General features: G+C 43.8%; 2 protein-coding genes across 2 annotated transcripts; one reads left to right on the top strand and one right to left on the bottom strand.

Moving 5' to 3' along the window:
* The first annotated feature begins 37,302 nt into the window (after nt 1-37,302).
* On the top strand, nt 37,303-127,620 carry LOC121545033 (microtubule-associated tumor suppressor 1 homolog A-like). Its single transcript, XM_041855382.2, has 10 exons — nt 37,303-37,423; nt 53,996-54,225; nt 80,694-80,760; nt 90,924-91,138; nt 98,770-98,875; nt 101,289-101,359; nt 123,387-123,482; nt 126,284-126,394; nt 126,517-126,614; nt 126,744-127,620. Exons 1-10 carry the CDS (start codon nt 37,303-37,305, stop codon nt 127,006-127,008), a joined length of 1,380 nt encoding a protein of 459 aa, XP_041711316.1. The 3' UTR covers nt 127,009-127,620.
* Nucleotides 127,621-132,576: 4,956 nt separating this feature from the next.
* LOC121545028 (platelet-derived growth factor receptor-like protein) lies at nt 132,577-141,770 on the bottom strand. The gene is made up of 6 exons (XM_041855368.2): nt 141,514-141,770; nt 135,408-135,693; nt 135,031-135,182; nt 134,576-134,869; nt 133,544-133,680; nt 132,577-133,287 (listed from the first exon to the last, which is right to left on the bottom strand). Exons 1-6 carry the CDS (start codon nt 141,569-141,571, stop codon nt 133,099-133,101), a joined length of 1,116 nt encoding a protein of 371 aa, XP_041711302.1. The 5' UTR covers nt 141,572-141,770; the 3' UTR covers nt 132,577-133,098.
* Nucleotides 141,771-144,179: the final 2,409 nt, after the last annotated feature.

The following is a 144,179-nucleotide window of genomic DNA, read 5'->3' as shown; positions in this document are numbered from 1 at the left end:
AGCTGTTTCACTCCCTCAAATCCGATTGTCCTAATTAGTTGATTGGACATAGGGAGATGTGTAGCATCTTCAGGCCGAACACAGGTAAAAGCAGCTCCGCTATCCGCCATCACTTCCAATGGTCGTTTGTTTACTTTCACCTCAATTGTTGGATCTTTTTCCGGTCCTGATGCTACCAGCTGACACCCCCCTTTCGGCTCTTCTGGGTACCTCTAGAATCCTTGCTCCGGGCCCCTATAAGGGTTCACCGGTCCTCCAGATGATCTTGACTGGCCCCTGTATCTACCTCTGAAATTCCCTCTGGTGTTTCCTCCTGGCCCATTACACTCACGGGCAAAGTGACCAACCTGTCCACAATTATAACACACTTCTGAAGATTGCTGGAAGTATGGCTTAAATCTTCCTCCTCTTCCTCTTCCTAAGCCTTCTCGTCCTCTTCCTCTCCAATTCTGTGTCTGTCCAGAAACTGGCTGTGGATATGAAACAACGTGTCCCGCTATTGGTGGCTGGTACTATTGCGGTTGGAACTGGTTCGGTTGAAGCTGTGGTAGTGATTGTTGATTTGGTGCACACTGATTCTGCATAACCAAAGCTTGTTTCTTCTCCTTCTTATTCTCCACCAGTTGTATTTGATTGAGTTTTCTGAGAGTTTCTTGGTCCTGTTCTTTCTGGTTGTGTTCCTTTTTCCAGTACAGATCCACTTGATGGGCTATATGATCTGTATAGACACCTTTTGTCATGCTTCCAAGTCCAACCACCTCTGCCAGTTTGCTCCTTACTGGCTCGCAAAATTGACTGCTCTATTTGACTCACATCTGGATCATTTACGGTAATATTTCTCCACACTTGATGAACTCTTGACACATAGGCTCTCAGATTTTCTTGTTGTCCTAGTGGGTCAATCAGAATGTTGTCAGGATGCACATTTGTTGGAAACGTATCTTTCAGTGCTCTCCACAGCCGATTTCTGCTTGCAGCTAACAATTCAGGATCATTCACCGCAGTCCCCACATATCGATGAAGTCCAGCTCTCTGAAAAATGTCTTCCATACCTGGAATCCCAAGGAGATTAGCCAAAAGTCTCTTAATGTCTCCTATGGCAGACTGTGTTCCCACTGTAATTTCTTCCAACTTAGAAATCCAAGGATATGCTCCATCTTGAAGAGTAGGCAGCTTCTCAAGTATATCTGACATATCGGTATTCTGCAAAGGCTTATACTCCAGGTTCTGTCCTCAAATTATCACTGGCATCATCTTCTTACTTGTGCTCCCTTGTCTTGGCCTCAATGTATACCTCTTCTCCAATTCTTGGGATCCTTTTTTCAGCAGTTTTTTCTTCTGTATCTTCAGCTTCTTGAGTTGTTCTTCCAGTTCTCTTACTTCTTCAAAATTATTGGCCTTATCCAAGCATGATATGCATTGGTCTATATCTCTTTCTATTTCTTCTGTGCTAGTCATTGTAGGATAAAATCCTCTTGAATATGAAGCACCTTTAATCTCCAAATCTTTATCGCTGTCTTCATCTTGACTTTCATCAGAGCTCGGATCTCTTGTATCCTTCTCCTTCCAACTTCCATCACGCCTTCTTTCCGCTCTGGCCAACCTCTGTCTGATCACAGGGTCATATCCACCCATGATCTCTTCTGAATCACTCTGATCAACATCATCATCATCTTCAAGTTCCATCCTCCTGAACCTCACTCCACCCTTAATTTCCAGACATCTCGTTTTCTTCTTACTTTTGGAGTTTTGGATTCATCTTTATGGTCGTTTCTGCTTGTCCTCTCTCTATTATTCGTTCATCATCATCTCTGATACAATAATCACCCTCCTGAATGATCATTGGAAGCTGAGGATAGACGTCCTTAAACTCTACTTCTTCCTCGTAAGGTGGGGGTCTTTTTGCTGAATCCGTATGTGAGAAAGGTGTATTGACTTCTGCCATTAGTTTTTCTGTTACCTTCACCTCTTTTACCATTTTCTCTATACCTCTGTCTCTTTTATCTTTTGTATCTTTTATCAGTTTTTGTCCTTCATTTTCAAACAGCTTAAGAACACCCAGCTCTCTTTGTCTCTTTTCTTTACGTTGTTCCCCTTTTTTCCCCTTCTTTTGATCTGCCTTATAAGTCGGCACAAGCACTTTCATTATGTTGATGACGTCTGGGTTAAGAGTCCCTTCCACTGGCCATGGTTTTTCAATTTCAGGCCAACGTTTATTCCATTTTCCAGATAACCTTGCAATACCATTAACTAGAGGATTACTATTTTGTACTACATCAACAGGAGTAATTACTTTCGTAGTTTTGATGTCCTTTTTCCCCATTGTAACAACTCTTTTATATTCCTTTATTGTGAATTATTTTATTATTATTATTATTTTAAACCAATTATTTTGTAAACCAAAAAATACTTTAGACTATGTAGCTTATGTTTCCCTCCTTTAAAAAAAATTGTTTTTATTTATTTAAATAATTAATTAAATAATCAATCAATCAATCAATTCATCCATCAATTTATCTACTTATTTATTTTTATTTTATTTTATTTTACCAAATTATTGATTAGTGGCAATCTTACCACATCCGATCAGGAAAAGTAAAGGAAACTAGTCAACTTCAGAGCAATCCAAAAAAGAAAGACCTGTAATCCAGCAACACTACCCACAAACCAATTGCTTAATAAGCACCCAATTACCTTAATTTTGCAGAATAATTCTAATCAAACCAACCCATGCACAAAAACCCGTGCAATTCTTAATTACATCAATTGATCAGTCTGTTGCCAAGTCCCTGTCAAATTGTCAAAACATGAAATATGCTAGGCAGACACAATATCCTGTATGGGAAAGTAAGTTTGTGAACAGAACAGTACTGGCCTTGATTGGACTGGATCCGGGGCAGCACACACTGTCGCGTGACGCACTGGTCAGCACCTCCTCTCTCTCTCTGTCTCCTCTTTCTCGTCTCTCACATGACAGGAGAACAAAGGAAACAGACAACAATTTAGTATTTTATGCATACCTATGTTCACATTCGCGCTAAGAAATAAGCAAACAGCTTAACTCAGGAATATTATAAATAGCGCAATAACATTTTATTTTATTTATTTATTTAATTATTTTTACTTTTAATCCGTCAACATATCTCTCATTTATAAATTCAATAGATCTCAATCAAATAGGTTTATCCGTGTGTATTCACAGTTTCCCCCTTTTCACTTCCCTGCAGCACTAAGTCTGCGTGTCACAGCAGCTCAGTGCAGGCAGGGGAGTGGCATATTTGCTCTGCGTAACTCTAAACTCATAAAATCCCACGCATGCGCAGCTCATTCATCAGTGCGATTTCAAAGCGAGAGGAGCTCTCCCAAGCAGCTCTCTCCAAGCTAAACAACAGAAAGCAGACAGACCAGCTGTCCCTCCGTTATTTCCAACACAGACAAACAGTAACACTGAGCAAAACGCACAAACCAACACAAAACAGACAACACAAATCATACTTCGAAGTTTTTTAACTTTACCACAATCTATTTTCTCTCTCCTCTATCTTCACATCTTTTACTCTAATCTGTAGACTTATTTTCTTATCCATTACATCTAACGTCCTCCCAGTGGCTCATAGGTTTTAACCGTAATTAACATATTCCCTTACAAAAAACTAAAACCCCTGTTGTCATAGCCTTAGTCGACACACAGCAGAGACCTCCCCTTTTACACACACACGCATAGGCTGTCTTCCTCTCACACACACACAATTCAAGAGGAATGCATCCGTTCATACAATACACTAAGCATGCTACCGTCGCTCCTTATTTCTCATTGTTCCTTCCTAAATTTCTGCTACCTCGAGTTGCAGATATTCAATGAGAGGTTACTTCGAACATATACCTCTTCAACTATATGTCGAGAGGTAACGTGCAATTGAATGTATCTTCCACAAACTCACAGTTCCCAGAACTGACCCGAAAGTCAACCTAGTGACTCTCCTAGGATTTATGGCCCATCTTAATGATCGCCTCGTTTGAGGGCTTCCTTAAATCAGCGACGTCCTAAAAGTATAATTTTTCCTTATTTCCTGGCCGTATTCCTTTATGCTATTCCTGGACACTCCTTTTAATTTTATTCAAGCCAAATATCCGTGTGCCCAGTGTTAACAATTCCTATAGACACTCCCCCCTGTTTGCGTTGTTCCCAACGCAAAAAATTTAGAAATTTAGAACGGATTCTCATCACACAGCAAATAAGAGCAAAGCGCACTTACAAGTCCTTTGACGGTACATCTCCTCAACGCACACACACAGCACACGAACCGACCAGCGCCCAAAGTTGTGAGAAATCTCACCGTATCTGCATGCCTCTTGAGCGGGAGTCACTTCGTAGCCCATGAATGGAACGCTGAGAAAAGACGCAACACGTCCCAAATCCTTGTCGCCATTCTGTGGTGTCGAGACAACGATGCTGACATGCTGTGATGACAAGAAATTCGCTGACACTGTCCTTGATTATAATGGTTTATTACATCAAAGATTTCAGTATCAATTTACAGACTCCTGCAGAAATCCGGAGAACAACTGTCCCAATCTCTAATATGTTCTTCTCCCGTCCTTTGTTCAAAACATGGTATTTATATCCTATGTAACATAAGATGGGTGGTTTTTGATAGACCAATCCCTGGCCTCCACATATCTCCAAATGTCCTCTATTCCAAGAAGCCTATGTAGTAATGCTTTCCAGATGTTTCAGCAAAGCAGAGTAAAGTTCATCTATCACACCATTTGCAAACGTCAGCCAAAATTATAAACTGTTTAGATACTACATCATCTTCTTGATATGCCACTCCTGTCAGGTGAATGAATTATCTTGGCAAAGGAAATATGCTCACTAACAGGAATGTAAACAAATAGTATATATACAGTACGTACAGTATTTGAATAGAAAGGTGTGTACAGCAGTTGTTATATAGGATGAGCCATGACCAGAATATAGTATATACATACAGAGTGGGCAAAAACGTTTGTATATGTTATTAAAGTGACCAGTGTTCAATTACTCTGTAGGGCAGCAGTCTTGAAGGTGCAGGGTAGAGTACCGGGTGGTAGCCGTGTCTAAGTGTCTAAGGTTCAGGAGCTGGGTACTGGGCGGAGGTCGGCTAGTGATGGCTGTTTTACAGTCTGATTGCCTGGAGATAAAATAGAAGCTGTTTTTCAGTATCTCTGTCCCAGCACCTGTACTGTCTGTTTGCAGACTGCTTGACTATGTGATGTGTGACTACTGTACAGAGCGCTGGTGGAGCCTGCTCACCTCCATCCCAGCTACGGTGTTCCTACCTTATTGCCCACGTCAAGGACTGTATCACCTACTCCATGGAGTTGGTCGGACAAGGTACACTACTGCAGAGTATATATCAGTATAGTAGAGGACATTCTTCAACTGCACCCAGCTTTCCCAAATTACATTTTCTGCTTTTCTGAGCTACTGATTTAGTCAGATTAGTATGTTGTCTGTTTTCAAAGTTCCGTTTGTTTAGAGCCTGGCCATCGCCTTATAAAGAGCAGCAGCAGCCCATAGTCACTTATTTTTTTCATGTTCCATCAGTTCCCATTCTTCTATTCCTCTCCAGCGTACTCTACAGGAGGAGCAGAAATCCAGGATAGAGAAGAATGTCATCAAGGTCCTGATGGTGAGTTGAGGAAATGTCACCTGTGAGCCCATGTTCAGGTGACTGTTTAGCCCCTGTTCTGCGTATGTTAAAGCTGAGCCTTTGTCCGTGTCCATAGAATGAGGTTCCCGAGGCAGAGCCAGATTGTGACCAGGCCTCAGCCAAGGCTGCCCAGGCCTTGTGGTGCGACTGCATGTCTCTGGCTGGCAGCAACGAGTTCACCACCGGGGCTCAGGACTACGTGCCCTTTGGTTAGTACATTGATACAGTATACCTACAGAGATCTGTTTAATGCATCAAGATCCTAAAAGATACAAGAGAGCCGTTGAATGTAGAGATTCTGTGAACAGTCCATCTAATATCAATTTACCCCATACGTTTGTCTTTCCAGGACAGTGCAAGGCCAAGTTCCTGTCCTAGTTTCCACGTGGATGACCCGGTACAGCTGCATGTTTACCTGAGGGCTGACAGCCCTCACCCTGGCTACATGAGGTGTGCGTCTATGATTCGAAAAATAAACAAAAATAAGGCATTGTTTCTTGCCTTAAGCTGGGCATCATTCACATATAATATATAATTCACAAGTGATAGGCTAATATTGACACCCATCAGACTATTCTTGATTTAATCTTGTCTTTACATATACTAAATAATATATTTGTGAAATTCGTTTTGATTTAGAATGGACCATTATCTTGCACCTGTCTCGAAACAGGGGCAGGGGAAAAAAATAAATCTAATCTCTGCACTTAAATAGCGAATTGAGGACGCTGTTCCTGTGGTTCATTTTCATGCCAGCTAGGTAGGCTATACTCCTGTTGTAAAGATAAGCAATGTGCCTAATATTTGCTTAATATTACGAAAGTTGAGAAATAAATATAGTAGGCATAGCCTATAGAAAGCTGATGGGATCCTCCTCTTTTTAATAGAGGCCAGCACTCTTTTCTCGCGCAATTGCATAGCCTATAGAAATGTTGCGCAACATGAGCTTATGGGCTCTCATGAAGATTTTCGATTACATTTGCATTGATATCAGAGTGATTAGAGGAACAATAGATTGCTGAGTACCAGGCATTTAGCAAGTTTGGTAGGCTAGCAGCATCAGAGCTTGGAGAATCCTAATTACCATGACTAAACGGTCACGTGGAATTTGACTGCCTTCATGACTCATGACAGCCGGTGTGGCGGTAATAGGGTCACTGAAACAGCCCTATGTGCACATTCACATGCACACCGTATGTAGTCCTCGCACATACACTACATGACCAAAAGTATGTGGACACCTGCTCGTCGAACATGTCATTCCAAAATCATGGGCATTAATATGGAGTTGGTCCTCCCTTTGCTGCTATAACAGCCTCCACTCTTCTGGGAAGGCTTTCCTCTAGATGTTGGAACTTTGCTGCGGGGACTTGCTTCCATTCAGCCACAAGAGCATTAGTGAGGTCAGGCACTGATGTTGGTCGATTAGGCCTGGCTCGCATTCGGCGTTCCAATTCAACCCAAAGGTGTTTGATGGGGTTGAGGTCAGGGCAGTCAAGTTCTTCCACACCGATCTCGACATACCATTTCTGTATGGACCTCGCTTTGTGCCCAGGGGCATTGTCATGCTGAAACAGGAAAGGCCTTCCCCAAACTGTTGCCACAAAGTTGAAAGCGCTGAATCGTCTAGAATGTCATTGTATGATGTAGCGTTAAGATTTCCCTTCACTGGAACGAAGGGGCCTATTCCGAACCATGACAATAAGCCCCAGACCATTATTCCTCCTCCATCAAACTTTGCAGTTGGCACTATGCATTCGGGCAGGTAGCATTCTCCTGGCATCCACCAAACCCAGATTCGTCCTTGGACTGACAGATGGTGAAGCGTGATTCATCACTCTAGAGAATGCGTTTCCGCTGCTCCGGAGTCCAATTTACACCACTCCAGCCGATGCTTGGCATTGCGCATGGTGATCTTAGGCTGGTGTGCGGCTGCTTGGCCATGTAAACCCATTTCATGAAGCTCCCAACGAACAGTTATTGTGCTGACGTTGCTTCCAGAGGAAATGTGGAACTCGTTAGTGAGTGACGCAACCGAGGACAGATGCGCTTTTGCACTCAGCTGTCCTGTTCTGTGAGCTTGTGTGGCCTACCACTTTGCGGCTGAGACGTTGCTGCTCCTAGACGTTTCCACTTCACAATAACCACACTTAGTGTTCACCGGGGCAGCTCTAGAAGGGCAGAAATTGGAAGAACTGACTTGTTGGGATGATGGCATCCTATGATGGTGCCATGTTAAAAGTCACTGAGATCTTCAGTAAGGCCATTCTACTGCCCATGTTTGTCTATGGAGATTGCATGTCTGTCTGCTCGATTTTATGGTGTGGCTGAAATAGCCGAATCCACTAATTTGAAGGGGTGTCCACATACTTTTTTATATATAGTTTATATTCTGGACTCTGATATTAATATTGAGGTTTATCATGTGTTCAGAGCTGACGGACAGGGTAGAGGTGGTGGAGAGGCCATTTTTATAAAAAATACTGAAATCCATTTCCCTTGCCAAAAAATTTTAGCTACTATCTTTAAACCTTTGTCTGGGGGAAATGTATCTCCATAACTGTTATAGGGGTCTACCGTCCTCCCTCGACTAACCTGTGTGAACTCAAGGAGTTAACTAGTTTATTACCTTCTTTTACTAAATGACAAGTTATTATCCTGGGTGACCTACATTATGATTGGGAAATGCAGGGTTCAGACAATTAAAAGAAACATGTGTAATGATCTAAACATAACCCAACTGGTGACTAAGCCTACATGGCCCAACCGTAGAGATCCTTCTAAGTCAACTCTGATTGATCTTATTTTAACGAATACACCAGAGAAATATGTTTCTACTGGTGTCTTCACCCAAGACAATAGTGACCATTGCCCAGTTGTTTGTGTTAGAGATGTGAGAATACAATAATCGAAGCCTCGTGTCATCACAGAGGAACTTTAAAAACCTCAGTGAACAGGCTTTTTTTAGAGGATCTTTATTTTAGTGACCTTGGTTGTATATCAGCTATCCCTGAACCTGATTTAGCTTTGAGCCTCTTTGCAGATGTTTTCAATGCTATTGTGGTAATCATACTCCCTTGTAAGGCTTAAAGGTAGATCGAATGCCAGGTACACTCCGGAATTCAAATCAAGACCTTAACCAACAATGCAGTTTTAAGAAAGAAAACCAAAAAAAATCATACAAAAATACAACATAAAAAAATACGAAATCAAAGTAACAAAAAATTAAAGAGCAGCAGTAAAAAATAACAATATCAAGGCTATATACAGGGGGTACCGGTATCGAGTCAATGTGCGGGGGCACCGGTTAGTCGAGGTAATTGGGGTAATATGTACACTACCGTTCAAAAGTTTGGGGTCTCTTAGAAATGTCCTTGTTTTCGAAAGAAAAGCAATTTTTTGTCCTTTGAAATAACATCAAATTGATCAGAAATAAAGTGTAGACATTGGTAATGTTGTAAATGGCTATTGTAGATAGAAACGGATGATTTTAATCGAATACAGTGGGGGAAAAAAGTATTTAGTCAGCCACCAATTGTGCAAGTTCTCCCACTTAAAAAGATGAGAGAGGCCTGTAATTTTCATCATAGGTACACGTCAACTATGACAGACAAATTGAGGAAAAACAATCACATTGTAGGATTTTTAATGAATTTATATGCAAATTATGGTGGAAAATAAGTATTTGGTCACCTACAAACAAGCAAGATTTCTGGCTCTCACAGACCTGTAACTTCTTCTTTAAGAGGCTCCTCTGTCCTCCACTCGTTACCTGTATTAATGGCACCTGTTTGAACTTGTTATCAATATAAAAGACACCTGTCCACAACCTCAAACAGTCACACTCCAAACTCCACTATGGCCAAGACCAAAGAGCTGTCAAAGGACACCAGAAACTAAATTGTAGACCTGCACCAGGCTGGGAAGACTGAATCTGCAATAGGTAAGCAGCTTGGTTTGAAGAAATCAACTGTGGGAGCAATTATTAGGAAATGGAAGACATACAAGACCACTGATAATCTCCCTCGATCTGGGGCTCCACGCAAGATCTCACCCCGTGGGGTAAAAATGATCACAAGAACGGTGAGCAAAAATCCCAGAACCACACGGGGGGACCTAGTGAATGACCTGCAGAGAGCTGGGACCATAGTAACAAAGCCTACCATCAGTAACACACTACGCCGCCAGGGACTCAAATCCTGCAGTGCAAGACGTGTCCCCTGCTTAAGCCAGTACATGTCCAGGCCCGTCTGAAGTTTGCTAGAGTGCATTTGGATGATCCAGAAGAGGATTGGAAGAATGTCATATGGTCAGATGAAACCAAAATATAACTTTTTGGTAAAAACTCAACTCGTCGTGTTTGGAGGACAAAGAATGCTGAGTTGCATCCAAAGAACACCATACCTACTGTGAAGCATGGGGGTGGAAACATCATGCTTTGGGGCTGTTTTTCTGCAAAGGGACCAGGACGACTGATCCGTGTAAAGGAAAGAATGAATGGGGCCATGTATCGTGAGATTTTTAGTGAAAACCTCCTTCCATCAGCTAGGGCATTGAAGATGAAACGTGGCTGGGTCTTTCAGCATGACAATGATCCCAAACACACCGCCCGGGCAACGATGGAGTGGCTTCGTAAGAAACATTTCAAGGTCCTGGAGTGGCCTAGCCAGTCTCCAGATCTCAACCCCATAGAAAATCTTTGGAGGGAGTTGAAAGTCCGTGTTGCCCAGAGACAGCCCCAAAACATCACTGCTCTAGAGGAGATCTGCATGGAGGAATGGGCCAAAATACCAGCAACAGTGTGTGAAAACCTTGTGAAGACTTACAGAAAACGTTTGACCTGTGTCATTGCCAACAAAGGGTATATAACAAACTATTGAGAAACTTTTGTTATTGACCAAATACTTATTTTCCACCAGAATTTGCAAATAAATTCATTAAAAATCCTACAATGTCATTTTCTGGAGAAAGACATTCTCATTTTGTCTGTCATAGTTGACCTATGATGAAAATTACAGGCCTCTTTCATCTTTTTAAGTGGGAGAACTTGCACAATTGGTGGCTGACTAAATACTTTTTTCCCCCACTGAATCTACATAGGCGTACAGAGGCCCATTATCAGCAACCATTAGTCCTGTGTTCCAATGGCACGTTGTGTTTGCTACTCCAAGTTTATATTTTTAAAAGGCTAATTGATCATTAGAAAACCCTTTTGCATTTATGTTAGCACAGCTGAAAACTGTTGTGCTGATTAAAGGAGTGGGAGGCCACGGTGCACAGCTGAGCAAGAGGACAAATACATTAGAGTGTCTAGTTTGAGAAACAGATGCCTCACAGGTCCTCAACTGGCAGCTTAATTAAATAGTACCCGCAAAACACCAGTCTCAACGTCAACAGTGAAGAGGCGACTCCGGGATGATGACCTTCTAGGTAGAGTTGCAAAGAAAAAGCCATATCTCAGACTGGCCAATAAAAAGAAAAGATTAAGATGGGCAGTCTGAGATAAGGCAATTTCTCGCATGGAATAGCCTTCATTTCTCAGAACAAGAATAGACTGACGAGTTTCAGAAGAAAGTTATTTATTTGATGTTATTTTAATGGACAAAATAATTGCTTTACTTTCGAAAACAAGGACATTTCTAAGTGACCCCAAACTTTTGAACGGTAGTGTACATGTAGGTAGAGTTATCAAAGTGACTATGCATAGATAATAAACAGAGAGAAACAGCAGCGTAAAAGAGGGGTGGGGGGGGTGGCAATGCAAATAGTCTGGGTAGCCATTTGAATAGATGTTGAATAGAGTCTTATGGCTTGGGGGTAGAAGCTGTTTAGAAGCCTCTTGGACCTAGACTTGGCACTCCGGGCCCATTGCCTTGCGGTAGCAGAGAGAACAGTCTATGACTAGGGTGGCTGGAGTCTTTGACAATTTTTATGGCTTCCCTCTGACACCGCCTGGGATAAAGGTCCTGAATGGCAGGAAGCTTGGCCCCAGTGATGTACTGGGCCGTACGCACTACCCTCTGTAGAGCCTTGCGGTCGGAGGCCGAGCAGTTGCCATACCAGGCAGTGATGCAACCAGTCAGGATGCTCTCGATGATGCAGCTGTAGAACCTTTTGAGGATCTGAGGACCCATGCCAAATCTTTTCAGTCTCCTTAGGGGGAATAGGTTTTGTCGTGCCCTCTTCACGACTGTCTTGGTGTGCTTGGACCATGTTAGTTTGTTGGTGATGTGGACACCAAGGAACTTGAAGCTCTCAACCTGCTCCACTACAGCCCCGTCGATGAGAATGGGGGCATGCTTGGTCCTATTCTTTTTCCTGTAGTCCACAATCATCTCTTTTGTCTTGATCACCTTGAGGGAGAGGTTGTTGTCTTGGCACCACACGGCCAGGTCTTTGACCTCCTCCCTATAGGCTGTCTCGTCATTTATCATAAGTCATTTATAAAAGAGATTATGCTTGATTTAAGGCCAGGAACACAGGCTTAGGCCCTGACTGGCAAGCTTTTAAGGAACTGAGAAATCATTGTTTAAAACAAATCAGAAATGCTAAATATTATGTAACCGCTCTTTCAGATTGTAATGGGAACCCATGTATATTCTGGAACATTCTCAAATCCATGAAGGGTTCTACTTAATCCTCTCTGCCACAACAAATTAATTCAGACACTGGCCTCATTATGGAAAAAATATTCCATCACTGATGCATTTGATCACAATTTTATTTCAGAGGGCTATCTCTTTCAAATAACTTCTAATCCTATTCACAATGACATTGGGCTGGATGCCGATAGGGGAAACTTGCTGAATGATCAGAAATGATAGTCAAAGCTTTTATCTTAGGCTATTTACAGAAAGAGAAGTCCTGGATGCTTTGCTAGCAATAGACAACAAGAAATCCACAGGGGCCGACCAATTGGATCCTGTTCTGCTTAAGTGTGCAACGCCCATCATTGTTGGCTCAATAACCACCATTGTTTATTCAACATTGTTATCCGGAAATATTCCAGAAGGAAATCAGCGCTTGTGCTGTGACTCCATAAGGGCGGGGATAATAGTGATCTTAATAATTATCGTCCCATTTCAAGGCATCTTTGTCTAGCTAAGAATCTCAAATCCTTGGTAAATGTACAACTTTACTCTTTTTCATATGATAAAAGTTTTTTTGAATGTAAGCAGTCAAGGTTTATGCTTGGGCATAGCACTATTACCAGTGGTGTAAAGAACTTAAGTAAAAATACTTTTAAGTACTACTTGTCGTTTTTTGGGGTATTTGTACTTTACCTTACTATTTTAAATGTTTTATTACTTTCATTTTACTTCACCCAAAGAAAATAATGTACTTTTTACCCCATACATTTTCCCTGATACCCAAAAGTACTCGTTACATTTTGAATAATTAGCAGGACAGAAAAATTCACATACTTATTAAGAGAAAATCCCTGGTTATCTCTACTCCCTCTGATCTGGCGGTTATCCGTAAATTAAAAAACACAAAACTTGTGCCGTCTGGTTTGTTTATTATAAGGAAGTTGAAATGATTTATACTTTTATTTTTGATACTTAAGTATATTTTAAACCAAACACTTTTATACTTTTATTCAAGTACTGTTTTACCGGGTGACTTTCACTTTTACTTGAGTCATTTTCAATTAAGGCATTTTTACTTTTACTCAAGTTTGACAATTGGATACTTTTTCCACCACTGACCATCACAGCTACCACTTTAGTTGTTAATCATCTTGCTAACGCTTTAGACAATAGCATGAAATGTGCTTCTTTGTTTGTGTACTTGTCAAAAGCTTTTTATCATGCTATTTTATTGAATACGTTGTCCTCGATAGGCCTGAGCTCTGACGCCTGTTTTTGGTTTCATCATTATCTTAGTGACAGAACTCAGGCCATCGTGATGGATGGGGTTAAGTCCGAATTTCTTGAAGGACCCAAAGGTGTACCACGGGTTGATTTTCACTATTTCTATAAACACCATTGGTCAATCTGTAAAAAAATTGTGAACTTCATCTATATACGGATGATAATATATTATGTATGCATTTTCCCCAACTGTTGATGTGGCTTTGTCAAAACAACAGTCAGATTGTATAGCTATGCAGGAATCCCTTGCTGATTTAAAACTTCTACTTAATACGGGCAAAGCAAAATACATGTTGTTTTTAAACTCTCGTAAGAATGTTTCAGATGTACTAAATGTTCACTCATTAGCCTTTCTCTAAGCAGTAGGAAGCAGGTTATTCAATCAACCTTTTTATCTGTCCTTGATTCTGGTGACATTAGTTATCAAACTGCAGCTGCTACTACTCTTAAACCTTCGGATTCCATCTACCATAGTGCCCTTTGTTACAGGCAACAGTGTGTTACATGTGACAGATCTCTACATAACTCCCTTTTTGGTTACAAGGCCCTACTTCATAAACTTCTGTCTTATTTAACTTTGCTGTTGAAGTAGAGACACCTGAGTTGCCTAACCTGTTCACAGGATTGGTTAACTGTTGAGGTTCCTAGGGCGTCCACAGAGCTAGGTAAATCTGCTTTTAGTTTTAATGCACCGTATTGCTGGAACAAAATTCATAATACATTTCATGTTGATGTTCTGGTGCCTTTCGGGTAATTTAAAAGTATTAATTGGGAATTTATTTGTGGAGAAATGGAACAGTTTTTCTGGATGTTTTTTGTTTGTGCTTACCACGAATTTGTTTTTGCATTTTAATGTGTATGTACAGTGTATTCGGAAAGTATTTAGACCCCTTGACCCCTTGAATAAAAAATGGAAATATCACATTTACATAATTATTTAGACCCTTTACTCAGTACTTTGTTGAAGCACCTTTGGGAGCGATTACAGCCTCGAGTCTTCTTGGGTATGACAATAAAAGCTTGGCACACCTGTATTTGGGGAGTTTATCCCATTCTCCTCGTTGTCCTGTTGGAAGGTGAACCTTCGCTCCAGTCTGAGGTCCTGAGCGCACTGGAGGTTTTCATCAAGGATCTCTCTGTACTTTGCTCTGTTAATCTTTCCCTCGATCCTGACTAATCTCCCAGTCCCTGCCGCTGAAAAACATCCCCACAGCATGATGCTGCCACCACCATGCTTCACCGTAGGGATGGTGCCAGGTTTCCTCCAGACGTGACGATTGGCATTCAGGCCAAAGAGTTCAATCTTGGTTTCATCAGACCAGAGAATCTTATTCATCATGGTCTGAGAGTACTTTAGGTGCCTTTTGGCAATCTCCAAGCAGGCTGTCATGTGCCTTTTACTGAGGAGTGGCTTCTGTCTGGCCACTCTATCATAAAGGCCTAATTGGTGGAGTGCTGCAGAGATGGTTGTCCTTCTGGAAGGTTCTCCCATCTCCACAGAGGAACTCTGGAGCTCTGTCAGAGTGACCATCGGGTTCTTGATCACCTCCCTGATCAAGGCCTTTCTCCCATGATTGCTCAGATTGGCCGGGCGGCCAGCTCTAGGAAGAGTCTTGGGGTTCCAAACTTCTTACATTTATGAATGATGGAGGCCACCGTGTCCTTGGGGACCTTCAATGCTGCTGAAATGTTTTGGTACCCTTCCCCAGATCTATGCCTTGACACAATCCTGTCTCGGCTCTATATGGACAATTATTTCGACGTCATGTCTTGGTTTTTGCTCTGTAAACTGTGGGACCTTATAATGGCACTATCTAATGAGTGGCTACTTTGAAGAATCTTAAATATAAAATATATTTTGATTTGTTTAACACTTTTTTGGTTACTACATGATTCCATATGTGTTTTTTAATAGTTTTGATGTCTTCACTATTATTCTACAATGTAGCAAATAGTCAAAATAAAGAAAAACCCTTGAATGAGTAGGTGTTCTAAAACTTTTGACCGGTAGTGTATATGTTTTTTAAACGTCAAATCCATATCAATCCAAATGCCTAAGTATTTATATTCCGGAACATGTTAGATTGTCGAACTATCTAATGAGTGAACATGTAATCATGAAACGTTCTTACGAGAGTTTAAAAACATCATGAATTACTGCATACCTATAAAATCTGACTGTAGTTTTGACACAGTCAAATCAACAGTCAAAGCAATAGTATACATAATGCTATCATCCGCATATAGATGAAGTGTAATTTTTTTTTACAGATTGACCACGATACGCCAGGCCCTGTCTGGACCCTGGTGTGGGAGACCCCGAACCTGGAGAGGGGCTGACGTCATGGTCTGGACTGGAGCCGCTGACCGGAGCTGGACTAAGCACCGGTGGAGCGGACTGCTCTGGCTCCGGAGTGGAGCCGCTGACCGGGGCTGGACTGGACCCCGGTGGAGCAGACTGCTCTGGCTCCGGAGTGGAGCCGCAGACCGGAGATGGATCAGGCACCGGTGGAGCGGACTGCTCAGGCACCGATGGAACGGGCACGGGCCGTGCCGGACTGGACAAACGCACCACTGGTCTGGTGCGAGGAGCAGGCACGGGCCGGGCCGGGTTGGCAACGCGCACCACTGGCTTGGTGCAAGGAGCAGGCACAGGCCGGGCCGGGCTGGCGACGCGCACCACTGGCTTGGTGCGAGGAGCAGGAACAGGCCGGGCCGGGCTGGCGACGCGCACCACTGGCTTGGTGCAAGGAGTAGGAACAGGCCGGGCTGGCGATGCGCACCACTGGCTTGGTGCGAGGAACAGGAACAGGCCGGGCCGGGCTGGCGACGCGCACCACTGGCTTGGTGCGAGGAACAGGAACAGGCCGGGCGACGCGCACCACTGGCTTGGTCTGAGGAGCAGGAACAGGCCGGGCCGGGCTGGCGACGCGCACCACTGGCTTGGTGCGAGGAGCAGGAACAGGCCGGGCCGGGCTGGCGATGCGCACCACAGGCTTGGTGCGAGGAGCAGGAACAGGCTGGGCCGGGCTGGCGACGCGCACCACTGGCTTTGTGCGAGGAGCAGGAACAGACTGTGGAGGCGGACTGGAGGTCTGGAGCGTAGAGCTGGCACAACCCGTCCTGACTGAATGCCTACTTCCGCACAGTATGTGTGAGGCATCAGCACAGGACGCACTGGGCTGTGCACGCGCACTGGCGATACAGTTCGTAGAACTGGCGCAGGATATACGGGACCGAGGAGGCGTACTGGAGACCAGGAGCGTTGAGCCGGAACACCCCGTCCTGGCCTCCTCCGTGTTGTCGTTGCTCCTCTCCTGCCTGGGCATCTACCTTAGCCCATGGTCCTCTCCCCGCAAATATCTCTTCCCATGACCACAAATCGGCCACCTGTGACATGGCCATTCGCTCCGCCTGGGCACGCTGCTTGGTACTCATTTGGTGGGATCTTCTGTCACGTTCGTTTAATGACGGGTCAGACCAAGGCGCAGCGTGATATGCATACATTTTTATTTTAACTGAATAAACACCACGACAAAACAATAAAGGAAACGAAACGTGAAGTCCAAGGTAGCACACACAACATACCTTACAAGGAACAAGTTCCCACAACCCACTAGTGCCAATACGCTGCCTAAGTATGATCCCCAATCAGAGACAACGAGCTACAGCTGCCTCTGATTGGGAACCACACCGGCCAACATAGATATACACCTACTAGAAAAACAACATAGAACATACACAACAAAGAATATACACACCCTGACTCAACATATAAGAGTCCCCTGAGTCAGGGCGTGAAAGCTAAATCTGCAAAGAGGCTCAAAGCTAAATCAGGTTCAGGGATAGCTGAAATACAATCAAGGTCACTAAAATAGCGTTTTTAAAGTTCCTCTTTGTAATGACACGAGGCTCAGATTATTGTATTCTCACATCTCTAACAACTCTGCCTTGGTCACTAATACAGTGGGGAAAAAAAGTATTTAGTCAGCCAACAATTGTGCAAGTTCTCCCACTTAAAAAGATGAGAGAGGCCTGTAATTTTCATCATAGGTACACGTCAACTATGACAGACAAAATGAGAAAAAAATTTCCAGAAAATCACATTGTAGAATTTTTTATGAATTTATTTTCAAATTATGGTGGAAAATAAGTATTTGTTCAATAACAAAAGTTTCTCAATACTTTGTTATATACCCTTTGTTGGCAATGACACAGGTCAAACGTTTTCTGTAAGTCTTCACAAGGTTTTCACACACTGTTGCTGGTATTTTGGCCCATTCCTCCATGCAGATCTCCTCTAGAGCAGTGATGTTTTGGGGCTGTCGCTGGGCAACACGGACTTTCAACTCCCACCAAAGATTTTCTATGGGGTTGAGATCTGGAGACTGGCTAGGCCACTCCAGGACATTGAAATGCTTCTTACGAAGCCACTCCTTCGTTGCCCGGGCGGTGTGTTTGGGATCATTGTCATGCTGAAAGACCCAGCCACGTTTCATCTTCAATGCCCTTGCAGATGGAAGGAGGTTTTCACTCCAAATCTCACGATACATGGCCCCATTCATTCTTTCCTTTACACTGATCAGTCGTCCTGGTCCCTTTGCAGAAAAACAGCCCCAAAGCATGATGTTCCCACCCCCATGCTTCACAGTAGGTATGGTGTTCTTTGGATGCAACTCAGCATTCTTTGTTCCCCAAACACGACGAGTTGAGTTTTTACCAAAGAGTTATATTTTGGTTTCATCTGACCATATGACATTCTCCCAATCCTCTTCTGGATCATCCAAATGCACTCTAGCAAACATCAGACGGGCCTGGACATGTACTGGCTTAAGCAGGGGGACACGTCTTGCACTGCAGGATTTGAGTCCCTGGCGGCGTAGTGTGTTACTGATGGTAGGCTTTGTTACTTTGGTCCCAGCTCTCTGCAGGTCATTCACTAGGTCCCCCCCGTGTGGTTCTGGGATTTTTGCTCACCATTCTTGTGATCATTTGGACCCCTCGGGGTGAGATCTTGCGTGGAGCCCCAGATCGAGGGAGATTATCAGTGGTCTTGTATGTCTTCCATTTCCTAATAATTGCTCCCACAGTTGATTTCTTCAAACCAAGCTGCTTACCTATTGCAGATTCAGTCTTCCCAGCCTGGTGCAGGTCTCCAATTTTGTTTCTGGTGTCCTTTGACAGCTCTTTGGTCTTGGCCATAGTGGAGTTTGGAGTGTGACTGTTTGAGGTTGTGGACAGGTGTCTTTTATACTGATAACAAGTTCAAACAGGTGCCATTAATACAGGTAACGAGTGGAGGACAGAGGAGCCTCTTAAAGAAGAAGTTAGAGTTCTGTGAGAGCCAGAAATCTTGCTTGTTTGTAGGTGACCAAATACTTATTTTCCACCATAATTTGCAAATAAATTCATTAAAAATCCTACAATGTGATTTTCTGGATTTTTTTTCCTCAATTTGTCTGTCATAGTTGACGTGTACCTATGATGGAAATTACAGGCCTCTCTCATCTTTTTAAGTGGGAGAACTTGCACAATTGGTGGCTGACTAAATACTTTTTTTCCCCACTGTATATTGGGCGAAGACACCAGTAGAAACATATTTCTCTGGTGTATTTGTTAAAATAAGATCAATCAGAGTTGACTTTGAAGGATCTTTAGGGATAGGTCGTGTAGGCTTATTCACCAGCTGGGTTAGGGTTAGATCATTACACATGTTTTTTTTTCATTGTCTGAAGCCTGCATTTCTCAATCATAATTCAGGTCACCCAGGATAATAACTTCTGATTTAGTAAAAGAAGACAACGAACTAGTTAACTCCTCGAGTGCACAAAGGTTAGTCGAGGGAGGGCGTTAGACCCCTTTAACAGTTATTGATACATTTTTCCCCAAACAAAGTCTTAAAGATAGTAGCTAACATTTTTGGGGCAAGGGAAATGGATTTCAGTAAAGAGACAGAATTTTTAGATAAACAAAAGTAGCCTCCATCCAGAATGACTGGGCTTATCACCACTTTAGTGTACCACTATGGTGCCGCCGATAGAAGGTGGCTTGAGAACGTTCATAACAATGGCATGATGCGACCGAGTGATGGAGGTGCAACCTATGAATATTATGGTCAGTGCATCCAATGGGTATGGATACAGCTTTAGAGCAGAGTTCTGCAGCATTGGTATAAATGTGATCGTTACACGTGGATGATATAGTGTTTGTAAACACCCTTGTAGGTTGATTAATAACCTGAACCAGATTACAGGTTAAAGTGTGCAGCTACTATCTTTAAGCCTTTGTCTGAGGAAAAATTTATCCATAACTGTTATAGGAGTCTACCGCCCTCCCTCGGCTAACCTTTGTGCACTCGATGAGTTAACTAGTTTGTTGTCTTCTTTTACTAAATCAGAAGTTATTATCCTGGGTGACCTGAATTACGATTGGGAAATGCAGGCTTCAGACAATCTAAACCTAACCCAGCTGGTGACTAAGCCTACACGGCCTAACCCTAAAGATCCTTCTTATTTTAACAAATACACCAGAGAAATATGTTTCTACTGGTATCTTCGCCCAAGATATTAGTGACCATGGCCGAGTTGTTAGAGATGTGAGAATACAATAATCTAAGCCTTGTGTCATTACAAAGAGGAACTTTAAAAACGTTATTTTAGTGACCTTGATTGTTTTTCAGCTATCCCTGAAACTGATTTAGCTTTGAGCCTCTTTGCAGATGTCTTCAATACTATTGTGGATAATCATGTTCCCTTCAAAAAATGAATGGTTAAACGTAGATCGAAGGCCTGGTACGTTCCGGAATTATCAGAAGTCATTCATAAAAGAGATGATGATTGGGTCAAGGTCAGGAATAAAGGCGTAGGCCCGGACTTGCAAGCATTTAAGCAACTGAGGAATCATTGTGTACGAAAAATCAGAAAGGCTAAATCTCTTTCAGATTGTAATGGGCACCTGGCTAAATTCTGGAAAACTCTCAAATCCCTGAACGGTTATACTTCCTCTTCTCTGCCACAACAAATGAATTCAGACACAGGCGTCATTATAGAATAAAATGCCATCATTGGTGAATTTCATCACCATTTTATTTCATTGTTTGTGGACATGTCAAAATCTTTTGATACGGTCGATCATGCTATTTTATTGAATAAGTTGTCCTCGACAGGACTGAGATCTGACGCCTGTTCATGGTTTCATGATTATCTTAGTGACAGAACTCAGGCCATGGTGATTGATGGGGTTAAGGCAGCATTTCTTGAATTGCATAAAAATGTACCACAGTCGACGATTTTGGGACCTGTTCTCTTCACTATTTATATGAACACCATTGGTCAATCTGTAAAAAATTGTAAACTTCATCTATATGCGGATGACAATATTATGTATGCTATTGCTTCGACTGTTGATCTGACTGTGTCAAAATTACTGTCAGAGTTTATAGCTATGCAGTAATTCATAATGTTTTTAAACTCTTGTAAGAATGTTTCATGATTACATGTTCACTCATTAGATAGTTCTACAATCGAACGTGTGTTACGCGGAGTGGAACAGGGGAACCCAAGAGCAGGCTCAGACGAGCAGCCTGGGATGAAGTAACCAAGGTATTTATTGAGCCAAAGGGGGGAGATGGAGCGCAGGTCAGGGGAAACTGCTGGAAACCAGGTGCGGAGGCTGCGGCTGGAGCGAGGGGGGTTGAGACAGGCTGAGCAGGTCCGGAGGGGAATCCAAGGGAGTAGTAGAGTGGGGAATCCAGGACAGAGTAGCTGGATGACGAGACGTGGGAGTGGAGACAGGGACCAGAGTCAGAGCGGGCAGAGCTGTAGTGGAGAGGAAAACAGCGTCCGGAAAGGAAAACAGGCACAACAGGATAACACGATCTGAATAGTAACAAACGGCTAGAACCGTAGACTGACTGAGCAGAGATTACGATCTGGCAGTGTGGAAGTGGCAGGACTGAGAATTTGTAGAGGTCTTGATTATGGAACAGGTTGCAGCTGGTCGGGATGTGCTTTGACTCCAGCACACCTGTCTCCGCCCACACAATCACACACACACACACACACACACAGAGAGGGAGAGAGTACTAGGGGAGTGGCGGCAGGTCAAGGAGACACAGGATGAGCAGTAGAGGGCGTTGCAGTAGCAGATGTGACAACTTGTTCCAGAATACAAATGCTTAAATCAAATCAAATCAAATTTTATTTGTCACATACATGTGTTTAGCAGATGTTATAGCGGGTGAAGCGAAATGCTTGTGCTTCTTGCTCCGACAGTGCAGTAATATCTAACAAGTAATATCTAACAATTTCACAACATATACCCAATACACACAACACTAGTAAGAAATGGAATTTAAGAAAATGTACATATATGGAAAAGCAATGACAGAGCGGCATGGACTAAGATCCAGTATAATATTATAGAATAGACTGCAGTATATACATATGAGATGAGTAGTGCAAGATATGTAAACATTATTAAAGTGACTAGTGTTCCATTTCTTAAAGTGGCCAGTGATTTCAATAGGCAGCAGCAGCCTCTAATGTGCTAGTGATGGCAATTTAACAGTCTGATGGCCATGAGATAGAAGCTGTTTTTCATTCTCTCGGTCCCAGCTTTGATGCACCTGTACTGACCTCGCCATCTGGATGATATCATGGTGAACAGGCAGTCGCTCGGGTGGTAGTTGTCCTTGATTATCTTTTTGGCCTTCCTGTGACATCGGGTGCTGTATGTGTCTTGGAGGATGGGTAGTTTGCCCCCAGTAATGCGTTCGGCAAACTGCACCACCCTCTGGAGAGCCCTGCGGTTGCGGGCGGTGCAGTTGCCGTACCAGGCAAAGTCGAGATGTTGTTTCCTACCTTCACCACCTGGAGGCGGCCCTTCAGGAAGTCCAGGACCCAGTTGCACAGGGCGGGGTTCAGACCCAGGGTCCTCGAGCTTAATGATGAGCTTGGAGGGTACTATGGTGTTGAATGCTGAGCTATAGTCAATGAACAGCATTCTTACATAGGTATTCCTCTTGTCCAGATGTGATAGGGCAGTGTGCAGGGTGATGGCGATTGCATCGTCTGTGGATCTATTGGGGCGGTAAGCAAATTGAAGAGGGTCTAGGGTGACAGGTAAGGTAGAGGTGATATGATCCTTGACTAGTCTCTCAAAGCACTTCATGGTGACAGAGGTGAGTGCTACAGGGTGATAGTCATTTAGTTCAGTTACCTTTGCTTTCTTGGGTACAGGAACAATGATGGCCATCTTGAAGCATATGGGAACAGCAGACTGGGAAAGGGAGAGATTGAATATGTCCATAAACACACCAGCCAGCTGGTCTGCGCATGCTCTGAGGACACGGCTAGGGATGCTGTCTGGGCTGGCAGCCTTGCGGCGGATAACATGTTTAAATATATTAATCACGTCGGCCAGGGAGAAGGAGAGGCCACAGTCCTTGGTAGTGGACCTCGTCAGTGGCACTGTGTTATCCTCAAAGCGAGTGAAGAAGGTGTTTTGCTTGTCTGTAAGCGAGACGTCGGTGTCGTCGACGTGGCTGGTTTTCCTTTTGTAGTCTGTGATTGTCTGTAGACCCTGCCACATACGTCTTGTGTCTGAGCCGTTGAATTGCGACTCCACTTTGTCTCTATACTGATGTTTTGCCAGTTTAATTGCCTTGCGGAGTGAGTAGCTACACTGTTTGTATTCTGCCATATTCCCAGTCACCTTGCCATGGTTGAATGCGGTGGTTCGCGCTTTCAGATTTGCTGCCATCTATCCACGGTTTCTGGTTAGGGTAGGTTTTAATAGTCACATTGGGCACAACTTCACCTATACACTTCCTGATAAACTCAGTGACCGTTTCAGTGTATTCGTCTAAATTATTTTCGGAAGCTACCCGGAACATCCCAGTCCGTGTGATCAAAACAATCTTGAAGCGTGGATTCCGATTGTGCATGACAGAAGTAATTTTTCCAACAATTGTTTACAGACAGATTATTTCACTGTATCACAATTCCAGTGGGTCAGAAGTTTACATACACTAAGTTGACTGTGCGTTTAAACAGCTTGGAAAATTCCAGAAAATGATGTCATGGCTTTAGAAGCTTCTGATAGGCTAATTGACAGTAAGACATATAATATTAAAGCTTTTCAAGTATCTATGATAGGAGACTCTCGAACAAAGCTCATCCATCTTATTCTTGAGTGACTGGACATTTCCCAATAGAACAGACAGAAGCGCCGTTCAGTTTTCTCTTTGCCTCAATTTCACTTGGACTCCACCTCGTCTCCCACGTTTACGCCTGAGGCGTTTTGGTAGCCCATGGAACAAAGGAACAGGGTCTGGTATGAAAAGTGGAACAGCTGAGTCTGAGTTGAAGTTGTATTTGAAGTCGAAATCAAGGTTAGTATCTGTCGATCTGATGTCCAGAAGTGCTTGGCGGTCATATGTGATAAACACGATAAAAGTCACTAAATAGCAAAGTTGAGTTGGAACTCGTAAGATGTCACCCTTCTCCGTCGGCGCCATCTTTCACTCCACGCTTGCATGAAGCAATCAGAACCATTACCATTATTACATGCTCTATTTTGCATTTGTCTCTCAGCTTTGTGCTCTTATTTGACAACAGTCAACCCATGACCACAGCTCACTCCTTATGTAACTCCATCAAAGCGGTATTGAGTGGTGTAACAGGCCTGATGTTGAGCTAGGCCAAGCCTGTCTGTCTGCTATCCAACCTGCTCAGGGCAATTATTATATTTCCACCTGTGTTCTGACCTGGCATAAACAACACCAGTGAGCTCACCCTTTGCCCTGACCATGGCCCACAACAACTGATCTCTGACCAGTTACCAGGTGGATTACTAAACACAAGGACTGGGTCACTTACAGTTCGGTTTAAATCAGGGGTGTCAAACGTACGGCCCGCGGGCCGGATCAGGCCCGCAAACGGGTTTAATCCGGCCCGCGAGATGATAAAAATAAAAATAAATAAAAAAATGCGCTGCAATTTTTCAATAAAATAAACTGCTGTTCCAATTGCGTTCACTGGATGGCGCAATAGCAATTGTGTTAAGCAAGCAAACTGTTTATACCGGGGCAGAGCAAGTAGGTCAAGCACGTGCAGCCAATGAGCTACTTTGTTTTGCCCGCAATATTTATTACGGCTTCTACTTTTAACATTATGTGCTTTGGCACCCTCATTGCCCCAATATGTCTCTGTCAAAAAAGAGAAAAGTGGACGCAGAGTGCAGAGTGTTCCAAGAAAAATTGTCATCCTATTTAATAACGGAATTGAATGGGAAAGCTGTATGTTTGGTGTGTTCAGAGCATGTTGCAGTGCTGAAAGAATATAACCTTCGTCGCCACTATGTGAGTCTTCATGCCGACAAATATGACAACTTTCAAGCACAGCGGAGATGAGAGAAGGTGAATGAACTGTTGGCGGGTCTGAAGAAACAGCAGTCTGTGTTTACTCACAGCCGAGACATCAGTGACGCTGCAGTGAAAGCTAGCTACCTCATTGCTAATGAAATCGCAGTGGCTTCAAAACCATTTAGTGAGGGTGAATTTGTAAAAACATGCATGATGAAGGCAGCGGAGATTGTGTGCCCTGAAAAGCGGCAGGCTTTTGCAAATATCAGCCTGACAAGAAACACAGTTGCAGACAGGATTTCCGATCTTTCAGTGGATTTGGACAGCCAGTTGAAGCAAAAAGTAAAGTCATTTATTGCGTTTTCGGTTGCAATTGATGAAAGCACGGACATTACAGATGTTGCACAACTGGCCATTTTTTCATCCGCGGAGTTGATGACACATTGACCGTCACCGAGGAGTTCGTGGAGTTGGTGCCGATGACAGATACAACGACAGCAGCTGATATTTTTACCGCACTCGTCGGCGCGCTGGACAGGGTCGGAGTGGACTGGTCCCGCGCTGTCAGCCTGGCTACAGATGGTGCACCCTCAATGAGCGGGAAACAAGCAGGCGTTGTGACAAAGTTCAGAGAGAAAGTGCAATCTGCAAATGGAGGACATGATTTTTTGACTTTTCACTGTATTTTGCACCAGGAGGCTTTGTGTTGCAAGTCATTAAAGATGGATAACGTCATGAAGGTGGTCATCCAAACTGTTAATTTCCTCCGATCCAGAAGCCTGAATCACTGTCAGTTTGACAGCCTTCTCAGAGAGAAAGACCACACCTATGGCCTGCCATACCACACTGAGGTAAGATGGTTAAGCCGAGGTGCTGTGCTGAGGCGTTTCTTTGATTTACGAGAAGAAATTGAACAGTTCATGGAAGAAAAGGGCAAACCAGTGTTAGAATTTCATTCCGCAGAATGGATGCCGGACCTTGCATTTATGGTGGATGTTACAGAGCACCTGAATAACTTGAACAAACAGCTGCAAGGGCGCAACAAAGTTGTCACGCATTATTATGACAGCATACGTTCTTTCAAGTTGAAGATGTTATTGTGGGAGACGCAACTTGCCGGTGGTGATGCAGCTCACTTCCCCTGTCTGAAAAATGTGTGCGCGACCCAACATGTGGCAGACATGAAGCGGTTCAAAGATAAAATAACTGGACTGTTACGGGAGTTTGAGCAACGCTTTCAGATTTATGTTTATATGTTTTTATGTTGATGTGCTATTGTTTTTAATTTATTTTATTGTATTTGTATATTTAACCTATTCTTGACTCTGTGGTTCTTGCACTTGTTTGGGGAACAGGATTTCATTATTTGTATCTACATTTCTGCCTGAGAAATGACACCCTGATATAGTTCTGTGATCTGTGATATACTTCTGTGAATCACTGAGGCATTGTGTGTTTGTGTGTTCTTTGTCCTCAGAACTTTCAAATAACTTGAGGTGTTTTATGATTAATAGTGATGTTGTGCTTTTGGACACTGTCCTCAGGCTCCAGCTTTATGTTTTTATGTTGATGTGCTATTGTTTTTAATTGATTTTATTTTATTTGTATATTTAACCTATTCTTGACTCTGTGGTTCTTGCATTTGTTTGGGGAACAGGATTTCATTATTTTTATCTACATTTATGCCTGAGAAATGACACCCTGATATAGTTCTGTGATCTGTGAAACAGTTCTGTTAATCACTGAGGCATTGTGTGTTTGTGTGTTCTTTTTCTTTAGAATTTTCAAATAAACTTGACGTGTTTTATGATTAATAGTGATGTTGTGCTTATACTATTTTGGACACACTGTCCTCAGGCTCCAGCTTTATGTTGTATGTTGATCGTATTAAAACAAAGAAAACAATCTGAAGTTGTTGTTTTTAAGTTATATATACCATGATTTTTCCGGTCCGGCCCACTTGGGAATAGATTTTCCTCCATGTGGCCCCTGAGCTAAAATGAGTTTGACACCCCTGGTTTAAATGTTGTGTATTGTGGCACAGTCCTATTAAAGCATGTAGGAGCAGCATATACAGTACTGTTACTGTGTGCAGGCTTTTTTTTTCTTTATTCAAAGTTCTGCCACTGATTTCTCAGTGCCTCATTGCTGATCTCTCTACCACTCTTTTGTCACATAGATCATCAGAGGTCCCGGACAACAGAGAGACTTTTTGTCGGAATCTCCTCAGCCAACGGTAGCACCAAGCCCGCAGTGACTGGTTCCAGAACCCCTTCAGGCCTCTGCTCACCCCCCGGCTGTGGTCTCCAGCCAGCCCTCTACTACTGCTGCCTCCTCCTCCAGACTATCCTACAAGTCCCAGGGTGTCCCCAAGTGCATCCCTTCCAAGGCCAGTGAGCACAGTGGCAGCACAGGAAAAACACAAGGTGAGAAACTAAACTAGGTAAATCATACTCTGATATTGCTTATATTGTTTTGTTTTATAGTAGTTATCCTGTTGAATAAAATAAAAAATAAAAAATATAGCCTTATTTTGCCAGGTAATTTGACTGATTGAGAAGACATTCTTCTTTACAGCAATAATCTTGAAATTGTCACGATCGTCGTAGGAGTGAGTAGACCAATGCGCAGCGTGTTGAACGAACATGGTGATTTATTATCTTAACTGATAATATACACAATAAACAAAACAAGAAACGACTCGTGAAGTCCTCAGTGACAATGACCGAACACGGAACAAAAACCCACAAACACAAAGTGAAACACAGACAGTTAAATATGGCTCCCATTCAGAGACAACCAGCACACAGCTGACACTCGTTGCCTCTGATTGGGAGTCACACAGTCAAACAATGAAAATGACGAACTAGAAACACCAACATAGAAACAGAACACATAGAATGAACACACCCTGGCTCAACATATAGAGTCCCAGAGCCAGGGTGTGACAGTACCCCCGCCTAAATACGAGCAAAACAGGGGAGGGCTGGGTGGGCATTCCTCCTCGGCGGCGGCTCCGGCTCCGGGCTTGCCCACCACCCTCCAACAAACCCCCCATAGCGCCCCTGGTCCGGTCTGGCCCCGCTGGCTGGAGCTGGACTGGACGTAGCAGGGGCGGTAGGCTTCAGCTCCTTAGTGGAGCAGTTGAGCGGTACCTGAATTGGCACCGATGACCCAGGCACGGGTTGTGCCGGACTGACGACTCGCACCCTAGGCTTGGTGCGTGGAGCAGCGACGGGCCTTACCAGGCTGACGACTCGCACCCCGGGCTTGGTGCGAGTAGCAGGAACGGGCTGAACCAGGCTGACGACTCGCACCCCTGGCTTGGTGCGAGTGGCAGGAACGGGCTGGACCAGGCTGATGACTCGCACCCCTGGCTTGGTGCGAGTGGCAGGAACAGGCCGGGCCGGGCTGGCGACGCGCACCGTAGGTTTGGTGCGAGTGGCAGGAACGGGCTGGACCAGGCTGACAACTCGCACCCCGGGCTTGGTGCGAGTGGCAGGGACGGGCTGGACCAGGCTGATGACTCGCACCCCTGGCTTGGTGCGAGTGGCAGGAACAGGCCGGGCCGGGCTGGCGACGCGCACCGTAGGTTTGGTGCGAGTGGCAGGAACAGGCTGGGCCGGGCTGGCGACGCGCACCGTAGGTTTGGTGCGAGTGGCAGGAACAGGCCGGGCCGGGCTGGCGACACACACCGTAGGTTTGGTGCGAGTGGCATGAACAGGCCGGGCCGGACTGGCGACGCACACCGTAGGTTTGGTGCGTGGAGCAGGGACAGGCCGGGCTGGGCTGGCGACGCACACCGTAGGCTTGGTGCGTGGAGCAGGGACAGGCCGGGCTGGACTGGCGACGCACACCGTAGGCTTGGTGCGTGGAGCAGGGACAGGCCGGGCTGGGCTGGCGACGCACACCGTAGGCTTGGTGCGTGGAGCAGGGACAGGCCGGGCTGGGCTAGCGACGCACACCGTAGGCTTGGTGCGTGGAGCAGGGACAGGCCGGGCTGGGCTGGCGACGCACACCGTAGGCTTGGTGCGTGGAGCAGGGACAGGCCGAATCGGGCTGGCGACGCATATCATAGGTTTGGTGCGAGGAGCAGGAACAGGCCGGACCGGGCTGGCGACGCGCACCGTACACTTGGTGCGAGGGGCTGGAACAGGCCGGACCGTACTGGGGACACACACCACTGGCTCTACCTCGGGATCTGGAACGGGCCGGACCGGCCTGGTAACACACCCCAGTACCTCTCGCCGTGCCTCTACACCTTCCCTCCCTGCTTTGACCAGTGGCCCCCGTAACCTGGTGGCCTTCTGAATCCGCCCCTTTTCTGCCTCCGTCAGTCCCGTCGTCCCTGCCGTGTGCCCCCCCCTAAAATTTTTTGGGGGTTGCCTCTCGACCGTCCAACGCTGACACTGCTTACGCCGTTGCTCCTCTCTCCGTCGCCTCTCAATTGTCTCACTCCATGGCCGGCGATCCATCCCGGCCAGGATCTCCTCCCAGGTCCAGGACCCCTGCCCGTCCAAAATCTGTTCCCACGTCCAGGCTGCCGATTCCTGGACACGCTGCTTGGTCCTTTTATGGTGGGTTTTTCTGTCACGATCGTCGTAGGAGTGAGTAGACCAATGCGCAGCGTGTTGAACGAACATGGTGATTTATTATCTTATCTGATAATATACACAATAAACAAAACAAGAAACGACTCGTGAAGTCCTCAGTGACAATGACCGAACACGGAACAAAAACCCACAAACACAAAGTGAAACACAGACAGTTAAATATGGCTCCCAATCAGAGACAACCAGCACACAGCTGACACTCGTTGCCTCTGATTGGGAGTCACAAAGTCAAACAATGAAAATGACGAACTAGAAACACCAACATAGAAACAGAACACATAGAATGAACACACCCTGGCTCAACATATAGAGTCCCAGAGCCAGGGTGTGACAGAAATCATCTGGCTACAGGAGATTTGTTTATATAGTTTTGTTCTAGCTACTGGTGTCCTGAATTGTATTGTATCTCATTATGTAAAGCTCTATTAGATGCAAGGACGAGAACTACCCTCTAGCTTCCCACTTTATTCAACACCAATACACAGTCAATGAACTAAAGTAGAGAAATTGCAGAGCAATGAGAGAGGTGGTGATTTTGATCGTTTCATAATACAAAAAGAGGCTAAATGGATCCACCTCCTAGATACTGTCACGTCCAACGGATTAAACAAACAACTAGAGCTGAACTGTTTTCTCTAATATACAGTCTTTCCTATACTGACCAGTATATAGCCTTTTGTGTAATTCCTTGCTATACTGAGTTTCTGATTACCGCCACGGTGTGCTTCCTGTGTGTGTTTTTATAAAATGTATTTTACAGACCAGTGCATAATCTGTCTTTTACACACACAACTCTGATAGAGTATCCCTTTACACACTTCTTTTGTATACGTTCCTGTGCGTTATTTTTCATGTGGCCTTTATTTTTCATAGTTTTTCATGTTGCCTCCATACACTGACGTGATAATGTTGTAGATTTGTTTTGTATATAGTTATTTACCTGTCATGTGACATTTACCTGTCCCCAACTCTACTTCTAGAGACACGTCAGCTTCTGTCCACAACGCTGCCTGAGGAAGACTCTAGCAGTCGAAGCATGTTGCAGTTGTGCACCCTGATGTACTATGCTGACTGCTCCCATGTGTATTATTTTGTAAATATATTCTGTTAATAGTTCACTAAAGTTTATTGCAACGTACTGGCCGCCTACTCGTCTTCTTTTTTTGGATTACCTGCCATTTAGGGGTCTACCTTCCCACTGCCTTCATCTCATCTCATTATGTATAACATTTCTATATCAAGACTGCTGCTCTCCAGGGTCAGAGACTGGTGCTGTCAGGTTGATTTCTAAGGACACATCTGTACAGGGAGGGGGGATGAGCAGTGGGCTGAAATGTACAGTCGTGGTCAACATGTTTGGGAATGACACAAGTACTGGTCTTCACAAAGTTTGCTGCTTCAGTGTTTTTAGATATTTCTGTGAGATATTACTATGTTATACTGAAGTATAATTACAAGCATTCCATAAGTGTCAAAGGCTTTTATTGACAATTACATTAAGTTTATTGAAAGAGTCAATATTTGCAGTGTTGACCCTTCTTTTACAAGACCTCTGCAATCCTCCCCGGCATGCTGTCAATTAACTTCTGGGCCACATCCTGACTGATTGCAGCCCATTCTTGCATAATCAATGCTTGGAGTTTGTCTGAATTTGTCGGTTTTTGTTTGTCCACCCGCCTCTTGAGGATTGACCACAAGTTCTCAATGGGATTAAGGTCTGGGGATTTTCCTGGCCATGGACCCAAAATGTCGATGTTTTGTTCCCCGAGCCACTTAGTTATCACGTTTGCCTTATGGCAAGGTGCTCCATCATGCTGGAAAAGGCATTGTTCGTCACCAAACTGTTCTTGGATGGTTGGGAGAAGTTGCTCTCGGAGGATGTGTTGGTACCATTCTTTATTCATGGCTGTGTTCTTAGGCAAAATTGTGAGTGAGCCCACTCCCTTGGCTGAGAAGCAACCCCACACATGAATGGTCTCAGGATGCTTTACTGTTGGCATGACACAGGACTGATGGTAGCGCTCACCTTGTCTTCTCCGGGCAAGGTGTTTTCCGGATGCCACAAACAATCGGAAAGGGGATTCATCAGAGAAAATGACTTTACCCCAGTCCTCAGCAGTCCAATCTCTGTATCTTTTGCAGAATACCAGTCTGTACCTGATGATTTTTCTGGAGAGAAGTGGCTTCTTTGCTGCCCTTCTTGACACCAGGCCATCCTCCAAAGGTCTTCGCCTCACTGTGCGTGCAGATGCACTCACACCTGACTGCTGCCATTCCTGAGCAAGCTCTGCACTAGTGGTGCCCCGATCCCGCAGCTGAATCAACTTTAGGAGACGGTCCTGGCGCTTGCTGGACTTTCTTGGGCGCCCTGAAGCCTTCTTCACAACAATTGAACCTCTCTCCTTGAAGTTCTTGATGATCCGATAAATGGTTGATTTAGGTGCAATCTTACTAGCAGCAGTATCCTTGCCTGTGAAGCCCTTTTTGTGCAAAGCAATGATGACGGCACGTGTTTCCTTGCAGGTAACCATGGTTAACAGTGGAAGAACAATGATTTCAAGCACCACCCTCCTTTTAAAGCTTCCAGTCTGTTATTCTAACTCAATCAGCATGATCTCCAGCCTTGTTCTCGTCAACACTCTCACCTGTGTTAACGAGAAAATCACTGACATGATGGCAGCTGGTCCTTTTGTGGCAGGGCTGAAATGCAGTGGAAATGTTTTTGGGGGATTAAGTTCATTTTCATGACAAAGAGGGACTTTGTAATTAATTGCAATTCATCTGATCACTCTTCATGACATTCTGGAGTATATGCAAATTGCCATCATCAAAACTGAGGCAGCAGACTTTGTGAAAATTAGTATTTGTGTCATTCTCAAAACTTTTGACCACGACTCTACTGTCTGTACGTAACACCTGGCTGTCATTTATGAAAGTTGGCTAGCCCAGGCCCATAGGCCACTGTATACTGTACATTGCATTATACATTTTATACTATACATTGCACTATATTGTATCGTTACCTAATGAGACGATTGTTATTCTTATTTGCGCCCTCTACTGTATCCATATGGAAGAGAGGAGTTGGTGCATAAGGGAACAACATTTAATTTATGGATGTTGTTTGTTTCTTTATCAGAGAATAAAAGGTCAACACCAACCCTGATCCGTTTGTCAAATGTAAGCCAATCAAACTTGGTGTTGTTTCCATTCGGATCTACAAGATCATCACTCGCATGATTGCCAGGTTGCTCCATAAGCACCAGCCTCCCCTCATCTCTCCGCTACTGGGCCGTCTGCTCTCCCCTGTGTGTCCCCCATCATCTGACGATGATGTGTCAGCCTTACTCTCCTCTCATGAAGACTGGGAGTCTGCGTCTCTGCAGAGAGCTGCTTCGTTTGTGCACCACATGAGCACGTTGGCACCAGCTGGCCAAGACCCACTCCCCTCCTTGTCCGTAGAAGAGCTCAAGTCCCACCAACAACATGATGCCGCCATCTCCAGAGTGCTACACTATGTTGAGAGGAAGTGCAGACCATCCAAACGTGAGCGTCACAATGAGAACAAGCTCGCTCTCAAGATTCTCAAGTAATGGGAGAAGCTCACACTACTGAATGATATCCTATAGAGAGTTTCCACAAATCTGCTGACCAAAACCAAGAGATTCCAATATGTCCTGCCTGAGACTCTGAGCTGGCTGGCCACCAGGGTCAGCCACGCAACCTTTCCCTCACCCGTCAGAGGTTCTTCTGGCATGACATGGAGAAAGACATCCACAACAATTACCTCTCATTCTAAGAAAAAGAAGAAGAAGAAGAGGGGAAATGCTCAAAATGAAGCTGGGAAAGTGGGTACTGAGACCAGTGACAATCATAACCTAATAGAAAACTCAGAGGATAATAAGTTACCCCAAAGGCGGTGCAACTCTCTGCAGAATACAAAAGAAGGCAGCCAAACATCAATTTTGGCCTTCATTCAAACAATCCGGAATCAACAAACACCCAAGAGTCCCAGGGTACCAAGCTCCCCATTAGAATCTGGAGTTAGGACACATGCAGAAAAAAAGGCTGATATGGAGGATGTAATTCTGGGAGAAGTGGAGAAAAGTCCCCCTAATTAGCAATCCAGACCAAAATCATTGATGAATGGTGGAACATGAATGATTGAAATAATCTATATTTGAGTAGCCTATATTACCTGGTTCAGAGAAGGACATTATGTGTATGTGAGCATAACCTCTGTCACTAACATGGCTTTTCAAGAGAATGAGCAATCTGCAGACCCTCGTTCCAAGCCTAGAGGAATATTAGGAGGTCATCTGAATATTCATAGCATTATTTCTAAGAGTGAACGGGTAAAACATTTAGTGAATTACTCTAATCTTGATTTTTTCTGTTTCTCTGAGACATGGCTCAAGAAATCTTCTCCTATTTTTGCCTTTAAAATCCCTGGATATTCCATATTCAGGAGGGACAGGGGAGAGGGCAGAGGGGGTGGATTGCTTATGTATATGAAAGATAACTTTATGTATGGGGCTGAATGTCTTCCTCTCCCCTCATATGTCTCTCACTATTATTGGATTATATCGACCACCAACATCTGATATCTAGTTTTATGACCATCTAAATGCCATGCTTAAAGAATGTGATCATAAGAAGGAGATCATCTTCATGGGTGATTTCAATATAATCTGGGAAAACAAAACTTGCAGGAAAAAACTCAAAGAGATCACAGACCATTTCAACCTGACTCAAATAATACAAGGACCAACCAGAGTTGATGTTGAGATGTGTCTGTGACTTGAACTCTGTGAAGCATTTATTTGGGCTGCAATTTCTGAGGCTGGTAGCTCTAATGAACTTGTCCTCTACAGCAGAGGTAAATCTGGGTCTTCCATTCCTGTGGTGGTCCTCATGAGAGCCAGTTTCATCATAGCGCTTGATGGTTTTTGCGACTGCATATCATATGGAAACATGCCAATGACCTTGAATGTATGGGGCTGAATGTCTTCCTCTCCCCTCATATGTCTTTCACTATTATTGGATTATATCGACCACCAACATCTGATATCTCGTTTTATGACCATCTAAATGCCATGCTTAAAGAATGTGATCATAAGAAGGAGATCAGCTTCATGGGTGATTTCAATATAATCTGGGAAAACAAAACTTGCAGGAAAAAACTCAAAGAGATCACAGACCATTTCAACCTGACTCAAATAATACAAGGACCAACCAGAGTAACACAGACATCCCAGAATTAAATTGATCTGGTGTTCGCTAACAGACATGATCGAAAGTCCATTAACTTACTAACTGGCATATCTGACCACAATGTTACATTGGTGGCTAGAAAGCTCACTAAAAATTGATTTAAGAACAATATCAATGTGTAACAGTACGATAAAAAAATCCCAAAAAGTGAGCAGAGTAACTACAATGCAGCTATAAGTCAAATTGACTGGTCTGATCTGTTAAGCAATGAAGACCCAGAATCTGGATACAGAACATTTCTGTCTGCTATTAACAAAGTGGATTCCTCTTTTACCAGGACATTTCAACGTAAGCCAAGACGGAAAACCTCTCTACCATGGCTCAACGAGGACCTCTGGAGGCAGATGAGAGAAAGGGATCTTTCCTTGAAAAAAGCACTGAAGTCTGGTCAGAATGATGACAGATGTATATTTACATCACTGAGAAAAAAGGTGGTAAGGCATATAAAAAAAGCAAAAGCAAAGTTCTTCCTCAGAGTGATCAATGAAGCAAATGGAAATGGCAAAGTGATTTGGGAAAATCTCAACAAACTAACAGGGAGCTGAAAAGTCAGAAAAGCATCCTGAATTAAAGGTTAATGGGATTCTAATTCCAATTTCATATCCACCACCTTTAACACATTTTTTGTTGACTCTGTCAGGGAACTGGCTCAAAGATGTTCAGCCAAGACCACAGTTCTCGCTCCTATGGATAATAATAAACCAATATTCAGAATTCCTGAAATCTCAGAGTCAGCTTCTTCAGGAGCTCTAGAACAAAATATATATTTGGTCTAGACACTGTATTCCTGACGAGACACAAATATGCTCTGATTGCCTCTATTGTACATCTAGTTAATATGTCCATCAAATATGGACTCTTCCCCAATGCTTGGAAGTCTGCTGCAGTGATACCTGTTTTAAAATCTGGTGACCCAACACTGGTGGAAAATTACCGACCTATAAGCATTCTTCCAGTGCTATCAAAAGAAGCTGAAAGATGGGTGGCTGATCATCTGACTGATCACATCAATCAGGTCACTCCATACATCAAATTCTATTTGGATTCAAAACTAACCATTCTACAGAAACAGCAAATTGCTTATTTCTGGAGTGCATTAAATCTAAACTGGACATACAGTAGGTGGTGAAGTCGGCACAGTCTTTTTGGACCTTAAAAAGGCCTTTGATACTGTGAATCATGAGGTCCTCCTATCCAAACTTTCCTCCCTTAATGTGTCCACTGAAGCCATTAGTTGGATGTATTCCTATCTGACAAATAGAAGTCAAAGGGTTCGTCTGGGGGACACTCAGTCGGACTCTCTTTACTATAACATTGGGGTCCCACAAGGGTCAATATTATTTCGATACTTTTTGGAAACAAAACACGTTGTATAAGGAGGATGGGATCCACCCAAATCATTTGGGTTCCTGGATCCTTTCACAGCATAATAAGGCTGCATTGAGACAATAACTTAGCAATGACCCAAGCCCAGCTCAGCTAATCCCTACCATTGTGACGCAGAGTTGTCAAAATGCTTCAGCAAATGTACATTACATCAGGGGCGTTGGTAGACACAATATAACTAACCTAATTTATGTCCCTCTAACTGCCCTGAATGCCTCTGCGGATCCTACAGCTATTGTGTGCAGTAATCATGTGCCTAAGAACCAGATTTATACTGTTAGCACTGAGCCGGTGTGCCCGAGGATGCAGTCCACTGTGTGCAGCTCACCCTGCACTAACATACAGAACATGAGCACATCTACTGCTGCTAAGCAATTCGACCATGAAGGCCTGATTCAGTTGATGTTGAGATGTGTCTGTGACTTGAACTCTGTGAAGCATTTATTTGGGCTGCAATTTCTGAGGCTGGTAGCTCTAATGAACTTGTCCTCTGCAGCATAGGTAAATCTGGGTCTTCCATTCCTGTGGTGGTCCTCATGAGAGCCAGTTTCATCATAGCGCTTGATGGTTTTTGCGACTGCACTTGAAGAAACTTTCAAAGTTCTTGAAATGATCCGTATTGACTGTACATCATGTCTTAAAGTAATGATGGACTGTCGTTTCTCTTTGCTTATTTGAGCTGTTCTTGCCATAATATGGACTTGGTCGTTTACCAAATAGGGCTATCTTCTGTTTACCACCCCCTACCTTGTCACAACACAACTGATTGGCTGAAACGCATTAAGAAGGAAATAAATTCTACAAATTAACTTTTAAGATGTCACACCTGTTAATTGAAATGCATTCCAGGTGACTACCTTATGAAGCTGGTTGAGAGAATGCCAAGAGTGTGCAAAGCTGTCATCAAGGCAAAGGGTGGCAACTTTGAAGAATATAAAATGTAACTATAAATATAAATAACAAATACCAATACTTTTTTACAAATATTTATTATGGCATGTGGTGCACAGCCAGTTTACTATCTTTGTATTTTGGTTTGGATTTAAAGTACAGAAGTTAGTTTTGGGTATATCCCTTCCTTGGTGTTTGGAGAGATGTTATGGTCTCTGAAACTCTCTCTGCTCAACATCCACGTTCACCTGACAGCCAAGAGTTTACTCCAGAACCTGCAGCTGCTGTCAGGATACAGGAAGAACACCGGGGTGTTCTACACAGGTCTATTTATTACTGCACCGCACCGCTAACACAGGAAACTGCTATGGCTATGGCAATGGCTATTTACGGCTATTTCCTCTGTTTTTCACGGGCCAATTTCACTGTTGTTGTTGCCGTTCATGCTTCTCACATGGAGTTGTGCTGTAAACTGTTTGTGGACCTATTTTTAGCTGTTTACCAGGAGAGGTTAATCTGTCATGCTACCTACCTGTATCCATTTACAGAGGAACATGTTTTTCATATTCTGTATTTCTTTATATTATTCATCTTTATTTAAACAAAATACTCAAAATGGGATTCCTCTTGAAACTCATGTTGATTTCAGAAATATGCTTTTCACATTGGATTAGTAGTGTATGTTTAGGTCTGTGTTTTTGTGAGTGTATGTATGCATGAGAGCACTCTTCATCTTGTATGCAAGTTTCACCCTGAGATGTGGGTTATTTTCATTGGCAGTCACTAGTTTTGAGTAGTAGGTGGATCACCTTTATAATAAAGAATTGCATGCATATATGCAGACTAACAATAAAATACAATACCTAATCTGATGAGTAGCCTGAGCATAGGACAAGATTCAGTAAAAGTATCACCGCAGCCTAAGTTAATTTAACTCATGGCTGTTTGCAAGAAAGCCTGTTGTGAAAGCGTGCACATTTAATTGTTCTAAATAATTATAACGTGTGTGTGTGAGAGATAGAGAGCGAGAGAACACGAGAGGGGTGTTTTAACAAAATTTGCAAACACATGATTGTGCCTAATAAAACGTAGTGCAAAAAAAAATTCAGGTCCATGGACAGCTATGCGAGCCATCACGAAGAAAAGCGCTCACCTCAATCCAGCACCGGCGGGACCGAGCCATGTGTTTCTTGCTAGTGGGCTAGTAAGTCTACGTGTTTGACATTGTTTGACATGGGCCAGAGCAGGCCTGCGAGCAGAGGGCGAGAGACTGCCATGTTCCCGTTTTGAATTGTAAACTTATAGAAAATAGAAGTGGGAGACTATTGTGAGCACTGCTCCAGATCTCTTGATATCTACCACAAGGGGGAGAGAAGATAAGAGGGAGAGAGAGAGGAGGAGAGGAACAGAGAGGAGGGAGAGAGAGAGTCCCAACTCGACTCGACTCAAACTAAACTGTCTATCGTACAGCAGAGTGTGTGTCCGACTCCAAACCCCCCACAACTGAATAGATAAGCGCATAAATCAATAGTGCACCGCTTACAAAACGGGCCAGTGCCACCCAACTAAATCCAGAAAAGTGGACTCACTTATCATCAGAACCTCCCACCAAAGCACACAATCATTAGAAATAATTCCTCAACAAAACACCACGTTCAGGAAGAGACAAAGCACAGTTGACTAATTACAGTAGCCAACAACATACTATCCACAAGCTATTGTGCATGGCTCACAAGAGTAGCCAACACATTAACATTGCAATAATATAACATTTTGTAACACAGCAAAAACCAATTAGTACATCCCCAAAACGCATTGAATAAAGAATACTAACTGCAAGGCGGCAGCTTATAAAACTATTGGTCTTTTGTATTGGTATTTATTATGGATCCCCATTAGCTGTTGCCAAGGCAGCAGCTAATCTTCCTGAGGTCCAGCAAAATTAAAGCAGTTATACAATTTTAAAAACATTACAATACATTCACAACAGATTTCACAACACATTAAGTGTGAGCCCTCAGACCCCTACTCTATTACCACATAACTACAACACAAAATCCATGTGTACGTGTGTGTACAGCGCGTATGTTATCGTGTGTGTGTATGCTTGTGTCTGTGCCTATGTTTGTGTTACTTCACAGTCCCCGCTGTTCCATAAGGTGTATTTTTATCTGTTTTTTAAATCTAAAATGTACTGCTTGCATGAGTTACTTGATGTGGAATAGAGTTCCAGGTAGACATGGCTCTATGTAGTACTGTGCGCCTCCCATAGTCTGTTCTGGACTTGGGGACTGTGAAGAGACCTCTGGTGGCATGTCTTGTGGGGTATGCATGGGTTTCCGAGCTGTGTGCCAGTAGTTCAAACAGACAGCTCGGTGCATTCAATATGTCAGTACCTCTCCCAAATACAAGTAGTGATGAAGTCAATCTCTCCTCCACTTTGAGCCAGGAGAGATTGACATGCATTTGATTAATGTTAGCTTTCTGTGTACATCCAAGGGCCAGCTGTGCTGCCCTGTTCTGAGCCAATTGCAATTTCCCTAAGTCCCTCTTTGTGGCACCTGACCACATGACTGAACAGTAGTCCAGGTGTGACAAAACTAGGGCCTGTAGGACATGCCTTGTTGATAGTGCTGTTGAGAAGGCAGAGCAACGATTTGTAATGGACAGACTTCTCCCCATCTTAGCTACTGTTGTATCAATGTGTTTTGACCATGACAGTTCACAATCCAGGGTTACTCCAAGCAGTTTAGTCACTTCAACTTGCTCAATTTTCACATTATTCAGTACAAGATTTAGTTGAGGTTTAGGGTTTAGTGAATGATTTGTCCCAAATACAATGCTTTAAGTTTTTTAAATATTTAGGACTAACTTATTCCTTGCCACCTATTCTGAAACTAACTGTAGCTTTTTGTTAAGTGTTGCAGTCATTTCAGTCTCTGTAGTAGCTGAAATGTATAGTGTTGAGTCATCCACATACATAGACACACTGGCTTTACTCAAAGCCAGTGGCATGTCGTTAGTAAAGATTGAAAAAGGTAAAGGGCCTAGATAGCTGCCCTGGTGAATTCCTGATTCTACCTGGAATATGTTGGAGAGGCTTCCATTAAAGAATAAAGAACACCCTCGGTGTTCTCTTAGACAGGTAACTCTTTATCCACAACATAGCAGGGGGTGTAAAGCCATAACACATGTTTTTCAGCAGCAGACTATGATCGATGCTGTCAAAAGCCACACTGAAGTCTAACAAAACAGCTCCCACAATATTTGTATCATACATTTCTCTCAGCCTATGATCAGTCATTTGTGTAATGGCTGTGCTTGTTGAATGTCCTTCCCTGTAAGCATGCTGAAAGTCTGTTGTCAATATGTTTACTGTAAATAGCACTGTATCTGGTCAAGCACCATTTTTTCCAAAAGTTTACAAAGGGTTGGTAACAGGCTGATTGGTCGGCTTTTTGAGCCAGTAAAGGGGGCTTTACTATTCTTAGGTAGCGGAATTACTTTTGCTTTCCTCCAGGCCTTAAGGCACACACTTTCTAATAGGCTTAAATTGAAGATATGGCAAATGGGAGTGGCCATATCGTCCGCTATTATCCTCAGTGATTTTCCATCCAAGTTCTCAGACCCTGGTGGCTTGTCATTGTTGATAGACAACAATATTATTTTCACCTCTTCCACACTCACTTTACGGAATTCAAAATTACAATGCTTGTCTTTCATATTTTGTCAGATATACTTGAATGGGAAGTGTCAGCATTTGTTGCTGGCATGTCATGTCTATGTTTGCTAATCTTGCCAATGAAAAAATCATGAAAGTAGTTGGCAATATCAGTGGTTTTTGTGATGAATGAGCCATCTGATTCAATGAATGATGGAACTGAGTTTGCCTTTTTGTCCAGATTTTCATTTAAGGTGCTCCAAAGCTTTTTACTATCGTTCTTTATGTCATTTATCTTTGTTTCATAATGTAGTTTCTTCCTCCTTTTATTAAGTTTAGTCACAAGATTTCTCAATTTGCAGACTTATTTGCCATTACTTTTATCTCATCCCTCTCAACCATACAATTGTTCAATTCCTCATCATTCCACGGGTATTTAACAGTTTTTACAGTCATTTTCTTAATGGGTGCATGCTTATTAGTGACTGGGATAAGCAATTTCATAAATGTTTCAAGTGCAGTGTCGGGTTGCTCTTCATTACACACCACGGACCAACAAATATTCTTTACATCAACAACATAGGAATCACTACAAAACGTATTGTATGACTTCTTATACACTATATTAGGCCCAGCCTTTGGAACTTTGGTTTTCCTAGAAATGGCTGCTATATTGTGATCACTACATCCGATGGATTTGGATGCTGCTTTAAAGCATATTTCTGCAGCATTAGTAAAGATGTGATCAATACATGTTGATGATTTCATTCCTGTGCTGTTTTAACTACCCTGGTAGGTTGATTGATAACCTGAACCAGATTGCAGGCACTAGTTACAGTTTTAAGCTTTCTCTTGAGTTGGCAGCTTGATGAAAGCCAGTCAATATTTAAATCACCCAGATATACCTCTCTGTTGATATCACATGCATTATCAATCAATTCACACGTTATCCAGATATTGACTGTTAGCGTGTGGTGGTCTATAGCAGCTTCCTAACAGATTAGGCTTCATGTGAGATCCTGTAGCAATATTAATTCAACAGTATTTAACATGAGATCCTCTCTAAGCTTTACAGGAATGTGGTTCTGAATATAAATGACCACACCTCCACCTTTGGCATTTCTGTATTGTCTGTATTGCTACCACTGTATCATCAAAGGTATTATCTAAGTGAGTTTCAGAGATTGTCAGAATATGAACGTCATCTGTTACTAGCAAATTATTGATTTCATGAACTTTGTTTCTTAAGCTACATATATTAATGTGGGCTATTTTTAGCACTTTTCTGGGATGCTTGATTGTTTTTATTGCTTTACTGGGAAGCTAGCAAAGGTAGACATGCTCATGTTATTTATGTTAGTGCAGAGTGAGCTGCACACAGTGGACTTCCTACTAGGGCACACCGCCTCAGTGCTAACAGTATCACTCTGGTTCATAGGCACATGATTACTGCATACAATAGCTGTGGGATCAGCAGAGGCATTCAGGGCAGTAAGAGGGACATAAATTAGGTTACTTACATTGTGTCTTCCAACGCCCCTGGGATAATGTACATTTATTGAAGCATTATGACAACTCAGCGACACAATGGTAGGCATTAAATGATCTGGACTTGGGTCATTGATAAGTCATTGTCTCAACACAGCCTTATAATGCTGTGAAAGGATCCAGGAACCCAAATTATTTGGGTGGATCCCATCCACCTTATAATATGAGCTTTGTTTCCAGAAGGTATCAAAATTGTCAATACATGTTACACCCACAGAGCTGCAATAGTCTCGTAGCCAGTCTTAACTCGTGCTGCAGGGCCTGAAGCGTCGGCAGTAATAAAACACCAAAAGTGTCCTTGAGCTCCGGGTTGACACTGATTAAGGCCCTCATCATGGCGTGTAAGTCCAATGTGTCCAGAATTTCACAAGTGAACGTGCATAAGGGTCAGTTGTGTCAGCCTTTTCTGGCTCATTGTGTTGCGCATCCACGTCTTTAGGCGACGAAGCACGCAACAGAGATCGGAAGACAGAGGCACAGTTTGATTTGGGTTTCTTCTCCTCTGAAGAGACCTGGTTGAAGTTGGACCAAAGTTGAAGCAACCTCTGGGACAGTGCTGAATTGGGTATTTTTGTGATGTCTCCTAACAAGTGGAGTTGAAGAAGCAGGCAGCCTGTGTCTAGCTGCATGTGGAGGTGAAGGGAGTCAAGGGACTGTGCATCCAGTTGAGTTGTGCTTCCTTTTGCTGCGTCAATAATGTTTTTCTCTTGTCTTGCTGATATCCCTAGCCATTCCTGGTTGAATATTCTCTCTACTACTGATTACACCAGATTCACCACTTCAAAGAAGCTCAAACGGTTGGTACGATGTCAACTAGGGTGGTCACGTGTGGGTTCGAGCCTCGGTGTGTGCTGAATCAGGAGGAAGTGGTACTCGCTAAGCAAGCAGCGTGACATCCATAACATCAACAGAACGCTCCACACCTGAACCAACTAAAAGACTGGAACACAACACAGGCTTGGTCAACACCACATATCAGAGCAGAATTGGATTTGGTGTCGTAGAGTTGGTGTAATTCTGTGTTCCGTTGCTCTAAGGCAGTGATCAGTTCTGAGAATGTCATCACATTAGCGTAATATTTGGACCGGTTTTGATCTAGTGTTATCCAGGTCAGAACCGAAATCAGGCACTAACCTCTTCTTGAGCTGGGGATCACTTAGTCTGTCTCTTAATGTGATGTAGATAGTGGACGGAAGGGGGTACTGTTCGGCACTGACTGAAGGCTGTATCTATCGATGTTGCCCCTGTAACAGTCAGTGACAGGTTATTTGTTTGAAAGACCAGGAAAAATATATTGAATAACACTGCCTGAGTTGGTTTCTGAATTGAAAGTGCCTTTTAGAGAAGAGATTGTTCAGAATCAATATTGTTTCACTGGTGTTATTCCAACACCACACAGCCGTAACAAGAGTGTTACTGTGATCAGCCTCCCATCACCCATCATGCATTGTGCTAGGCCGTGCCATCCCCTGGTGGCACATTTTACATTGACATTTTAGTCATTTAGCAGACGCTCTTATCCAGAGCGACTTACAGTTAGTGAGTGCATACATATTCATACTGGCACCAGCACACCCCTCTCTCTATGGGGTTACTACACCAGTCATCCACTGTTATTAATATCAGATTGGGAATATACGTGCTACAGAGCTAGGAGAAAGAGTTACAATGTCCAAGTTAAGTCATTATCTCTACATCTGTGTACTTGATCAAACTACAGTAGCTATAGGTGCTCTGTTGCCATGGCAGACACTAGTTGGATGTCAACAGAAGCACCTGCTTTGTCTAGTGAAAACATGGCCACCTGCCCTTTAGGACTGGTTTGAATTATTCAGGTAGAAGAGATTAACATGAATTATTGAAACATTCCGCAGTTATCGGTTGTAAAAAAATTTCCCCAGGACTCACTCCCTAGAGGGGAGGAAAAGTTCCTTCTCCAATCACCCAAGTGGATAAGTAGCTGTTATGGCACTAAAACTGTTTTGAAGAATCCTAAATTAAAGAACTGATTAGAAACTATGACCTTTACATATTTTCCACAATAAATATTACAAATGATTCAACATGACAGTGTACTCAAAATTGAGATCTACTGTATATAAAAATGTGTACAATAGTATCCACTGCAGTATTTCCACTGCCTGTGTTTCACATGGCGTATGGGCAGGTCTTGGCTGCCTCAGCAGTATTGCATAAGGAATCCTCACTGAGTCTAGAGATCTCTGACATCACCAGCAGAGGGTGACAGACAACACAGAGAACCTCTCATACCCACCACACCACATTCCCCTCAAAACCAGCAAGGTGCTGGTCAATTCAACAGCACTCCAGGATTGACAAAATGGTTGTGCAAGATGTGGCATGTTTGTGAATGCTACTTAATTTACATGTGATCTATGATATGATAACTGAGTGTACAAAACATTAAGAACAGTCTACGTCTTTCCATGACGTAGACTGACCAGATTAATCAAGGTGTAAGCTATAATCCCTTATTGATGCAATTGGATAAATCCACTTCAACCAGTGTAGATGAAGGGGAGGAGACAGGTTAAATAAGGAGTTTTAAGCCTTGAGACAATTGAGACACGGATTGTGTATGTGTACCATTCTGAGGGTGAATGGGCAAGACAACAGATTTAAGTGCCTTTGAACAGGGTATGGTAGTAGGTACCAGTTGCACTGGTTTGTGTCAAGAACTGCAATGCTGCAGAGGCTGTTCTGAGGGCTAAAGAGGGGGCGGCGGTGGGGGGGTGCAACTCAATATTAGGAAGGTGTTCTTAATGTTTTGTACACTCAGTATAGACTCAATCGAGTGCTTTTGTAGTTTATTTTATTAATAGAATTGTTAACAATAGCTTAAATCAGCAAAATATTATTATCATGAAGTGGTATACAAAACATGAACATTTACCAATTTCTGATCATGCTGGCCTTATCGCACAGACATAGTGATATTGCTTTAAGTTTAAGTGGCCTGTCAGAAATGAATTTAGGGTTATCTAAGGGTGCGTTTACACAGGAAGTCTAATTCTGATCTTTTGTCAATAATTGGTCATTTGACCACTCATATCTGATCTTTTGCCAATATTTGTGCAAAATATCAGAATTGTTCTGCCTGTGTAAACACAACCTAAGAACAGTGTGTTGTCAGTGTGAAATGGGGAAACTCACATTTGTGTTTTTCCTCTGGTTTCTCCAATCCCAGACATTATTCATTCTTTCTTATAACTCAATCAGGATCATTGCAAATGTAATATTCTACATGAGATAATGCATTTGACCAGATCCAGGATTATTGAACTGGGTCAAAATAATTATTTATGAATCTTTAAACCAGTAAGTATACCTTGAAAAACAACGCACAATGCATATGATACTTTATTTGCAACCTCATTTCCGACAATAAATTAGTGGTCATTATATATTTTCCCTATCTTGCACCATGGAACGTTCTGCTAGATTCCAGAATACCATCATTATTGTGTTCTTACTGTTCACTGGTTATGGCAAGGTCAATGTTTCTTTTTATGTTGTGGGTGGTACCTAATGAGTTAAGTAATTTGTCTTGGCTGTGAGGCATAAAGTAGTTAATGATGAGGTCTCCAGAGGTCCACTGTATCGGCCTACTGTACAGTACTGTGAATCTAATACACTATCACAAGCTTATTTGTTCAAGAAAAGTATGCTTTCATGTTCACCTCCTACATACAGTAGTGCCTGGGAAGTTGTTGATGTGATGATTTAGTTTTAAAACAATACTTTACCTACTGTATATCAATTATGGAGATTTTGAACGTTGTCTACTTATCCCTAGTATTCAATTTTCTCCCAATGGGCTCTCTGAAAGTGTATAATTGTTTCCCTGAAGCAGTGGCTTTAACCTCAGTGGTCTGGTCTATGGTCTGTGGCCCAGTTCCCCATTAGTCCACTACAGCTCCAACACTGTCCTCTCTGTCTGTTGGCCTGCTGGAATGTTGTTGACCTCACAGGAGCATTGTGCTACTCTAGCCAGGCCAACTCCTGTGGTCACTGTGATTCTGACACAACAACTCCAGCTTTAGATCTTGGAAAGTCCAGCTTGAATAAAAAAGGGGAATCGAGTGCTTGACTGGGGGATTTGAAAATCCCCAAAATATGATTTACCCCAGTACAAGAAAATGGAGTCTGCATTGATCTGAGTGTTTATTGACGACATACAAAAAACTCAGATCAATGCAGACACAGAGTGCTCCTTTTTCCATTTTATTCCTAGATAGACACCCGAAGTATCCTGGGGTAAGGAATGTTTCTTGGAGTCTGAAACGTTATTTCTGTCCCTCGTTAGGACATCAAAACCCTATTTTGAATATATAAATTACTGTTTGGTTGTGACCATTGAACCTGAAAACCATATCTGACATTTTTGGTTTGTAATGTTTGTTCAGATGGATGTTAAAGCGGCAATCAGCAGTATAAACAATAACAAAGCAGTTCCCCCCCGGTACGGTGAACAGCTGAGGGATGGGACTGGAGAAATGTAACCACTCTCAAATTCATAGACAGGGCTATAGATGCAAGGGATGACCATCCATGGTATCAAAATTATAAAAAAATGTTGATGTTGTATTTTTTCCCCTTTTTCGATTTTGTCTCATCGCTGCAACTCCCCAACGGGCTCGGGAGGCGAAGGTCAAGTCCTAAGTCCTCCGAAACATGACCCACCACCTAACACCCGCTTGCTTAACCCGGAAGCCAGCCGCACCAATGTGTCAGAGGAAACAGCCTGCAGGCTCCCGGCCCACCACAAGGAGTAGCTAGAGTGCAATGAGCCAAGTAAAGCCCCCCCGGCCAAACCGTCCCCTAACCCGGACGACGCTGGGCCAATTGTGCGCCACCCTATGGAACTCCCGATCACGGCCAGTTGTGATACAGCCTGGGATCAAACCCGGGTCTGTAGTGACTCCTCTAGCACCGCTGCACCTCTCGGGAGGCCTCAAAATTATAGTTTTAACCATATTTTGAGGCTGTATAGTGTTTGTTTACTTTTTCTTTGTTTATAAACTTTGGAGTAAAGCAAGCTTGTACTTTGGGTTCTGATGGGGTGCGACACTTCAACTAAGCTGATGAAAGGTTAGCTATTGAAATCAGTTCCAACAATAATATCAAGGGACTAGAAATCCAGGGCTTAAAAACAAAGGTGTCATTGTACGTTGATGATTCATGTTTTATTTTAAATCCACAATTTAGATCCCTCCAAAGCCTCATAGAGGATCTAGATAATTTTTCTAACCTCTCTGGATTTCAATCGAATTGTGATAAGTGTACTGCAGTGGGGAGAACAAGTATTTGATACACTGCAGATTTTGCAGGTTTTCCTACTTACAAAGCATTTAGAGGTCTGTAATTTTTATCATAGGTACACTTCAACTGTGAGAGACGAAATCTAAAACAAAACTCCAGAAAATCACATTGTATGAGTTTTAAGTAATTAATTTGCATTTTATTGCATGACATATGTATTTGATACATCAGAAAAGCAGAACTTAATATTTGGTACAGAAACCTTTGTTTGCAATTACAGAGATCATACGTTTCCTGTAGGTCTTGACCAGGTTTGCACACACTGCAGCAGGGATTTTGGCCCACTCCTCCATACAGACCTTCTCCAGATCCTTCAGGTTTCGGGGCTGTCGCTGGGCAATACGGACTTTCAGCTCCCTCCAAAGATTTTCTATTGGGTTCAGGTCTGGAGACTGGCTAGGCCACTCCAGGACCTTGAGATGCTTCTTACGGAGCCACTCCTTAGTTGCCCTGGCTGTGTGTTTCGGGTCGTTGTCATGCTGGAAGACCCAGCCACGACCCATCTTCAATACTCTTACTGAGGAAAGGAGGTTGTTGGCCAAGATCTCGCGATACATGGCCCCATCCATCCTCCCCTCAATACGGTGCAGTCGTCCTGTCCCCTTTGCAGAAAAGAATCCCCAAGAATGATGTTTCCACCTCCATGCTTCATGGTTGGGATGGTGTTATTGGGGTTGTACTCATCCTTCTTCTTCCTCCAAACACGGCAAGTGGAGTTTAGACCAAAAAGCTAAAAAAATTCTCATCAGACCACATGACCTTCTCCCATTCCTCCTCTGGATCATCCAGATGGTCATTGACAAACTTCAGACGGGCCTGGACATGCGCTGGCTTGAGCAGGGGGACCTTGCGTGCGCTGCAGGATTTTAATCCATGACGGCGTAGTGTGTTACTAATGGTTTTCTTTGAGACTGTGGTCCCAGCTCTCTTCAGGTCATTGACCAGGTCCTGCCGTGTAGTTCTGGGCTGATCCCTCACCTTCCTCATGATCATTGATGCCCCACGAGGTGAGATCTTGCATGGAGCCCCAGACCGAGGGTGATTGACCGTCATCTTGAACTTCTTCCATTTTCTAATAATTGCGCCAACAGTTGTTGCCTTCTCACCAAGCTGCTTGCCTATTGTCCTGTAGCCCATCCCAGCCTTGTGCAAGTCTACAATTTTATACCTGATGTCCTTACACAGCTCTCTGGTCTTGGACATTGTGGAGAGGTTGGAGTCTGTTTGATTGAGTGTGTGGACAGGTGTCTTTTATACAGGTAACGAGTTCAAACAGGTGCAGTTAATACAGGTAATGAGTGGAGAACAGGAGGGCTTCTTAAAGAAAAACTAACAGGTCTGTAAGATCACCTACTGGTTGGTAGGTGATCAAATACTTATGTCATGCAATAAAATGCATATTAATTACTTAAAAATCATACAATGTGATTTTCTGGATTTTTGTTTTAGATTCCGTCTCTCACAGTTGAAGTGTACCTATGATAAAAATTACAGACCTCTACATGCTTTGTAAGTAGGAAAACCTGCAAAATCGGCAGTGTATCAAATACTTGTTCTCCCCACTGTATATTACATGTTGGATCACACAAAAATACAACTTTTACATTATCTTGTAGTTTACCAATAAAATGGTCTGACTGTGAAGTGGACATACTAGGTATTCATATCCCGAAAGAAAGAAATGATCTCACTACAATACATTTTAATAGAAAGTTAGCAAAAATAGATACAATCTCACTACCATGGAAAGGAAAATACCTAACTATTTGTGGAATAATCACAGTTTACCTATTTGCTTATGGGTGGTCCTCTGTAGCTCAGCTGGTAGAGCACGGCGCTTGTAACGCCAAGGTAGTGGGTTCGATCCCCGGGACCACCCATACACAAAAATGTATGCACGCATGACTGTAGTCGCTTTGGATAAAAGCGTCTGCTAAATGGCATATTATTATGGCCCTGCCTACACCTAATGACTAGTTTTTTAAATTATATTAGCAAAAAATATTCACTTTTATATGGAATGGCAAGCCAGACAAAATTAAACTGGCCTATTTATATAATGAATATGAATTTGGAGGGCATAAATTATTAAATATTAAAGCATTGGACCTCTCACTAAAGGCTTCAGTCATACAAAAACTATACTTAAATCCAAACTAGTTCTGTAGCAGATTAGTAAAAATGGCTCACCCCGTGTTCAAGAATGGCCTTTTTCCCTTTATTCAGAGTACAAACTCTCACTTTCGGTTATTTGAAAATGAAATCATTTCCAAAATATCGCTATTTTTAAAACAAGCCATAGAATGTTGGTTTCTATTTCAGTTTAATCCACCAGAAAAGACAGAACAAATATTACAACAAATATTATGGTTAAACTCAAATATAACAATTGATTAAATAAATTAAAATATTTTTGGAGAGGAAAAAAAACGATATAATCTTTGTAAATTATATCATAAATAGGACTGGTTACAGTGAGGGAAAAAAGTATTTGATCCCCTGCTGATTTTGTACATTTGCCCACTGACAAAGACATGATCAGTCTATAATTTTAATGATAGGTTTATTTGAACAGTGAGAGACAGAATAACAACAAAAAAATCCAGAAAAACGCATGTCAAAAATGTTATAAATTGATTTGCATTTTAATGAGCGAAATAATTATTTGACCCCTCTGCAAAACGTGACTTAGTACTTGGTGGCAAAACCCTTGTTGGCAATCACAGAGGTCAGATGTTTCTTGTAGTTGGCCACCAGGTTTGCACACATCTCAGGAGGGATTTTGTTCCACTCCTCTTTGCAGATCTTCTCCAAGTCATTAAGGTTTCGATGCTGACGTTTGGCAACTCGAACCTTCAGCTCCCGCCACAGATTTTCTATGGGATTAAGGTCTGGAGACTGGCTAGGCCACTCCAGGACCTTAATGTGCTTCTTCTTGAGCCACTCCTTTGTTGCCTTGGCCGTGTGTTTTGGGTCATTGTCATGCTGGAATACCCATCCATGACCCATTTCCAATGCCCTGGCTGAGGGAAGGAGGTTCTCACCCAAGATTTGACGGTACAAGATTTGACGTCCATCGTCCCTTTGATGCGGTGAAGTTGTCCTGTCCCCTTAGCAGAAAAACACCCCCAAAGCATAATGTTTCCACCTCCATGTTTGACGGTGGGGATGGTGTTCCTGACATCCTTGGAGAGCTCTTTGGTCTTGGCCATGGTGGAGAGTTTGGAGTCTGATTGATTGATTGCTTCTGTGGACAGGTGTCTTTTATACAGGTAACAAGCTGAGATTAGGAGCACTCACTTTAAGAGTGTGCTCCTAATCTCAACTCGTTACCTGTATAAAAGACACCTGGGAGCCAGAAATCTTTCTGATTGAGAGGGGGTCAAATACTTATTTCCCTCATTAAAATGCAAATCAATTTATAACATTTTTGACATGCGTTTTTCTGGATTATTTTGTTGTTATTGTGTCTCTCACTGTTCAAATAAACCTACCATTAAAATTATAGAATGATCATTTCTTTGTCAGTGGGCAAACGTACAAAATCAGCAGGAGATCAAATACTTTTTTCCCTCACTGTATGTCACACATACAGCTAACAAAAATATATGGACATGTCTGCTCTATTCAAAATTAGAACCAAGTAATTGCAGCATTACCGCAAAAATGGAAGAGGCAAGTGGAAGGGGGAAAGGGTAAGGAACTTGTCTGTCGGCCTTGCATTAAAGACCAAAACTGGTTAAAGAAAATTGTGTTAAAGAAAAAAGTATACCAGTTTAATTTAAGTTCCAAATAATTGACAGCTGTGCCATACAGGTTGCAAAATATTTGGGAAGAGATTTTCGATATACCGATTCCATGGCACATGGTTTATGAACTGATACACAAAACAACGGCGGATTCATTAAGTTTTTACATTTAAATCATTATATAAAATTCTTGCAACCAATAGAATGTTGTATACATGGGGGATACAACCATCCCAGCACTACAGATTTTGCTACGAAGAGACAGAATCATTAGATCACTTGTTTTGGTACTGCCCATATGTAGCTTGTTTTTGGTCTCAGGTTCAGGAATGGCTGAAGAATTACAACATTTACCTGGAGCAAACTCTGCAAATAGCACTGCTGGGTGATTTAAAAAGTAATAGTCAATCGATCAATAATATTTAAATACTATTAGAAAACATTTTATCTTTAATTTACAATTTGTAGAAACTATGAGAATAGAAAGATTCAGGACTTTTGTGAAACATCACAGCACAGTTGAAAAATATATGGCTAATAGAAATCAAAACTGGATGGTGTTCAGAGATCGATGGCAGGGGTTGAAGGGAGCTGAAGGGTGGGACAAAAAAAACCGAATCAAGATAGTATGAAAAATGTATGCACTCACTAACTGTAAGTCGCTCTGGATAAGAGCGTCTGCTAAATGACTAAAATTTAAAAATTTAAATAACTAATGTAAAATATACTGTGTCCGTAAAATGTGTATAGTATGTATAAGCTGGAAGTAGAAGCCTAAGTTTTGTTGTCCATTAGTTTACTCCAATTAGAGGAGAGATGATAGGGTTAGGGGAAAATAATGAAGAAGAAAAATATAGTACAAATATATATTTACCCTCTCCCACACTGTTTTATCCTCTCCCTCACTGTTGTATCCTTTCCCTCACTGTTGTATCCTCTCCCTCACTGTTGTATCCTCTCCCTCACTGTTGTATCCTCTCCCTCACTGTTGTATCCTCTCCTACACTGTTGTATCCTCTCCCACACTGTTGTATCCTCTCCTACACTGTTGTATCCTCTCCCTCACTGTTGTATCCTCTCCTACACTGTTGTATCCTCTCCCTCACTGTTGTATCCTTTCCCTCACTGTTGTATCCTCTCCCTCACTGTTGTATCCTCTCCCTCACTGTTGTATCCTCTCCCTCACTGTTGTATCCTCTCCTACACTGTTGTATCCTCTCCCACACTGTTGTATCCTCTCCTACACTGTTGTATCCTCTCCCTCACTGTTGTATCCTCTCCTACACTGTTGTATCCTCTCCCTCACTGTTGTATCCTCTCCTACACTGTTGTATCCTCTCCCTCACTGTTGTATCCTCTCTTACACTGTTGTATCCTCTCCCTCACTGTTGTATCCTCTCCTACACTGTTGTATCCTCTCCTACACTGTTGTATCCTCTCCCTCACTGTTGTATCCTCTACCTCACTGTTGTACTGTGTTTGGATGCTGCCGTCCTTGCCACTCTAAATTTAACTGGAGTAATTTTACCCTGTATGTTAATCGATGGGTTCATGGGGTACATATAGTATGTCTGTACAGGGATATTAATGTTTTGAATGTTCAGACATCAGCATAAGTGTATGTAGGAAGTAGATGGCAAATTTCTAAGTGGAGTTTCTCGTCCATAGAACTCTACTGTACTACACATAGCTCTCACCAGTCACATTCAAAAACAGAACACACTATCACGTTTGTTTGTTCTTGTGTTTTAATTACGGTTGCCAATTGTCCTCCTAAATCCTCAATCTGTCCAGATCCCAGTGTAACATGAATGGAAGCGTAACAGGGCATTGGTGCTATCTTTCCCTCATTAATGCTGGTATTCCTGCTATGTCTAAGCCTGTCCTCACTGTCCCATTACATATTACCCAGCCTTTCCCCCAACAGAACGAGGCAAGCAGCACCTAGCACCTCACAGCTTGCCAGCCAGCCACAGGTGTCCAATATCAATTAAACACAATGTAGCTAACACCACTAACGCTCTGTCTGTCTCCTTTCACTTTTGAGAAGCTGTGGCAGTGCTAACATAGACTTCTGTTCATTAGTGGGATCCATGCAGTTATTATGCGGAGGGGTGTTTATATTTATAAAGCTTCTGTAAATCAAAACCATTGTGGCACAGCCCTGCTAAAATAAGCATGCTCCGGCGAACACAGCGTCTGTCTGGAGAGCAGAGCAGGAGGAAGATTGAATCAGGAGATGGAGATGTAATCTCATTCAGGGGCTCCATTTTGCTGCGTGGTGGGGCTGGTGGAGTGGAGCCTCTCTCTCTCTCTCTCTCTGGGAACTAATGGCTCTGTGAATCATCTCCCTGGTACTAAGTGGGCTCTCTGGACAGGAGTCAGGACAGTGCCACTGTTCTGTACTGTACTCCATCTTTACTGGACAGACAGCCATCCTGTATAGGCTGGAGCTGGGCTGGAGTATTACTGTACAGTAGACTCTGGCTGGAGTTTATGGGTTGCTAGTCTTCTACCCAGCCACGGGTATCATGGAGGGGGGAATGATGATGCTGAACGTTGTGACAACGCTGAACGGTGGATGTTCTCTTGCAGTGGACAAGAACAGACCGAGGGTGACACCACGGTGCCAGCCGCAGCCTCAGCAGCAGCCACCAGTGCCACCAGACCTGATGCCCACAGAGTGCAGTGCGAGGGGCACGGAGAGTTACCAGGCACAGTGTGAGAGGATGAACCAGAGCCTCCAGCAGCTCCAGGGACTCCTGGCTGCAAGTAACTGCAAATTTCAGGCCATTGTGGTGGTCCTGCAGCAAACCCTGGTAAAGGTAGGAAACACACACCTTTTCTGTTTAACTAGTGTTTCTGTATGGAGGTCTTGGCCTTAACCATAAAAATACACATAGGAACAAAGACTGTTCTGGTATGGGAGTTATTGTTGCTTTTTATACTGATAGAATTAACGACATTAGTTACAGTTAGAATTTAGTACATTAGATTACATTGTGCTTCTTAATCATGTTGCTCACGCTGCTTGGTCAGATAGAACACTGGGTGTGTTTATATGGACATTTATAGATGTGTGTGTGTGTGCTTGTGTGTGTGCTTTCGTGTGTACGTGCGCGTGTGTCTTCAGCTCACTGTTTGTTTTGATTCCATTCTCAGGAACAAGTACCCTGGGGCAATTACACCTTCCCACAGTGCACTACAGATGAGCTTATCCTATCAGCAACTCCCCTCTCCCTGGCTCACTATACCGTACACCCCACACCAACCCAGACCAACCGCGACCCTCCTTCATTTTGGTTGCCATAACACAAATTAAGCTGTCATAGTAGAGACTTGCAGATGTGGAATATGAACTCATGCTTAGGCTATACAATTGTGTACAGTTAAACAAATATTTGTAGAACTCTTGGCCAAATATTGTATTTTCAGCTCATACATATTATGCTGTATGTTTTTTGTACCATTATGGCTTAGTACAGTTCAAGTCGGAAGTTTACATACACGTTAGCCAAATACATTTAAACTCAGTTTTTCACAATTCCTGACATTTAATCCTAGTAAAAATGCCCTGTCTTAGGTCAGTTAGGATCACCACTTTATTTTAAGAATGTGAAATAATAGTAGAGAGAATGATTTATTTCAACTTTTATTTATTTCATCACATTCCCAGTGGGTCAGAAGTTTACATACACTCAATTAGTATTTGGTAGCATTGCCTTTAAATTGTTTAACTTGGGTCAAACGTGTCGGGTAGCCTTCCACAAGCTTCCCACAATAGGTTGGGTGAATTTTGGCCCATTCCTCCTCACAGAGCTGGTGTAACTGAGTCAGGTTTGTAGGCCTCCTTGCTCGCACACACTTTTTCAGTTCTGCCCACACATTTTCTATAGGATTGAGGTCAGGGCTTTGTGATGGCCACTCCAATACCTTGACTTTGTTGTCCTTAAGCCATTTTGCCACAACTTTGGAAGTATGCTTGGGGTCATTGTCCATTTGGAAGACCCATTTCCGACCAAGCTTTAACTTCCTGACTGATGTCTTGAGATGTTGCTTCAATATATCCACATAATTTTCCTTCCTCATGATGCCATCTATTTTGTGAAGTGCACAAGTCCCTCCTGCAGCAAAGCACCCCCACAGCATGATGCTGCCACCCCCGTGCTTCACGGTTGGGATGGTGTTGTTCGGCTTGCAACCATCCCCCTTTTTCCTCCAAACATAACGATGGTCATTATGGCAAAACAGTTCTATTTTTGTTTCATCAGACCACAGGACATTTCTCCAAAGAGTACGACCTTTGTCCTCATGTGCAGTTGCAAACTGTAGTCTGGCTTTTTTATGGCGGTTTTGGAGCAGTGGCTTCTTCCTTGCTGAGCGGTCTTTCAGGTTATGTTGATATAGGACTCGTTTTACTGTGGCTATATATACTTTTGTACCTTTTTCCTCCAGCATCTTCACAAGGTCCTTTGCTGTTGTTCTGGGATTGATTTGCACTTTTCGCACCAAAGTACGTTAATCTCTAGGAGACAGAACGCGTCTCTTTCCTGAGCGGTATGACGGCTGCGTGGTCCCATGGTGTTTATACTTGCATACTAGTGTTTGTACAGATGAACGTGATACCTTCAGGCGTTTGGAAATTGCTCCCAATGATGAACCAGACCGGTGGAGGTCTACAATTTGTCTTCTGAGGTCTTGGCTGATTTATTTTCATTTTCCCATGATGTCAAGTGAAGAGGCACTGAGTTTGAAGGTAGGCCTTGAAATACATCCACAGGTACACCTCCAATTGACTGAAATGATGTAAATTAGCCTATCAGAAGCTTCTAAAGCCATGACATCATTTTCTGGAATTTTCCAAGCTGTTTAAAGGCACAGTCAACTTAGTGTATGTAAACTTCTGACCCACTGGAATTGTGATATAGTGAATTATAAGTGAAATAATCTGTCTGTAAACAATTGTTGGAAAAATTACTTGTGTCATGCACAAAGTAGATGTCCTAACCGACTTTCCAAAACTATAGTTTGTTAACAAGAAATTTGTGGAGTGGGAGAAAAACGAGTTTTAATGACTCCAACCTAAGTGTATGTAAACTTCCGACTTCAACTGTATATACTGGGTGAGTGATGTCATTGTTAGATTCCCATGCCAAGTCTCCATAAACACAGTGTAAAAACAGCCGCTATCTGACCCTGCTGGGACACATAGCCTATAGTGCCATAAGCTATTTCCTTCACCTTGGCCAGATTAGTGCCAACTAACTATAGAATTGTCCTTGATGAAATGGATCAGAAAATGTTTTTACACCTTGTTTCAGTCCAAGTGCGTTAACGTTTTTAAAATATTAAAAAATGAAATTATTTCTTTATAAATTCTCTATAATAAACACACACACACACACACAGCAATAGATTAAGTGCATGAAGTGACATGCTTCCTCAGTTAGCAGAGGACTGGCTCTCAGCACTGTCACTTGACCTTTGAAAGCTTTCATCTTTAGACCATCTTTTATAGTATCATGTAATTTAACCTTTCACCTAAACATTTATTTCCATGTTAGATACACTAGGACCATCAATTGTGTCTCTACAGTATTAGATAATGGCAGTAGTTCACTAAAGGTCCTGATATACAGGGCACTTTTTCCCTCTATAGTGCACCACTTTTGACCAAAAGTCAACATTTGTCCACCATACAGGGAATTAGGTGCCATTTGTGAGGCAGCCAGAGGTCTTTTTGAGGAAATAGCTGTCTTGCCAAAGCCCCTTACCTCCAAATAAGTGTGTTTTTCTTCCCCCTTCATTATCCCTGCTGCCTTGATAAGCGCTTAAACGCTGGGTGGGTGCTGTGTTTCTCAGTGATAGTCACAGTACATATCAGCCTGCAGATGTTCAAACAGACTACCTCATGAGGGAAACAAACCACTCTCCCATCTTCATCAATAACAAATTAGTGCTGTCCATGAGAAACGACACTGTCCATTAGATACTCTGTCCATGATAAACTACACTGAGACCAAATGGTATTGATCCTGGGACAGAGATTATTTATCATCATAATTTCCAAATTCCATGTAATTCATTAGCATTATTCCCAGCCTCCAGGGTTTATATTTGTTCTTAAATGCTCTCGGTGTTTCCTTATAGAGAGGGTAATATCAGTTAAATTGATGTGTGTATCTGGTTCTGGCTAATGTCAGACTGGGGGCTGATACAGTGGCGCTGGTGCAGTGGTGGACGTCATTTGTCCCAAATAGCACCCTATTCCCTACATAGTGCTCTTCTTCTGACCAAAGCTCTATGGGCCCAGGTCCAAAGTTGTGCACTATATAGGGGAAAAGGTGCCATTTAGGACACAACCCATGTCTGCTAGGCCTTTCCCCCAGAGGCCCCTGGGAACCTGCTGAAATGATGTCTCTGGCAGCACATGTCAGAACATAGTTACATTCCATTTGTTGAGACTTTAGAATGCAGATGTAAATAAATTAAGAAGGGAATCAAGATGATAGAGTTGACAGATGGATGGAAGGGTTGTCTTTAACACCTGACTGCTGTCAAAACACTGATGAAATACAGTGGGGGAAAAAAGTATTTAGTCAGCCACCAATTGTGCAAGTTCTCCCACTTAAAAAGATGAGAGAGGCCTGTAATTTTCATCATAGGTACACGTCAACTATGACAGACAAATTGAGATATTTATTCTCCAGAAAATCACATTGTAGGATTTTTTATGAATTTATTTGCAAATTATGGTGGAAAATAAGTATTTGGTCACCTACAAACAAGCAAGATTTCTGGCTCTCACAGACCTGTAACTTCTTCTTTAAGAGGCTCCTCTGTCCTCCACTCGTTGCCTGTATTAATGGCACCTGTTTGAACTTGTTATCAGTATAAAAGACACCTGTCCACAACCTCAAACAGTCACACTCCAAACTCCACTATGGCCAAGACCAAAGAGCTGTCAAAGGACACCAGAAACAAAATTGTAGACCTGCACCAGGCTGGGAAGACTGAATCTGCAATAGGTAAGCAGCTTGGTTTGAAGAAATCAACTGTGGGAGCAATTATTAGGAAATGGAAGACATACAAGACCACTGATAATCTCCCTCGATCTGGGGCTCTACGCAAGATCTCACCCCGTGGGGTCAAAATGATCACAAGAACGGTGAGCAAACATCCCAGAACCACACGGGTGGACCTAGTGAATGACCTGCAGAGAGCTGGGACCAAAGTAACAAAGCCTACCATTAGTAACACACTACGCCGCCAGGGACTCAAATCCTGCAGTGACAGACGTGTCCCCCTGCTTAAGCCAGTACATGTCCAGGCCCGTCTGAAGTTTGCTAGAGTGCATTTGGATGATCCAGAAGAGGATTGGGAGAATGTCATATGGTCAGATGAAACCAAAATAGAACTTTTTGGTAAAAACTCATCTCGTCGTGTTGGAGGACAAAGAATGCTGAGTTGCATCCAAAGAACACCATACCTACTGTGAAGCATGGGGGTGGAAACATTATGCTTTGGGACTGTTTTTCTGCATCAGCAAGGGCATTGAAGATGAAACGTGGCTGGGTCTTTCAGCATGACAATGATCCCAAACACACCGCCCGGGCAACGAAGGAGTGGCTTCGTAAGAAGCATTTCAAGGTCCTGGAGTGGCCTAGCCAGTCTCCAGATCTCAACCGCATAGAAAATCTTTGGAGGGAGTTGAAAGTCCGTGTTGCCCAGCGACAGCCCCAAAACATCACTGCTCTAGAGGAGATCTGCATGGAGGAATGGGCCAAAATACCAGCAACAGTGTGTGAAAACCTTGTGAAGACTTACAGAAAACGTTTGACCTGTGTCATTGCCAACAAAGGGTACAACAAAGACGAACCATCAAACAGGCAAAGAGTCAATACAGGACTAAGATTGAATCGTACTACACTGGCTCTGACGCTCGTCGGATGTGGCAGGGCTTGAAAACTATTACAGACTACAAAGAGAAGCACAGCCGCGAGCTGCCCAGTTACACAAGCCTACCAGACAAGCTAAACCACTTCTATGCTCGCTTCGAGGCAAGCAACACTGAAGCATGCATGAGAGCACCAGCTGTTCCGGATGACTATGTGATCACGCTCTCCGTAGCCGATGTGAGTAAGACTTTTAAGCAGGTCAACATTCACAAGGCCGCAGGGCCAGACGGATTACCAGGACGTGTACTCCGAGCATGTGCTGACCAACTGGCAAGTGTCTTCACTGACATTTTCAACATGTCCCTGACTGAGTCTGTAATACCAACATGTTTCAAGCAGACCACCATAGTCCCCGTGCCCAAGGACTCTAAGATAACCTGCCTAAATGACTACCGACCCGTAGCACTGACGTCTGTAGCCATGAAGTGCTTTGAAAGGCTGGTCATGGCTCACATCAACAGCATTATCCCAGAAACCCTAGACCCACTCCAATTTGCATACCGCCCCAACAGATCCACAGATGATGCAATCTCTATTGCACTCCACACTGCCCTTTCCCACATGGACAAGAGGAACACCTATGTGAGAATGCTATTCATTGACTACAGCTCAGCATTCAACACCATAGTGCCCTCTAAGCTCATCACTAAGCTAAGGATCCTGGGACTAAACACCTCCCTCTGCAACTGGATCCTGGACTTCCTGACGGGCCGTCCCCAGGTGGTAAGTGTAGGTAACAACACATCTGCCACACTGATCCTCAACACGGGGGCCCCTCAGGGGTGCGTGCTCAGTCCCCTCCTGTACTCTCTGTTCACCCATGACTGCATGGCCAGGCACGACTCCAACACCATCATTAAGTTTGCCGACGACACAACAGTGGTAGGCCTGATCACCGACAACGATGAGACAGCCTATAGGGAGGAGGTCAGAGACCTGGCCGTGTGGTGCCAGGACAACAACCTCTCCCTCAACGTGACCAAGACAAATGAGATGATTGTGGACTACAGGGAAAAAAAAGAGGACTGAGCACGCCCCCATTTTCATCGACGGGGCTGTAGTGGAACAGGTTGAGAGCTTCAAGTTCCTTGGTGTCCACATCACCAACGAAATATCATGGTCCAAACACACCAAGACAGTCGTGAAGAGGGCACGACAAAGCCTATTCCCCCTCAGGAGACTAAAAAGATTTGGCATGGGTCCTCAGATCCTCAAAAAATTCTACAGCTGCACCATCGAGAGCATCCTGACTGGTTGCATCACCGCCTGGTATGGCAACTGCTTGGCCTCTGACCGCAAGGCACTACAGAGGGTAGTGCGTACGGCCCAGTACATCACAGGGGCAAAGCTCCCTGCCATCCAGGACCTCTATACCAGGCGGTGTCAGAGGAAGGCCCTCAAAATTGTCAAAGACTCCAGTCACCCTAGTCATAGACTGTTCTCTCTGCTACCGCACGGCAAGCGGTACCGGAGTGCCAAGTCTAGGTCCAAAAGACTTCTCAACAGCTTCTACCCCCAAGCCATAAGACTCCTGAACAGCTAATCATGGCTACCCGGACTATTTGCACTGCCCCCCACCCCATACTTTTTTACGCTGCTGCTACTCTGTTAAGTATTTATGCATAGTCACTTTAACTCTACCCACATGTACATATTACCTCAACTACCTCAACTAGCCGGTGCCCCCGCACATTGACTCTGCAACGGTACCCCCCTGTATATATAGCCTCCCTACTGTCACTTTATTCTATTGTATATATAGCCTCCCTACTGTCACTTTATTTTTACTTCTGCTCTTTTTTTCTCAACACTTTTTTGTTGTTGTTTTATTCTTACTTTTTTGTTTAAAATAAATGCACTGTTGGTTAAGGGCTGTAAGTAAGCATTTCACTGTAATGTCTGCACCTGTTGTATTCGGCGCATGTGACCAATAAAATTTGATTTGATTTGATTTGATTTGATTTGAAGAGGGCACGACAAAGCCTATTCCCCCTCAGGAGACTGAAAAGATTTGGCATGGGTCCTCAGATCCTCAAAAAATTCTACAGCTGCACCATCGAGAGCATCCTGACTGGTTGCATCACCGCCTGGTATGGCAACTGCTTGGCCTCTGACCGCAAGGCACTACAGAGGGTAGTGCGTACGGCCCAGTACATCACAGGGGCAAAGCTCCCTGCCATCCAGGACCTCTATACCAGGCGGTGTCAGAGGAAGGCCCTCAAAATTGTCAAAGACTCCAGTCACCCTAGTCATAGACTGTTCTCTCTGCTACCGCACGGCAAGCGGTACCGGAGTGCCAAGTCTAGGTCCAAAAGACTTCTCAACAGCTTCTACCCCCAAGCCATAAGACTCCTGAACAGCTAATCATGGCTACCCGGACTATTTGCACTGCCCCCCACCCCATACTTTTACGCTGCTGCTACTCTGTTAAGTATTTATGCATAGTCACTTTAACTCTACCCACATGTACATATTACCTCAACTACCTCAACTAGCCGGTGCCCCCGCACATTGACTATGCAACGGTACCCCCCTGTATATATAGCCTCCCTACTGTCACTTTATTCTATTGTATATATAGCCTCCCTACTGTCACTTTATTTTTACTTCTGCTCTTTTTTTCTCAACACTTTTTTGTTGTTGTTTTATTCTTACTTTTTTGTTTAAAATAAATGCACTGTTGGTTAAGGGCTGTAAGTAAGCATTTCACTGTAATGTCTGCACCTGTTGTATTCGGCGCATGTGACCAATAAAATTTGATTTGATTTGATTTGATTTGATTTGAAGAGGGCACGACAAAGCCTATTCCCCCTCAGGAGACTGAAAAGATTTGGCATGGGTCCTCAGATCCTCAAAAAATTCTACAGCTGCACCATCGAGAGCATCCTGACTGGTTGCATCACCGCCTGGTATGGCAACTGCTTGGCCTCCGACCGCAAGGCACTACAGAGGGTAGTGCGTACGGCCCAGTACTTCACTGGGGCCAAGCTTCCTGCCATCCAGGACCTCTATACCAGGCGGTGTCAGAGGAAGGCCCTCAAAATTGTCAAAGACTCCAGCCACCCTAGTCATAGACTGTTCTCTCTGCTACCGCACGGCAAGCGGTACCGGAGTGCCAAGTCTAGGTCCAAAAGACTTCTCAACAGCTTCTACCCCCAAGCCATAAGACTCCTGAACAGCTAATCATGGCTACCCGGACTATTTGCACTGCCCCCCCACCCCATCCTTTTTACGCTGCTGCTACTCTGTTAATTATTTATGCATAGTCACTTTAACACTACCCACATGTACATATTACCTCAACTACCTCAACTAGCCGGTGCCCCCGCACATTGACTCTGCAACGGTACCCCCCTGTATATATAGCCTCCCTACTGTTATTTTATTTTACTTCTGCTCTTTTTTTTCTCAACACTTTTTTTGTTGTTGTTTAATTTTTACTTTTTTTGTTAAAAATAAATGCACTGTTGGTTAAGGGCTGTAAGTAAGCATTTCACTGTAATGTCTGCACCTGTTGTATTTGCCGCAAGTGACCAATAAAATTTGATTTGATTTGATTAACAAAGTATTGAGAAACTTTTGTTATTGACCAAATACTTATTTTCCACCATAATTTGCAAATAAATTCATAAAAAATACTACAATGTGATTTTCTGGATTTTTTTTCCTCATTTTGTCTGTCATAGTTGACGTGTACCTATGATGAAAATTACAGGCCTCTCTCATCTTTTAAGTGGGAGAACTTGCACAATTGGTGGCTGACTAAATACTTTTTTTCCCCACTGTACATTAAGGTTAAATGCTTATTGTATAGCCTAAGCTCTGTCAGTTAATGACAATGTCCTTGTTCCAAAGACTGATTTCAGAGAGAGTTGCTCTCCCAACATACACACACACACACACACACACACACACACACACACACACACACACACACACACACACACACACACACTACACACTACACTCTCTGTGTGATCTCCAGTCTCTAAAGTTGGACTCAGCTCCTTCCGTTTGGGTGGGAGGTGGAATGGTTGTGAAAGTGATTATCTGAACGGACAGAAAAACAGCAGAGCTGATTTCCTGGTGTCTGTGGTATTGGTAAAGCAGCTGTCTCAGCCCCCTCTCAGCCCCCTCTCTCAATCAGTAGCTCCTATACTCCCATTGGAAGTCAATAGTAGCCTCATTGGAGATATATTGTCAGCTTTAAACAGGTTCAGTATGTCGCTGTCAAGGTTATTATAGTAAACTAAAACTAAAAGAAAAACTAACATTGGAAAAACAATTTAGTAAACTGAAATAAAATCATTAAGAAAAACATTTAAAAAAAATAAAACTATACTGAAATTATATTTGATTGCAAATGAAATAAAATATATATAAAATATATATTTTACTTTGACTTTGGGAAAAATCTAATAGGGTTTTAAAGCTTTTTTTGTAATAGGGTTTTCGAGCTTCTGATTCTGGTGGGTAAATGCTGCCAGTAGATGGCAATGTTTCAAATAGGCCTAGCTTCCTCTCTCACCAGAGAGGAAGAGACGAAGCGAGATGATTACCTCCACTCAAAATCTGTCCTCGCAAGATAAGCAGGCCTTTTTGCATGGAGTTCTATGAGAGAGTCAAATTACAAAGCTTATTTGATCAAATAGAGTAATGTTTAGGTTGTTACAAATGTACTGATATAAGTGGACGCACATGGCATTAGGCAACATAGAGAAAAACAACTTACTTGTTGTGCCTGTTGTTCACTTATTATTTGCTATCACTAGCTAACAACAGGGAAGAAATCCGAGGCAGAGACAGTAGAGAAAGCAAGACACCCCTTAAAATAAAAATCTGATGAGGGCGGGTTCACTCTGGTCTGCTTATTGCCCCCACCCCGCGGAGGGGGTGCCCCAGAGTGAAACATCTCACTGGAAAAAAATGTATGGCCGGGGCGGGGGCAATAAGCAGACCAGAGTAGCCTTGCCCCGACCAGAAACATTTGCCAGTGAGATGTTTTGCTCTGGGGCACCCCCTCCGTGGGGCAGGGGCAATAAGCAGACAATGGTTGCGTTATGCTGTTCAGACGTTGCATGCATCAACCAATGGTTGCATGCCACATCATCGACTGTGTCATCGACTGACAGATTGCTATAAAATATGATGTGGTTAGCTGATACTTAAAATACCTATACAGGCGTTGTAAGATCTGTCAGGCAGCAGCAACGTCTCAGCTCTGGAACGCAACCTAAGATTGATTTGTAATTTAAACCTAACCAGCTGTATCACGTCGCTGGCGGTGGTGGCCAATTTGTTCCATCCCACGTAATTTAATTTTGAGTAGGATAGCAGTCTACATGAGAAATAACTTGTAATATTGGTTGTAACCATCTGGATATCAGTCTACTGCTAAATGGGAAGAGTTTGCGCTGCAAGCCGGCAACACAACAACACGTAGGACAGTGTCCTTCACTCCCGCTTGCCGAGCACTGCTGCCCAGCAGTAAGGAGAGGGAAGTAGCTAGATGTAGCCATTATTTGTAATGATTTTCACCGAAAATGTACAACTAAAAACAATTACTCAGATCCAAAAAATGTTCAATACGCACAAAAACCTTAATTATCCCCCCAAAAATATCACACATTTGTTTACATCCCTGTTAGTGAGCATTTCTCCTTTGCCAAGATAATCCACCCACCTGATAGGTGGGGCATATCAAGAAGCTGATTAAACGGCATGATCATTACACAGATGCACCTTGTGCTGGGGACAATAAACACAATGCCACAGATGTCTCAAGTGTTGAGGGAGCATGCAATTGGCATGCTGACTGAAGGAATGTCCACCAGAGCTGTTGCCAAATAATTGAATGTTAATTTCTCTACCATAACCCACCTCCAACGTTGTTTTAGAGAATTTGGCAGTACGTCCAACCGGCCTAACAACTGCAGACCACGTGTAACAATGCCAGCCCCACATCCGGCTTCTTCACCTGTGGGATCATCTGAGACCAGCCACCCAGACAGCTGATTAAACTGTGGGTTTGCACAACCGAATCATTTCTACACAAACTGTCAGAAACCGTCTCAGGGTAGCTCATCTGCATTCTCGTCACCCTCACCAGGGTCTTGATCTGACTGCAGTTCGGCATTGTAACCGACTTCAGTGGGCAAATGCTCACCGTGGATGGCCACTGGCACGCTGGAGAAGTGTGCTCTTCACGGATTAATCCCAGTTTCAACTGTACTTGGCAGATGGCAGACAGCCATGTATGGCGTTGTGTGGGTGAGCGGTTTGCTGATGTCAATGTTGTGAACAGAGTGCCCCATGGTGGCGGTGGGGTTCTGGTATGGCCAGGCATAAGCTACGGACAACAAACACAATTGCATTTCATCTACAGCAATTTGAATGCAAAGAGATACCGTGACGAGATCCTGAGGCCCATTCTCATGCCATTCATCCACCGCCATCACCTCATGTTTCAGCATGATAATGCACGGCCCCATGTCGCAAGGATATATACATAATTCCTGGAAGCTGAAAATGTTCCAGTTCTTCCATGGTCTGTATACATTTACATTTAAGTCATTTAGCAGACGCTCTTATCCAGAGCGACTTACAAATTGGTGCATTCAACTTATGATAGCCAGTGAGACAACCACCTTTTTTTTATGGGGGTGGGGGAAGAAGGATTACTTTATACACCAGACATGTCACCCATTGAGTATGTTTGGGACGCTCTGGATCAACGTGTACGACAGCGTGTTTCAGTTCTTTCCAATATCCAGCAACTTCACACAGCAATTGAAGAGGAGTGGGACAACATTCCACAGGCCACAATCAACAGCCTGATCAACTCTATGCGAGGCAAATGGGGATTACACCAGATACTGACTGGTTTTCTGATCCACGCCCCTACTTTTTTGTGGGGGGTTCTGTGGCCAATAGATGCATATCTGTTTTCCCAGTCATGTGAAATCCATAGATTAGGGCCTAATGAATTCATTTAAATTGACTGATTTCTTTAAATGTACTGTAAGGGGCTGGTCCAAGTCAAGGTGTCATAAAAAAATGCACCCCCTCCCCAACATAAAAAATATTTTCACATGGCCTTCCCCTTCTACTGTAAAATAAATGGAATACCTTCCTCCCTCATAGAATTAACTCAAAATAATGTTTACGACCAAAAATAACAATAACTGTAGCGAGCCTGTGTACATAAATGTGGATACCGACTTTGCCACTTTAGCATGCTTTTGTCAATGCCATGCAGGGCTATGGGCCAGAAGGTTGAGGGTTCACCAACCACCACAGACGAGCTCACTCTCCCTGCCTGTTTCATTACACTACGATCAGAGCTGGCTGCAGACAATGATCAGCTAGGGGGAAGTTAGATTTTCAACATTTTGATTCCATATTTACAAGTATATAAAATATATGCAACGAATTTTCCACCAACAAGTTTTTGCCAATGCACGACACAACCAATAAACAAAGCATACTGACTTCAGGCACTTTAATATCATGGTTTGCATTTTCAACACCACAATCAATAGACTATTTCAATCTCGACAAACAGAAACGACATCCCTCCCTACCTTGTAGGCTTACACAGGATCAAAGGCTTGGCTTGACAATCTCCGAATGTCATTAAACCTTTTGGTGTTTCTCTTTCCATTCATCAATTGGCCACTGCCCAGTTTGGATTGATTGATTCATTGATTGATTTTATTTGTCAGTAAAATATATTTATACACAAAGATTTTTAAAAGTGACTGGGATTGCACAATAAAGTCAGGGACTTATTTCCATTGTGTTCCTAATTTGATGTAATTGTTTTACCCTTCAATTGGTAGTTACAGTCTTGTCCCATCACTGCAACTCCTGTACGGACTCGGGAGAGGCGAAGGTCGAGAGCCATGCATCCTCCGAAACACGACCCCGCCAAGCCATACTGCACCAATGTGTCGGAGGAAACTCCGTACAACTGGCGACCGTAGTCAGTGTGCATTCGCCCAGCGTGCCACAAGGAGTTGCTAGAGCCAAACCCTCCACTAACCCGGACGACGCTGGGCCAATTGTGCACCACCTCATGAGTCTCCCGGGCATGACACAGCCTGAGTTCGAACCAGGGTCTTTAGTGAAGCCTCTAGCACCGCAATGCGGTGCCTTAGACCGCTGCGCCACTCGGGAAGCCCCATGTTCCCAATTAGTTTACATAAATACATACACCATATACAATGACATAGATACAGACACATTACAGAGATAGAAATAAAAAATTGCTCAACCTTGTTACAAGCTTATTCTTTAGATGTTTGGGGCTGCTGGTGAACCATGATGTGCAGGCATAATCAAAGTGACACTGGACTAGCGCACTTGCCAGAGTCTTTAGGGTGTCTATAGCTAGGTTTCCATCCAATTGGCGACAAATGTTAATGCGCATATTCTAAAAAATACAATTCAATACATTTTAGAATACGGCTGTGTATGTCATGACTTGCCCTCATGGGTTGAGGATCAAACATGCCGGCTAGGCAAAGGTTTGAACACCCCCTTTCCTGGGAGCCAGTTTTATGACCGGTTGTAAATACCGTGCAGACTTTCTCTTCCTTGCCATGAAGTATTGGGAGAAAGGACCCCTTTGTTAACAAAGGAAGTCTTCCCACCAAGACTTTGAAACATTATTCCTGACCTCCTAGTGTTTGAAATGGTCAGAGGGGATCTAAAGAATAATCATGTAATATTGTTTATTATTTTGTGATGTCATTAAGGATGGTATCAAGTAATAACTGTAACTCGGAAAGTGTACATATTCTATCTATCAAGTTTACATCTAAATGTTGTATAAAATATATGATTAAGTATGAGAGTACTCTGAAACTCTCAACATGAGGTGAAGAGGAAGACAATGCACTAGACCTTATCATTTCAGTCTGCAGCTGGCATGTATAATTGTCTAGAGAACTTTCACTACATTTACATTTTAGTCATTTAGCAGACGCTCTTATCAGCTTAATATTGCAGATAGATTGTAACTTCCATCAATGTATTTGTCTGCATCACTTCCAATCCCCCATGTTTTTTATATATATACTCCCCTTTATTACTTTTCAACCCCGCCATCCTTTCCCTACTTGGGGTAAATTAGTGAACAACAATGCTTAGGCCTCTACTTCCAGCTTATACTTACTCTCCACATTTTATGGACACAGTCAATTTTACAATAATTCTATTTTATTTGTTTTTATTTGTTTTTGCTCCTGAACTTCTTCTACTCTCAACCTCTCCGATCATTTTCATGATGTCCATCCGGTATGCTTCTATATGCCATATCTTTCTAACTGTGCTCTTTCCCAAAAGCTCCCAACATACAACCTACATACTTATTATGGACACAGTATGCTCACATTATTAGTTATCTTGTTATTATGTGTTGTTATTTGTTATTAGTCCCATCCTTCAACTCCATTCAACACCTCCCATCTATCTCTTAACACCATCCATATAGGATTTTTATTTGCCTTATATATTTCAACTGTACTGTGATGTTTTACAAAAGTTCTGAACCTTTCTATTCTCATTACTTCTATAGATTGTGATTAAAAATAAACATTTTTGCTAAAAGTATTATTATATTATTGATTGACTGACTATGACTTTTCAGATCTGCAAGGTTAGCTCCAGGTAAATATTGCAATCCTTTAGCCATTCCTGGACCTGTGTCCAAAAACAAGCTACAAATGTACAGAACTGTTAGGCCTACTGCTGCTAGGTAGCTCTCTCTCTGCTCTCCCCCTCCCCTCTGTCTGTCCTTGATTGCAGGAGTGAAGTCTGGTGTGCGGGAGTCAGGGTTCCAGCTGCAGCTCATTCACCATAATCACCTCAGCCTTTAAGACCCGGTCAAACTTTCCACTCATCGTCAGATCATAGTCAAGACAACCATGTTAGTCTCGCTGCCGACTCAACCTGTCTGTTTTCGCTCTTGTGTTTTTTGGACTGTTTATTTACTTTTTCTCCTGTGCCACAGATATTTGGAACCTGACTCCTGCCTCCGCTTCACTCCTGCCACCACCATCCTGCTCTCCACTATCGGGCCTCTCCTTTGGACTCACCACGGACACTAGGACATTACGGTACCACACCTGCCCTGACCTGGATCTGTACCCTCCCTGTAACCTGGACTTGCTCTTCCCCATTTATTGGAAACCTGGACTATTGAACATTATAATAAACCTGTTAAAACTTCTCTGGCTTGGTGTACTTGTCTGCATTTGGGTTCTATCCAGTTAAATCATAACAGTATGATCTGACCAACATGAACCCAGCAGACAGTAGCTCGGATACCACCCCAGAGTGCACTCAAATTTGGACTGCCATAGCCAATCAGGGCATTCTACTTGGCCAACATGATACCCTGTTTAAGACGATTGCTGAGGACAGTCAGGTGCTGCTTAATCAGGTTCAATTACTCACCAATCAAGTGTCTGCCCTTACTACCCCTTCAGCCCAGATCAGAGAGCCTTTTGTTCCTGCTCCAGAGCGCTATGAGCGGGAACATGGGAACCTGTGGCGATTTTTTGACTCAATGCTCGTTAGTGTTTGAACAACAGCCCCTCACCTACGCCTCAGAAAGAGCCCGTATTGCCTACCTTATCAACTCTACTAGCGGTTCCGCTCGTGCCTGGGGATCCGCGGTCTGGGAGAGTCAGTCGGACATTTGCAACGCTTACGTGGCCTTCACCACGGAGATGAGGAAGGTTTTTGACCACCCCGTACGAGGCAAGGAGGCTGCGAAACGGTTGTTTTCTCTTCGGCAGGGGGCTCGTAGTGTGGCGGAGATGGCAGTGGAGTTTCGGACTTTAGCAGCAGTGAGTGGTTGGAATGACGAGGCATTACAAGGAGTGTTCATCAATGCTTTGTCTGAGACTTTAAAAGATGAATTGGTGTCATATGATGAATCGCCTACGCTGGATAATCTTATTTCACTCACTATCAGGTTGGATAATCGGATTCGGGAGCGCCGCCGGGAGAGGAGTGTTAGTTCCAAGCAACCTGTCTGTCATCAACAAACTCCTCCCTGCATCGTCCCTACGGAGAGAGCCGTGTCTTCCCGAGTCGATACGAGGAGCACTGAACCCGAAGCCATGGAGGTGGGTCGTGCACGGTTGTCCTCAGAGGAGCGTGCACGTCGTATTCAGGCTCGGGTCTGCCTGTATTGTGGAGAAGCTGGTCATTTCGTTCCTTCCTGCCCAGTTCGTCCGGGAAAAGGGCCGGCTCATCATTTATGGGAGAAGTTTTGGTGAGCCGAGCAGCGGATTCTTCCTCTTCTCCCCGCATTCTGCTCCAGGCATCCCTCCAGTGGCAGTCCCAGAATTTCTCTGTTAGTGCGCTGATTGACTCTGGTGCCGGCAAAGCTTTTTGGATAGAGAGTGGGCTCAACAAATGGATTTGGAGACTGTTCCTATGGACTGTCCGCTGCAGGCTAAGGGTCTAAATGGACAATTGTTGACCCGCATTACCCATCAGACTGTTCCTGTTTGTCTTAGAGTGTCGGGAAATCATCAGGAGAACATTCAATTCCATATTATCGACTGCCCACAGACTCCCCTGGTCCTTGGTATCCCCTGGCTCATAAAACACAATCCACACATTGATTGGGTGACAGGTAGCATTGTTTCATGGAGCACATTTTGTCATGTGAATTGTTTGTGTTCTGCTCAGACTCCTGCCAGTACTGTGCCTCAACCTCCACTGGAGTCCATGGATCTTTCTGCTGTTCCTGACGTGTATCATGACCTGGCATCCGTTTTCTGCAAACACAGAGCTACTTCTCTTCCTCCTCACCGGCCTTACGACTGCGCCATTGACCTCCAGCCAGGAGCCCCGCTCCCCAGCAGTCGCCTGTACAATCTCTCCCGGCCGGAGACGGAGGCTATGGAGAACTACATTCGGGACTCCTTGGCGGCAGGTATTATGCGTCCTTCCTCGTCACCTGTAGGAGCGGGATTCTTTTTTGTTGCTAAGAAGGATAAGACCCTCAGACCCTGTATTGATTACCGTGGACTTAACAACATCACCATTAAGAACAAGTATTCTCTGCCTTTGATTAATTCTGCTTTTCCCCTCCTTCATGGTGCTACCATCTTTACGAAACTGGATCTACGAAATGCGTATCACCTGGTGCGCATTCGTAAGGGGTGATGAATGGAAGACTGCCTTCAACACACCCTTGGGACATTTTGAGTATCGGGTTATGCCTTTTGGGTTGTCTAATGCCCCTGCTGTTTTTCAGGCACTAGTCAATGATGTCCTTCGGGACATGTTGAATCGGTTTGTTTTTGTCTATCTGGATGATATCTTGATTTTCTCAGAGTCCTCCCAGGAACATGAACTGCATGTGCGCCAGGTGTTGCAAAGGTTGTTGGAGAACAAACTGTTTGTGAAGATGGAGAAATGTGAATTTCATGTGTCTGAGACCTCTTTTTGGGTTACATCATAGCTCAGGGGGAGCTGCGGATGGACCCAGCTAAGATCTCTGCTGTCACGGACTGGCCAGCTCCCTCTACCCGCAAACAACTTCAACGATTCCTGGGGTTTGCGAACTTCTATAGGAGGTTCATCAAGGACTACAGCCGCATTGCGGCGCCACTCACCGCTCTCACCTCCATCTCACGACCGTTCGCTTGGAATGAAGGGGGCCGAATCAGCGTTCGAAGAACTGAAACATCGCTTCGCCTCGGCTCCCATTCTGATGCAGCCGGACCCCGACCGCCAGTTTGTCGTGGAGGTGGATGCATCCGACACTGGGGTAGGTGCAGTGTTGTCACAACGTTCTCCTGAAGATAACAAACTGCATCCCTGTGCTTTTCTCTCAAGGAAACTTTCTCAGGCAGAGAGGAATTATGATGTTGGAAATCGTGAACTGCTCGCCGTTAAGCTGGCTCTCGAGGAGTGGCGACATTGGTTGGAGGGGGCGGAACAACCCTTCATCGTTTGGACGGATCATAAGAATCTGGCTTACCTCCAGTCAGCGAAGCAGCTCAACCCCGTCAAGCCAGGTGGGCACTATTTTTTGGGAGATTCAATTTTTCTCTGTCTTACCGTCCTGGGTCACGCAACGTCAAGCCTGACGCCCTGTCTCGTGTTCATTCGGCTGTTGATACTGGTAGTAACCCTGAACCCATTTTGCCTCCTACCTGCAGTATTGCAGTCATCACATGTGACATCGAGGGGATTGTTAGACAGGCTCAACATCATCAAGCTGACCCTGGGAGGGGTCCTCCTAACCGGATGTTTGTCCCTGAGTCTGCTCGCTCCCAGGTACTTCAGTGGGCTCACTCGTCTCCCCTTACCTGTCACCCTGGAGTTTCGCGGACCCTTGACTTTGTGCGACGGAAGTTCTGGTGGGCCACGATGGAGGCGGACACTCGAGCCTTCATTGCTGCTTGTACGGTATGTGCACGAAGTAAAAACTCCACCCAGGCCAGCGCTGGTCATCTACGACCTCTACCTATACCCAGCCGGCCCTGGTCGCATATCGCTATGGATTTTGTCACTGGACTTCCCCCTCATCTGGTAAGACTGTCATTCTTACGGTGATTGATCGTTTTTCTAAGTTCGCTCATTTTTGGCCCTACCTAAACTGCCCACTGCCAGAGAGACGGCTGATATTTTGGTTGAACATGTGTTCCGCTCTCATGGTCTACCCACGGATATTGTCTCTGACAGGGGTCCCCAGTTTGTCTCCCAGGTGTGGAAAGCTTTCTGTAAAGCTTTGGGCATTACATCCAGCCTGTCCTCTGGATATCACCCCCAGACCAACGGGCAAGCCGAGAGAGCGAACCAGGAGATGGAGACCGCACTTCGCTGTGTCACTGGGTCTAACCCTGGGTCATGGAGCTCCATGCTCCCCTGGGTGGAATATGCTCATAACACCTTGACTAACGCTTCCTCTGGTTTGTCTCCTTTTCTGTGTGCTCTGGGTTATCAACCTCCCCTGTTCCCTTCCCAAGAGAGGGAACTTGCGGTACCCTCGGTGCAGTCCCACATGCGCCGCTGCTGCAAGGTCTGGAGGAAGGCCAGGGTAGCTCTGTCCCGAGCTCGGCGTACATGCAGAGGCAAGCCAACCGTCACCGGTCCCAGGCTCCCCGGTTACTCTCCTGGTCAAGAGGTATGGCTGAAGTCACGGGACCTTCCATTGAAGGTGGAGTCGAAGAAGATGGCGCCTCGTTTTATAGGACCGTTCAAGATACTGTCTATTGTTAACCCCTGCGCGGTTAAGCTACAGCTTCCTGCCTCCCTACGGGTTCATTCCACCTTTCATGTTTCCCAGATTAAGCCTGTGTCGGTTAGCCCTTTGTGCCCGCCCTCTCGTCCCCCTCCTCCGCCCAAGATCGTGGGTGGGGGTCCGGTCTACACTGTCCGGCGACTTCTGGATGTTCGCCGCCGGGTCGTGGTTTCCAGTACCTGGTGGATTGGGAGGGTTATGGTCCTGAGGAACGTTCCTGGGTGCCCAGGAGCTTCATTGTGGATCCTGCTCTGGTTCGTGAGTTTCATAGGTTACATCCTGATAAACCCTGTCGGCCGCCAGGTGGCGTCCGTAGAGGGGGTACTGTTAGGCCTACTGCTGCTAGGTAGCTCTCTCTCTGCTCTCCCCCTCCCCTCTGTCTGTCCTTGATTGCAGGAATGAAGTCTGGTGTGCGGGAGTCAGGGTTCCAGCTGCAGCTCATTCACCATAATCACCTCAGCCTTTAAGACCCGGTCAAACTTTCCACTCATCGTCAGATCATAGTCAAGACAACCATGTTAGTCTCGCTGCCGACTCAACCTGTCTGTTTTCGCTCTTGTGTTTTTTGGACTGTTTATTTACTTTTTCTCCTGTGCCACAGATATTTGGAACCTGACTCCTGCCTCCGCTTCACTCCTGCCACCACCATCCTGCTCTCCACTATCGGGCCTCTCCTTTGGACTCACCACGGACACTAGGACATTACGGTACCACACCTGCCCTGACCTGGATCTGTACCCTCCCTGTAACCTGGACTTGCTCTTCCCCATTTATTGGAAACCTGGACTATTGAACATTATAATAAACCTGTTAAAACTTCTCTGGCTTGGTGTACTTGTCTGCATTTGGGTTCTATCCAGTTAAATCATAACAAGAACCAAAACAAATGATCTAATGATTCTGTCTCTTCACAGCAAAATCTGCAGAGCTGGGAAGATTGTATCCCCCATATAAATAACAATATTTTGGTATCAAGAATTTTATATAATAATTTTAATTGAAAGATTCACGTTTTGCGTGTCAGTTCATAAACACTATGCCATGTGATCGGTACGTCAAAAATCTCTTCCCAACTATTTTGCAATCTATATGGGACGGCTGTCAATCCTTTGGTCCTTAAATGAAACTGATATACTTTTTTATTTATCACAGTTTTCCTTAACCAATTATGTTCTTCAATGCAAAGCTGACAGACAAGTTCCTTACTTTCTCCCCCTTCCACTTTCCTCTTCCATTTTTGCGGTAAGGCTGCAATTATTTGGTTGTAATTTTGGGTAGAGCAGACATTTCCATACGTTTTTGTTAGCTGCATGCATAACTCCACCAGTCCTACCGATGATATCATTTACGAAGAGTATACCTTTTTTAAAAATTGTGTCAAAAAATAAAGTTTTTTTTGTCAATTAGTATATTTGAATTTAACCACAATATTTGTTGCATTATTTGTTCTGTCGTTTCTGGAGGATTAAATTTAAATTGCAACCAACTTTCTATGGCTTGTTTTAGAAATAGTGATATTTGGGAGATGATTTCCTTTTCAAATATCTGAAAATGAGTGGTTGTAATCTGAATAAAGGGAAAAAGGCCATTCTTGAACATTGGGTGAGACAATCTTACTAATTTGCTTGAGAACCAGTTCGGATTTAAGTATAACTTTTGTATGACTGAAGCTTTTAGTGATAGGTCTAATGCTTTAATATTTAATAATTTCTGTCCTCCGAATTCATATTCATTATATAAATAGGCCCTTTTAATTTTGTTTGGCTTGCCGTTCCAAATAAAATTGAATATTTTTTTCTCATATAATTTAAAAAACTGTTTGCTAGGCGTAGGCAAGACCATAAGCAATAGGTAAACTGGGATAATACTTTTAATAATAATTTTTCCACAAATTGACAGGTATTTACCTTTCCATGGTGGCAAGATCTTATCTATTTTTGCTAACTTTCTATTAAAATGTATTGAAGTGAGATCATTTATTTCCTTTGGGATAAGTATTCCGAGTATATCCACATCACCATCAGACCATTTTATTGGTAAACTACATGGTAATGTAAAAATTGTATTTTTTAGTGATCCAATATGTAATATTGTACATTTGTCATAATTTGGTTGTAATCCAGAGAGGTTAGAAAATGTATCTAGATCCTCTATGAGGCTGTGGAGGGATTCTAGTTGTGGATTTAAAAGAAAACATGAATCCTCAGCGTACAATGACACCTTTGTTTTTAAGCCCTGGATTTCTAATCCTCTGATATTATTATTGGATCTGATTTTAATAGCTAACATCTCGATGGCCACAATAAATAGATATGCAGATAGTGGACAACCTTGTTTCACTCCTCTTGACAGTTTAAAATGTATTTACTATTTTACACCTAGGGTTACTATACATGATTTTGACCGATTTTATAAGAGATTCTCCAAAATTGAAATGCTCCAGTTAGTGAATGCATACATATTTTTTGTTGATTTTTTAAAATCATACTGGCCCCCCGTGGGAAACGAACCCACATCCCTGCTGGCCAAACCCTCCCCTACCTTGGATGACGCTGGACCAATTGTGTGCCGCCCATGGGTCTCCTGGTCGCGGCCGGCTGCGACAGAGCCTGGACTCAAACCAGGATCTCTAGTGGCACAGCTAGCACAGCGATGCAGTGCCTTAGACCACTGCGCCACTCGGGAGTCACTAAACACGAGTTGGAAAGGACAATCCCTCTCCGACAACCGCTGGTACATCTGAAGCATCCATTCTAACCACCACTACGACCAGAAACTCTACCAAGGACATTGAGATCTCTGGTGGGCAAACCAGAGTCCTATATCATCAACTCAACTATCGACAACAGCAGCACGTAAATACTTGTTGCATTTCTAATCCGAATGAGCGATTATTAGGGTGCATAAATATTATGATTACTGTGAGCGTAGTTTCCAAAGTAACTACGATAGTTTGAATCTCTGTCTCTCCCTTCCATTCTGACCCCTCCACTACCAAACCATTCATGCTAATGTTAGTCCAGTCCACTAGGGACCTGTTTTCATTGTATTATGTTAATAATCAATAACCTATGTGTGTTTGTATTGTGTTATTATTTAGTTAGTTAGTAAATAAATAATTAAGCCAATTTGTGTATTGCTGATTCAGCAATAAGGTTAGGGTTCGTGCAGGTTCAAGGACTATGCGACGTTCAGAATGAGACTGATAAGAGGTAACTATTTAATAAGCGACTGTTATCGATATTTAACATATATATCTTCTAAGAGTTTAATTAGGGAGATGGTAACTCGTTAAACAACTTCTTCCGTGGTTCTTCCTAATGAGTTAATTGTTACATGATTAATTTAATTAAATGACAATTAAACATAGATAGGTGATTCGATAAATAACAGTCATACGTTAAAGTAAGTCATGTCACGACAGCTGTAACGTAAGAAAATGTGGAAAAAGTCAAGGGGTCTGAATACTTTCCGAATGCACTGTATAAATATACAGACCTGTCAAAAGTTTAGACACACCTACCCATTCAAGGGTTTTTCTTTATTTTTACTATTTTCTACATTGTATAATAATAGTTAAGACATCAAAACTATGAAATAACACATATGGAATCATGTAGTAACCAAAAAAGTGATGAACAAATGTTATATTCTTCAAAGTAGCCACCCTTTGCCTTGATGACAGCTTTCTACACTCTTGGCATTCTCTCATCCAGCTTCATGAGGTAGTCACCTGGAAGGCATTTCAATTAACAGGTGTGCCTTGTTAAATGTTCATTTGTGTGCGTTTCAGCCAATCAGTTGTGTTGTGAGAAGGTAGGGGTGGTAGACAGAAGATTGCCCTATTTGGTAGACGACCAAGTCCATATTATGGCAAGAACAGCTCAAATAAGCAAAGAGAAACGAACGTCCAACATTACTTTAAGACATGAAGGTCAGTCAAAACGGAAAATGTCAAGAACTTTGGAAGTTTCTTCAAGTGCAGAAACCATCAAGCGTTGTTATTTTCTTGACGACCACCACAGGAAAGGAAGACCCAGAGTTACCTCTGCTGCAGAGGATAAGTTCATTAGAGTTACCAGCCTCAGAAATTGCAGCCCAAATTAATGCTTCACGGAGTTCAAGTAACAGACACATCTCAACATCAACTGTTCAGAGGAGACTGTGTGAATCAGGCCTTCATGGTCGAATTGCTGCAAAGAAACCACTACTAAAGGACACAAATAATAAGAAGAGACTTGCTTGGGCCAAGAAACACGAGCAATGGACATTAGACTGGTGGTAATCTGTCCTTTGGTCTGATGAGTCCAAATGTGAGATTTTTGGTTCCAACCGCCGTGTCTTTGTGAGACGCAGAGTTGGTGAACGGATGATCTCTGCATGTGTGGTTCGCACCGTGAAGCATGGAGGAGGGGGTGTGATGGTGTGTGGGTGCTTTGCTGGTGACAATGTCAGTGATTTATTTAGAATTCAAGGCACACTTAACCAGCATGGATACCACAGCATTCTGCAGTGATACGCGATCCCATCTGGTTTGTGCTTGGTGGGACTATCATTTGTTTTTCAACAGGACAATGACCCAAATCACACTTCCAGGCTGTGTAAGGGCTATTTGACCAAGAAGGAAGAGTGAAGGAGTGCTGCATCAGATGACCTGGCCTCCACAATCACCTGACCTCAACCAAATAGAGATGGTTTGGGATGAGTTGGACCATAGAGTGAAGGAAAAGCAGCCAACAAGTGCTCAACATATTTTTGAACTCCTTCAAGACTGTTGGAAAAGCATTCTAGGTGAAGCTGGTTGAGAGAATGCCAAGAGTGTGCAAAGCTGTCATCAAAGCTACAATGTAGAAAATATTAAAAATAAAGAAAACCCTGGAATTAGTAGGTGTGTCCAAACTTTTGACTGGTACTGTATATATATATATACACACACAAAGGAAGAGAAGCTTAGGCCTAACCCCAGAGAGATAGAGGGAGATAGAGATATAGGCACTGACATTGACACAGATATAGGCATTTCTTGATGTCAGATGGCTGCTGCGTCTGCTATACAGATATAGACATACAGAAGGATGCTAATTCGTTAGTTTTTGATCCGAATATTTTGTATAAAGATAAGCATTATATTCTTAGATTATAAAACTAACTCTGGTATGCCTGAAGCATACTTTTTGTTCATAATTTAAATGATTAGGATGATAATAACACCCTTAATTATCCTCTCTCACTTTCCAGACATTTTTGGTCATTTTCCTGCCTGCCCTTCTTTAATCTTCCTTTGTATGTATTTTTCACTCAACATTCTCAGACTATTAGAACTGGATCTGGATTGATTACTGGTTTTCTTAATTTTTTATTTTATTTATTTCACCTTTATTTAACCAGGTAAGCCACTTGAGAACAAGTTCTCATTTACAACTGCGACCTGGCCAAGATAAAGCAAAGCAGTGCGATAAAAACAACAACACAGAGTTACATATGGGGTAAAACAAAACATAAAGTCAAAAAGATCTAAACCTCCCATGGAGGATCATCTTATGTACATGATATTATCATGGTGTAGTACATGAGGGTAGCCTGTCCTCAGAATTATAATGGGGATTTGCTCACATATTAGTTCAACTAAACTGAAAAGGCCTTTTTATCTATGGCTGGCTGGCTGTATCCCAAATGACACCCTATTTCCTATGTAGTGCATTACTTTTGACCAAGGCCCATAGGGCTGTGGTCAAATGTAGTGCTCGATATAGTGAATAGGGTGACATTTGGGACACAACCTATCTCAATTTGCTCCGGTTTGCCTGTTACCACTGCTGCCTGCTACCACTGTCTTAAATTGACCTCAGCTCAGCTCTGTGAGGAGGCTGACCCACAGCACTCTGCAGCATGCCCCTCTCTTAGGGAGAATATGGTAAAGCTCTCAGCACACAGATAGCAGGGCCAATGGAGCACCTTTTCAGTCGTGCCTCAGTCAGATGTAGGTGAAGTCCTAGAGAGGTGGTGTCCACCAGGGCTGCTGTCCTGTGTGTGTCCTGGTGTTCTGGGCCTCCGTAGCCTGGGGGAGACTGAGTCTGGACCATGGGCTGCTCGGGAAGCAGAGCGTGCCTTAACCCTCCCTGCTCTGGAGGCCGGGTAAAGGACTTCTCTATCTTTTGTTCTGCTCTGTCTCTAGTGGAGATGGGATAGGGAACCTTTATTAGGATTTTTTTATTTGACTTGTCTTTTCTGTGACTGAAGACTCATTAGCCATTAAGCCTGTGGTCCTCCTCAGTTGGTGTGAGTGGGGCTGTGTTCTCTGCCTGGAATGGATCTGTTAAGGAGTATGAGACAGTTTAGAGGGGTAAATAGTGTTTTTGGATTCCCTCTGCGTCAGTTTGGGTGGCAGACAGGAGCACTGCAGCTGCAGGGCTGGTCCCTCTCCACTGCAAAAATAGGGACAGAGAAAGAGCAAGAAGGGTAAGTAGAAAGAAAAGGAGTGGAGGAGTGAAACGGAAGGAGAAAAGTGTTCGAGCTTCTTTCTCAGCTCATTTGCAATGGGGGGATTTTCTCTTCCCTGTTTTCGTTTTTTCCTCCATGTGTTGCACCTTCCGGTGAAGTAAAGCATATTTTGATACTGTATTTTATATAGAATAACATTTATTTAATGAGTCATTCAGAGATAGTAAGAGGTGAGCAGGGCTGGAATATCCGGCTCGATATCCTCTTAATTAAATTGACTTCAGGGGAGCTGACATCCACATTAATGGAGCGGTCATCTGCCAAGTGATATATCTGGCATATGTCATTGGATTTATCCCAGAAGTGCTTGTGATTCATTTTCAATATGTCTGAAATGCATCTGAAATTACTTTAAATTATTCTAAAGGACTATATTGAATTGAAGGCTCATATGAATTCAATTTTTTTGGTTCCTCTTATTGAACTGTTGTGTGTGGGTGACTCAGGCCTGTTGCAGTGTGACAGCAATTCAAATCCCAAAAATAAGGTTATTTTGCAAGACTGAGACTGAGATTAAATGATGACTAACAGTGTGTGTGTGTTTGTGTTTCTTCCCCAGCGTGATGAGGCCATGAAGCAGCGCAGGGACCTGTCCCAGGAACTGATGACCCTACGGGGAGAGCTGGGTAAGTAAGTTCATCTCACAAGCCCTAAGGAGAAGTTGCCTCTAGATGCTGATCTTCAGACAGGTTAGCATTTTCTCCACTAATGGTTAAGATTATGATTGGAGGAAGTGAAGCTGGTCCTAGATCTGTACCTAGGGGACACTTCACCCCGGCCAACTCTAACCCCTCACCTCACAATACCTCTAAAGTTATACTACGTTCACTTTAGCTAACACTACGGCTAAACGCTACACAGATAGGGGCTCAATCCTACTCTGCTTTGTTTGTGCAGCAATTCTATGTTACAGTCAGAGAGAGCACTTAGTGCACTAGTCTCAGACCCAATCCGTCTGAAAGGGTTGGAGTGACGACAATGGCCATGCCACTATGCAGAACTCAGGTTTTGTGTTGACAGTGATGTCGTGCTTTCAGCGTGTGGGGAGGAAGCACAGAAACCATCTTTGTGACCGTCCTTTTCAAAAAACTTTACTGCCATGACTATAAATGAGTGTAATAAATAGCTTAAGTCTGTCACAAGCCCAAACAATCAATTACATAAACAGTGAGTTTACTGTTCTTTTGCAGGCACTGTCACCAGCCAGTCCTCCAATTACTTGTGTGCCTTCCTTCCTTCCCTCTGTAATTAGATCCTCCCCTGGTTAATTTGTTCCGTCCTCCACCAAGGAGAGGATGGGACGCCCAGACCAGACGCATTGGAGCAGGGGTGTGTGTTTGCTTTATTAGCCCCTCTGTTCTGAGTGGTGGATGTGTCTCTGATGCAGCATGTTTCATGTTCCCATGGAGGTCCTTGGGTTGGCCCCCGGCCAACATAGAGGCTGTTACCAGTCGGCTTGGGCGGAGTGGGCCCCCTGTGCTGGAATGTCAAACCAGCTGAGGCCTTGGGAGAGCAATGGAGACAAGGACACACGCACACTGCACATACACACACACACACACACACACACACACACACACACACACACACACACACACACACACACACACACACACACACACACACACACACACACACACACACACACACACACACTGGTGTGGCCTTGGACACACCCCTCATGGCCATGCTGTGGTTTATGGGCTGGTCTATTAAGGCTCCATCTCGGTTCTGATCCCATGGGGCTGCAGTGGTCTGACTGGGGGCTAGTGTGGCTCCACTCCTCCTTCCATATTTGTGGTTAGACAACGTGTCTCAGCCTTGGGACCAGCACATGACTCCTCTTTCCCATTAAGCCCAATGTATCAGCTTCTTAGCACATTCTTTATGCCAGTGAGAGTTTAAGACCCCCAGAGAACTCTACAGACATACCCACTGGTGCTGTTGGTGCATGGTACTACTGTACAGGGCATGGGGGAGGGGAGGGAGGCAAAGACCACAAGGCATTTGTCCTGAGCCCAACACTTGCAGTCAGTGGTTGCATTCCTAATGGCACCCTATTTCTTATATAGTGCACCACTTTTGACCAGAGGTCATGTGTACTATGTGGGGATCAGTGTGCCATTTGGGACACAGTCAGTGTTTATTACCCCCTCAGACAGTATTCAGTATTCCACCTAGCCAGTGTGGGCTTGCTTCCCCAGTGATGTCACCACTCCACTTATAGCGGCTGGCTAATTATAGTGTACTGCATTGTCTGTTTGGTACGCCGCCAGATTCAAGATATACTACCCTTTAGTATTATTACTCTTCACCAATACCACTGAACAAAAATAGAAACAACAATTTCAAAGATTTTACTGAGTTACAGTTCATATAAAGAAATCAGTCAATTTAATTCATCTCATTAGGCCCTAATCTATGGATTTCACATGACTGGGAATACAGATATGTATCTGTTGGTCACAGATACCTTAAAAAAAAGGTAACTGTCAGTATTTGGTGTGACCACCCTTTGCCACATGCAGCGCAACACATATCCTTCACATAGAGTTGATCAGGCTGTTGATTGTGGCCTGTGGAATGTTGTCCCACTCCTCTTCAATGGCTGTGCGAAGTTGCTTTATAATGGCGGGAACTGGAACACGCTGTCCTACACATCGATCCAGACCATCCTAAACATGCTCTATGGGTGACATGTCTGGTGAGTATGCAGGCCATGGAAGAACTGGGACATTTTCATCTTAAGGGAATTGTGTACAGATCCTTGCGTCAAAGGGCCATGCATTATAATGCTGAAACATGAGGTGATGGTGGCGGATGAATGGCACGACAATGGGCCTCAGGATCTCGTCACTGTGTCTCTGTGCATTCAAATTGACATTGATGAAATGCAATTGTGTTCGTTGTCTGTAGCTTATGCCTGCCCATACCATAACCCCACCGCCACCATGGGGCACTCTGTTCACAACGTTTGAATGGCACGAAAATGGTCCTCAGGGTCTCGTAATTGTGTCTCTGTGCATTCAAATTGACATTGATAAAATGCAATTGTGTTCGTTGTCTATAGCTTATGCCTGCCCATACCATAACCCCACCGCCACCATGGGGCACTCTGTTCACAGCGTTTACATCAGTAAACCACTCACACACACGACCGGGATTCATCCGTGAAAAGCACACTTCTCCAGCATGCCAGTGGAGAAGTCGGTTACGACGCCAAACTGCAGTCAAGTCAAGACGCTGGTGAGGATGACGAGCACGCAGATGAGTTGGACGTACTGCCAAATTCTCTAAAACGACGTTAGAGACGGCTTATGGTAGAGAAATGAACATTAAATTCTCTGGCAAGAGCTCTAGTGGACATTCCTGCAGTCAGCATGCCAATTGCACGCTCCCTCAAAACTTGAGACATCTGTGGCAGGCAGTGTGTTGTGTGACAAAACTGCACATTTTAGAATGACCTTTAATTGTCCCTAGCACAAGGTTCACCTGTGTAATGATCATGCGGTTTAATCAGCTTCTTGATATGCCACACCTGTCAGGTGGATGTATTATCTTAGCAAAGGAGAAATGCTCACTAACAGGGATGTAAACAAATTTGTGCACAACATTTGAGAGAAATAAGCTTTTTGTCCATATGGACAATTTCTGGGATCTTTTATTTCAGCTCATGAAGCATGTTGCGTTATATTTATGTTCAGTATAAACTGCAAGCAAATGTCATCGTTTTTTGCCTGCCTCACCACCTACAGTGTATGGAATTGGGCGCATTGAAAACCACTTAAAGCCTGAATAACCCTAACAAAAAGCCAAGACCGATAACATTTAGATATGGCTTCTGCCCCCATCCTCAGGTGGACCATTACAGTTGTTTTGGTGTGAGGAATTTAGCCTGGAAAGGCTCCTATGACTATATCCCCTGTTATGCATCATGCCTGTGGAATGTAGGGCTCCATCTGTAGAGCTGTAGTGCATACCACAACCTTATGAATAGGCCACACATTTGGTTGGGCTCTGTTCCTGTAGGTCTGGTGTTTTCCTTTTTCCTTCCAGCATTAGGTAAGCATTTGAATGTGTTGCAGGCAGACGTATCCCTACTACTGCACAGTCACAGTAAGTCAGATAAATATTTGTTTAAATTTGTTTTTTTATCTAATTTTTGCTGCTCACTTTCCTCCCATGGAGAATGGAGCAGGTGTTGAGCTGTGCAACGTGAAGTCTTCGGCTAACATAATTACACCACACATTTATGTAATGCATCAGAGCCAGTGCCTTGTTTCACGGTGTGATATGCTATCTTTGTGATAACCCCAAACTCCCTTGCCAGGGTCCCCTATCCTAGACTTGTTTCTGCAGACTTGAGCTGGTTATTTACAATATCCAATTTCGAGCTAATTCTAGATGGACTACAAAGAATGCAGCGAGAAACAGTTGTCATGGCTGACTGGTTGGCCTACACATGACTGATGGGTACACATGATAAAGAGCCTCAAATTCCCCATCCTCCTGAAACTCTCTCTAAACTGTTACAGGAAGGTTTCCATCATTGAACATATTGCATAAGAAGATTCATATTCTATGACACATGCCGACAGAAGGGCACCAAGAGCTGGAACTATGCTTTAATACCCATCCATCCCTGCCAGTGGCGACCCATCATTCAGGGCAGTTGGGGCACCCCTGTTTTGAGCCCCACCTTTATTGAGTTAATAAAGCCGCATACAAGCATGGTCTCTTTCTTGCGTAAGGCAGCTCCAAAATGCAGGTGTTTCAGCCTAGCTCAGTGCTTTCTGTGGTGGAGGGGCAGCCAGCAGAATATACAGAGCATAGACGTTGGTAACCTTCTCTAGTTGCGGCGTGATTGGCTCAGTGTTCTGTCACTCATGGTGACACTACGTCACTGCAGAATCTACAGGGAGAGCTAGCAGTTCAAGCCCCATTGGGTGCTGCCATAAATTTACATTAGAAGTGCCCATCCAAGAAGGCTCAAGGTCATTGGCCACAGATAAAATTACGTCAAATCACATTATACAGTTGAAGTCGGAAGTTTACATACACCTTAGCCAAATACATTTAAACTCAGTTTCCTGACATTTAATCCTAGTAAAACTTCTCTGTCTTAGGTCAGTTAGGATCACCACTTTATTTTAAGAATGTGAAATGTCAGAATAATAGTAGAGAGAATGATTTATTTCAGCTTTTATTTATTTCATCACATTCCCAGTGAGTCAGAAGTTTACATACACTCAATTAGTATTTGGTAGCATTGCCTTTAAATTGTTTAACTTGGGTCAAACGTTTCGGGTAGCCTTCCACAAGCTTCCCACAATAAGTTGGGTGAATTTTGGCCCATTCCTCCTGACAGAGCTGGTTTAACTGAGTCAGGTTTGTAGGCCTTCTTGCTCGCACACGCTTTTTCAGTTCTGCCCACACATTTTCTATAGGATTGAGGTCAGGGCTTTGTGATGGCCACTCCAATACCTTGACTTTGTTGTCCTTAAGCCATTTTGCCACAACTTTGGAAGTATGCTTGGGGTCATTGTCCATTTTGAACACCCATTTGACCAAGCTTTAACTTCCTGACTGATGTCTGGAGATGTTGCTTCAATATATTCACATATCCGTGCTTCACGGTTGGGATGGTGTTCTTCGGCTTGCAAGCCCCACCCCCCTTTTTCCTCGAAACATAACAATGGTCATTATGGCCAAACAGTTCTATTTTTGTTTCATCAGATCAGAGGACATTTCTCCAAAAAGTACGATCTTTGTCCCCATGTGCAGTTGCAAACCGTAGTCTGGCTTTTTAATGGCGGTTTTTTAGTGGCTTCTTCCTTTCTGAGCGGCCTTTCAGGTTATGTCGATATAGGACTCGTTTTACTGTGGATATAGTCATAAGCTTTTAAAGCCATGACATCATTTTCTGGAATTTTCCAAGCTGTTTAAAGGCGCAGTCAACTTAGTGTATGTAAACTTCTGACCCACTGGAATTGTGATACAGTGAATTATAAGTGAAATAATCTGTCTGTAAACAATTGTTGGAAAAATTACTTGTGTCATGCACAAAGTAATGTCCTAACCGACTTGCCAAAACTATAGTTTGTTAACAAGAAATTTGTGGAGTGGTTGAAAAACAAGTTTTAATGTCTCCAACCTAAGTGTATGTAAACTTCCGACTTCAACTGTATCTACCATAGCTTTGATTGGACTGATCATGTTAATTTCAAAATCTTAGATAGCAAGCTAGACAAGCACTCATCATCATGAATCACATCGACAATCTACTGGCAAATCCGTTTCAATCCTTTTTATATGAAGATAAATTATTGATAAAAGGTAATTGGACAAAAACATTACACAACAAGTCAGAAATCTCAAATTCAACAATAAGAATAATATGCCATTTAGCAGACGCTTTTATCCAAAGCGACTTACAGTCATGTGCGCATACAATGAGTGGTTTGAAGGAATCAGTGGTTAACTGCAAGCGTTGCAAAGCAATCACTGTTTTGCTTCGCCTGCCTGCTATTTGGTGGAGAGGGTGTGTGGTCCAAGTCTGGGTTTAAAGATTTAAAACATCTGAAATGGTCTCTTTTCCAAGCTTAAAAGGATAAACATTCACTCGCAACACCATGGTTGAAAAGGTTGAATACATTGGCCATGCTGTCAATCAAGCATGACGTCTGCCGAGTTCAAAACAACTGGAAACTCGGAACTGGGAAATCTCAGACTTCAGTGAGTTCCGACTGGGAAAATACATCTTGAACAGTCATCCACCTCTGGCCTGCTAGCCCCCCTACCTCTACGGAAGCACAGTTCCCGCTCAGCCCAGTCAAAACTATTCGCTGCTCTGGCACCCCAATGGTGGAACAAGCTCCCCCACGACGCCAGGACAGCGGAGTCACTGACCACGTTCCGGAGACACTTGAAACCCTACCTCTTTAAGTGCAAAGCTAGCCACTGAATCGATTCAGCCAGTTCGCATCTGTCCCAACGGAGAGAAAGCATCTCCAAACATTACAGCTAGGTCGTTCCAGCTATTGTTTAGTTAGCTATCCAGGTAGCATCAAGCTAGCTACATTTCGAGTACAGTAGCTACTAACTACCTAACGTTAACGCTTCAGATAATGAGGTTAGAAAATGTCGTCAACCTTCTTTTCAAAATGGTTGCCAAATTCATCCACAGAGAGGGAGGAGGGAGGGGGAGGCGGAGGAGGATTCAGCAGGGAGGAGAAGGTGGCAAAGAGCTTCCTAGGGTTAGAGGCAGAGGCTTGACATTTAGAGTGGTAGAAAGTGGCTTTAGCAGCAGAAACAGAGAAAGAGAATGTAGAGAGGAGGGAGTGAAAAGATGACAGGTCCGCAGGGAGTCTAGTTTTCCTCCATTTCCGCTCGGCTGCCCGGAGCCCTCTTCTGTGAGCTCACAATGAGTCGTCAAGCCACGGAGCAGGAGGGGAGGACCGAGCCGGCCGGGAGGATAGGGGACATAGAGAGTCATAAGATGCAGAAAGGTAGGAGAGGAGGGTTGAGGAGGCAGAATCAGGAGATCGGAGGGAGAAGGATTTAGCAGAGGGAAGAGATGATAGGATGGAAGAGGAGAGAGTAGCGGGAGAGAGAGAGCGAAGGTTGCGACGGTGCATTACCATCTGAGTAGGGGCAGAGTGAGTAGTGTTGGAGGAGAGCGAGAGAGAAAAGGATACAAAGTAGTGGTCGGAGACTTGGAGGGGAGTTGCAGTGAGATTAGTAGAAGAACAGCATCTAGTAAAGATGAGGTCAAGCGTATTGCCTGCCTTGTAAGTAGGGGGGGACGGTGAGAGGGTGAGGTCAAAAGAGGAAAGGAGTGGAAAAAAGGAGGCAGAGAGAAATGAGTCAAAGGCATACGTAGGGAAGTTAAAGTCACCCAGAACTGTGAGGGGTGAGCCATCCTCAGGAAAGGAATTTATCAAGGCGTCAAGCTCATTGATGAATTCTCCAAGGGAACCTGGAGGGCGATAAATGACAAGGATGTTAAGCTTGAATGGGCTAGTGACTGTGACAGCATGGAATTCAAATGAGGAGATAGACAGATGGGTCAGGGGAAAAAGAGAGAATGTCCACTTGGGAGAGATGTGATTCCTGTGCCACCGCCGCGCTGACCAGATGCTCTCTGGGTATGCGAGAACACATGATCAGACGAGGAAAGAGCAGTAGGAGTAGCAGTGTTTTCTGTGGTAATCCATATTTCCGTCAGCGCCAAGAAGTCGAGGGACTGGAGGGTAGCATAGGCTGAGATGAACTCTGCCTTGTTGGCCGCAGAACGGCAGTTCCAGAGGCTGCCGGAGACCTGGAACTCTACGTGGGTCGTGCGTGCAGGGACCACAAGATTAGAGTGGCAGCAGCCACACGGTGTGAAGCGTTTGTATGGCCTGTGCAGAGAGGAGAGAACAGGGATAGACAGACACATAGTTGACAGGCTACAGAAAAGGCTACAATAATGCAAAGGAGATCGGAATTAAATTAACTAAACATCTGGGAAAGCAAGAGAGTGGGGCCTCCCTCACTTACGTTTCACTGAAACACTCAAATATAACTCTCCCAACTTCCACTTTAGAAATTACAATTGTTGTAAACTACAGCGGTTCAATGTTTTCAAGGGAACAGACTCCAACTTAGTTTATTCAGCTAGCTAACTTGGTACGGTATTCTTCCGTGAAAACCGCCCAGGGCACCGAATCCTATGACGCCATAACCAACTGGTATGCCAGCCTCCATTATCACGGTTTAGCACCAATACTCGGTTACAACAAACCACCAACAGTGTGTTAACACGCCAAACAGATCATTTGTGTCCGTGTCTAACGTTGTGTAAAGTTTTGGGTTAGTTTTGACAGTTTGAGTGAGTACGTTGTCAACTTATTCAGCCAGTTAGTTAGCTAGCTAGAATAGATAGCATACTAGCTAGCCATTGCTCTCTGCCAACGAACCAACCCCTCCTCCCACGGCACGAAACACACAGAGAGCCAAGCTAACGTTAACTAGTCACCCATATCCCGAATTCCCCTTGAACGACTCTGGTTACCAGTATGTAAAAACAAAACAAAAAGAAATGTAGGTTATAACTTACCCTTAGTAGCTACTGTTAGCCAGTTAAGTGCAAAGCTAGCCACTGAATCAATTCAGCCAGTTCGCATCTGTCCCAACGGAGAGAAAGCATCTCCAAACATTACAGCTAGGTCGTACCAGCTATTGTTTAGTTAGCTATCCAGGTAGCATCAAGATAGCTACATTTAGAGTACAGTAGCTACTAACTACCTAACGTTAACGCTTCAGATAATGAGGTTAGAAAAACAGCTGAATGGTAGGTAGCTAGCTGGCAGAATTACAGGTACTCTTAAGCGTGAAATAACATTGGAAACAACTATCCACAGTTGCTAATAGTTACCAGTAGCTACCCGCTAGCTAGCTTTATTGGTCCAGGTAGTGGGTTAGCTAGCCTCGTGCTTCACTGAGCTCAGACGAATACAATACTTACCTACAATAACCTACAATAACTACCTAGATAAACTACCTACAATACCTAACTACAATACCTACCTACAATCTAAATACATGGTTTAAGCTTTACTTGAAACCATATAAGAAGCCAAGCTTACCTCCCGCTTAGAGAAACACAACCTCACCCCATCGCGTCCAGACGAGGTTTATGTCATCGCCATGGTAGCGCCAGCCAATGGACATCCTCATGGGCTGGCTAGGCCAACTGCTGGCCATCTACACTGGCACTGGCATCTACGCTGTCTGTACCAGGAATGTGGCACGGCACGCAGTGAACAACCAGAGCCATGGTGGACCTTTGCTTGCCTTGGTTAGTTTATACTGTAGGACTGTTTACGTTACAGGGTAGATATGAACACTGGTCGAAGAGAGGAACAGCTGTGGTGGTGAGCAGTGGGCATTTTGCTTTGTGTTACAAAGAGGTAGTAGTAACAGCAGCATTTTCATGTTCAAACTGTAAAATGGTGTACTGTACAGTCCTACTGTAGCAGATATATGTTGCATGTAGGACAGAAGTGAGTCAGTATTAAGACATTCCTAGGGCATGACATTGATTTCAGCCAAATGTGAAAGTGTGTTTTTGATAACTCATGGTTATGTCTTTGTCTTGCCAATTGGGCAATGTCCTCTGTACTCTGCCAGAGACTGGCACTGAGTAATCTATCTTTTGTATTATGCATGTGACTTTCCAATGCAGTATGTCATAACAGGAGCTTCAAAAAGGGTTTTGATGAATAGTCCTTATTTGCCTCTGCACATCCAGGGTTTTCACTTCTCTTATTTCTCTTTTATCAAAACTGACAGAATTTGTGGAAGTCCCTCACCGTCAATGACATTTGATTTACCAAATTTTTCAGTAAGCAACCCTGAAATGTCATATTGAGAAATTAAACTAATCCAATAAGCACAATTGAGAGTAGCAGGCACACATTAGTTTGTGAGTCCCAGCGCTAAACCCACTAGCCGTCTCAGCCCCTTTGTTAGACGGTGTTGTATTGCCATTGTTGGTCTAATGCTTTGCTTCTACGATAAGAGACGAGACAAAGCAACACATTTCCCATTAGAAGATACAGTTCCACAAAACTAGCTGTGATTTCCCTTCTGCTGTGAATCCTACTGACACCCTGCAGTGAGCTTGCCCTATTCGTGTGAGTGGTTGGAGAAGGAAGAGGGGCTTCTTTGATAAGATGCAAGACAAAACACATTAAGGAGATGCAAACCATTAAACCACATAACTAACTTCCATTCCCCCCTGCAGTGTGCTCGTCCCAGTCGTGTGACCGGTTGGAGCGGGAGAAGGCTGAGGTGCGTGGAGCGTTGGAGGGTGTGCTCCAGATGATGCAGGAGCAGCACCAAACTGAGCTGTCCCAGCTGGAGGAGAGGCTCAGAGTGTTCTACCAGGCCGAGTGGGACAAGGTCCACCTCACCTACCAGGAGGAGGCCGACAAGTGCAAGGCCCTAATGGTGCAGCAGGTACCGTAAAGCTACTGGATGCATCACAAATGTCACCCTATTCTCTATATAATGTTACTACTTTTGTCCAGGGCCAAATGCTACTCTATTACCTATATTGTGCATTACTTTAGACCAAAAGTAGTGCTCTAAAAGGGAATAAGGTGCCATTTGGGACGCAGATACAGACTGAGTGTATGCCAAAAGGCTAACACTGGCTCCGTTCTTCTCCTTGTCCACTGAAATCACAGAACGAACTGTAGAGGTGAATTCAAATATTAATTGGCGTATTTCAAACTGACCTTTTGTGAGGTACTGCCGGGAACTAGTTCTGTACGATGGCGAGTGGTGGGGTTGATTAACCAGAATTGGAGGATCCTCCATCATTGTTTAAATCTCCAGTTTGGGAAAATATTGGCTTCCCAGTAGATTACAACAGCAATGGACAGAGAGTTGTGGATAAGACGTTAACAGTATGTCGCCACGCTCAACGAGAATAGCCTATGCAGCTGCCAACACCTAAAATATGTTGACATACAGTGGGGGAAAAAAGTATTTAGTCAGCCACCAATTGTGCAAGTTCTCCCACTTAAAAAGATGAGAGAGGCCTGTAATTTTCATCATAGGTACACGTCAACTATGACAGACAAAATGAGGAAAAAAAATCCAGAAAATCACATTGTAGGATTTTTTATGAATTTATTTGCAAATTATGGTGGAAAATAAGTATTTGGTCAATAACAAAAGTTTCTCAATACTTTGTTATATACCCTTTGTTGGCAATGAAACAGGTCAAACGTTTTCTGTAAGTCTTCACAAGGTTTTCACACACTGTTGCTGGTATTTTGGCCCATTCCTCCATGCAGATCTCCTCTAGAGCAGTGATGTTTTGGGGCTGTCGCTGGGCAACACGGACTTTCAACTCCCTCCAAAGATTTTCTATGGGGTTGAGATCTGGAGACTGGCTAGGCCATTCCAGGACCTTGAAATGCTTCTTACGAAGCCACTCCTTCGTTGCCCGGGCGGTGTGTTTGGGATCATTGTCATGCTGAAAGACCCAGCCACGTTTCATCTTCAATGCCCTTGCTGATGGAAGGAGGTTTTCACTCAAAATCACATGATACATGGCCCCATTCATTCTTTCCTTTACACGGATCAGTCGTCCTGGTCCCTTTGCAGAAAAACAGCCCCAAAGCATGATGTTTCCACCCCCATGCTTCACAGTAGGTATGGTGTTCTTTGGATGCAACTCAGCATTCTTTGTCCTCCAAACACGACAAGTTCTATTTTGGTTTCATCTGACCATATGACATATGACATTCTCCCAATCCTCTTCTGGATCATCCAAATGCACTCTAGCAAACTTCAGACGGGCCTGGACATGTACTGGCTTAAGCAGGGGGACACGTCTGCACTGCAGGATTTGAGTCCCTGGCGGCGTAGTGTGTTACTGATGGTAGGCTTTGTTACTTTGGTCCCAGCTCTCTGCAGGTCATTCACTAGGTCCCCCCCGTGTGGTTCTGGGATTTTTGCTCACCGTTCTTGGGATCATTTTGACCCCACGGGGTGAGATCTTGCGTGGAGCCCCAGATCGAGGGAGATTATAAGTGGTCTTGTATGTCTTCCATTTCCTAATAATTGCTCCCACAGTTGATTTCTTCAAACCAAGCTGCTTACCTATTGCAGATTCAGTCTTCCCAGCCTGGTGCAGGTCTACAATTTTGTTTCTGGTGTCCTTTGACAGCTCTTTGGTCTTGGCCATAGTGGAGTTTGGAGTGTGACTGTTTGAGGTTGTGGACAGGTGTCTTTTATACTGATAACAAGTTCAAACAGGTGCCATTAATACAGGTAACGAGTGGAGGACAGAGAAAACTCTTAAAGAAGAAGTTACAGGTCTGTGAGAGCCAGAAATCTTGCTTGTTTGTAGGTGACCAAATACTTATTTTCCACCATAATTTGCAAATAAATTCATTAAAAATCCTACAATGTGATTTTCTGGATTTTTTTTCCTCATTTTGTCTGTCATAGTTGACGTGTACCTATGATGAAAATGACAGGCCTCTCTCATCTTTTTAAGTGGGAGAACTTGCACAATTGGTGGCTGACTAAATACATTTTTTCCCCACTGTATTTACGCTAACATCACCCCAGTATACCGGAGCAAGACCAAAACTCAAAGAAACAACAACACATCTCCCTTCTGCATTCAAGCAGCCCTTGGCAGCTGAATCTGACCAATTTAATCAATTTTAGAATAAGGCTGTAAGGTAACAAAATGTGGAAAAAGTCAAGGGGTCTGAATACTTTTGTTATGTTACAGCCTTATTCTAAAATTGATTCAATTGTTGTTTTTCCTCATCAGACAATACGCCATAATGACAAAGCTTTTTTGAAAATGTTGCTATTTTATGAAAAAGAAAAAACGGAAATATACATTTACATAAGTATTCAGACCCTTTACTCAGTACTTTGTTGAAAAACTGGCAGCGATTACATCCTCGACTCTTCTTGGGTATGATGCTACAAGCTTGGCACACCTGTATTTTGGGAGTTTCTCCCATTCTTCTCTGCAGATCCTCTCAAGCTCTGTCAGGTTGGATGGGGAGCGTCGCTGCACAGCTATTTTCAGGTCTCTCCAGAGATGTTCGATCGGGTTCAAGTCCAGGCCCTGGCTGGGCCACTCAAGGACATTCAGAGACTTGTCCCGAAGCCACTCCTGCATTGTCTTGGCTGTGTGCTTAGGGTGGTTGTCCTGTTGGAAGGTGAACCTTCGCCCCAGTCTGAGGTCCTGAGCGGTCTGGAGCAGGTTTTCATCAAGGATCTCTCTGTAATTTGCTCTGTTCATCTTTCCCTCTATCCTGACTAGTCTCCCAGTCCCTGCCGCTGAAAACCATCCCCACAGCATGATGCTACCACCACCATGCTTCACCGTAGAGATGGTGCCAGGTTTCCTCCAGACGTGACGCTTGGCATTCAGGCTAAAGAGTTCAATCTTGGTTTCATCAGACCAGAGAATCTTGTTTCTCATGGTCTGAGTCCTTTAGCTGCCTTTTGGCAAACTGCCAGCTGGCTGTCATGTGCCTTTTACTGAGGAGTTGCTTCCATCTGGCCACTCTACCATAAAGGCCTGATTGGTGGAATGCTTCAGAGATGGTTGTCCTTCTGGAAGGTTATCCTATCTCCACAGAGGAACTCTGGAGCTCATTCAGAGTGACCATTGGGTTCTTGGTCACCTCCCTGACCAAGGCCCTTCTCCCCCGATTGCTCAGTTAGGCCGGGCGGCCAGCTCTAGGAAGAGTCTTGGTAGTTCCAAACTTCTTCCATTTAAGAATGATGGAGGTCACTGTGTTCTTGGGGACCTTCAATGATGCAGAAATGTTTTGGTACCCTTACCCAGACCTGTGCCTCGACACAATCTTGTCTCGGAGCTCTACGGACAATTCCTTCGACCTCATGGCTTGGTTTTTGCTCTGACATGCACTGTCAACTGTGGGACGTTATATAGACAGATGTGTGCCTTTCCAAATCATATCCAATCAACTTAATTTACCACAGGTGGACTCATATCCAGTTATAGAAACATCTCAAGGATGATCAATGGAAACAGGATGCACCTGAGCTCAATTTCGAGTCTCATAGCGAAGGGTCTGATTACTTATGTAATTAAGGATACTGAATACTTTCCGAATACTACTTAGCTGTATTAGTTGTATTAGTAGTTTTAGCAGTAATTTTTATTAGTTGTAGGCCTATTAGTAGTTGTACAACAACTTTTTTTGCTGTTAATGTTTCTTGTTATTGTTATTATTATTTAATTGTTATTATTATTAGACAGTAGCTGCCACATTATTCTTGTAAAGTATTTTCTATTTTTTCAATTTTTTGGGACATTCGTGAAAACAAGATGGTGCATGTCAAGAGATTTTACCTGCACCATTTTTTAAAAATATAACTAATTTTGCCGAAATTACACTGCTCAAAAAAATTAAGGGAACACTTAAACAACACAATGTAACTCCAAGTCAATCACACTTCTGTGAAATCAAACTCTCCACTTAGGAAGCAACACTGATTGACAATAAATGTCACATGCTGTTGTGCAAATGGAATAGACAACAGGTGTTATAGGCAATTAGCAAGACACCACCAATAAAGGACTGGTTTTGCAGGTGGTGACCACAGACCACTTCTCAGTTCCTATGCTTCCTGGCTGATGTTTTGGTCACTTTTGAATGCTGGTGGTGCTTTCACTCTAGTGGTAGCATGAGACAGAGTCTACAACCCACACAAGTTGCTCAGGTAGTGTAGCTCATCCAGGATGGCACATCAATGCGAGCTGTGGCAAGAAGGTTTGCTGTGTCTGTCAGCGTAGTGTCCAGAGCATGGAGGCACTACCAGGAGACATGCCAGTACATCAGGAGATGTGGAGGAGGCCGTAGGAGGGCAACAACCCAGCAGCAGGACTGCTACCTCCGCCTTTGTGCAAGGAGGAGCAGGAGGAGCACTGCCAGAGCCCTGCAAAATGACCTCCAGCAGGCCACAAATGTGCATGTGTCTGCTCAAATGGTCAGAAACAGACTCCATGAGGGTGGTATGAGGGCCCGACGTCCACAGGTGGGGGTTGTGCTTACAGCCCAACACCGTGCAGGACGTTTGGCATTTGCCAGAGAACACCAAGATTGGCAAATTCGCCACTGGCGCCCTGTGCTCTTCACAGATGAAAGCAGGTTCACACTGAGCACGTGACAGACGTGACAGAGTCTGGAGACGCCGTGGAGAACATTCTGCTGCCTGCAACATCCTCCAGCATGACCGGTTTGGCGGTGGGTCAGTCATGGTGTGGGGTGGCATTTCTTTGGGGGGCCGCACAGCCCTCCATGTGCTCGCCAGAGGTAGCCTGACTGCCATTAGGTACCAAGATGAGATCCTCAGACCCCTTGTGAGACCATATGCTGGTGCGGTTGGCCCTGGGTTCCTCCTAATGCAAGACAATGCTAGACCTCATGTGGCTGGAGTGTGTCAGCAGTTCCTGCAAGAGGAAGGCATTGATGCTATGGACTGGCCCACCCGTTCCCCAGACCTGAATCCAATTGAGCACATCTGGGACATCATGTCTCGCTCCATCCACCAACGCCACGTTGCACCACAGACTGTCCAGGAGTTGGCGGATGCTTTAGTCCAGGTCTGGGAGGAGATCCCTCAGGAGACCATCCGCCACCTCATCAGGAGCATGCCCAGGCATTGTAGGGAGGTCATACAGGCACGTGGAGGCCACACACACTACTGAGCCTCATTTTGACTTGTTTTAAGGACATTACATCAAAGTTGGATCAGCCTGTAGTGTGGTTTTCCACTTTAATTTTGAGGGTGACTCCAAATCCAGACCTCCATGGGTTGATGAATTTGTTTTCCATTGATAATTTTTGTTTGATTTTGTTGTCAGCACATTCAATTATGTAAAGAAAAAAGTATTTAATAAGATTATTTCATTCATTCAGATATAGCATGTGTTATTTTAGTGTTCCCTTATTTTTTTTGAGCAGTGTATATAAAATAATATTTTCCCCTAAATTATATTATTTCTGTCTGAACAAAAATAATTCTAAATACTATACCAGAAAGCATAATTTAGCCACAGCGGATCAATATCTTCTAAAAAATAGCTGTAGATTAAGTTATCTCAAGCACTTACAGTCGGGAAGGCTGCAATTTGGGCAGCAGGCGTGCAAAATATAGAACAGCTTGTTGCGTTGTGGTCATAGACATATAATCTTAAGAAGGGTTTTTGACTAAACTCATGTGTACGCTAGCAATGGCTGTCTGTCTCGGTGCTCTAAGGACAATTACTTCGACCTCATGCTTTGGTTTTTGCTCTGACATGCACTGTCAACTGTGGGACCTTAAATAGACAGGTGTGTGCCTTTCCAAATCATGTCCAATCAATTTAATTTACCACAAGTGGACTCCAATGAAGTTGTAGAAACATCTCAAGGATGATCAATGGAAACAAGATGCACCTGAGCTCAATTTCGAGTCTCATAGCAAAGGGTCTGAATACTTATTTAGATAAGGTATTTCTGTTTTTAATTTTTTATAAATTTGCTAAAAATTCTAAATACCTGTTTTCGCTTTGTCATTATGGGGTATTGTGTGTAGATTGATGAGGATTTTTTTCATTCAATCCATAATAGAATAGGGCTGTAACGTAACAAAATGTGGATAAAGTCAAGGGGTCTGAATACTTTCCGAATGCACTGTAGTCTAATCAAATATTAGCATCTTATCTGTTATTGCAGGACTCCGACTGTGGGAAATCACCTTCCCAGTCAGTCTATTGTGGGTATTGGACATTCATATTGCACTGTACAGCCTAATCTATGGATTGTGCACCCATGAAATGGTGTATCAGCATACTCAGTGACACCCACAGAACACAATTCTCAAGGGTTTACACAAATATTAGTGTCTTATTCCAAAGCTGAGACTCTCATGAACGTGCACAGGTAACATGTTTAGTAGAAGATAAGGGGTAGAAGATGAGGGGTTATTTTCCAGTGAGCAAATAATTACTATGTTATTACTATGCGTTTCTCCATGTTCGCAGGAAGATAAAAGGCAAAACTTGTCCGCGTTAGCGACAGTAATCAAGGGGGACGGGGCTTAGCGAAGGGTCAATTGGAAAGAATGTTTATTTTCCCCAATTGGTGGGCGTGGTCGAGGGGAATTACCAGGGGTGCAACTTTGGGGACATCACTTTTTTAAATGTTATTATCCAGTCAGATAAATTCTCCAAACAGCCTGCCCGACCGCTCTAAGGCGTCCGCATTGTCCTGAGCTATATACGAACCCCACTCTGCCCATCGCTTGTCTGTCTGGAAAGCCTCCGCAAATGAAAAAGTGTGGTGGGTGGGACCCTGTCCACAGCCGTCCCCGCCCCGTTCCGTGTGCCGCGGCGAGTGGCTTGTTGGTGTGTGCCTGATGTGTGATTGGTTTAATTAGCTACGTTTAAAAATGTGTAGCATTATGATTTGTAAACAATGTATTAGCCTGTCTTGTTTTTGGAAGAGAAGTGTGTTGCGGCTAAATATTGTTCCGCATTAAGTTTATTATTGGATTATTTTGTTGTCGCATGGTGCTCCCAAAATAAAAGCACTGGTCGCACAGCAACATTTTTAGTCGCATGTGCGACCAAGGCCCTGCCTGGATGCATTTGAAGTCAGTATACTTTAAGCGTTTAGCTTGTTTTGTCCTAATGCTGAAGGTTCTACTGCAATAGTGTCTGCATCACAAATGGCACCCTATGGGCCCTGGTCAAAGTAATGCACTATATAGGGAATAGCGTGCAATTTGGGTTGAACTTTGTGTCTTACTCTGACTAACTCAATGAATAGAACAGCATTCAAATTATGTTGGGTTAAAATAAGTGTTTTTAATAGGCAAGCCTTTTCTCTGCCTGTACCATGTTGGTTTATTTGATCTTAATTAATTAACCGTAAGTTATAGGCCTAAAGGCTTTTCATGATCTGTCCATCATTACTGATGTGATGATTCATAATGTTAAGTCATAATGTTAAGTGGTAATAAGCTTTTTATACATTGCTTTTGTTATTGATCATTAATGTTCCTAAAACCATGTTCCTTCTCTTTTGAAGATAGGGGAGTTAAGAGCCAGCCATGAGGCTTTGAAGCTAGAGCTGGAGACCAGCCACTCTGAACAGATCCGGTGTATTAAACAGAAGTCTGAAGACTCTATGGAAGGTACATTAATTCTTTCATGTACACCGTTGTTTTTTATAGACTAATTCTTACATTGTTACTGTAAGGTGAACATCAGCACAGCAAGTGTGTTAGAAAGTCCTAGAGTCGATGTATGTGCACCCGTGGAAATCTAATGAGCATAATTTAAAAATCCCCATAGAAATCTGTAAATTTAAGGCACACATTCCTCACAAGACTCATCTGAAGGTCCCTCAGTACCAGTCAAAAGGTAACAGTACCAGTCAAAAGTTTGGACACACCTACTCATTCAAGGTTTTTTTTTTTTTTTACTATTTTCTACCTTGTAGAATAATAGTGAAGACATCAAAACTATGAAATAGAACATATGGAATCATGTAGTAACCAGAAAACAAATCAAAATATATTTTATATTTGAGATTCTTCAAATAGCCACCCTTTGCCTTGATGACAGCTTTGCACACTCTTGGTATTCTCTCAACCAGCTTCACCTGGAATGCTTTTCAAACAATCTTGAAGGAGTTCTCACGTATGCTGAGCACTTGTTGGCTGCTTTTCCTTCACTCTGCCGTCCGACTCATCCCAACCATCTCAATTGGGTTGAGGTCGGGTGATTGTGGCGGCCAGGTCATCTGATGCAGCACTCCATCACATTTTTACATTTACATTTTAGTCATTTAGCAGACGCTCTTATCCAGTGCGACTTACAGTTAGTGATTGCATAAATTTTCATACTGGCCCCCCGTGGGAATTGAACCCACAACCCTGGCGTTGCAAACGCCATGCTCTACCAACTGAGCTACACGGGACTCTCCTTGGAGGTGTGTTAGGTCATTGTCATGTTGAAAAACAAATAATAGTCCCACTAAGCCCAAACCAGATAGGATGGAGTATCGCTGCAGAATGCTGTGGTAGCCATGCTGGTTAAGTGTGCCTTGAATTCTAAATAAATCACAGACAGTGTCACCAGCAAAGCACCCCCACAACATAACACGTCCTGCTTCATGCTTTACGGTGGATACTATACATGCGGAGATCATCAGTTCACCCGCACCGCGTCTCACAAAGACACGCCGGATGGAACCAAAAATCTCCAATTTGGACTTCAGTCCAAAGGACAAATGTCCACCGGTCTAATGTCTATTATTCGTGTTTCTTGGCCCAAGCAGGTCTCTTCTTCTTATTGGTGTCCTTTAGCAGTGGTTTCTTTGCAGCAATTCGACCACGAAGGCCTGATTCACACAGTCCCCTCTGAACAGTTGATGTTGAGATGTTTCTGTGACTTGAACTCTGTGAAGCATTTATTTGGGCTGCAGTTTCTGAGGCTAGTAACTCTAATGAACTTATCCTCTGCAGCAGAGGTAAATCTGGGTCTTCTATTCCTGTGTCGGTCGTCATGCGAGCCCATTTCATCATAGCGCTTGATGGTTTTGCAACTGCACTTGAAGAAACTTTAAAAGTTCTTGAAATTTTCCGTATTGACTGACCTTCATGTCTTAAAGTAATGATCGACTGTCGTTTCTCTTTGCTTATTTGAGTTGTTCTTGCCATAATATGGACTTGGTATTTTACCAAATAGGGCTATCTTCTGTATACCACCCCTACCTTCTCACAACACAACTGATTGGCACAAAGGCATTAAGAAGGAAAGAAATTCCACAAATTAACTTTTAACAAGGCACACCGGTTAATTGAAATGCATTCCAGGTGACTACCTCATGAAGCTGGTTGAGAGAATGCCAAGAGTGTGCAAAGCTGTCATCAAGGCAAAGGGTGGCTATTTGAAGAATCTCAAATATAAAATGTATTTTGATTTGTTTAACACTTTTTTGGTTACTACATGATTCCATATGTGTTATTTCATAGTTTTGATGTCTTCACTATTATTTTACGATGTAAAAAGTGGTAAAAATTAAGAAAAACCCTTGAATGAGTAGGTGTGTCCAAATTTTTGACTGGTAGTGTATATGGAGACTGTTCAGTGCCAAAAATAAGGGGTTAATTACATGTATAAAAAAACTAAATAAAAAAAAACCTTTCCTGATCTTTCTTATATTTCTCAGATATAGGACAGACACTTCAGAACAAATGTCCTTTTGGGCGGGACTATCTGTTTTTCCATGTAGTGAATCTGTTATTCAATGCGTTTGTATGGGCTAACAGCACTAAGGCCAAATACAATTTTTCATAAAATAATTTTTTGATATATTTTTAGGATACTTCAAGGGGTCTTAAAATTCTAAATCAAATAGCAAAATGATCCTTGGTATGACCTTCTTAAAATAATTCCATATAGCTTAGTAGAACCCACCCTCCCTTGGCTTAGACATGGCTTAGACTCTTATTGGTTAAATTTGATGAATCAGAAGTATTTCTGATCTTGAGTGTTTTGCATTATGTATCTAATTCCGTAAAACTGTGATCTCTCTTTCAGAGCACAGGAAAGCTCATGAGCAGGAGCTGCAGACATTGGACAAAACACTGGAGGCCGAAGCCACTTTATCTGTAAGCTTCAACTTTGAAATGTTCACATATCAAAATATCTTCCAAATTATTTTGGTCTCAGGAGAATGGTTAAAGGCGGACACCCCACTACTGATTTGGTAAATCCCATCCTCCTTATAATACGAGCTTTGTTTCCAGAAGGTATCAAAATTGTCAATAAATGTTACAACCACAGAGCTGCAATAGTCTCGTAGCAAGTTATGGATGGCTAAAAGTCTGCTGAACTATTCAATGCCACGATTTAGGGAGAGCAGTGGGCCAGATATTATGGGTCGTTTGTTGGTGTCACTTAGTGATCCAATCAGTTCTTTAAAATCCATCTTCAGCTGTTCTGAGTTGCCCTTCATAATGTCATTCGATCCCACATGAACCATGACAGTATGTCGGAGTTATGTAGGATATAAAAAAATATACTTAACAAAAATATATACGCAACATGCAACAATGTCAAAGGTTTTACTGAGTTACAGTTCATATAAGGAAATCAGTCAATTGAAATAAATGCATTATGCCCTCATCTATGGATTTTACATGACTAGGAATACAGATATGTATCTATTGGTCACAGATACCTAAAAAAAACAGTCAGTATCTGGTGTGACAACCATTTCCCTCATACAGCGCGACATCTCCTTTGTATAGAGTTGATCAGGCTGTTGATTGTGGCCTGTGGAATGTTGTCCCACTCCTCTTCAATGGCTGTGAGATATTGGCGGGAACTGGAACACGCTGTCGTACACGTCGATCCTGAGCATCCCAAACATGCTCAATCGGTGACATGTCTGGTGAGTATGCAGGCCATGGAAGAACTGGGACATTTTCAGCTTCCAGGAATTGTGTGCAGATCCTTGCGACATGGGGCCGTGCATTATCATGCTGAAACATGAGGTTATGGCGGCAGATGAATGGCACGACAATGGGCCTCAGGATCTCATCTCGGTATCTCTGTACATTCAAATTGCCATCGATAAAATGCAATTGTGTTCGTTGTCCGTAGCTTATGCCTGCCCATACCATAACCCCACCGCCTCTGTTCACAACGTTGACATCAGCAAACCGCTCACCCACACGACGCCATACACTCTCTCTGCCATCTGCCCGGTACAGTTGAAAGCGGCTTTCATCCGTGAAGAGCACACTTCTCCACCATGCCAGTGGCCATCGAGGTGAAAATGTGGGATCTTGTAACCTCTGCTGCAGAGGTTAAGTTCATTAGAGTTAACTGCACCTCAGATTGCAGCCCAAATAAATGCATCAACTGTTCAGAGGAGACTGCGTGAATCAGGCCTTCATGGTCGAATTGCTGCAAAGAAACCACTACTAAAGGACACCAATAAGAAGAAGAGACTTGCTTGGGTGAAGAAACACAAGCAATGGACATTAGACCGGTGGAAATCTGTCCTTTGGTCTGATGAGTCCAAATTTGAGATTTTTTGTTCCAACCGCCGTGTCTTTGTGTCATGCCCTGACCTTGGAGATCCCTTTTATTCTCTAGTTGGTTAGGTCAGGGTGTGATTTGGATGTCCATTCTAGGTTTTGTATTTCTATTTTGGCCGGGTGTGGTTCCCAATTAGAGGCAGCTGTCGATCGTTGTCTCTGATTGGGGATCATACTTAGGCAGCCATTTTCCTACCTTAGTTTGTGGGATGTTGTTTCTGGTTAGCAGCTGTGTAGCCTGCAGAACTTTACGTTCGTTTGTATGTTGTTGTTTTGATCTGTATTCAGTTGATTTATTAATATGTTCGCATACCATGCTGCACCTTGGTCCGATCCGTCTATCAATGAGCGTGACAGAAGATCCCACCACAAACGGACCAAGCAGCGTGGCCAGGAGGAGCAGACATGCTGGACACAGGTGGGGAAGACATTCTGGACATGGGAGGAGATATTGGCCGGTAAGGGACCCTGGGCGAAGGAAGAAGCCCAGGCAGGAAAGGATCAACGGCGACATCGTAGTTCAAGACCGCGAAGGAAGCCCGAGAGGCAGCCCCAAGAAAAGAAATTGGGGGGGACACATGGGGTGGTTGGCGAAGCAGCATGAGGCACTGAAAGGGCTGACTGTGGAGGAAGAGGAGGCCGCGATGATAGAGGCCCTTCAAGACCTGCAGCTCAGCACTCTGAGAGAGGAGTCCTCGCACCAGACCAGTGGTGCGTGTCTCCAGTCCGGTACGGCCCGTGCCTGCTCCTCACACCAAACCAGTGGTGCGTGTCTCCAGTCCGGTACGGCCCATGCCTGCTCCTCGCACCAGACCAGTGGTGCGTGTTTCCAGTCCGGTACGGCCCGTGCCTGCTCCTCGCACCAGACCAGTGGTGCGTGTCCACAGCCCGGTACGGCCCGTGCCTGCTCCTCGCTCCAAACCAGTGGTGCGTGTCCCCAGTCCGATAAGGCCCGTTCCAGCGCCACGCACCCGACCTCCAGCGAGGGTCCTCTGCTCCACCCCGGTGCCAGAGCAGTCCGCTTCACCGGTGCCTAGTCCAGCTCCGGTCAGCTGGTCCAGTCCGGTGCCAGAGCAGTCCGCTCCACCGGTGCCTAGTCCAGCTCCAGTCAAAGTGTTAGGTTTGGGTCAAACACTATTATTGCACACAGAGTGAGTCCATGTAACTTATTATGTCACTTGTTAAGCAAATTTTTACTCCAAAAGTATGTGGACACCCCTTCATATTAGTGGATTCGGCTATTTCAGCCACACCCGTTGCTGACCGGTTGATAAAATCAAGCACACAGCCATTTAATCTCCATAGAAAGGATGCCACCTTTCCAACAAGTCAGTTTGTGAAATTTCTGCCCTGCTAGAGCTGCCCCGGTCAACTGTAAGTGCTGTTATTGTGAAGTGGAAACGTCTAGGAGTAATAACAACGGCTCAGCCACGAAGTGGTAGGCCGCACAAACTCACAGAATGGGACCACAAAGTGCTGCAACACTCACTACAGAATTCCAAACTGCCTCTGGAAGCAACGTCAGCACAAGAACTGTTCGTCGGGAGCTTCATGAAATGGGTTTCCATGGCCGAGCAGCCTAAGATCACCATGCACAATGCCAAGCTTCGGCTGGAGTGGTGTAAATCTTAGCGCCATTGGACTCTGGAGCAGTGGAAACCCGTTCTCTGGAGTGATTAATCACGCTTCACCATCTAGCAGTCTGAAGGACGAATCTGGGTTTGGCAGATGCCAGGAGAACGCTACCTGCCCGAATGAATAGTGCCAACTGTAACGTTTGGTGGAGGAGGAATAATGGTCTAGGGATGTTTGTCATGGTATGGGCAAGGCCCCTTAAATCCAGTGAAGGGAAATCTTAACGTTACAGCATACAATGACATTCTAGACGATTATGTGCTTCCCAAATTGTGACGACAGTTTGGGGAAGGCCATTTCCTGTTTCAGCATGACAATGTCCCTGTGCACAAAGCGAGGTCCATACAGAAATGGTTTGTCGAGATCGGTGTGGAAGAACTTGACTGGCCTGCACAGAGCCCTGTCCTCAACCCCATCGAACACCTTTGGGATTAATTGGAACGCTGACTGCGAGCAGTGCCCAACCTCACTAAGCAAGTCCCCGCAGCAATGTTCCAACATCTAGTCGAAAGCCTTCCCAGAAGAGTGGAGGTGGTTATAGCAGCAAAGGGGGACCAACTCCATTTTAATGCACATGATTTTGGAATGAGTTGACTGCTGATGTATCACCATAATGTATTTAGGCTTGCCATAACAAAGGGGTTGAATACTTATTGACTCAAGACATTTCAGCTAATTCATTAATTCATGTTGAAAAACGTAATTCCACTTTGATATTATGGGGTATTGTGTGTAGGCCAGTGACAAAACATATCCATTTTATCCATTTTAAATTCAGGCTTTAACACAATCAAATGTGAAAAAGGTCAAGGGGTGTGAATACTTTCTGAAGGCACTGTATATGTTGTTAGAGATTAATTGTTCTATATCGTGGAGCTCCGCCCCATAGGGGAGCTCTGCTCCTAGTGGTTTACCCTCTGCCCTAAGGCAGCAACAGCCTGAGACAAAATTATGCACACACCTGCAGCCAATAGGAGTACAGGTGTCCCTACAAGAGGGGATGCCTCCCCTCAATCAGCCTCCCTTTTTCTTCAGCGACTGGATGACTAGACTGAAGAGCCAAGAAGAGACGAAGCACAAGACTCAGGACGAAAACGCCGTTGATATTCCAGTCATCAACGTCGTCTAAATGAGCACACCGGGAGATTTTCCACCCCCAAAAGCTCGTTTCAGAGCTCAGTGCAGATGCACTTCCATGGCGGCCGGTGACCACCACTACCTGTGTTTTGTGTGTTTGGGCTCCCAGCATGCCAAGGAAGGTGTCTGCAGTCCCCCGAATTGCGCCTCCTGCGCCCTCCTTTCTTTAAAGGAGAGGAAGCAGCGTTGGGCGTTTTTAAGGGAGGACATCCCCCTTGAGGACGTGCTGTCGATACTAGCCTCTGCTTCAGAGGTGTCGTCCGACGGCGCAGACTCGGGGGAAGATAGGGACTTTGAGGAGGGGTCTGGCATTCCTATGGAACAGTCGGACCCCATCCCTCATATTTTCAAGCCCCCCTTTCCTTTGGAGAGCGAGAGGGCTTGTAGTCCCTATAGCGAAGGGGATACGAGCTCTGAGAGATCAGAAGCTCTCTCTTTCGCTGCAGCCTCTCTGAGATCGGATTTTCCGGGTCTCATTGAGAGAGCTGCTCAACGGCTGGTGATAAGGCTGCCCCCTCTTCCCTCCGCACCGGAGGTTGATATGATGGAGGGCGGTCCTTATTCCAGGCCAAGGAAGGCGGCAGAGCCAGTGGCTCCTGCCATGCCTTCTTTGGCTAGATACGTTGAGGGCTCGTGGGAGGCACCTTTAGCGGCGCGTTCGCCAGTTAAAGCGTATCTCCCATTCACGAGAGTGGAAGGAAGGTTTCAGGGTCAGGGAATCCCCAGGTTAGAGAGCGCCATGGCGGCGTATCTCGTACCGGGTTCGAGCCCTTGGCCCTTTTCCAAGAAGGCCACGTTGCCATCCCAGAAGGACCGACTCACAGCGTCGCTGTTAGAGAAGTCCTTTGGGTTGGGAGCCCAAGCTGTAGCAGCAGCTAACAACATTGCCCTCTTGGCGGCCTCTCTGTCCCGTTTAACCACGGGCAAGACAGAGCTGGCACCGGAGGAGGTGGAGGAGGCGTCCAGAATTTCTGGCGCCATACTCCACCTGACACAGGCGTCCGCAGTCTGCGCGGGGAGGTCCATGGCCACTTCGATGGTCGGGGAACGACACCTCTGGTTGTCCTTGACATCCATGAAAGAGGCAGACAGGACGTCTCTCTTGAACGCCCACCTCTCTGACGAAGGCCTCTTTGGGGTCGCAGTCAAAGAGGCGACGGAGCGTTTTTCCAAGCTGGAGGAGGATAAGAAGTAGCTGGCCAAGCACCTGCCGTTGGCAGGACGACTCGGCCCCCCTCCATCCCAAAGGCCATCTACCTCCACCCCTCTAAGTAGACCGGGGTCTACGGCGAGGCGCCATAATCGGCGTCATCCGGCGGCCACGAGCAGCAAGGGAACGGGCCCCGCCCTTCCAGCAGCTACGGTAGCCCCACTACAGCCGGCGAGGGAGGTGACGAGGACGCCGACCTGGCCCTCCAAGGGAGGCAAGAGGAGGCGTACGTGACGGGACGCGGGGGAGAGGATGGAGGACGCATCGATGGTGTCGAACGTGCCCACTGTTCCCCCCCACCCTTCGGTTGAAGGGATGGGTGTTTGATGTAAATGCCTTTGTTGATGTATTTAATAAAGAGTTGGCTCCACCTGACTTTGTCAAAAAAGAGCCTCTTTTCCATAATACGTCCGAGAGCGTTCAAATCTCACCCTCTCTTCCTTACCACTCTAAGAGCCGTTCAGCCCACCGAGGGTGCGTTGCTGAACAGGCACTTAGAGTAGGTATCCGTAAGACCTCAATCAGGTCGTCACATCACACTTCACGTATAAGAAGTGCTTTACATAGAAGGCAGCAGTCCCGGTCAGATTCTGACATGAGGACGCAGCCGCTATTTGGGGATGGCGCACTAGCACAGACTAAGGTCTCCGCTAGTACGAGCCAGACCCATGCTGCGTTCACGGAGGGCCCGATTACACGCGGTCACGAAGGTGTCCAGAGTATCGGCGCCCCCAGGCATTGTAACACAGCAGCTATCTGGGGACGGCGCATTATCGCAGACCAAGGTCTCGGTTAATGCGATTCAGACCCATGCTACGTTCACGGAGGGCCGGATTACTAGGGTTATGGGTATAACCAAAGTATCAGCTCCCCTGACAGAACGAGCTAGTACTCACCACACTGAGTGTGAATCAACCCACCAGGGGTGCAGAGTTGAACACACACAGAAGGTGAAAGTTAAGAAGGTATCAAGGCGCCGCCTTGTTTTACCTCATAGAGACCTCATACTACAGACTTCTAGGAGTACTGTAGTGAAGGGCTCTGATAGCGAATTGCAGTCACCTAAGATGACGCAATCGCTCGCTGGGGATGGTGCCCTGCCGCAGGCTGTGACCTCGGTCAGCGCAATTCAGACCCGCGATGCGTTCAAGGAGGGCAGGAATACGACGGTTACGAGTTTAACCGACGTCCCTGCTCCTCCTTCTCTCTCAGAACGCATTGATGGTTCCTCTCCCTTTCACGGGAGGCCCACCTTGGGCTGTTCCACCACTTCAATGTTGGGGAACAGTGGCGGTAAGGGCCATAGAGGAATACAGGTCCTTCCTACTGGATGCACCACAGCTTCGTGCTCAGCCGCTTTCTCTGCATTGCTGGCAGTGGCGAAGAAGCTGCACCCGCTCACGCTGGCTAGAACAGACGTTGCAGAAGGGTTATGCTCTCCAATTCCACCGGACCCCACCCAGCAGAGCTGGCGATCACTCACACAACACAGACAGTGATGCATCTCACAAGTCTGGGGTTTGCTGTGAATTGGAAAAAGAGCGCGCCCTGGCCCACTCATCAGATTGTCTACCTGGGGATACAGCTAGACACTGTGAGGATGAGGGCTCGAATTTCGGACCCCCGAAGGGTAGCCTTGTTGCTAGCCCTGAGGAAGTGTCGTCCGAATCACACGGTGACGGCGCTGTCGATCATGTCACTTTTGGGTCTCATGTCGTCAGCCCACTCTGTGGTTCCGCTGGGACTCCTGCATATGCGCAGGATGCAGCGATGGTTCGCCCAACTAAGACTAGATCCATTGCGTCAACGTCATCGGTTCGTGGTGGTTCCACTCTCGCTCAGTGCAGATCTGAACTATTGGAGAAACCTGCGCGTTCTCACGCACGGAGTCCCGATAGGAAAGGTGTCCTCTCACATCCCAGTATTCACGGATGCGTCCCTGACAGGATGGGGAGGGACATGTCAGACCCAAGCGATAGGAGGTGTGTGGCCTCAATCAGGTCGTCATATCAACCTCTTGGAGTTGGAAACGGTTCGACTGGTTTTGACCCACTTCGCGTCTACCCTTCGGGGTCGCGATGTGCTGGTCTGGTCAGACAACCGGACCACAGTAGCTCACATAAATCGCCAGGGAGGAGTCAGGTCTCCTGCTCTCCATCGGGCGGCAGAGGAATTGTGGCTGTGGGCTCACGAGCACCTTCGCTCATTGAGAGCAGCACACATTCCGGGCTACTTGAACGTAGGGAGCAGACCTCATGTCAAGAGGGGGTCCTCGAGACGACGAGTGGTGTCTGCATCCGGACATTGTTCTCCAGATTTGGGAACAATTCGGGAGAGCCGAGGTGGACGTATTCGCGTCACGCGTGAACGCGCAATGTCCTCTGTGGTTCTCTCTGAGGGAACAGGACGAACCGCCACTGGGAAGGGACGCCTTTGCGCACCAACCGTGGCCGAGAGTTCTCCTGTATGCATTCCCTCCGCTGTCCTGCATTCTCCCACTGCTAGCCAGAGTGAGGTCAGGGGGGCTGTCAGTGATACTGATAGCGCCCGATCGCCCGGGGGCTCCTTGGTTTGCGGAGATGAGTCAGATGTTGATTGCGCCACCTTGGCCAATTCCACATCGACGGGACGCGTTGTCTCAGGCAGGAGGCACGATAGGGAAATTGCCCATAATCGGCCAACCACTGAAGGCCTGGCTGCTGATAGGGACAGGCTAGAGCGCCGTGGGTTATCTGATGCAGTGATCAGGACCATACAGGGTTCACGTGCCAGTTCCACTTCTAAGATGTATGCCAGTAGATGGAACGTGTTTTCACAATGGTGTGTCACACAAGGTATAGACCCCATGAGCTGTCAGGTGGAGAGTATTCTCTCTTTTCTACAGCTCATGTTTGATAAGCAGAAATCGCCTGCCACTATTAGGGTGTTTGCAGCAGCGATTTCAGCTTGTCATGAGGGGTTTGGCAGAGACAATGTCTTTAGCCACCCTCTAGTGAAACGCTTCCTATTAGGAACGCGACGACTTAGGCCAACACCTAGAGTCACGTTTCCTCAGTGGGATTTGGCTTTGGTACTCGAAGCGCTATGTAAGTCGCCGTTCGAGCCATTGAATCAAATACCCCTCAAGATGCTGTCTATTAAGACAGCACTGTTGCTCGCTTTGACTACAGCTAAGCGGGTCAGTGATTTGTGTGCTCGTTCGACGAGACCTGACTGCCTGGCCATCAATGGTGACCTGAGCAGAGCAGTATTACGTCCTAACCCGGCATTTGTGCCGAAGGCTATTAAGAGTTCATATAGGTCACAGACCGTGGAGCTGTGGGCTTTTTCTCCTCCTCCTCATAGAGAGAGGAGTGAGGAAAAGCTCCATCGCCTGTGCCCGGTACGCGCTTTGGCGTGTTACGTCGAGCGCACAGCGGCGATTAGGTCATCGCCTCAGTTGTTTGTGTGTCACGGTGCGGCTGCACTAGGTAGACCACTTTCAAAACAGAGGTTGTCTCACTGGCTTTGTGAAGGCATTGAGACAGCTTATGAGGCAGCGGGGCGGCAATTGCCCCAGGGTATCAGAGCTCACTCCACTCGTGGAGTAGCGGCTTCTACTGCCCTTTTCAGAGGAACAGGGGTAGAGGATATCTGTAGAGCAGCATCCTGGTCGACGCCGTCTCCATTTATCCGTTTCTATCTCTTAGATATGTCCTCTAACTCTCTGGCTCGATCTGTACTCAGCGTGGCTGAAGGGAGATCTTGAGCAAGAAAGAGAGGAGAAGCAGGACTGTGGACACAGGTTTCCATCAGGTCCGCTTTGGTTAGGAAGACGTGTTTTTTGATAAATGTGTTTTCTAACTCTTTGGCTCGGTCTGTACTCAGCATAGCTGAAGGGAGATCTTGAGCTAGGAAGAGAGGAAAAAGCAGGACTATGGACAAGGTTTCCATCAGGTCCACTTTGGATAAGAAAACATATTTTGTGGCATGAATCCTGACTGACAGGTTCAGTACAGTAGAGGCATGCATTGATTGACAGAATGTGAGGTCATCTATCTGCTTGTTCAGTTTAGTATGACCCATGTTTTGTTCCTGCCCACTAATCTCTGGGATTCCATTGAGTGAGTGAGGCGGTCTACCGCGTTCACAATGTAGAGTGACACTTGGTGTCATTCCATTAGTGGTCGGTAGTGTTTTCACAGGATATTGAGGCACATCTATCTGCTAGTACAGATTAGTATGGCTTCTATTCTGGTGATCTGCCCACTAGTCATTGGCATTGCCTTTGGACTAGGTGGGGCGGGTCTTTAACCGATGACGCGGTATATTGTGACGCCCGTAGGGGTTTTTAGTTGCAGTACTGTGGGACTTGGTTGCAGCCATTGCTAGGCCTGACCTTCTCGTTTCGATGGGAAGTGTTAGGCTCGGCAGGGAGTACATTTTGGAACGCTACGCTCCGCCTTAAACCACTAGGAGCAGAGCTCCCCTATGGGGCGGAGCTCCACAATATAGAACGATTAGTTACCGGAGTGTAACTCCAGTTCTATGAGTGGAGCGGAGCCCCATAGGACTTAAGGCCCTGCCGACCCTCTCTAGTCTCGCTGAAGAAAAATATCTCGGGAGGCTGATTGAGGGGAGGCATCCCCTCTTATAGGGACACCTGTACTCCTATTGGCTGCAGGTGTGTGCATAATTTTGTCTCAGGCTGTTGCTGCCTTAGGGCAGAGGGTAAACCACTAGGAGCAGAGCTCCCCTATGGGGCTCCGCTCCACTCATAGAACTGGAGTTACACTCCGGTAACTAATCGTTTTGTACTGTTTAAACAAACAAAGTTTTACAATATCATGTAAATAACAAATATTGTTTAACAAAACAAGAGCCATTGTGTTTGTATAAATAAACAACCGCCCTTTTGTTTATTTCTGCAGGCTGTAGGTTGCTTGTATGAGAGGAAATGTTTTGCTCCGTCTGTTTTAACGACAAAGAATTATTGAATATGTTTTATTTTTAAACGTTCATCTCAATTAGACCGATCTGGTTGAATATAGGTGAAATTCCTGGTTGAATAAAAAATTATGAACCTGGTTAAATAAAAATAAAGGTTAAATTGGTCTTTGCGTGCAGCAAACCTGTAGGCATAGCCTATGTGGTTTCATTATCAAAAAATATAATGCTTTTGCCTTTGTTGCTTTTGTAGAGCAGTGTGAAAAAAAGTTTAAATTCCTTTATTATGTAGGCCTATACAGGCTAATTAAATACTAATTTTGATTATTATTATTATTATTATAATTATTAATCAGCTCGCCTCCCACTAGCCATCTCAGTGGGCAGGCAGTCTCCATTCGGCATAAAACACACACACCCACACACACCCACACCCACACCCACAAACACACACACACACAAACACATGCCCGTGTCCCAAACTAAGAAGAGAAGAGGATGAATGAACAATGAAGTTGAGCAAGCAAGACTTGTGTGTGAATAATGCGACAAAGGTGATTTCGTAGCATAGAATATAATGGCAACAAATTCAAAGATGCCGTCTTAAAATCAGCGGGACAAAAAATTATTGTCTGTTTGACCGCCCGCTTCCGCCAGCAGCATGAAAAATGCTGATCACGCTGCAATGATCTCTATGGGAAATAGCCAATTAATGCTTGATCCGATAATGTGGTCCTTGGCGCAATTGGCACACAGGGGCCAAATGTAGCTCTTTACACATCGCTGTGCGCATCTCAAATTTTGTAACAATGCGGAGGGCTCCATATAGCATTGACATGATTGGTTGACGGTAGGTGAGGGCGGGAGGTCCTATATAAACACAAATTCACTTCCTTGATAACTACCTTCACAACAGCTCTGTGATGCTCGACGAAGCACAAGAAGTATGACTGCCTTAACTTCTGCAGAGGCCATATCACCGTAAATGCTGCACAGCCAATGCAGATCTCAGATTGACCATGCAGCACCTTTAATGCAGCCCTCTGCCCCTATGCAATGGCCAAGCTACTCCATAGCTACCCTAGTGAAAAATGAAGGAATGTAGGGTTCTAAAAGGTAGGCTAAATGATTTGCTCATTGGTGAAATACTCGGCTATCTGACATCCCCACTTTTATAGGCCTGCTATCCATTTATTTGCGCGCAGGCAAATTTGCCTACTTCTTATGCGTGATGAGGATGCGTGACAGGACAGAGAAACCAGACACATGCCCACATGCTCACATAAGACAATGAAAAAAAATTACAAAATATATAAGAAATTGAAAAAACTCATAATGATTTGAAATAAATCATAACTTCTTGGTCACAAGAAAAAACGTGCTGAGGTGCTAAGCAGTAGTCATTTATGGATACCTGATGAAAATTATGTAATTTTCACTCATTTTTGCGCAGGGCCCATGCAGAGCATATCTACAAAATAAAAAGCCTATTTATTCATAAAAACAGAAGATAATAAATATCATGAATCACAATGGTTAGCCTATGCAAATGAATAGGAAAACATTCTGACCTTATTAATAGGACTACATGTAGCCTTATTTGAAACACATGGCCAGAGAGAAGTCAAAGGATCCAAGAAGTCAGGCTATTGTTTGTCAAATCCAGAATAAATATGTGTATCAAATCTGTAGGTGATCAAAGATAAATATAGCTGAAATGTTCAGGTTTTGTCATGATCTGTGATCAAAATAGGCTGGGACGTTTTCGGTTCCATTTAGACTATAGATTATGCGTACGCAACTGCACTGAAATTAATAGCCTGATTCAATACGATTCCACCCTCCTGAGAATCAAAAATGTGTTTCTGTTAAGCTGTTCTGTCTATGGATAGACCTACCGCTTCTATCTTTTTGGTATTTTGCTAGAGGCATATCCTACCACTAATACAGTATTCTTAATTCCGGAATACTTAAAACAACCGGATAATGACACTTGCTTTAGGCTATATTTAAAATCCAATGTTTCGATAGGCCTATAGGCCTACCTAGCATGAACCCATGTTGAGGCTGAGCAAGACCTTCCATAGGCTAGTACAGGGTTCTCTTTCAGTCGACTCGGTTCGACATCTCACTATGGGACATGCCCCCTCTTTTGCGGGTCATTGGTTGAAGCCTTATTCAATCAGAGCTTTGTGGGTGTAAGCACCACATGTCTATATAACACCCTGCACTGCTCTGGTTTCCTCATTCTTCGCCTCTTCACAAGTCTATTTGGTTACTATCTGGTTACTAGCCCGTTAAGCAGCTTTCTTCAGAAAACTAGCTCTCAACTTAACTGTTCCTTTCAGTGTGGGTTACCACCCCACCACGGAGCGTTGAGTGGCTTATTTTCTAATTTCAGGAATTCTGCTAACTTCAGCTTCACTTTACCGAGTGAAGTTACCTCAGTTAGCTTATTAGCAGCACTTTTTTTAATCAGCTAGCTACAGTAAACCTGTTGCCTACACACAATTGGCGTTGTTAGCTAGCTAGCTCCACTACTTTAGCATCCCGCTAATAGCAGGTTCCCTCAAAAATGTACTACTTCTACCCGGGGTCTCTAGCTCTCCGTCGGTTCCCACCGTTCGGAGTTAGCTAGCTGAACTTTCGAGTGTCTTGGCTAGTTAGTGGGCTAATGGCACCACTGGTGTTTTAGCTAGCAACCTCTGGGCTAAACCCCCATTCGGTTTGTTTGGCTAGCACGAGCTGTGCTGTTTCTTCAGAGCGTTACCCCACCATTGAAGCACCATCCCTTTTACATTCCCCTGTGAAAGATAACCCAGCCATTCGTTCTACCTCGAATTACTTGGTTTACACACCGAGTCGGCACTTGGTATCTCACGCAACGGCTCGGCTAGCTGGCTATCATCACTCAGGTGATAGCATCACTGTTGGCTCTACTTTCACTACACCGAAAGTATAAAGACAGCATACATTTCCTACCACCCTGGTAAAGAAAGCTTTCTGTTTCTGCTTACCTGGCTCAAGCTTACATTACCCTGTGTCTCTCACGACTTCGCATTGTAGTAGCAGCGCGTGGAGTGGCTGGCTAGCCCCCCGGTAATTCCATTTCCTTTCGTCTGTCCGGTTGAAACGAGATGTCGACAGGCTTACCGGCCAAGTCGTCAGCGAAGGAGGAGAAAAAGCACTGCAAGCCTAGCAAAGTTTTCCCTGGCAATTGCGTGACAGATTCCCTCCACTCTGTACTACTTGCCTCGGCGTTGAACATGCTATGGAGGCTCTTGTTGACCCCGCTAGTTGTGTGCATTGCGCTCAGCTGGGCTCCGGTGTCCATAGATGTAGAGCGAAGTACATGGAAAGTATTGCCCAGGCCTCGTCCTTGCTCAAGGATGACTCTGTTGACAACGTAGTCCCAGAGGAGGGAGAAGATACTCAGGCATCCCCTCTGTCTGTGCTTCAGGCTGATTCCGAGAACCCCCACCTTTCCCAGGGGGCGGACGTGCATTCTGATGAATCCGGAAGTGAGGATGACGGCATGTCTCTTGCCGCATCAGGAAACGCCCTCTCTCCAGGAGATGGATTACGCCCCTGGAGAATTTCTCCCCTCTGCTCAATTTGTGCTAACCAGCCAGACTGAAAAGGTAAGGCAGGAGTCAATAACTAACCTCCCCTTCTTCTAAGCAATCAGACGCGATGCCATCAAACTTGATGTTGACTATCCCACGCCTCCCCGACCTTTGAAGAAGACTAGGATGGATGGAATCTCCTCCAGAGTAATTCTACATCCATCCGACATTGTGTACCAGCCTTCCCAGACTGTCTGGCGTTGTTTGAATCTTCCTAGGAGGAGCCACTCAAGTCACCTTCTCCTGTGAATGGCTACCCCCACTTGGATATGCATGGCATAGAGTCGTCGGGATGGCTCAGCCCGCCTCCCATGGAGCCTTCCCTGGCTGAGCATCGTGACCCGAAGGCTTTGAGCTCCTCTTCCTCTGACCACAAGCTCGCTCATCCCAATGACTGTTTCACCACGTCCGTGTATGAGAGGATCTATCAATCTGCAGCTCAGGCGGGGCGCTCCATGAATGAAGCTGCCCTCCTCTCCGTCTACATGGCGGTGCAGGCTAAAGAGCTGTGCGAATCCCTGGCGAACAAGTGGCACCGTCGACCGGGAGAAGCTAATGGAGCTAAGTCACCTTGCCGACCACACCACCTGGACCCTCAATTGTACCACTGAGGCTTCTGGGCTTTTCTGGCTGAACAATGCAAGGGTGTCTGAGAGGGAGAAGGGAAAGATCCTGAATGGACAGATTGATCCCACCAAACTGTTTGAATAAGGCTTCAACCAATGACCTGCAAAAGAGGGTGTGTCCCATAGTGAGATGTCTGCCTCATCTCCTTCAGAGAACCGGGGTTACATACTGTAACCCAAAGTTTCCCAAAGTCAGTCCTGGGGCCCCCCTGGGTGCATGATTTGGTTTTTGCCCTAGCACTACACAGTTGATTCAAATAATCAAAGCTTTATAGTGAGTTGGTTATTTGAATCAGCTGTGTAGTGCTGGGGCAAAAACCAGAACGTGCACCCAGGGGGCGCCCCAGGACTGAGTTTGGGAAACCCTGGGCTAGTAGACTATGCAGAAAGCATTGCATTAATCATTATTATAGCCTAGATCGCTTTATATAATCTGGACCGTTGTTTTTACTCACAATTTATACAAAGGGTAGCCAATGCTTTCTGCCCTTCTCCATAAAAAGGGTTATATCCTCAGATACCCCCTTAAATTCAAGCCCTGCTTTTTACCATAGCACATCAAGTGCTCCACAGAAATGTATAGCATATAGCCTAAGGAGTGCATGGTGACAGTGATTGCATCTGTCAAAGAGGTAAACCTATAGGCTACCTACCTCTTATTCAACGAAGCCCTCTTGTGTCCATATTGATTTTAAAAATAGGCCTATATCCACACAGTAATGGTGGCTGCAAATTAACTAGCTTAATATTTTTTTATAGCCTAGAGGTGATAGGCCTATTTTAGCTAAATCCACAAATTAAATTGATTAGATTACTCTGCCAATTAAAAATACACAAAAAAGCATAATGTACATGTAGAAGTCATGTAGATGTTTGGAAGGCGTTCATGGTGAGATCTTAAGTAATAAACTGACAAGTAAACTGACACGTCTGCATGACGTGTGCATGTCACTTGACATAAACGTGATGTGAACGTGTCGGCAGTTTGACGTTAATTAATGACGGTATCTTATGGCACTAGTAAGATGTTAGGTGACAGGTATCAGTAGCTTCATTCAGCAAAATTTAGGCCTGAATCATTCGCAATGCATTTGTGCATTAGCTAGAACTACACTACCTAGCTATAGAGGGAGTATTCAGCATTTACTGTGTGAACTGGTGTTGTTAGCATCCCTGCCTTTCGTTTCATGTGGATTGATTTGAGATTGGTTCAGCCAGCAAGCAGACAATAGCACATTTTTGTGCACATTTCCAATTTCATAAATACTGATTCTACCACCACAAAACACCTTAGCTAGATGTAGAATTAAGTAGTGAACACTTGCTCATGAAAAAAACGTCAATATTAGCTACAGGTCTAGTTTTTGGTAAGACTAACTTTTGAGGATGAAAGGGGGTTGATGGGATGATGTCACCTTGGTAACATATTTGAATGTTTGGACAGCATATTGTAGCTGTTCCATGAGTGTTTGCAAGTTATCTGACAGGTCAGTGCAGATGGCGTCGCGCTATCTGATGTGAGACAATGCAGAGGTTCAATAATGATGAGCGACAAGAATTTCAATAAATAATGATTTAATAAATAATTTATAAATAGGCAACAAGAACTTCAGTAAATAATGATTTGATTAAAAAAAAAAAAATAGGCAAAAAACTGTTCATTGTCAAGTCAATAAAATAGGTTAGTTATGGAGGATAGCTAGGCTAATGTTACTTCTCATTTGCTAGCTAGCTAGCTAGCCAACTAAAAGCAAGCTAACACAATCACATCAAGCAGCTGAAATAGCAGCACACTATCTGCATTTTAGTTTGTTTTACCTTTGTTTCTATATTACAATTTCTTTGGCTATATCCATTATATTGATCCTGATATATTAATTTGCCTGGCTAAGAGATGCTGTCAGTCTCTTCACGTTCATATGCATTTTATTTTTTATTTTATTTAACCTTTATTTAACTAGGCAAGTCAGTTAAGAACAAATTCTTATTTACAATGACGGCCTACCAAAAGGCAAAAGGCCTCCGGCGGGGACGGGGGCTGGGATCCAAAAAATATATATATATAGGACAAAACACACATCACGACAACAGAGAACCCACAACGCAACATAAAGAGAGACCTAAGACAACAACATAGCATGGCAGCACCACATGACAACACAGCATGGCAGCAACACCACATGACAACAACATGGTAGCAACACAACATGGCAGCAGCACAACATGGTAGCAGCACAAAACATGGTATAAACTTTATTGGGCACAGACAACAGCACAAAGGCAAGAAGGTAGAGACAACAATACATCACGCGTGCATGGCACGGTGGAGATCGCCCCAAAAAACTGCAACATGTTTGCACAGGTCAGATAGGTACACAGCGAGGGATATATTAACTAGGGGTTTGCCCACATGACCATAGACCCCTTTCTGTGTTTGCAAACATTGCCACACGAGGGCGATGTGCGCAAGTTGGTGGCAGAACACGGGGCAGTTCTTACAGAACACCAGCAAAAAAAGCCTCTATTTACATATTGATTATGAGTGCATTTCACACTACTTTTGGATTATAATTGCAGAGAGAACAGTCTATGACTAGGGTGACTGGAATCTTTGCCAATTTTTAGGGCCTTCCTCTGACACGGCCTGGTATAGAGGTCCTGGATGGCAGGAAGCTTGGCCCCAGTGATGTACTGGGCCATACGCACTACCCTCTGTAGTGCCTTGCAGTCGGAGGCCGAGCAGTTGCCATACCAGGCGGTGATGCAACCAGTCAGGATGCTCTCGATGGTGCAGCTGTAGAACTTTTTGAGGATCTGAGGACCCGTGCCAAATCTTTTCAGTCTCCTGAGGGGGAATAGGCTTTGTCGTGCCCTCTTCACGACTGTCTTGGTGTGTTTGGACCATGATAGTTTCTTGGTGATGTGGACCAAGGAACTTGAAGCTCTCAACCTGCTCCACTACAGCCCTGTCGATGAGAATGGGGGCGTGCTCGGTCCTCCTTTTCCTGTACTGTAGTTATTTTGCAAAGATCACAACCAAATGTAATCTTAGCGACTGTTCAAACAAGAATCAAAACATAATTGTAAGCGTATGAGAACCCCAAAAAGTGATTTTGTTTAGAAGTAATAAAAACGTAAATCTAGGCTATGTTGAATGGGCGCATTTGGCGATGGCTTTCTTACTGCAGCCAAGAGTCGCGTGCATCTGTGCGTGATGTCAGTGTGTTGTGTACTGGAAAGGGGTCTATACTCATATTCGTATCCGTAAATTGACAGTTGATAGTCTGATCAGACCGGATGATACTCGTGATTAGATTATTTTTTTTGTTTTAATATGCCTGAGTTTAAAGACCAAACAAGCTGCAGATTAGGAGCAGCGGAGGGGTGTGTGTCTGACCTGTGTGTGTGTGTCCTCAACTTGCAGCAGGCAGACAAGTTTGCTCTCAGTCAGAATGCGCATCAGCATTTCATATTTTTTCCCTAACCTAGCCCAGCTTGTTAGATAGTACAGTCGTGGTCAAAAGTGTTGAGAATGACACAATATTGGTTTTCACAAAGTTTGCTGCTTCAGTGTTTTTAGATATTTTTGTCAGATGTTACTATGGTATACATAAGTATATTTACAAGCATTCCATAAGTGTCAAAGGCTTTTATTGACAATTACATTAAGTTTATGCAAAGAGTCAATATTTGCAGTGTTGACCCTTCTTTTTCAAGACCTCTGCAATCCGCCCTGGCATGCTGTCAATTAACTTCTGGGCCACATCCTGACTGATGGCAGCCCATTCTTGCATAATCAATGATTGGATGTTGTCAGAATTTGTGGGTTTTTGTTTGTCCACCCGCCTCTTGAGGATTGACCACAAGTTCTCAATGGGATTAATTTCTGGGGAGTTTCCTGGCCATGGACCCAAAATGTCGATGTTTTGTTCCCCAAGCCACTTAGTTATCACTTTTGCCTTATGGCAAGGTGCTCCATCATGCTGGAAAAGGCATTGTTCATCACAAAACTATTCTTGGATGATTAGGAGAAGTTGCTCTCTAAGGATGTGTTGGTACCACTCTTTATTCATGGCTGTGTTCTTAGGCAAATTTGTGAGTGAGCCCACTCCCTTGGCTGAGAAGTAACCCCACACATGAATGGTCTCAGGATGCTTTACTGTTGGCATGACACAAGACTGATGGTAGCGTTCACCTTGTCTTCTCCGGACAAGCTTTTTTCCGGATGCCCCAAACAATCGGAAAGGGGATTCATCAGAGAAAATGACTTTACCCCAGTCCTCAGCAGTCCAATCCCTGTACCTTTTGCAGAATATCAGTCTGTCCCTGATGTTTTTCCTGGAGAGAAGTGGCTTCCTCGCTGCCCTTCTTGACACCAGGCCATCCTCCAAAAGTATTCGCCTCCCTGTGCGTGCAGATGCACTCACACCTGCCTGCTGCCATTCCTGAGCAAGCTCTGCACTGGTGGTGCCCCGATCCCGCAGCTGAATCAACTTTAGGAGACGGTCCTGGAGGTTGCTGGACTTTCTTAGGCGCCCTAAAGCCTTCTTCACAACAATTGAACCTCTCTCCTTGAAGTTCTTGATGATCCAATAAATGGTTGATTTAGGTGCAATCTTACTAGCAGCAATATCCTTGCCTGTGAAGCCCTTTTTGTGCAAAGCAATGATGATGGCACGTGTTTCCTTGCAGGTAACCATGGTTAACAGAGGTAGATAAATGATTTCAAGCACCACCCTCCTTTTAAAGCTTCCAGTCTGTTATTCTAACTCAATCAGCATGACAGAGTGATATCCAGCCTTGTCCTCGTCAACACTCTCACCTGTGTTAACGAGAGAATCACTGACATGATGTCAGCAGGTCCTTTTGTGGCAGGGCTGAAATGCAGTGGAAAAGTTTTTTGGGGATTAAGTTCATTTTCATGGCAAAGAGGGACTTTGCAATTAATTGCAATTAATCTGATCACTCTTCATAACATTTTGGAGTATATGCAAATTGCCATCGTAAAAACTGAGGCAGCAGACTTTGTGAAAATTAATATTTGTGTATTCTCAAAACTTTTGACCACAACTGTGTGCACATTGATAGCTTGTAGCAAACGTCCTTGCCATTTGATGTATAATAGTAGCAGGCTAACAGGAGGCACCAGCACCGAGTGGACAAAGAAATAGGGTTTCACTCTATCCAATCAGAGTGCCCTTCTCTTTACAGACAGGCAAACTAGCCAGTTTAGTTATTTAGACCACGTAGCACCTCACTTGACTGTTTTTTCCCCCTTCCGTTTCTTACCCTGAACTAAAGGACTATCGCCCTGTAGCACTCACTTCTGTCATCATGAAGTGCTTTGAGAGACTAGTCAAGGATCATACCACCTCCACCTTACCTGTCACCCTAGACACTTTTCAATTTGCTTACCGCCCCAATAGGTCCACAGACGATGCAATCGCCATCACACTGCACACTGCCCTATCCCATCTGGACAAGAGGAATACCTATGTAAGAATGCTGTTCATTGGCTATAGTTCAGCATTCAACACCATAGTACCCTCCAAGCTCATCATCAAGCTTAATGCCCTGGGTCTCAACCCCGCCCTGTGTAATTGGGTCCTGGAATTCCTGACGGGCCAACCCCAGGTGGTGAAGGTAGGAAACAACATCTCCACTTTGCTGATCCTCAACACTGGGGCCCCACAAGGGTTTGTGCTCAGCCCCCTCCTGTACTCGCTGTTCACCCATGACTGCGTAGCCATGCACTCCTCCAACTCAATCATCAAGTTCGCAGACTTCACAACAGTAGTAGGCTTGATCACCAACAACGATGAGACAGCCTACAGGGAGGAGGTGAGGGCTCTCGGAGTGTGGTGTCAGGAAAATAACCTCTCACTCAACGTCAAAAAAAAAAGGAGATGATCGTGGACTTCAGGAAACAGCAGAGGGAGTACCCCCCTATCCACATTGACGGGACAGCAGTGGAGAAGGTGGAACGTTTTAAGTTCCTCTGCGTACATATCACTGACAAACTGAAATGGTCCACCCACACAGACAGTGTGGTGAAGAAGGCGCAACAGCGTCTTTTCAACCTCAGGAGGCTGAAGAAATTATGTCTGTCACCTAAAACCCTCACAAACTTTTACAGATGCACAATTACACCGCCCACAACCATAGGGCTCTCCAGAGGGTGGTGCGTTCTGCACAATGCATCACCGGGGGCAAACTACCTGCCCTCCAGGACACCTACAGCACCCGATGTCACAGGAAGGCCAAAAAGATAATCAAGGACAATTACCACGCGAGCCACTGCCTGTTCACCCCGCTATCATCCAGAAGGCGAGGTCAGTACAGGTGCATCAAAACTGGGACCGAGAGACTGAAAAACAGCTTCTACCTTCAAGGCCATCAGACTGTTAAACAGCCATCACTAGCACAGAGAGGCTGCTGCCTACATACAGACTTGAAAATCACTGGCCACTTTAATAAATGGAACACTAGTCACTTTAATAATGATACTTGAATAATGTTTACATATCTTTTATTACCCATCTCATATGTATATACTGTATTCTATTCTATACTATATATTGCATCTTAGCCTATGCCACTCTGATAATGACATTGCTCATCCATATATTTATATATTCTTATTCCATTCCTTTACTTAGATTTGTGTGTATTAGGTTTTTGTTGTGGAACTGTTAGATATTACTTGCTAGATATTGCTGCACTGTCGAAACTAGAAGCACAAGCATTTCGCTACACTCGCAATAACATCTGCTAACCATGTGTATGTGACTAACGCATTTGATTTGATTTGATTTGATTTGACTGACTGAAATGAGAAAGATGCGTGCTGGCACCCGAAAATTGGGGACACAGTCTTTTCATGCCACTTCGAAACGAAGTGATTTCCATAGCAGGTTAGGAGAACATTTTTGCTAACTATTTTCCTAACCTAACCTGCTATCTTAATTTTCCTAACCTGCTGTGCAAATTCTCCTAACCTGCTACAAAGAAAGTCACTCCCGTATCGAAGTGGCATGAAAATAGTGTTTCTCTAGTAGTGTGACCGGTGTAGATTGCCTCTACGTTGTGTTTTGATCGGCTTACATATGACCATAGGATCTGGGTTGGTTCCATAAATGGAATGTTGTGCTGCTGTTATGCACCAACTCCTCTCATCCACATAGATGCAGTAGAAAGGGTATGAATAACAATCATCTCTTTTGACAACGATACAATATAATGCAATGTACAGTATAAAATGTAGCTAATGTACAGTTTAGCCTATAGGCCTGGTCTAGCCAACTTCATAAATGACAGCCAGGTGTTATGTACAGTTAGTACATGATGTGCACTTGCAAACTAACAGTCAAATATCTTCAAAATATCAAATAGTGACAAATAGTGGCCTCATGATGTGTGTTGTTCCTCAGGGCCAGATTCAAGAGCTCACAGAGGAAAACACAACCCTGAACCAAAGGCTAAAAGCAGAGGAGGACCGGAGGAGGGAGCTGGCTGAGAGAAATCAGGTAGGCCTACTGCCAACACCTCTCTATTCACTCTTATCTTACAGACCACTCCAATATCGTTCTATGAAAGCAGTGTTAAACCCAACTCACACAGGGATATTTTTTACGGACATGCTCACGCTGGGAAAAGAACGCATGGGAGTGAATGAATGAAAATAGACTGGCCGCGAGCATCAACAGCGTCATAGTGCGTCAAATTTGAAAGCAAGTCTTTTTCTCGCATCTACTGGACCAATGCTGTTCAAATGAGCTGATAAAGTGTCCGAAAATAGACTTGTGCGTTGTTACGTCTGGAATTGTCAAATATATAGGAAAACGTGTCTGTTTAGTGTTAAGTTTAACTGACTGTGCCATTATTATGTACAGGCTCGTGCTAATATCTAAACGGTGTAGCAATGGATGAATTCAACAACATTCTATACATTCATGAACTGGATTGTATTTCGGAATTATATATCACGTTGTCAATGTCATTTCTTGACTATATCACTGTTGTAGTTTACAGCCAATTTGATGGATACAGTTCAAACAAAGTGCATGGTTAGTGAGTGCCTTGGTTTAAATTAATAATATCTGGTCTAGAGATTGAGTGGGTCATTTGTAGAAAAGGAATTAGAGAATTGTTATGATCTTCCCTACTTTAAGCAGGCTTGTAGTTAAAACATTTATTGGGCTGTAGGCTAGGGTTTTCTGACAAATAGGCTACTTATTTGAAAACAATAGTCTGCCTGTGTCGATTTCGATCATAGGCATTGGCTATAGCCTAGGCAGTCTACAGCTGGATAACTCGAGGAATGGGGTAGGCTAACTCCTTGTCTCCTGAGTGGCGCAGTGGTCTAAGGCACTGCATCGCAATGTTAACTGTGCCACTAGAGATCCTGGTTCGAATCCAGGCTCTGTCGCAGCCGGCCGCGACCGGGAGACTCATGGACGGCGCACAATTGGTCCAGGGTAGGGGAGGGAATGGCCGGCAGGGATGTAGCTCAGTTGATAGAGCATGGCGTTTGCAACGCCAGGGTTGTGGGTTTGATTCCCACGGGGGGCCAGTATAAAAAAAAAGATGTATTCACTAACTGTAAGTCGCTCTGGATAAGAGTGTCTGCTAAATGACGTAAATGTAAAAAAAACTCCATTCCAATTTCAAAAGAGAATACAACTATTTATTTTAGCTTTTCATGACAATTACGCCGACATTGAGTGACACACTACGTGGTCTATGTGAAATAATGCTCCCTACTCTCGCAAGCAAATCTGACGCCGTTGACGGGTATCTCTCGATATGATTTGGGCTTTAATGACGCTAAGCAACAGCACTCCCTTTCTCATAATATAATTTATGCCAAAGCAGATGCGTTAATCCAAAGCAATTTAGAGTCATGCGTGCATATATTTTACATATGGGTAGCCCCGAGAATCGAACCCACAATCCTGGCGTTGCAAGCGCCATGCTTTACCAACTGAGACGTACAGTACCGCCCGAGTGTATAGAGTGTTTTTTTGCATTCAAAATGGCACACTATTTCCCAGCTGTGGAAAAAGTACCCAATTGTCATACTTGAGTAAAAGTAAAGATACCTTCATAGAAAATGACTCAAGTAAAAGTGAAAGTCACCCAGTAAAATACCACTTGAGTAAAAGTCTAAAAGTATTTGGTTTTAAATATACTTAAGTATCAAAAGTAAATGTAATTGCTAAAATATACTTAAGTATTAAAAGTAAAAGTACAAGTATACATCATTTAAAATTCCTTATATTAAGCAAACCAGATGTCACCATTTTGTTGTTTTTAGAAACAAAGTATTTGCGTTTAGTGAGTCTGCCAGATCAGAGCCAGTAGGGATGACCAGGGATGTTCTCTTGATAAGTGCGTGAATTGGACCATGTTCCTGTCCTGCTAAGCATTCAAAATGTAACGAGTACTTTTGGGTGTCAGGGAAAATGCATGGAGTAAAAAGTATATTCAGTTTTTTAGGAATGTAGTGAAGTAAAAGTTGTAAAAAATATATAAAGTAAAGTACAGATACTCAGACTACTTATTAGTACTTTAAAGTATTTTTACTTAAGTACTTTACACCACTGCTATTTCCTATATAGTGCACTCCTTCTGATCCAGAGCCTCTTGTCAAGGCTCTGGTCAAAAGCAATGCACTATATAGGAAATAGGGTCCCATTTCCAACGCAACCCAAAAGTGCTGTGTTAAAGCTTTTGGTCATAATGAGTGTTAAGTGGGTGCCCTTTTCTCTCAGCATTCTGACAATGTACATGAGGGGATTGAGATAACGACCCCTGTACTGCCCTGCGTGCCACTCTAGTGGACTATAAGTAGTCTGACAATAACCACCAGGATCAACCCAGTGACCCACTGCCGGCTTGCGACTGTGGGAGTCATGGTGTATAGTTAAATACCACACAGTGTATAGTTTTATAACCAATAATTAATTTTAATGCACCCATGCTGTGCGGTTCAAGGCATTTACCATTTATGACATGTATTTTGTGCTAGGGCTTATACATTGTGGTGTTTCTGTCACCTTCATATGGCACCCTCTGTTAATTGATTATGGATTTATGGTTGTATAACAGTTATGGGCAGAGGCAAATCTCATCTGGAATTATCACACTCATACAGGCTGAAGAAATAGGATCTTTGTGAAGGATTGGAAGTTAGATGCTACTACATTTGCCTTACATATGTTTGATAGTTTACGACAATGACTTTACATATTCTCTACATGTGTTTTATAGTTTACTGAGTCTTAGTTAGACCTAACCTTAGTTAGACCTTGTTGTGCCGTTCCAGAAAGACTCCCTGTATCTGGAACAGGAGCTGGAGAGCCTCAAAGTAGTGTTGGACATCAAGAACAAACAGCTGCACCAACAGGACCACAAACTCATGCAGATGGACAAACTGGTGAGCACCATAGATACCCCACCCACTCACTGTCAATTACATATAGTTCACAGACATCCATTTTAAGACAGAAACAATGTTGATTTCATCTGTCATGTTTAATGTTTTTGTTGTTTTTGTAGATAGAGAAAAGCGTTAAGCTAGACGAATGTCTTATAAAGGTCCAACAGGAGAATGAGGACCTGAAAGCCCGCATGGACAGACATGCTGCTTTGTCGAGGTAGAATAACTGCTCATTCTCTCTTTCTCCTGTATTCTTAAATCAATCTGGGACTGGTTTGTATGTGGGCTTCTATGCATCCATGTGTGTTTTCTCCTCCCTAACTCTTTTCTTGACATCCCTTTCCAGACAACTGTCCACAGAGCAGGTGATGCTGCAGGAGTCTCTCCACAAGGAATCCAAGGTAAACAAGCGGCTGTCTATGGAGAACGAGGAGCTCATGTGGAAGCTGCACAACGGGGACCTGAACAGCCCCCGCAAGATGTCCCCCACCTCCCCCTCGCACCACTCCCTCAGCCTCCAATCACCTCGCAGCTCTGCTGTCTTCACCAGCCCCATCCAATCACCTCGCAACTCTGCAGTCTTCTCCAGTCCTCCCGTCTCACCCAGATAACAGCGGCCCACTGCTTCCAGGAAGCAGGCTCTCTCTCGCTCTCCTCTGATTGGACATAGTCCAGGAAGCAGCCTCTCTCTCTCCTTTCTGATTGGACCGAGTCCAATCTTCATACTGAAGAGCTTTATTAGCTGACAGGGATCACCGGCATGGTACCCAGAGTTGACTATGGTAGTATTCCTTAATGGATCTACTTTCTGTTGACACTTACTGCAGATCAATGACTCTATGAAAAAAGACTATGTTGCACTGAAGCGCCACCCGTTGTTTTCTCTTTGCCTTTCTTGTCTGATATTATAGGTGGAAAAAAGGAAATCTCAGGACCTGTATATAATGAGACACTTCTTTCTCAGTGGTTGACACACACACACACACACACACACACACACACACACACACACACACACACACACACACACACACACACACACACACACACACACACACACACACACCAGTGCCATTGGAAAGATGTTTGGGGGTTGGGGGTGCTGCGATTATTTTCGTAGACGGGGGGGCAGATATATTTTTTTGCGCTATAGATGGCTATATCGGTCCGCTAATACAGGACTAGTAAAGGCCCAGTGCACTACTTTTGTGAAGATTTAAAAAAATCTCTCTCTATATATATTTTGTAATATTTTTATTGTGATTTTTCTGGGGTTGCTGCAGCACCCTCAGCACCCCGACTTCCCAAGGGTTATGCAGTGGTGCTCGTGATCAAAGGCAGACCTTTATGTTGACTGACAGGAAATATGTGATGCTCAGCTTCTGTAATCATATTGCTATGAGAATCAGCATGGCTATGAATCCAAAAATAACATGGAATCCCCTCCCATGATTTGTGTGAGTAAGTGATGGCAGCCGTTTGCTATCCCTCGTACATTACGATTAGAAATGACTCAAATTGCACACTTGTCATGGAAAGTTGTCCCCCACGATGAAATCGGGGAGGGGACTGTGGATCGGTCTCCGTCCGTCTGTTCGTTCGTACGTTAGTCACACGCTATATCTCAGACAGCACAGTTGGATGATGCATCTGGCCATAGAGATCTGGCATTTACAAAATTACACTGATTGGCCCAAGACGGGAGCTATAGTAATTAACTGAAATGTGTGAGTCACACGAGAGGAAGAAGCGAAGCGAGAGGGATAACTGGGCCCAAAATCTGTCTTCTCCAGCAGATTTTGGCAAGGCATTTTTGTATGGATCCTTGTTTATTTGGATCCTCATCAGCTTTTGCAGAATCATCAGCTACTCTTCCTGGGGTCCACAAAAAAACACAAAACATGACAAGTAACAAAACACTGATACACAAGGACAGCCACACAAATTTAAAATACAACAATATACAAACAATACAACAAAGAATTATACAAACAATAAAACTGAAAAAATATGTGTGTCCCCTCACAGTCCCTGCCGTTCCATGAGATCTGTTTTTTTTAAAGGTAATTTTAATGGTCACACCCTTTATGCCAGGGTTCTCCAACTGGCGGCCCGTTGGCCGAATTTGATTATATATATTTTTTACATTAAAGACAGTAAAAACAACAGCAAATCAGCTCCAATTGATTTTAATTTTGGAAATCTGTTCCAAAGTATTTCGACACATAAAAGAGATATTATGTACGAAAAAGTATGAAAAATGTATGCACTCAATACTGGATAAGAGCAGATGCTAAATTACTAAAAATGCTAATGTAAATGTTATCGTATACAAATGTAAGCAAGGTTTGAAATTATTATATTTTAGTCAAATATGATATATGTTTGGGCTTCTTGTGGCCAATTTGCATTCTTACAAATTATTTGTAATTATGTTCTGGGCCCCTGATCTTCCGCTCAAGGAAAAATCGTCCCGCGGCTGAATGTAGTTGATGATCCCTGCTTTATGCACAACTCCAATTGAGGATTAGCAATTAGAGAATGTTTTGAACCAAATACAATGCTTTTAGTTTTAGTTGTATTTAAGATCAGTTTATTATTAATCACCCATTCTGATACTGACTGTAACTCCTTATTTAGAATTTCAGTGAGCTCACTGACTTTGGGTGCTGACATGTAGTGTGTGGGATCAACCGCATACATAGTCATTCTAGCTTTAAAACAAGTTTCTGTCCTGCCCTTTTCTCACGGTTGGCTGTTATTCCATCTGGTTGTTTTTAATCATGTAATCTGTATAGTAATTGAGGAAACATTTACATAAATATAAACATAAACCTTCTACAACACATACTTCTCAATACCATCGTAATCACTCCTCATATATAATTAATGAGAGCTTTCACTGTATGAATTTTGCTTTCGGTGATGCATCCACCACATGCATGCTATCGTTCATAAATTGGATATTAACAATAATGTCCTGTCTATTTTTAATGTTGATGGACTTTACTGTAATTACTTATTTACAGGTTATATAGACCTCTAACTGTTCAATACTACAGTTGAAGTCATTAAAACTTGTTTTTCAACCACTCCACAAATGTCTTGTTAACAAACTATAGTTTTGGCAAGTCGGTTAGGACATCTACTTTGCGCATGACACCAAGTAATTTTTTCAACAATTGTTTACAGACAGATTATTTCACTTATAATTAACTGTATCACAATTCCAGTGGGTCAGAAGTTTACATACACTAAGTTGACTGTGCCTTTAAACAGCTTGGAAAATTCCAGAAAATGATGTCATGGCTTTAGAAGCTTCTGATAGTCTAATTGACATCATTTGAGTCAATTGGAGGTGTACCTGTGGATGTATTTCAAGGCCTACCTTCAAACTCAGTGCCTCTTTGCTTGACATCATGGGAAAATCAAAAGAAATCAGCCAAGACCTCAGAAAAAAAATGTAGACCTCCTCAAGTCTGGTTCATCCTTGGGAGCAATTTCCAAATGCCTGAAGGTACCACGTTCATCTGTACAAACAATAGTACACAAGTATAAACATCGTGGGACCACGCAGCCATCATACCGCTCAGGAAGGAGACGCGTTCTGTCTCCTAGAGATTAACGTACTTTGGTGCGAAAAGTGCAAATAAATCCCAGAACAACAGCAAAGGACCTTGTGAAGATGCTGGAGGAAACAGGTACAAAAGTATCTATATCCACAGTAAAACAAGTCCTATATTGACATAACCTGAAAGGCCGCTCAGCAAGGAAGAAGCCACTGCTCCAAAACCGCCATAAAAAAGCCAGACTACGATTTGCAACTGCACATTGGGACAAAGATCGTACTTTTTGGAGAAATGTCCTCTGGTCTGATGAAACAAAAATAGAGCTGTTTGGCCATAATGACCATCGTTATATTTGGAGGAAAAAGGGGGGTGGGGCTTGCAAGCCGAACAACACCATCCCAACCGTGAAGCATAGGGGGTGGCAGCATCATGCTGTGGGGGTGCTTTGCTGCAGGAGGGACTGGTGCACTTCACAAAATAGATGGCATGATGAGGAAGGAAAATGATGTGGATATATTAAAGCAACATCTCCAGACATCAGTCAGGAAGTTAAAGCTTGGTCAAATGGGTCTTCCAAATGGACAATGACCCCAAGCATACTTCCAAAGTTGTGGCAAAATGGCTTAAGGACAACAAAGTCAAGGTATTGGAGTGGCCATCACAAAGCCCTGACCTCAATCCTATAGAACATTTGTGGGCAGAACTGAAAAAGGGTGTGAGAGCAAGGAGGGATTCAAACCTGACTCAATTACACCAGCTCTGTCAGGAGGAATGGGCCAAAATTCACCCAACTTATTGTGGGAAGCTTGTGGAAGGATACCCAAAACGTTTGACCCAAGTTAAACCATTTAAAGGCAATGCTACCAAATACTAATTGAGTGTATGTAAACTTCTGACCCACTGGGAATGTGATGAAATAAATTAAAGCTGAAATAAATCATTCTCTGCTATTATTCTGACATTTCATATTCTTAAAATAAAGTGGTGATCCTAACTGACCTAAGACAGGGAATTTTTACTAGGATTAAACATCAGGAATTGTGAAAAACTGAGTTTAAATGTATTTGGCTAAAGTGTATGTAAACTTCCGACTTCAACTGTACAGGTTGGTGGCCTGAGGACTCAAAGCTGTGTGTTTTGAAGGTTTGTTGTTGTTGTTGGTTTGTTTGTTTCACCATTGATCCAATTCAAACGACTGTTTGTGCATGTTTGATGACCTGTTGTCTAGCACCCCTCCCTCACCCAAACCTCCTACTGCAGTTTTAAAGTGGGGGGTGTTTACAAAGATAATGTCACTACAGTTAAAAAGCAAAGAGAACCTATGCTTGATGGATGGGATACATGTCACAAAATAACTTGTTTGGATGTTGAAATTATTGGTGTGTTGAAAAAACTGTTGCTGTGCAATTAATAAAGTCCTATATGAAATCTAAAGCGGATAATTATAGGAATGTATTTTTCTATGTTAACACACTTTCTTAGTTGGTTTCCATGTTAATATAAAATGAATTCATGGTGGATAAAACTAGATTTTGCGTACAATTACCTCAACACTGCTTAGATCCATGTACATCATTCTCAGCAACAGCAACAGCAACAGCCCAGTGTGTTTCTGTAGAGTGAGAGAGATGGAAAATGTAGTAAGTGTGTCACTCTGGGCTTGCATTTCACATTCCACATACGGAGCCCATTAGTGACCTGGCAGTGTGGTGTCAGAGCAACAACCTCTCTCTCAACGTCAATAAGACCAAGGAGCTGATTATGGACTACAGGAAAGGGGGGGGGGTGAGCATGCCCCCATCCACATCGACGGGGCTGCAGTGGAGCAGGTCGAGAGCTTCCTCGGTGTCCAAATCACTAAAGCATGACGCTACAGAGGGTGGTGCGGACAGCTCAGTACATCGCTGGGGCCGAGCTCCCTGCCATCCAGGACATCTATGTCAGGCGATGTGGAAGGAAGGCCCGAAAAAATCGTTAAAGACTCCAACTACCCAAGCCATGTACTATTCTCTCTGCTTCTGCACGGCAAGCGGTACTGGTGCATCAAGTCTGACACTTGAACAGCTTCTATCCCCAAGCAATAAGACTGATAAATAGCTAACAAAATAGCTACACAGACTATTTGAGTTAACCTTGTATCTTTATTTACCTTTTATTTTTATTTTTGCACTGTCTCTATGCACACTCACAGGCCCTACACACTCACTCCATCATCTGTTCACTCACACATGATATGCACATGCATTTATACTGACTCTACACACACACACACACACCCACACCCACTCACATACAAGCTGCTGCTACTCTGTTTATCTAATATCCCGTTGCCTAGTCACCTTACCCCTATACATATCTACCTCCATCACTCCAGTATCCCTGCAATTTTTTAATATGGTATTGGAACTGACCCTTTATATACTATGATTACTTACTGTGTTCTTCATATTTCATCTTATTTCTCATGTGTTTTTTTTTGTATTACATTGTTATTGATTATTGCATTGTTGGGTTTTGGGTTTGCAAGAAAGGCATTTCACTGTACTTGTGCATGTGAAATTAAAACTTGAAACTTGAAACATTAGGAGTGAGGCACGGCACACTGCTCACTCTGCTCCGCTATAAACTATGTTTTATTCTTCACACCAGAGAGACGGAGAAGAAGCACCTCTCACACGATTACTGTCTTCCTTTTTAGACCGATCAAATCCCCCAACAAAGCATGCATTAAATTGTTTAATTGTAATATGTATTTCTCCACAGAAGTGAAAGTATGGGCATACAGATACATCTGTCCTGCAGGTACCTTTGCCCAAGAAGAGGTGCACCATACATATTTTGGAGAGGAAGTAAAGGTATGAACAGATCATTGAGTAAATGTGCATACATACGCCGGATACATTCAGATTTTGACTGGATAACAGACCTACTAAGATTAACTCTGTGGTTTTGTAATATCTAAACTAGTATACTCCTTGTGCTAGCTTTACTGGTCAATCAACCTCAGCAGAGTGACAAACATAGTTGAAATCTACTCAAGCTGCAAGATGGCTTATGTGAAAAATGTGAAATTGCCACCAAAGTGGAACGTTGCCTATGGAGGTTATAAGTCTTCTCTCCTGCTCTGTCTGGCTAGTAAGAGTTGACGCTGGTGGCCACTGCGGTCTCCCCGTGCTTGTTCTTCGCTCTGCAGATGTATCTCCCAAAGTCGATGGTCTCCAGGTCATCTACGGTCATGACGCTCTGGGAGATGCGGGTGGTGTGTCCCATTCCTCTGTTGATCAGCCTCCATGAGTCATGCACACTAACAGGACGGAGGTACTGAACAGAGCATAGAGAAAGAAAGAACTGGGTCAGAATTATACCTCCAAAAGGAGATTGATTGAGCCATTTCACAGGAGCGAGATAACAAAGGAGGGTGCAATGTAGAGTGTGGAAAGATTTTATGTAAACTTTTTATTCTTTATTTAACCAGGAATTCCCCATTGAGGTCAAAATACCTATTTCACAAGCTTAAGAGATGAAGCACACAGATGAAGCATCAAGCATCACTGAGAAAGGGTGACATCCAGTTTACCTGGCCAGGATAGGTCCATGTGAAGCTGAGGTCCACCTCTGGTTCCCCCAGGACAGTACAGGTGATGTTGATATTGTCTCCTCCTCTCGCAGAGGAAAAGGAAGCTTCAATGGTAACGTAGGGTGGGCCACTGGGCACTGTCAACAGAGTTAAGGAAGGACAAACCACATAACTAAATAGGACATTTATTATAGGGTCTCTATGGGACAAACCATTTTATTGACCAAGTGCTGTCCAGATGTGGTTACAGCTGTCACTGACTGCTTTAGGACAGAACACATTTCTAGTTGTCAGTGATCGTTGAAGTAAGACAAAAAATATACTGTACCTTCTATAGTAAAGTATAGTATATTTTCTAATCTATAGGATTGTAAACATACTTGGTCAACCTAAACCTTAATCCTATTTTCCACCTGCCTGTCAAAGCTGAAGTGAGAGATTTGATATCACCTGACCACACACACACAGTTTGCATTTCATATATTCACCACTGATCGAACCCACTTAAAGCAGCCAAAGCGAGTCCATGTCTCCACTGCCATAGGCACAAGTCCAATTAAACAAAGAGCCCTACCGTACCATGGAACAGCCTTTCGATAACTCAGTGAAATACACTCTATTCCTGGAAGCCGATGATGCACATCAGACGAAGTCTGCGTCCCAAATGGCAACCTATTTCCTTTATAGTGGACTGCTTTTTGACCAGGGCCCATAGGGAGGTACACCTCGAATCAATTCATGTGGTAATTGTGAAATGGCTTTGCCTTTCAGCTATTGTGTAAAGTAATTCAAATTAGATACATCACATTCCCATCTGTGGGGCTATAATGTAGATTTTATTTAACTTTTTTTATTTTTACTTTTTGGGTCTACTGACCAGCAACTTATGTTAGTGTGAGCACAAGTATTGTGATCTATTGACAATCATTATTCCCTATTGTGATTTATTGACAACAAATGTTCAGTATTGTGATCTATTGACAAATGTTTTTTCTGTGTGTGTGTGATGGTGCACGGTTGCTAAATTCCTACCCTCCACGTAAAGCAGCTGGTACTTGGTGGAGATCTGTGGGGTGGCTTTGGTCACGGCCTTACAGTAAAACACTCCCTGGTGCTCTGGACTGGGCTTCTGGAGGATGAAGCCCTTGGTTGGGTCATAGGAGACAAGTGTCCCGTCCACCTCCATCTCCTCTGGGGGGACCTCTCTGTGCAGAGACACCTTGGCCAGATGACTGCTCACACGACAGGGGATAACAGCAGGCCTGTCCGGACGCAGGTAGATGATCTCAAAGTGGATGGCAGAGGGGACGAAGAGTTCGTCCTTGTCTGGTTGAAGGGGAAGGGGGGACGAGGGTAATGATGATTTTGAAGTGAGGTAAAGCATTTTTATATAGTCTGAATGGCAGCGATAAAATTGTCTCTGAAGTGTTGTTAGGTTCATCAAGTATAAACAGTAAATAGTGTTACAGTAGAGGCACCCTGCTCACCTGTGAAGTAGATGTAAGTGCTGGAGGTGCGGTCGGGGTCTTTGAGACACTCAGATCCGTCACAAAGTATGACCCAGCAGCTGTACGCCCCTGTGTCGGCAGCAGAGGGTGACGTCAGGATCAACTGGCTGTACTTGTCACTCTGCTTGATGCTGTATGGTGGGAGTGAAAGAAAGGGAACACAATAACATTACAGATCATTGTTAGGTTACTATCAGCTGGAGGCATAGTGATTTGAGACTAAACAAGTGATCTCTTAATCAATGGCTTCGTCCCAAGACACACCCTATATAATGGCACACTACTTTTGACCAAAGCCCTATGGTCCCTGTGGTGCACTAAATAGGGAGCAATTTGAGATGCAGCCTTCAGGTCACCTGAGTCGGGAGTCATTGAAGGTGTCCAGGTAGGTAGGGTAGGACCAGCCAATGTTACTGCCTTTACAACGCAGCTCTATGTTCTTCCCCGGGGTGAGGCTCATGCTCTCTCCCAGCCTCAGGAAACGGCCCTTATCCAGAACCTGGGTCAGGATGGACTGGCCTCTTCCTCCTGCATCCTTCTCCTTTTCGTTCAGTTTGGGGTAGCGAACCTTGGCCCGCTTGCCTCCAGGCCTGATGCGGTTCTCTCCCGCCTCCTTCCTACGCTTGACTTGCTGGCAGGCGCCTAAACCAGCAGAGAGGGATGGAAGGGGGGTTAGAACAGTAATAACAATGACCCCTTCATGCGTCCACAGACGTGTCAGAGTCCCACTGTGGACTGACACACCTCCACAGAGTCAGTCAGAGTAGTAGTGAACAGTGCAGTGTGCCCATCTGGAAAGCTACTCAATACCACACATCTGTATCAACAGCAGCACAGGAAACATGGGGGTTTTCATTACTGGCACAAAATGTCCAGACCTCAACAACTCCAACTCACATCTGTCTACAGTCTATTGCATTTAGTGTGATAGATAGTTTGATATAAATTATGGATATGTTGATTCTGTTATTTTGGGGTTAGTTTAAGTTGATAAGGGGTATGTTCCAGACAAAATATATCGCAGGTATATTGTAGGAAAAGATATTTGTCAACAGCGTAATTGTTCAGACTTACGAGTGATGATATTTCAGCTCATTGTTGGTTTCATTTGTTCTGTATTAGACATTTTGAAAGCAAAGATCTCTAAAATTAAAAGCAGGTTAATTGATAACACCTGTTACGTGCTCTAAATCAGGGATGGGCAACTGGCCCTTTAGTAGGCCTGTGGTTGTGCATCAGCAGTCACTCAATTAACCCATGTCAGCTAATTTATTTTAGATTGGTAAATTAGTCTTGTGGCCAGCTATCTAAACTTGTAGTAAGCATGGTCGAATTACCGACCGGGGTGGGGCCCATTGATCATCAGTTATCATATTAAAAACTGCAAACATTTGCCCCCACCCTATGGTAAAATATGTAGAACTGCAGGAAATTTGCTGTAAAACTGTCAATTTTTGTCTCTTCCCCATGGCAAAATGAGTAGAATTGCATGAAATTAGTTATACAATTGCCAGATCTTCTCTGCCCCATGGAAAGATGTGTAGAATTCCAGGAAATGAACTTTAAAACTTAAATTGTTTCTCTTCGCTGTCACGAGGGGGGCCGCTAAAATGTTTTGCTCACAAGGTGGGGGGGTGCGGATGTGGGTACGCAGACTCAAGGGCCACTGCGGGCCCTCACGATGAGTTCAGTTTTTTTGTGGCCCCCACCCCATCAATTGTGCCCATCCCTGTTAAATGCTGCTGCCAATGATTGATGCACCCATGCGTCACACTGTGACGTTATTTTGAATATTGAATAGCTCCCCGTGTGCTTATGAAGCGTTCAAAACAACTAGGAACTCGGAACTTGGAAATCTCGAACTTCCGACCTTAGTGTGTTCAAAACAACTGGGAACTCAGAAAAAAACAAGCCAGACTGGGAAAAATGTATTTGAAAGGTCATCCAACTTGGAATTCCATCTCGGGAACATGGGCCTCTTTCTAGAGCTCCGACTTTTTCAGTATTCATGTGCTGTTTGAATGAACATGTCTAACGACTTTCCCAAAAAACCTTCCCAATTAAATGTTGACTGCAAAGTAAGCCTACCTGGCTGAATGATATCATGATGATTTGTATCAATCGGGAGGGCATTTGTTTTTTACATTGTACAGTACAGAAACACCACTAGCCAAATGGTCTCTTGCTAGGTGCACATTTGAATTGGGCAACTATACCCTCCCAAATGTATGTATTTTTTCCCAGACATTAAAAATGGTATCTGATGTGGTTTAAGCATTGTTGTGGACTTACAACGTCCAATTTTTGTAATTTATGTATAAAAAAGTGTGATTTTGAGAGTGAAACCCTGAAAAAAACATAGGAAAATACATAAAAAACGATAGGAAAACATAGAGTTTTCACAACAACAATTGAAGATTTTACTGAGTTACAGATCATATATAAGGAAATTAGTCAATTGAAATGAATTCATTAGGCCCTAATTTATAGACTTCACATGACTATGAATACAGATCTGTTGGTCACAAATAAGAAAACCAGTCAGTATCTGGTGTGACCACCATTTGCCTCATGCAGCGCGACACATCTCCTTCACATCGAGTTGATCAGGCTGTTGATTGTGGCTGTGGGAATGTTGTCCCACTCCTCTTCAATGGCTGTGCGAAGTTGCTGGATATTGGCGGGAACTGAAAAAGGCTGTCATACATGTCAATCCAGCGCATCCCAAACCTGCTGGGTGACATGTCCGGTGAGTTTGCAGGCCATGGAAGAACTGGGACATTTTCCAGGAATTGTGTACAGATCCTTGCGACATGGGGCTGTGCATTATCATGCTGAAACATGAGGTGATTGTATTTGTATTTTGTATTTATTAGGGATCCCCATTAGCTGTTGCCAAGGCAGCAGCTACTCTTCCTGGGGTCTGGCAAAATTAACAGTTACACAGTTTTTAAAACATTACATTCATAAAAGATTTCACAACACACTAAGTGTGTGCCCTCAGGCCCCTACTCCACAACCACATATCTACAACACAAAATCCACGTGTACGTGTCTGTATAGTGCAGGGCTGTCAAACTCATTTTAGCTCAGGGGCCACATGGAGGAAAATCTATTCCCAAGTGGGCCGGACCGGTAAAATCATGGTATATATAACTTAAAAACAACAACTTCAGATTGTTTTCTTTGTTTTAATACTATCAACATAAAACATAAAGCTGGAGCCTGAGGCCATTGTGTCCAAAATAGTACAAGCACAACATCACTATTAATCATAAAACACCTGAAGTTTATTTGAAAATTCTAAAGAAAAAGAACACACAAACACACAATGCCTCAGTGATTCACATAACTGTTTCACAGATCACAGAACTATATCAGGGTGTCATTTCTCAGGCAGAAATGTAGATACAAATAATGAAATCCTGTTCCCCAAACAAGTGCAAGAACCACAGAGTCAAGAATAGGTTAAATATACAAATAAAATAAAATCAATTAAAAACAATAGCACATCAACATAAAAACATATAAACATAAAGCTGGAGCCTGAGGACAGTGTGTCCAAAAGCACAACATCACTATTAATCATAAAACACCTCAAGTTATTTGAAATTCTGAGGACAAACAACACACAAACACACAATGCCTCAGTGATTCACAGAAGTATATCACAGATCACAGAACTATATCAGGGTGTCTCATGCAGCACTTTAAGTGGGGTTGCATAGTTTATTTGACTCCTGATACCTGGCATCTTTTAGCTTTCACCAGCGCATCAATATCAGGCGTCACATCCTGAGTGGCAGCCAACTTCAGGATGTGATTCAAGTGCTTGTGCGTGAGTCTTGAGCGCAGCTTTGTTTTATTTATGCTCATTACAGAGAACTTGCTCACAAAGATATGTGGTTCCAAACATGCACAACAGTTTTGCAGCGAGGGCTGTCAAGTTGGGGTAACCTGGCAAGAGATTCTGATAAAATGTGTCCAAGCCAGCTGCGGCAAATTTGCCCTTCAAATCCGAGTCACACTGCAAGTCTATTATTTCAAGTTGGATGCTGACAGGCAGATCAGAGGGATTCACGGTGAATGGCGAACAAAAAACTTTGAAGTCTTTCTCCAGTTCACCAAAAATCTGAAAGCGTTGCTCAAACTCCCTTAACAGTCCCGTTATTTTATCTTTGAACCGCTTCATGTCTGCCACATGTTGGGTCGCGCACACATTTTTCAGACAGGGGAAGTGAGCTGCATCACCACCGGCGAGTTGCGTCTCCCACAATGACAGCTTCAACTTGAAAGAACGTATGCTGTCATAATACTGCGTGGCAACTTTGTTGCGCCCTTGCAGCTGTTTGTTCAAGTTATTCAGGTGCTCTGTAACATCCACCATAAATGCAAGGTCCTGCATCCATTCTGCGGAATTAAATTCTAACACTGGTTTGCCCTTTTCTTCCATGAACTGTTCAATCTCTTCTCGTAAATCAAAGAAACGCCTCAGCACAGCACCTCGGCTTAACCATCTTACCTCAGTGTGGTATGGCAGGCCATAGATGTGGTCTTTCTCTCTGAGAAGGCTGTCAAACTGACGGTGATTCAGGCTTCTGGATCGGATGAAATTAACAGTTTGGATGACCACCTTCATGACGTTATCCATCTTTAATGACTTGCAACACAAAGCCTCCTGGTGCAAAATACAGTGAAAAGTCCAAAATTCACGTCCTCCATTTGCAGATTGCACTTTCTCTCTGAACTTTGTCACAACGCCTGCTTTTTTCCCGATAATTGAGGGCGCACCATCTGTAGCCAGGCTGACAGCGCGGGACCAGTCCACTCCGACCCTGTCCAGCGCGCCGACGAGTGCAGTGAAAATATCAGCTGCTGTCGTTGTATCAGTCATCGGCACCAACTCCACGAACTCCTCGGTGACGGTCAATGTGTCATCAACTCCGCGGATGAAAATGGCCAGTTGTGCAACATCTGTAATGTCCGTGCTTTCATCAATTGCAACCGAAAAACGCAATAAATGACTTTACTTTTTGCTTCAACTGGCTGTCCAAATCCACTGAAAGATCGGAAATCCTGTCTGCAACTGTGTTTCTTGTCAGGCTGATATTTGCAAAAGCCTGGTGCTTTTCAGGGCACACAATCTCTGCTGCCTTCATCATGCATGTTTTTACAAATTCACCCTCACTAAATGGTTTTGAAGCCACTGCGATTTCATTAGCAATGAGGTAGCTAGCTTTCACTGCAGCGTCACTGATGTCTCGGCTGTGAGTAAACACAGACTGCTGTTTCTTCAGACCCACCAACAGTTCATTCACCTTCTCTCTTCTCCGCTGTCCTTGAAAGTTGTCATATTTGTCGGCATGAAGACTCACATAGTGGCGAAGAAGGTTATATTCTTTCAGCACTGCAACATGCTGTGAACACACCAAACATACAGCTTTCCCATTCAATTCCGTGAATAAATAGAAGGATGACAATTTTTCTTGGAACACTCTGCACTCCGTCCACTTTTCTCTTTTTTGACAGAGACATATTGGGCAATGAGGGTGCCAAAGCACATAATGTTAAAAGTAGAAGCCGTAATAAATATCGCGGGCAAAACAAAGTAGCTCATCCGGACTGGCTGCACTTGCTTGACCTATTTACTCTGCCCCGGTATAAACAGTTTGCTTGCTTAACACAATTGCTATTGCGCCATCCAGTGGACACAATTGGAACAGCAGTTTCTTTTATTGAAAAATTGCAGCTCATTTTTATACTTTACAAAATCATCTCGCGGGCCGGATTAAACCCGTTTGCGGGCCTGATCCGGCCCGCGGGCCGGACGTTTGACACCCCTGATCTAAACCATATGCCATGGCCTTCTCAGTCATCAGATCTCAACCCAATGATACAGTTATGGGAGATTCTGGAGCGGCGCCTGAGGCAGCGTTTTCCACCACCATCAACAAAACACCAAATTATGGAATTTCTTGTGGAAAAATGGTGTCACATCCCTCTTATAGTCTTCCAGACACTTGTAGAATATATGCCAAGGTGGCCCGTGTTTCCTTTATTTTGGCAGTTACCTGTATTTCATAAGATTTATGAAATATTTATTATTGTGCAAGTCTTTCCAGAGAGACCAAACACCACAGTAAAAAATACTTTGGCTATTGCTGCATAAAGTCTTATGTGATTTCTAAAATCACTGCTGTCACTGTCTTATCCTTTAGGTAAATGATATTCACTTGGCACACAGACTATGCTTCTCCCCCGCACTCCCATCACTGTGGTACTAAACTCCAATATCAACTCAGATTTGACAAAACTATAAGATTATCAAATCCCAAAGGCTGCTCTCAGATTACAGCAAAGCAGTTATGGTCGAATCAACATATATCACTGTGTATTCAAACTTAAAACGCAAAGAACAAACAGACATGGAGGAGAGGCATGGAGGATCAGAAAGTTACTCACCATTTTGGAGCTCCACCCAGAAGATGGCCAGAGTTAGGAGGACCCAGCAGAGCTTCATGGTCAGCAGACGGGACGGAGCGGAAGGCAAGGGGGAAGCGATGGGGTCTAGAGGGGCACGATAGGGCCAGAGGAGCAGCAAGAGGAACCCAGCAGGAGAGAGAAATCAGACCTGGGTGCTACGCTGTCTGGAACTCTGCAGCAGTGTTTAGATTAGCAGCTCCATCCTCCTCCCCAGTGAAAAAGGGAAAAGCGAAGAAAGGAAAAATGGGAAAAGGAAATCTCTCCTGTCCCTCTTTCTCTCTCAAGCGCAGTGAAGATACAGTACATGCTCTGATGCCCTCTTGTGGGCTGAGGGGAACACTGTCACACTGTTTATAAAGGAGATGTAATGAGGTACACACATCCCTATTGGTTTTTCTTGAGAGAGAACCACAAATAAACCTCTTGCCAAAAGTTGTATTAATATCAACCATTTACAACAGGTAGACAATCAATTATACTGTATATCCTCCCTCACTGGGCCACTGTACAATTTCTGACAATGTGCGGAACACTCAGAATATACACAGAATATACACTCACACAAACTGGTCTCATTGAAAAATACATTTATTGACATCAGTTTTCAATTGTTTCTACTAACTACACTATGTCAGCATCACATAATGGGCACATTTACAGAGGATCATTCTGTAGTTATTTTAATAAGTTACATCACTAGCTACCTATGTCTACAACCCTGATCTAGGTGCTCAGGGAGACAATGTCCTCTGCCCTTTTGTTCCACGTTTAATTAACCTAACGCATCTTAAATTGATGAAATATAATCGTCACGTAAAAAAACAAACATGATATTGCAGTAAATTACCAAGACAATATATATTATAAGCTCAGCCACTTATCTTTCAATCATCTACTGTAAACTAAGATTGTTCAGGATTTATCAATACCAGAGGATATAATATAATAAATAATATGCCATCTAGCAGACACTTTTATCCAAAGCGACTTACAGTCATGTGCCCATACATTTTTACGTATGGGTGGTCCCGGGGATCATGAGGTGGAACTCTGAGGTTATCATCAAACCACAGGTCTAAGAGCTCCATCAGTGGATAAACTGCAATTGAACACCCTAAAATATTTCCCTATCTACACACTGGGCACAGACGTCAGTTCAATGTCTAGATTTTCAATTCTGGTTGAGTTGGCAACTAACATGAATTCATCATCAAATGATCAAGAAAAATTCACCATGTCATTGGATTTAGGTAAAAAGTTGGGTGAAAAAATTACAAAATGCCCTTAAGTTGATGACTTGGGGTTGAAATGACATGTAAACAACGTTGATTCATCCAGTTTTTGCCCAGTGGGTAAGGTTGCAAAAATCCAGTAACTTTCCCAAAATTCCCAGATATTCCAGAAATCCTAGTTGGAGGATTCCGGATTTCCTGCTTATTCCCTCCTGATTCATGGAAATGTCTCAAAGTTACCAGATTTTTGCAACTCTACCCCTAACAGATACCACCATTCATGAGAGAGACAGATTACACATCAATGGTCTCTGCTGCTCCAAGACAAGAATGTTAAAAAGCAATATCTCTCTCACTGTTCATCCCTATAAGACCCCAGAAATCGGTTATATATAATATAATATGCCACTTAGCAGACGCTTTTATCCAAAGCGACTTACAGTCATGCGTGCATAAATGTTTGTGTACGGGTGGTCCCAGGGATCGAACCCACTACCCTGGCGTTACAAGCGCCGTGCTCTACCAGCTGAGCTACAGGGGACCTTGGTTATGAAACTAGACATAATAAACCTTTGGCACACAAAACTAGAAGACTAAGGCGAAAATATACTTTTAAATATTGACTTGGACTAGAATATTAATGTAAAAAAGAATGGAACATTTACATTGAAATACCAGTTTAATTTGAATCAATTGAGAATAATGTCATTACTGTCACTGTACCTGGGGTACTATCTTGCAAAACATGTACGGTACATCTTGTATGTGATTCTAAGAAACTATTCAAAAACTGTGCAGGGACTAGCTTCAAATGAGAAAGGCTACTCTAGCCTGACCATACTGCCAAAGGCTATAATTGTATTCATTCCGCTGTTGCTCCTAGTTGAGCAAAGGGTATTACTGTATAATAATTTACCTGAGAGGGGTTGGCATGATTCAAGAATAGTGTCATCAGCCACGGACGGCAAGGGTATTTATTCACTGTCTCCAATCAGTATTCCTCTGTGTCTGCCCTCCTCAAACTCCTTACCAATCTGCGATTCATGCAAGATCCTGGCATCGTGCATGCTGCCAGGCCAAGAGGCAACAATGTTTAGAAACTTGCCATCTGGGTTACAAATGCCTTGGATGTTGATGGAGTGGTAGTTCTTTCTATTGACATAAGTGACTTCACGGTCATTGGGATTGCTCCCATCAATTGCGCCACAGACTCATGGGAACCTTGCTATGCCGTGGAACTCTGTAGGATGTTCTGATCGGCCTGGGTGGGAATTCTGATTAACATCCTCATCTTCTGACACAAGGCTTTCGTGACTCTGTGCACAACCCTACACACAGATGACTTGTGGACACGAAATACTTCACCCATCACTGACTGGAAACTTCCTGTAGCGAAGAAACACATGGCCATTA

The sequence above is a fragment of the Coregonus clupeaformis genome, chromosome 3 (assembly GCF_020615455.1).
Source record: "Coregonus clupeaformis isolate EN_2021a chromosome 3, ASM2061545v1, whole genome shotgun sequence".
NCBI classification, from domain to species: domain Eukaryota; kingdom Metazoa; phylum Chordata; class Actinopteri; order Salmoniformes; family Salmonidae; genus Coregonus; species Coregonus clupeaformis.
This window is presented reverse-complemented; position numbering and strand designations above follow the sequence as displayed.

What these genes read in the sequence shown, in the direction of transcription:
- LOC121545033 (XM_041855382.2), top strand. Translation starts at nt 37,303, where the DNA reads ATGTTATGGTCTCTGAAACTCTCTCTGCTCAACATCCACGTTCACCTG. An exon ending in GACCCTACGGGGAGAGCTGG is followed by an intron (nt 80,761 to 90,923) that starts GTAAGTAAGTTC and finishes TCCCCCCTGCAG; the next exon opens with TGTGCTCGTCCCAGTCGTGT. An exon ending in TCATGCAGATGGACAAACTG is followed by an intron (nt 126,395 to 126,516) that starts GTGAGCACCATA and finishes TTGTTTTTGTAG; the next exon opens with ATAGAGAAAAGCGTTAAGCT.
- LOC121545028 (XM_041855368.2), bottom strand. Translation starts at nt 141,571, where the DNA reads ATGAAGCTCTGCTGGGTCCTCCTAACTCTGGCCATCTTCTGGGTGGAG. An exon ending in TTCAATGACTCCCGACTCAG is followed by an intron (nt 135,183 to 135,407) that starts GTGACCTGAAGG and finishes CCCACCATACAG; the next exon opens with CATCAAGCAGAGTGACAAGT. An exon ending in CACTTACATCTACTTCACAG is followed by an intron (nt 134,870 to 135,030) that starts GTGAGCAGGGTG and finishes CCCTTCAACCAG; the next exon opens with ACAAGGACGAACTCTTCGTC.